Source organism: Narcine bancroftii, chromosome 5 (assembly GCF_036971445.1).
Source record: "Narcine bancroftii isolate sNarBan1 chromosome 5, sNarBan1.hap1, whole genome shotgun sequence".
NCBI classification, from domain to species: domain Eukaryota; kingdom Metazoa; phylum Chordata; class Chondrichthyes; order Torpediniformes; family Narcinidae; genus Narcine; species Narcine bancroftii.
In genome coordinates this window covers 211,691,816-211,828,910 of record NC_091473.1, presented here as the reverse complement: position 1 = coordinate 211,828,910, position 137,095 = coordinate 211,691,816, and the positions used below count along the sequence as shown (strand labels likewise).

General features: G+C 46.3%; 10 protein-coding genes and 3 pseudogenes across 10 annotated transcripts; 1 reads left to right on the top strand and 12 right to left on the bottom strand.

The window, feature by feature from the left end:
• Window positions 1–13,557: 13,557 nt before the first annotated feature.
• Window positions 13,558–20,390, bottom strand: LOC138764764 (zinc finger protein 239-like; annotated as a pseudogene).
• An 816-nt stretch (window positions 20,391–21,206) lies between these two features.
• Window positions 21,207–22,258, bottom strand: LOC138764767 (histone H3). The gene has a single exon (XM_069941010.1). The coding sequence runs from the start codon at window positions 21,698–21,700 to the stop codon at window positions 21,290–21,292; it is 411 nt and encodes a 136-aa protein (XP_069797111.1). The 5' UTR covers window positions 21,701–22,258; the 3' UTR covers window positions 21,207–21,289.
• Window positions 22,259–22,347: 89 nt separating this feature from the next.
• LOC138764768 (histone H4) lies at window positions 22,348–23,033 on the bottom strand. The gene has a single exon (XM_069941011.1). It carries the CDS (start codon window positions 22,776–22,778, stop codon window positions 22,467–22,469), a length of 312 nt encoding a protein of 103 aa, XP_069797112.1. The 5' UTR covers window positions 22,779–23,033; the 3' UTR covers window positions 22,348–22,466.
• Window positions 23,034–23,517: 484 nt separating this feature from the next.
• LOC138764765 (histone H1-like) lies at window positions 23,518–24,123 on the bottom strand. The gene has a single exon (XM_069941009.1). The coding sequence runs from the start codon at window positions 24,121–24,123 to the stop codon at window positions 23,518–23,520; it is 606 nt and encodes a 201-aa protein (XP_069797110.1).
• A 29,774-nt stretch (window positions 24,124–53,897) lies between these two features.
• On the bottom strand, window positions 53,898–54,367 carry LOC138764761 (histone H3). Its single transcript, XM_069941006.1, has one exon. It carries the CDS (start codon window positions 54,350–54,352, stop codon window positions 53,942–53,944), a length of 411 nt encoding a protein of 136 aa, XP_069797107.1. The 5' UTR covers window positions 54,353–54,367; the 3' UTR covers window positions 53,898–53,941.
• A 735-nt stretch (window positions 54,368–55,102) lies between these two features.
• LOC138764763 (histone H4) lies at window positions 55,103–55,425 on the bottom strand. Its single transcript, XM_069941008.1, has one exon. The coding sequence runs from the start codon at window positions 55,414–55,416 to the stop codon at window positions 55,105–55,107; it is 312 nt and encodes a 103-aa protein (XP_069797109.1). The 5' UTR covers window positions 55,417–55,425; the 3' UTR covers window positions 55,103–55,104.
• A 735-nt stretch (window positions 55,426–56,160) lies between these two features.
• On the bottom strand, window positions 56,161–56,873 carry LOC138764760 (histone H1-like). Its single transcript, XM_069941005.1, has one exon. The coding sequence runs from the start codon at window positions 56,825–56,827 to the stop codon at window positions 56,165–56,167; it is 663 nt and encodes a 220-aa protein (XP_069797106.1). The 5' UTR covers window positions 56,828–56,873; the 3' UTR covers window positions 56,161–56,164.
• Window positions 56,874–81,237: 24,364 nt separating this feature from the next.
• Window positions 81,238–81,648, bottom strand: LOC138765510 (histone H3-like; annotated as a pseudogene).
• A 540-nt stretch (window positions 81,649–82,188) lies between these two features.
• On the bottom strand, window positions 82,189–83,019 carry LOC138764762 (histone H4). The gene has a single exon (XM_069941007.1). It carries the CDS (start codon window positions 83,002–83,004, stop codon window positions 82,693–82,695), a length of 312 nt encoding a protein of 103 aa, XP_069797108.1. The 5' UTR covers window positions 83,005–83,019; the 3' UTR covers window positions 82,189–82,692.
• Window positions 83,020–83,746: 727 nt separating this feature from the next.
• Window positions 83,747–84,448, bottom strand: LOC138764759 (histone H1-like). The gene has a single exon (XM_069941003.1). The coding sequence runs from the start codon at window positions 84,412–84,414 to the stop codon at window positions 83,752–83,754; it is 663 nt and encodes a 220-aa protein (XP_069797104.1). The 5' UTR covers window positions 84,415–84,448; the 3' UTR covers window positions 83,747–83,751.
• A 20,649-nt stretch (window positions 84,449–105,097) lies between these two features.
• LOC138764753 (histone H4) lies at window positions 105,098–111,867 on the bottom strand. The gene has a single exon (XM_069941001.1). It carries the CDS (start codon window positions 111,853–111,855, stop codon window positions 111,544–111,546), a length of 312 nt encoding a protein of 103 aa, XP_069797102.1. The 5' UTR covers window positions 111,856–111,867; the 3' UTR covers window positions 105,098–111,543.
• LOC138764748 (histone H2A-like) lies at window positions 108,274–108,783 on the top strand (annotated as a pseudogene).
• Window positions 111,868–112,603: 736 nt separating the features above from the next.
• LOC138764746 (histone H1-like) lies at window positions 112,604–113,307 on the bottom strand. The gene has a single exon (XM_069940994.1). The coding sequence runs from the start codon at window positions 113,268–113,270 to the stop codon at window positions 112,608–112,610; it is 663 nt and encodes a 220-aa protein (XP_069797095.1). The 5' UTR covers window positions 113,271–113,307; the 3' UTR covers window positions 112,604–112,607.
• Window positions 113,308–137,095: the final 23,788 nt, after the last annotated feature.

The following is a 137,095-nucleotide window of genomic DNA, read 5'->3' as shown; positions in this document are numbered from 1 at the left end:
CATACTTAGGAACAAGTAAAATACTCTTACCGAGTTCTGGCAGTACTGCTCTAGCGCGCGTCCTTCCGCCGTTTGTTCTCAATGCCTCTTCTCGGATATCACTCGCTTCTTCCACTGACCAGCCACCCGTCGCCCGTGAGTCCAGCTGAATCAGCCGGGGTGCACCTACTCTCGTCGTCGGGGCACTCTGTCAGTGGAGGGAGTGTGATCCCGGACGAGCCCCCATTTTTGTTAGAAATTAAAGTACCTTTAAAGAAATTGCTCGAGACAAAAATTGAGAACAAAGAACATTTATTACTACAACAATGCAAAGTTGGGTGCTTCCCCTTACCCTGGGAATACACACACATACTGGGGCTCACCCAACTTTTATACAGTCAATTTCAGTATCAGAATGCCCTCCCCCTTACATTCTTCTGCCCCCTGGATGGGTTTGGCATAGGTAATTCTTCCTGCCTACGTGCAGTTTCAGTACACTTGGAGGACCAGGGGGGGTATCCTGTCGGTGTCCCTTCATGTCATTGTCCTTATTCACACCTTCCTGATTCTCGGGGCTACAGTCTCTTGATATGCAGAGTTGACTCATTCTATCTAGGGTTGGCTAATTTCATATGTATAAATCTGTGTATGGTTAGCTAATTAGAAATGTATGACTTGGTACTTCTGTCCAGGGCTAGGAGACCCTTATCTGATCCAGACTACCTCAACTTCCTACATTCTATTGTACCTTACCATTCCTTATCTTAGTCCTATGGTCTTGTCACAAAGACTAGAAGATTCTTATGTTAATCGTGCTGACTCTGCTTTCCTGCATCCTAAGCCCCAAACTTATCCTGTTTGAACTGGTTTCAGCCATTTTACTGATGAACTTTAGTTTCTTCCATGTTCATAATTTTAGGTCAATTTTCCCATCTCTCACAGCAGGGAAGGGGCTGGAGGAAGGGAGTCAGAGAAATGAAGGAAAGAGAGACTCAGAAAAGGATCAATGTACATCTGGTTGGATACTGGAGAGGGAATATAAGGGAATATTTAATTCCCAATCATCTCCAACCACGTTTGTACTGTGAGAGATGAGAAAAACTGATATTGCAATATGAACATGAAGAAAATAAAATAGATACATAAGTAAATGAATGAAGCCAGTACAAACAACATGAGACATGAATATTAGAAGGCAGGAAGCTGACACTGTCTGAGTAAGATAAGAATCTCCTAGAGAATCAGCAAGTTCACTGAATGAAGGAGATAAGGACAGACAATTGATGAATAGAAGTAGAGTTAGTCTGAACGAGATAAGGGTCTCCAAGCCCCAGATAGAATTAGCAAGGCTTGCATAAATAATTAGAAAACCTTAGACAGTATTAGCCAGTTCTACATAGATAATTAGTAAGCCTTACACAGATTTATCAAGTTATGTATATTAAACTAGTAAACCCTAGACAGGATTAGCGAACACTGCATATGAAGAGACTGTAGCTCTGAGAGGTGTGAATGGGGACAAGGGCAAGGTTGTGAATAAGGACAATGAGGATAATGACATGATAAGACACCGACAGGATACCCCCTGGTCCTCCAAGTGCACAGAAACAGCACGTAGGCAGGATTGCCTAATGCCAAACCTCTCCAGCAGGAGGCAGAAGAATGTAAGGGGGGGTTATTCCTATACTGAGATAATCTGTATAAAAGTTGGGTGAGCCCCAGTGTATGGCGGTGTTATTGGTGATAATTTCCAAAATAGCTTGTAAACGAATCAGACGGTTTAACATGTAAATTGGGGTTCGATATCCCCAGGACCCATCCTGGGCCCAAGTGGCAGGTCCATAATAAGAAATAATGCGCTCTGGAGGCCAGTCCTCTCCCCATTCACCGATCTTTAAATCCCTCTTCTGGCGGAGCCCCTGATATACACGCGCGGCTAACTGATGGGAGTCGTTCTGTGGTAAAAGCACAAATTGTGGTTGAATGATACCTATACAGCACGTTCCCCTCCAGTCTGGCTCCAAAAAAGTGTATGCGATATTCCCACAAATCCAATATAAACCCTCTGGGGCAAATCCATGTGGATAGGGATGAGCCCAAAATTGTCTGAGTGAGGGAACCCCTACATATGGATTAACCCCCGCGCAATTCCATACCACTTTCCCACGGGAGTTATCTGTTATAGGTCTGCAACTTGCTTAATTTTGTGGGGCCAGGAACCACCGGGGTCGCTGAGGATGCCATCGAGGGAACTTCCCCAAGATTTTAACCCTTGTGCACCTCGAATCTCCTTTATAATGATTGCCTTGCTCCTTCCTGATACATTCCTCCCCTAATGGGTGATTCGCTAAATGCCATGTCTGGCGGGGGCGCGTCTCATCTGCCGATCCGTGAAAACTCATCAACTCCCAAACTTCCAGGGGCTCCCCGCTCCATGGCCATGACCCATCTCTTGTGGGTCCCCCACATACCCAACAGTTTTTTTACCCCCAAGAGTTCTGCCGTAGTTTGGCAAAGGTCTACCCATCTATTGTCACCTACTCTGTGAGTGGCTGCCTGGCGTTTAGCGTTGGCATAGATATCTCCCTTATCTCTGTCCCATACATATGGTTGTTTTCCATTTGGCCACATGGGTTCCCACTGTATTCTCTGAATGGGTATTGAGCCCCCTTTCTCCTTATCTTGGTCTCCCTCCGGGGAACAAAACCATGTTACTCCTTGGGGACAGCGGTCTCGATTTGGCGTGAACTGTAACGATCCCCTATTGAATTTAACATCATACACTCGTCCATTATGCACACACTTACGTCCCGTGTGAGTCTCCACACAGTGTTCAGGAAAGTTAGTCCAATCAGCAAAGTACTGTTCTTTTTCATTAAGCGACCCCCCCAGGCCGAGTGCACACATTTCGTACAGTGGTTTTCTTCCCCAGCCCCTTCAAGCGCTCGGAACACCAGTACCCATAGTCCCCACATAGTATTCATCCCAGCTCCCTTCATTGTTTTGATGCCAATAAATTGATTATACCGTCAACCACTGATATACAGTCACCGTAGTCCAATAGTCTCTTTAAAAAGGGACGTGTTAAGTGTTCTTAGTCCGTAGTTGCTTCACAGAGTCCCAGTCATCTCCGTTCGAATCTGTTCCAGTGTCCGTGTAGGTGGGTCCGTTACTGTTCACTGACTCCAATGATACCACGTCTCGCCTTTTCCCTGTAGTCGAACCGCGTGGAACGTCCTCTCCACCACTCTGTAGGGTCCTGTCCACCTGGGCTCCGACCACTTTCTCTTGATGACCTTTAAGCAGAACCCACTCCGCGACTGAAGGTATCGGTGTTTCCCCTTTTCTGTTGGGACTTGTGACCTGTTGTGAAAAATCTGACACCAGAGCCGTTAGTTTATCATAATAAAGCTTGCAACCCATTGAACTTACCTCATTCTTCGTAGTCTGAATTCCGGCTCCCGGTCCCGGAAATTGGTGCCCCGTTTGTAGTTCATATGGAGTAAATCCTGTCACAGAACTTACCGAACTCCTTATTGACATTAATGCCAGGGGCAACGCATCCACCCAATTTAGTTTGGTCCGTGCCTGTACTTTCCCGATCTTACCTTTTATTGTTTGGTTCATCCTCTCCACTTTCCCTTGGGATTGTGGATGGTACACCGTTCCAAAGGCATGTTTCAATCCCAACATTGCTTCTACCTCCTGTAGATCGTTATTCTTAAAATGACTTCCATTATCGGACCTAATTTTTCTAGGAAATCCGTGTCTCGGAATATACTGGTTGATCAGGAATTTACATACCGTCCTTGCATCTTCTCTTTTGCCAGGGATTGCCTCCGGCCACCCTGTGAACACATCTACTGGTACTAAGAGGTATCGATAGCCACTTACCCTCTCAATCATGTCCGTATAATCAAGTACGATTTCCTGCCCTGGTAACTTAGGTAACGGGAACTGTCCTTCATGTGGCTTTACAGTCGCCTTGACATTGAAAGTTATACATACCTCACATTCTCTAATATGGTTCTCCACCATTGCCGGCAGGAAGGGGTGCCACCAATGTATCAAGTACCTTATCATCTGCTTCTTTCCACAGTGCGTTAGCACATGCGCCTCCTTGAGGAGGGGTTTCATGAGTCCAGATGGTAAAACTGGCCTCCCGTCTATCGATCTCCATAGTCCTTGATCCTCGGTTGTCCCCCTTTCCTCCCATACCATCCTTTCCTGAGGTGATGCCTTTGCTTGTTCCTGTATTATTACTTCTACCCTACATGGTGGTAATAAGTCATGTGCTGTTCTGTCTGCCTGTATCATAATAAACTGAGGGCCGTATCCTGCTGCCCTTTTAGCGGCCATGTCCGCTTCCTGATTTCCCCGAGCCACCATCGTATCTGTTCTATCATGTCCTTTACATTTAAGAACTGCTAATCCCCTTGGTTTCAGGAGTGCCTCAGCCAGTTTCCTAACGTCCTTCTCGTGTTTAATTGGGGTCATTGCTGCTGTTAAAAACCCACTTCTAATCCATTGACTAAGCTCAACCTGTATTGTCCCTACCACATATGCCAAGTCTGTATATATATTGACCTCCTTCCCTTCTGCCCAGTCTAATGCTGCTATCATTCCCTGTAGTTCTGCGAGTTGTGCTGACTCCTATCCTCTCACCGTCCCTGCAATGATTTCTTCAAATCCTCCTGTAGTTTTTCGTACCACCGCATACGCAGCTTTCAATCCATCTGTGGGGTGTCTGTAACAACACCCATCTGTAAACAAGGTTTCATCTGGTTCTCTTAAGGGTGTAGCCTGTAAGTCAGGTCTTATTTTAATATCCTTTACTACCCTCTTCTCACAACAGTGTGGTTCTCCCTCTCCCATATTGTCTGCCATGTTAATGCCTTCATGGGTAAACGTAGCATTTGGAGCATTCAGGATCTTCTCTAGTCTCGTCTGCCTTAGCGAAGTCATTGTAAATGCTGTCGAGGTCACAAATGCTACAATACTATGTGTTGTTAATACGTCAGGCCATGTCCCATTACTATGTGTGCCACCTTTTGTAGAATCTTTGCTACTCCCGCTGCATGTCTCGTACATGGTGGGTGCCTGTCTTCCGACGGGTCTAGTGTGATACTCACATACATGAGCACACATCTTCCACCCCCTTTTTTCTGAAAAAGAACACCATCAATTGTGTGTACTTTTTCAGAAACATCCAAAAAGAAAGGTAGTTTATAATTTGGAATCGTCAAATCTATAGCTGTTGTAAGAGCTTGCTTCTATAGAATAAAACTCATCTCAGCCTGTGCAGTCCAATCAAGTGTAGCTCCCAGATTCCTCATCCCCTGCTTATTCACCAAAGTTCGCAGTGGATGTGTCAACTCACCATACGATGGGATAAACTGCCTACTATAACCTGACAAACCCAAAAATGAAAGCATTTCCTTAACTGTCTTTGGTTTTGGATGATGTAGTATCACTGTTCGATGTGCAGGGGAAATCCCTGTGCCTTTTGCTGAGACCATTCTACCTAAAAAGGTGACCACCTGTCTGCAGCATTGCAGCTTTGAGCGAGAGACTTTAAAGCCTGCCTTGAACAGCTGCACTAGCAGGAGACAGGTGGCCTCCAAACAGGAAGTATGATCAGGTGCTGCTAATAGGATGTCATCTACATACTGGATCAGAACTACCCCACCTGGCAGTGCTAGCCCCCCCCAGCTGTTCTTTCAACACTTGATTGAAAATCCCTGGAGATAAGATAAAGCCCTGCGGAAGCAACTTTCTACCTCTATACGTGAACGAAAACACATCTCTTAATGGTTTTGACAGCGGCAAGCAAAAGAAAGCATTCGCTAAATCTATGCAAGAGAACCACTTGTGGTTAGGGGTTAAAGCAGTCATGGCAGTATATGGGTTTGGTACTGAAACTGTGGGTGTTCTCACAATACCATTGATGCGCCTTAAGTCATGGGCCATCCGATATTTGCCCGTGTCTTGTTTAGGAACAGGTAAGATGGGTGTATTCCAACGAGAACATGAATGTTCCAAAACCCCTGAATACATAAGGCCATCAAGGGTATCTGCCAAACCTTCCTCAGCTTCAGGTTTGTGGGGATACTGCATCTGCCAAATTGGGGTGTAGTCTGACAGTTCGAAGGTTATGGGATCAACCTGCTGACAACAACCCACATCTGCTGATCCCACTGACCACAGGTTCTCAGGGAGAGAATCTAGCATAGGGGCCGAGTCGGGGTGATCCATCTTCTCTCTACCATGAAAGCGTTCAATCTGTCTATGCTCAAGGAGGACTCGATCATATGTCGGGGACAAAATTCTGTATGCCTGACCAGATGAGGAGAACTGCACTGTCGGTATTTGGGTATCGGACCAGTCACTTAGGGACATCAAGTTCCGACACATCGGTCCCAAATCTTTTGCCTGGAGAGTAGTGCCAATTGCAAGGGTGACATGAGGAATGGCCTCACCTGCCATCTCATACCATTCCAGCTGTTCAGATGTCAGTGCCACCGTAGCAGCCACTCCCTCCTTTCCTACCACTATGTAGTCCGAATTAATCTCCCATTGCCTGCCCTCTACCTCTTCATAAAAGGCATGCTGATACATTTCATCCCCATCCATATCGTAAAAGAGGGTCATATGGGGGGGGGGTCAGAGGGAGGGGTATACGGGTGTAACGTCTGGATCCACGGCTTCCATTGATTATAAAGCTTTAGCAGCCCTCCCTTTTGTGGGTTCTCTGGTTCCAACAGCCCCCAGTAAATGTCAGCCCATTGTCCCTCAGACGCGGATCCTCCAGCTGCCGCCAACAACATCTGAGAACCGGAATGAAGTGTAGTTAATGAACAGTTCATAGAATATCCATTTGGAAAGGTGACCTGTATTCCGCTGGGTCTACAAAGGATCGATGCTCCGCACCTGACCAGTAGGTCTCTGCCCAAAAGATTGGTAGGGCACCTGGCTGACAAAATGTATTGATGTGTAAAAGTCTGTCCCGCCACAGAAGTGATTAGTGGTGTAGAAAACGGCAGATTTTCTGGTGTACCCGAGAACCCTATCAGCTGGACGCTAGGGGATGATGTTTTATCTTGAAACTCAGTGCCAGTGAGTGTTGAAAATTTGGCTCCCGTATCCACTAAAAAGGATACTTCCATGTCCATTACTTTAATCTGCAGGAAAGGGTCTGCCAACCTCGCCTGCTCGTGGGTGCTCGGGCTCCGTCACTGTGGGCAATATTGCTCCTCCTCTGTCAGCAAAGGGAATTGTCTCTTTGGAGCTAGAGCCGCATGGGGTGCCTGATTTACCGGGGGTGGCACTGACGATCTCTGGGGCTGGACCCAATGCTCATTTTGTGGTGGTCTATATCCCCTTCCCCCAGTGTCCCGAGGATCCCAAACTAGGTGGCAGTCTCTCTTCCAGTGTCCTGGCTGACCGCATACAAAACATACGGCTGGTTGCATTCGTGGAGCACCCCGACCTCTCCCTCTTACTCGGAATCCCCCCACTGAACCTCCCGTTCTGCCCACATAGGTGGGACCCGGTGCCCAATATGGGGCCGGGTGCCAACTCATATTATTCCCTTGTGGTGGCTACGGTGGCTGCTGAATCATCTGGTTCGCACCCTTTGAGGAATTCTTTTTTGTCTCATTTGCCTTTTTCCTAGCCTCTTCCAATTGAAGCTTAAGAAGTTGCACTTGTGCCGACTCCGTAGTTTGTTTGTCCTCCTTTTGCTTAGCCCTGTAACGTTTCATGTGATGGGTCAAATGTTTTTCCCATTGCTCATTCGAGCAGCCAGGAATATCAGGGTTATCCTCTAACGCCTCCCTAACTACAGCTGGCAGTCCGCTCGTTACTGCAGCCCTAAAGAGTGTAGTCTGCAAGGGATCTGTGGCTGGGTGTACTCCTGCTTTATCCGTCCAACTCTCCTTACACTGACTCAAAAAAGTCGAGATCTCCTCATCCTCCTTTATGGAAAAGGTCAGGGACTGCATGACACCGGGGGGAACGGGAAACTTATCCCGCATTGCCCCTCCTACTGCCGTAGCGTGGTTGGCAAATGGCTCGGCATCGAGGCACCTAGTGATTCCTGCGATCATTTCTACCTGCTGTATCTCCCACAGCCCAAGCTGTTTCCCCAATAATGCTCTCCAATCCCCTATGGCTATCTTATGTCCCATCGTATATTGGCAGAACTTTCCCATCCACGCTCTACCTCCCTCAGTCGGAGGTGGCATTTTGTCCAAAATACAATTCATGTCGGTGAATGAGAAGGGTTGATACCTTTCCCCAATTTGCGGACCCTCATAAATTAGCGGCATCGGTCTATACTATACCTTTCTGGAAGCTGTACTTCCTCCCTGTCCCGCAACGCATATCCCAAAGGGGAGCGAGGGTTCTCCTGACCCTGTCTTCTGTGTGTGATCATGCTTCCCCTGATCGTGACTAGCTGTTCCTCCTCTTCACTCTCAACACTCACACTAGCTATATCAGTTTCCTCGTTCTGCTCTCTCTCCCGCTCCCAACTGACACTCGCTGGGTCATTTCCCTTCCTATTCTCCTCTTCTTGTCCCAGCTCTCTCTCATCTGTTTTTCCCATGCACCTACTATTTTCCCTTACTGCACATATATCATTCTGTATTTTGTGCACCCATTCCTTTGTTTCCTCCACTCTCTCCTGCGCAACTCTCTTAAGTCTCTCCTTCGCCTCATGTAGTTCTGGACCTGTTAACTCAGTGACATTCACTATTCCATCACTTATCTGCATCGTTGGCATTTGGGGAATAGGATAAGGTGGTGGCAATGTCTCTGGTAACTTTGGATATAGTGGGGCTGACGGCTTAACCTCCCCCTTATTCTCCTTTGTGATATGGGATCCCTTTTTAATATCATGTTGAAGGTTCGCTTCCACAGCCTTCTTCTATTCCATATAGATCCTTGTCCCTTTGCCTCGTGTTCCTGTACCTCCTTGGCTGCTTCCCTCTCTGCTTCTCCTAAGTACAGTACCAGCCGGATTTTTTCAAACCCTCGTGGTACCTTCCCCTGAATCTGCAGTTCTTTCCATATCTGTTCGTACCGTGCAATAGACTGTACCTCCTCTCCCTTCGGTAATCCTCCCAGTAATTGATTCCTTGTTTTTTCCCACTGTCGGTTTACAGATGGGGGAACCCCTCTGTCTTCCCCGAACTCTTGCCCTACATCCCTACTTACTCCTTCCATCTTATGTTCCGATTTTTAACCCTTTAGACTTCGTACTTCACTGAGTCTCTCCCCTGGTAGGATTTTGCCACCCTGCAATCTACTTCGACCCTTCCCACGTTATTATAAACACCAGTGGCACACTGTACACAATCCTTAAACAAATACTTATTATAAACTATTATGATACACTATACGATTCTTAAACAGATACTTATACACTATAGAAACAAATAACTATAACACAATACACCTTATACAGATACTTATTATACACTACTATGGTACACGATCCTTAATCAAATACTTATTACACACTATAGAAACAAATAACTATCACAATACACCTTATTCTAATTGGCCAAGTGTCTAAACCTATCTCTCGAGATCGCTACGAGGGGACTCTAACCCCGTTCTACTAGGGGGACTCTAACCCCCTTTTTCTACAGGGGACTCTAACCCAGTTCTACTAGGGGGACTCTAACCCCCTTTTTTCTTTGCAGGGGACTCCAACCCCCGCTTCTTACAGGGGACTCTAACCCCAGTTCCTTATGGGGGACTCTAACCCCCGTTTCTTTTATTCTTTGGCTTTAACTAGGGCTTTTGCAGAGTAGTGACAACACACAATTTTATCGTTGCCAATAGCAGAACTTCATTTAAACAGGCGTCTGCTTACCTCCCTTTGTTGAATGGTCACTTGTTGTTATCACCACACCACAATCGACCGGTGTTTCGTATCTTTTTCTTCCGTCACTTCTCCATCTTCATCACGTCGGGGTCACCAAATTGTCGGACTCTGCCTTTACCTTACTCTTAATTTAGTCTATGTGTGGTCTGACTCCAGCGTGCTCTTTGAATGAAGTGATAGGAGAAGGTATTCGGTTCTACAGTCAATTTATTACACAGCACAAGAATAAAACTTAACAGAGCTCTGGGTCAATCGTTAGTTCATAGGTCACCTACACAGTGAGCTATTCCCCAAGATTGACCCCAATTGTCCAGTTGGCTTAGTTTATATAGATCAACCTTATCATACAGAACAAAAGTTGGCTTCCTTTGCTAGATTTCATTATCATACAGAACAAAAGTTGTCTTCCTTTGCTAGATCTTTTTGCATAAGGGTTATCACAAGTCATCTCCTGTTTTGCAGATATCTGGGGTGTAGCGCTCCCATCTTAATCCTCCAGGCCAGACTATCCTGTTGTTTTGATCAGAAATTAATTCATCCCCAGATATTTCTAATCACCATTCTGTTCCTGTCTGGCCAATTTCTGCTGTTCTCTTTAACACCTCCTCATGCCTTAATCTTCCTCCTAGACTGGTTTTCCATTCCCTTTGTTTCTTGCAGGCCATTCTTTGTTCTGGTCTGGCCTGTGTCTCCTGTGCTACTCACCACCTCCTTCAGTTTGAGCATTCCTCCTAAATCGTTTTATGCATTTTATGCATTTCCTCTCCCTACGGCTCCTAGAACGCTTCCACCAGCGTTGTCTCTGCTCCATCCTCAACATCCATTGGAGCGCTTTCATCCCTAACGTCGAAGTACTCGAGATGGCAGAGGTCGACAGCATCGAGTCCACGCTGCTGAAGATCCAGCTGCGCTGGATGGGTCACGTCTCCAGAATGGAGGACCATCGCCTTCCCAAGATCGTGTTATATGGCGAGCTCTCCACTGGCCACCGTGACAGAGGTGCACCAAAGAAAAGGTACAAGGACTGCCTAAAGAAATCTCTTGGTGCCTGCCACATTGACCACCGCCAGTGGGCTGATAACGCCTCAAACCGTGCATCTTGGCGCCTCACAGTTTGGCGGGCAGCAACCTCCTTTGAAGAAGACCACAGAGCCCACCTCACTGACAAAAGGCAAAGGAGGAAAAACCCAACACCCAACCCTAACCAACCAATTTTCCCCTGCAACCGCTGCAACCGTGTCTGCCTGTCCCGCATCGGACTTGTCATCCACAAACGAGCCTGCAGCTGACGTGGACTTTTTACCCCCTCCATAAATCTTCGTCCGCGAAGCCAAGCCAAAGAACATTTGGGAGCAGACAATTTTGCTCAGCCAACTTTGCTCCATGCTGTGATTGCCACTTAATCACATTCCTCTTTTTCCCTGAACCATGGAGTACATATAAACATTAATTAATCATTTCTTTCATAATGTTTAAACCCCTAGATTCCAACACAAGCTATGTGGTCTTGTGTGAAGGTGAGACCTTTCTGAAAGGATACTACCGAAATACTAACAAGGATAACAGGGGTGCCTTCATGACAGCCCAGAGCTTTATCTTCTGGGTATTTTTATTGAAGTAAGCAATACTTTCCTTTGTTAAAATAACCTTAGCTGTGGTTAAGAAATGTATTGTGATTACTTGGAAATCCGACTCCCCTCTACAAATAGCACAGTGGACTGCTGAGATGAACAACTGTATACCTATGTAAAAATAATATACAATCTAAAGAACAAGTTTGATGTATTTATAAAAATTAGGCAACCATATTTGGACTATATAGGGGCCCAAATATTATTTTAAAAAGTGCTACTATAATAAAAATATATAACCTCCCCAATGAAGACTTTGTTTCTTAAACCTAGGAGTGAGCCCTGATCCTATACAGATTTATACTCTGAAAGGGGGTGGGAGGGAAGGGGTGTTGCATTTTGTTTTGTAAGAAAATTGTGTGTGTACTTATATGTATATATTTTGAAAATGGAACATTTTGACATGTATATTTATGGAAAAAAAATTTAAAAAACCCTCCCTCTCAGGTCTTTTTCTCTGCACCATGTTACAAATTCTACTCTGGAGTTGAAATCTGCCTCTCCACAGCAAAAATATTTCCCGTGACTTCTATAAGGATATGTGTACAGGGACATTCCATCAACCCCTAGTCAGGGCTCCTCAGCCTCTGCATTCACCTCCATGTTTCATCCCCCATGTGTCCACCCGTTCCACCAGCCCATCTACACTGGGGCAGGACTAGGATCAATGTCCCAGGGGGATTGTTTGCCAGTGCTATTGGGGAGAGTGAGATGTTTGAAAAAGTCACTGAATGTGAAGGCACTTTATCTGAACGCCCAGAGCATTAGAAACAAGAATTATAAATCGTGGCACAAATCAGTTGAAACGGGTATGATTTAGTGGCCATGACACAAACGTGGTTGCAGGACTTCACACCCCTCAGGTGAACTTTTCTTTCTCTTGCCGTCGGGTAGGAGGCACTGTAGTACCCGGACCTTTAAATTCAGATAGGGCAAGTTCCCCCCCACCCAGGCCATCCAGCTCCTGAATTCTCAGAACTTATGTGAATTTTATTGCATGTCTTAATATTTTAACTATTTATGTGAATCTGCTCTGTGGTTCTAGAGAAACGCTATCTCATCTTCAATGTGCAATGCATGGTATGAATGACAAATAAAGGTGACTTGACTTGAGATTGGGAATTAAATACCAGGGGTATTAGGGGAATCAGAAGGAGGTGGGGGAGCACACTTGATTCAGGATGTGATCAGGATGATATAGTTTCTGAGGAGCAAAATGTTGAATCACTCTGGGTAGAGATTAGGAACAATAAGGGGACAAAATCACTGGTGGGAGTCACGTAAGGTGCCATGCTGAGAAGAGTATCAGGTTTGATGGGTTCACAGAGAGATGAGTCTGGACACAAGTGTTACAATCACATGCAACTTTTATTTACACATGGGAAACCAACAGGGAAGAACAATGAATGATACTCGATCACTATTTCACTTAAGCAACAATATAGACATTCACCTCGGACTTTGGTTGGACTCCACCAATAGTAAACCTATACTTGACCCACTCACACATTACAAACGGGAACTCTTACACACACCAGGGGTTGCAGCTCTCTGTGAGTACCAACCTATCATAGTACTAACGGCTCAGCTTCAGCGTAGTGCACACCTTACCCACGACACTTCCTGTGATGTCCACAGTAGCGAGCTGACATGGAGTGATGTCCAGGGCTTGGACCACGAGCCAGAAAGAATGTGCGTTGATGTTTTATATACAGTGCTAATCTGTGCTTCTAGCCAATAATGTCCCCAGGTGATTTAAATTAGCCAACAGCAAGGTATGGCAGAGTCCAACCTTGATTGACAGATGATGTGACTTCCAAATAGGTTTCAGACCGGGAGGGTACGTGACCACCCACAATCCATTATATTCCAGACAGACAGGGAGGCCATGTTTCATACACATACATCAACAGGTCACCAAATAACTGCATTACAGTGACACAGGCACTGGTTGAGGTGTTTTAAAGGACATTCAGGAAGCTCCATGCTGTTGGGTGTGAAGATAATGTCATCCAGAAGATGCTTTTCAGAAGTCAAGAATGAGGCCAAAACCTGGTTGCAGCAATTTTTATTCTATATCCATCAAGATACAGGACAGACAGGGTCCTTTAGTAACAGCTATCCCAGCAAGTACAAAGGGGAAGTGACTCAGGAGATCTGATACAGTTTAGTTGAAATTTCCAATAAAAAGGTGCAGCAGGCCGACTGGGGATTGTACAAACACATGGAGACACTGGCATGCAGAATAGCCGGGAAAGAAAGCAGAAACCCAAATAATAGAGTGGGGAGAGTGAGACAGAGAGGAGCTCAGGCTACAAGGAAAATCTCCATCAACACAACAATCATTAAACCTTTGCCCTCTGAAACATTGATCCTTCAGACAATGTATTTGTCCTAAACAGGATGTACAAGTTAAAAGTAAAACTGATTCCCACTCACAATTCACCTCCCTCCATATTCATGGGTCTGCCAACTACACCTGGTTGCCCATTCAAGGTGCTCACCGCTCCCTGGATAAAATATTTGCCCTATACATCTCCCCTAACCTTCTTTCCTCCCCCTCATCTTAAACACACATGGTTTAGCATGTGCTACTTTTACTAGAGAGAAGCGATGCCGAATATCCATGATGAACCCTCTCTCTCCCTGTGTAAGCTTGCTGGTATCCCCATAGACAGGAGGGCTGAGTAAACACCTTCCTCAATAGGGAGCAGGTGAATGGTTTCATCCAGTGCAAATTCACCGGTGGCCCTGCAGAGTGAAACAATGGGCAAATCCTTTTCCATTCTTGCTGCAAACAAATGGTTTCTCCCCGGTGTGAACCCATTGGTTCGAATGCAGCTTGGAGGGATGAGAGAAATCCTTCAAACACAGGGAGCAGGTGAATTGTTTCTCAGGTCTTAGGGATAAAGGGAGAGGAGCTTAGCTTAGTGTATTTTGTGACATTGGGAATACATTGTCTACAAATGTTAACCAGACCTAAAAATGCACTCATTTGCTTCAGGATGGTGGATGTAAGGTGCCTTATTAAGGTGCCTTTTCTCAGCACTAAGTAAAATCCCAAAGAACTTCCGTCTCTCCCTGGTGGGATAACATACCAAAGGGAGTGAAGTGCATTGAAAAGGAAAGGGTGTCTTTCTGATCAGCCTTGATGGATGGAGTGGGTGATAAGTCATCCATATCCTGTATAATGGTGGAGTTTCCCGGGGGTTGCATATTCTGTAGCTAGTGGTACAAGGTCTGAGAGAAAAATGCTAGGGGAGTGAGGAAATCCCTGTGGGAGCCTTGTCCATGTGTTCATCAAAGGTAAAAGCAAAGATTACAGATTGTGGATGCAAGGGCATAGCAGAAAATGCATGTTGGATATCGATTATAATGTAAATGAAAGAATCAGCTGGTGACTGACTCAGTATGGTAGCTGGATTCGGGATGATGGGATGCAGTGGTGCAACAATTTCACTGATCTTGCACGAATCCTGGACTAACCGGCAGTCTTTGCATCCCAGCTTTGGAAATGGAAAGATAGGAGTGTTACAAAGACAGAGGCAAGGGACTGGTCTGCCCTGTTAGATAAGGGAGTTGATCAGTGGTCATACTCCCACCTTTGCATCCTCCTTCAGGGGGTATTTGTTATTTATTGGGAATTTCTACTGGGTTGAGGGGGGGGGGGCAGGTTGCAAGGCCAACCTCATGGCCAGTTACCATCCAGAGATCTGGGGCTGGGGAGTCCATGGACTTTTTCCAGCATAACATGCTTCGTTTATGGGTGTTTCCAGTACAACAATTGTCCCTCTTCAAAGACCTGCAATCATGGGACGTGAGGTCTGCCTGCTGAGTGAGGGAGCAATCTAAGACTCTTGGGCTTATGCCCTTCATTTACATTGACAGTTAAATGTGTGGTGGCCATTCCCTTTTGTTTTCAGAGGGGTGGCGAAACCTGCACAAGATATGTTCTTCCTAGTTTCCCCTCCACTTCACTTTTTAAGTTTACATTCTACCTCGAATGTAAAAAGATTCTCTCATGCTTTCATTGCTCGACATGGGGATCGTAGAAAAGAGTAACATGAGGAGTGGGAGTCTTTAGTGGGGAGGGCAGTCAAAGTACAAAGGGATCTTTTTCCCCCCTTTCTCTTTCTCCTTTCACCTCCGCCCATCCACCACCACCACTGGGGCAGGTAGAAAATGGAAAGCTGCCTGGAGGGCAATCCTTCATCTGTACAAAGTATTTCCACTTGTAATGGGCATAGCAAGTCATGGCCTGGCAAATTACACTGTAATTTAGTGGTTGTAGTGAAAGATAATACATTCCCTCCCTTCAAATTAGACAGTGGGGGAACTGACACAGGTATAACAATGTCCTTGTGCCTCAAATCGTTACAAAGTCATATTTCCTCTTGGTATGGGAAACCTATTTTCACACGCTGTAACCAGATCCAAGGTGGAAGTGGTCGCCCCTGTATCAATCATAAACTGAAGCGGGTTCCTCAGTGGGGTGCTGTGTGAGGGTGGGCAGCATTCTCTGAGGGTCTAGGTCTGGTCATTGTGCAAAGGGGTTCAAGGAAGTGTTGGGAGCACATCAGGCAGGTGATCTGGGAGGGGCCTGGGGTGCAATTCCATGGGCAGGAACTCCTCCAGTGTCCAGGCTCCCCACAATTAAAGCAGCACCCTTTGCGAGTTTGCAGGTCTAGGGTGAAGGGCAGGGGTGCAGACTGAGGGGTCCAAAAGATGGTGGGGCCAGTACAGTCATCATCGACAATATCTCGGGGCTTTCTGTTGCAAGATGTGGGCCCTGCTACACGCTGGGACACCATGTAACCGGGTCCGGAAACATAAGGATCACGGTTGTCGGGATAGGGCCAATCTGGGAACTGGTCCCAATCTCTATCGCCTGGCTCTGTTCTTTGGGGAGGTCTGGCACCTTTAGGTTCTGACGGGTACTGTTATGTATTCATGCTTAATAGACTTGGTGGTTGGATTCTGTACAGTTGACAGATCCCAGAAGGCCAATGTAGCTCTCCTCATCCCATCCTTACCCTTATCTACCTAATCTAAATTGTCAATTTTCATTGACTTGGCAGATAGTGGAGTAATAGGCCGTGGACCATCCTGCTGTATGGGTCCTGTTGGATAGGACGAGACGGCCAATCGCCATCAACCTCACTACTGATTTTGAACAAGGTCGATATGCAATTGGGATCCCCAAATCCGATCTTTTTCCCCCCTTTCTCTTTCTCCTTTCACCTCCGCCCATCCACCACTTACATTCTGCCTTTAGTTTCCCATTTCTTTGATTCTCCATGCAATACATATCTCTTTTCCTCTCTTGCATGCAGAATTTATCCAGCTGGCCAGCTGTTTTATCTCTCCTTTGGGTTCCCTCATCTTTCCATTTGTTCATTATTTTTTTCCCATTCCATTGCTACATTTTATCCCCACACCAATTTACCTCACGGTCACATGAGGCCACATCCCATGTTCCTCCCCGGGCCACTCTTCATCGCCCATTCTCTTTGTAAGTGCTGCACTCAACATTCTTACTGCCAATTACACATTGCCTGCACCGGGGATCCATTTCCACTCTTGTCGCATCTTTACAATTTATTGTTCAAAATTTACGCGTCCACCTTGTCTAGCCCATTGATCAATTCCTACTTCTATTTTACTGACCTTGCAACTTGCTGCTCAATTTAAAACACACTAACCTGACCAATTATCCCCACTCTTCATAGAGTGCTCAGACTCCCTGACCAATTAAAATATACTAACCTCCATCAATTCTACTGTCCTCTCCACGTTAGGTCTGTTTGGATTTTGGCAAGGCAAAGGGACCACACCGACCCAGAAGGCGGCAGAGGAAAGCTCAAAGCAATTTATCTCAGGGGACTGAATCTCCTCTCCATCCACTGATCTGGTACCTGGCCTCTTACTCAGCCCAAGGGTGATCCGCAGCTCCTGACTTAAGACCCTGCTTGGAGTGCCAAATGTTAAAGTAGATTCTCTGTAGAGGGCACAATAGAACAACCTACTCCTTATCAATACTGTAGTTCAATGCAATTTTATTTTGATTTGCAAAACTAAGCACTTCTTTATATGTAATCCCATGGTAAGTAACAATGGGGTCTTACTGCAACGAAGCTCACCTGGTACTCTGAGGCATAGATATTGATACAGGCTGACCTCCTTGTTACATGATCTTGCAACAACATTGTTTCCAAAATTTGCTGATAGATATTGTGAAAGCAAGAACAAACTGATTTATATGCAGTCAGGTGTTCAGTTGTTATCTAAAGCTATTTTTCACATGCCTGGTTATCTCTGTGTAGTCAAGTACAATGTTTTGAATTTCTGGCTCAAAATTAATTTTCTCAGGCTCACATGTTCCTTTCTCAGGATGCCGACTGTTTCTGTGTCCTTGCTACATGTCTGCTTTGTAAAATTTGACTTGATAAATGTTCAAAGATCTCGCTTCTCTCTAGACTCATGTGATTTACAAAAATTACGGGAGACGAAACTTGAAAAAATACCTTAAACGACACACATCCTGGTTTCTGCTTTCTTACCCCACCCCACCCTTGTATACACGTCCTTTAAAATTTGATGCTTTTACCAGAGAGTAGAGATGCTGACTGTCCATGGTGAACTTACTGGTGTTCCTACAGACTTGAGGGTTGAGTGAACTCCTTCCAGAACAGGGAGAAGGTGAACAGTCTCTACTGAGTGCAAATTCACTGGCAGGCCTGCTGAGAGCAGGAATCGGAAAATCACTTTGCGCACTTGCTGTGAGTTAACAGTTTCTCCCTGGTGTGAACACTCTGGTGCTTCAGCAGGTGGGCACACTGAGTGAATCCAATCCCACACAGGGAGCAGGTAAACGGTCTCTCCCCAGTGTGAACCCGCTGGTGCACATGCAGGCCGGAGGGATGAGAGAACCCCTTCCCGCAGAGGGGGCAGGTGAACGGTTTCTCCCCAGTGTGAACTCGCTCGTGTACCTGCAGGGCAGAGTGTCTAGAGAACCCCTTCCCGCACAGGGAGCAGGTGAATGGTTTCTCCCCGGTGTGAACCCTTTGATGTATCCGCAAGTCAGAGGGCTGTGAGAATCCCTTCCCGCACAGGGAGCAGGTGAAAGGTCTGTCACCAGTGTGAAACCGCTGGTGTACCCGGAGGTTGGAGGACTGAGAGAACCCCTTCCCACAAAGGGAGCAGGTGAATCGCCACTCCCCAGTGTGAATTATCCGATGTAGTTGCAGGTACCCCTTACGAGAGAACTCCTTCTCGCACACACTGCATTTAAAGGCTCTCTCCCCAGAGTGAATGTTTTGGTGCTGCAGGAAGCTGGAGGACTGGGTGAACCCCTTCCCACACACGCGGCAGGTGAATGGACTATCTCCAGGGGGAACACACCCGTGCTCCTCCAGGTCCTTGGAAGTTCTTCCCACAGTCAGAGCAGGGGAATGGGCTTCTCCTAGTGGGGACACACTGGTGTTGCAGCAGTGTCTCGGAGCTGGCGAATCCCTCCCCACACTCGGAACAGGGGAATAGCCTCTCCCCAGGGTGAGCCCAGGGAAGTGTTTCCAGCAAGTCCACAGAAAGACCCTTCTCACTGCACACTTCACTTTGGAGTGTCTTATTAGTTCTATCACTGGTCACCTGACTCTCCATGTCAGCCAATCGGCTGAAATCCAGTTTATTCACTCAACGGGTGCTCCCTGTGCTCCTAATCCACCAATGAAGCTGGTACTTGGTGGCGAGGTCGGGTTCAGGCGCGTCCCCACGGATGCGGTGGGCCAGCTGGATGTCTTTGGGCATGATGGTGAGGAAGTGTCAGACCACAGCTTGGAGTTGTTCCTGGAAATGCAATGATTTCTTAACCCTGTGAAGAGAGATGATGGTGGAGTGAGAGGGAGTAAGACATTCTCTACAGCCAATGTTCCAGGATGACACACCCTGGAGATATGGCCAGCAACACTACAAACTGTGGAAGTGTACTGAACTGTGAGGAATCACCATCGACAGGTAGACACATGGAGGGTGAAATTTAGCACAGGGAAACAAGCATGATATGTTTTGATGGAAAGGAGGGGAGGAAACTAACACTAGAGTGCAAAGAAGTTATTATGAAACCAAGATTTATTGTTATGTGTGGTCTAGCTTTGTGAACTGCATTTTAGTAAACACGTGATGATCTAAGGGCGCAAATACAGGGCACTTAACGCTCGTGCGTGTGCTAACCAAACCACAATTCGCGAACACACTGTGCATGCGCACAGGAATCAAGATGGCAACAAGGTAAGGTTGTAATTCTGCCATAAGTCCATTTGAAGATGCGACTGGTCGACCAGAGCGGAACAGAGACATATGTAAGGGTGCACCTGTACAGTGTAGAGAGAAACAGACCCAAAATTGACCCCTGTGGAACACCACAAGTAACCAGATGCCACGCAGAATAGGATTCCTTTATTCCTACTCTCTGTTTCTTGCCGATCAGTAAATGGTCCATTTGTATAAATTAAAAAACAACTAAATTTGACAGGTGGTGACGCCGATTCCAGATTGAGAAGGTAACATTTCAAACGTCATCAGTGCTTTGAAAACAATGAGAAATACATTTGGCCCATCTAAAAATGCAGGAAAATCATTCCCTGGTGAGCTCACTGATTTAGGACCCTGGGGAGCCCTGCTAGTGCTCCTCCTGATCCCCAGAGCCTGTGATTGGGTGCAAAGACTGCGGCGACGGGAATCCTGTGACGTCCGGGAGCCGAGTGAGGTGGTGGGGAAGGACGGGGGAAGAACACACAAACCTGGAAGTTGGCGGATGCAAAGTGGAACCTGATGGAGAAGGAAGCACCAAGAGCATTGACCCCGCTTCAAAATGGCGACGGGTGGGCAGCCAAGAAATGACGTCCCATACAATCCCAGCCAATCAATCACATTAGTTACCGTTAGCCCCGCCCTATTAATAGATTGACAGCTGCAGCAGGGCAACATGCGTGCGGGCGGGTGTCAATCATAGAAACACAAGCAGCTGCAGCCGCTGGAACCTGAAGCGAAAACACGGAAGCGCCGAAATAACGTGGATACAGTTTAGTTCACTTGTATCAGGGCATTACAGGTGTCCATGTGGGTATGTGTGTCTCCTGTTGCACATTTGTGTCACATGTAAATAAAGTTCACCGTTTAATACAAACATTGTACAGGATTGTCACTTTTTAAAACATTTGAACTTTTCCCGCCATCAGCCCTCACACGCACCCAGAAATGAAACCAGTGACCCAAGGCTGACTGTTGGGGTGAGCGCGGGGAAAGAATTGTATGAAATTTGTATAAGTCATTATGGGCGAGTTTCTGGGACGAATTGAATGGAGAATGGACAGTAACAGAAAGAATTAAGATCTAAGAACTGATCCCCAGTCCATGTCCCGTAAACAGGCGATATACTTGTACAAGCGGCTGGACACGGACAGGGGTGTGGGGAATTCTCATTCCCGAACCACCTGGCGGGAGGAAGACGGGACTGAGTAGTCAGTTCCGCGGCTTTAAATGTGATCGGTCACAACTAAGGATATCGTAAGGTCCCATTTAACATATGCAGACCAAGTTTAGAGGGGTAAAGCACTGGGGTTTCCAATACGAAAGCCAAAGCGATTCCGACGAGCCGCAAGGACAACTGAATTGTTTTAACAGAACGGATCGAAACAAGAGAATCAGGAACTGTCACAGCTCTTTATTCTGCTAAGGTCTGTGGCTCTGAAAAGAGCCTTTTTGGTACTTGGTGCCGAGGCCGGGTTCAGGCGCGCTCCCCGCGGATGCGGCGGGCCAGCTGGATGTCTTTGGGCATGATGGTGACGCGCTTGGCGTGGATGGCGCACAGGTTGGTGTCCTCGAAGAGCCCCACCAGGTAAGCCTCGCTCGCCTCCTGCAGGGCCATGACGGCCGAGCTCTGGAAGCGCAGGTCCGTCTTGAAATCCTGAGCGATCTCCCGCACCAGGCGCTGGAAGGGCAGTTTGCGGATCAACAGCTCGGTGGATTTCTGGTAGCGCCGGATCTCCCTCAGAGCCACGGTGCCAGGTCGGTAGCGATGAGGCTTCTTCACTCCGCCCGTGGCCGGAGCGCTCTTGCGCGCCGCTTTGGTGGCCAGCTGTTTGCGAGGAGCTTTCCCTCCGGTCGATTTGCGCGCCGTCTGTTTGGTCCGGGCCATTCCGTTTCAACAGTGCAATCACAATCTGAGACACAAGGACTGGAATGATGAAACCGGCTCAGGCTCCGACTTATAAACAGTTGGTGAAGATCCGCCCCATTGCTTGAATGGCTGGAGCAGAGATGGCAATCATCGTGTTCCAGGGCTGTGATTGGTTCGATCATCATATGACTCACAGGGCCGTTTCAGATCTGCAACGGCGGGAGGGATATTGTCTCTGACCGAGACCCATGGAGAGAGAAACACTGGCTGCAGTGGGATTGGCTTTAGTTTATTTTCAAATCACCCGCCAATTTTGGAGAATCGTTTGATGGAAACCGCTTCTCCCTGATTCTAATTCAGATCATTATAAATATCGGTGAATTTTCTCATTCAACTAGTGTGTTTGAAATTGGGCTGCGAATGGACTGAACCACTGCTGAAGCTGAGGGGATTGAGCTCTGGCGGAGGCTGGAGAAAAACGACCGTTCCCGGGAGGGAGTTTCCAGGCCGTTTTAACGTCACCGCATTATAAAGATTTGTGTAGGTCGGAGTGTAGCTCACCCCTCATTCTTTAAATCTACTATGAATGTCGACATAACCTTCTCTTTCCTCGTCAAACAATCCTTAATCATGAATCGTGGTTGAAATCTAAATCCACGATGTAATTTCTAGAATTCATATTTTAACAATTTATTCCTGTTGCCAAGTTACTGCTCCCTAATGAGGCGGTGGGCGGCTCTAAGAAGAGCCTTTGTTTTGTTGTGTGGAGAAAGGACGGAGTTCTTCAGCCGCCGAAGCCATAGAGAGTGCGGCCCTGGCGTTTCAGAGCGTACACCACATCCATGGCGGTGACCGTCTTGCGCTTGGCGTGCTCGGTGTAGGTGACGGCATCCCTGATCACATTCTCCAGGAAAACCTTCAGCACCCCGCGGGTCTCCTCATAGATCAGCCCCGAGATGCGCTTGACTCCGCCACGCCGAGCCAGGCGGCGGATAGCGGGTTTGGTGATGCCTTGGATGTTATCACGAAGAACTTTACGGTGCCGCTTGGCTCCGCCTTTGCCCAGACCTTTACCTCCTTTTCCTCTGCCAGACATGGTCCCACTTACTGAAGTCGATGATCAATGGCAGCCCCACTGCTGCCGGCCCCTTTTATACACAGCGCCCCGACCTGGCTGAGGACACGCAGTGAAGGGGAGGGGAGGAGACAGAGTCAGAGTGACAGACAGGGCAGAGAGCGGCCTCTCATCTTCCGCCCCGGCCCCGGAAATCGCTAATTTCCAAACGTTATTAGCAGAACAGAAACAGCGACCGCGAACAACACACACGGGGTTACATTTTTTCCCGATTTTCTGAAATAAGCGCCGTGACAATGAACTGACGGTGATATTCCTGCTGAAGCGCTGCCCCTTCGTTAATATAGGAAGGAGTTAAGGGGACATAAGGATTAGGAGCAGGAAACGGCTATTCGGCCCGTCGATACTGCTACGCTATTCAATCAGATCAGAGCTGATCTGCTCTTGGACTCGGCACTATTTCTTGTAACCCTTAATCCCCCTCCTTTTCAGAAATCTGAGTCTTGGAAGCATTTAAGGAGACCGAGTGAGGCCTGTCCCGGACATCCCGTTCTCTGGGGTTTGTTTGGACACTGGGGACCGGGCAGGTGCAGAGAATGTGGTGGAGTTACCGGGCTTCGCGTGAATGATTCCCCGCTGGGATATGAACGTGGTCCCGAGACAGGAGTGAAGTGTCTGGGGAGCAGCTCTTCACTGATGGATGTAAGTGGCTCTGAGAAGAGCCGTTGGGGTCAGGACTCTACAAATTGAGCTTTTTCTTTCACTTCTTGGCCGCTGTCTTGGGTTTAGATTTCGGCCGGGCCCTGGATTTTGCAACCTTTTTGGTTGCTTTCACCTTGATGACTTTAGCCTTCGGGGGGCTCTTGAGCTTCTTCGGGGCCGTCTTCTTTTTAGCCGCTGGTTTCTTGCTGGGAGATTTCTTGGCTGCAGGTTTCTTGGAGGGAGATTTCTTGGTGACTGGTCTTTTGGCCGAAGATTTATTTGCCACAGACTTCCTGGACTTCGAAGCCGTGGCCGCTGGTTTCTTCGCTTTCTTTGCCAATGTTACTGTTCTTTCTTTCTTCCCAGCCTTGAAGTGACCCGACAAGCCATTGCATTGAACCAGGAGGCCGCTGTCCAATTTCCTCTTGATGCTCGTCCTGATGTGTGAGGCGGACTTGTGCACATCGACGCCGCCGTCGGCCAGAGCCTTCTTTATGGCGAAGTAGGACATCCACCCACGCTCGTGGCAATCTGCCACAATCTTGTTGATCTGATCGCCCAGCTTAGGACCGGCTGACTTTGGCCGAGCAGCCCCCTTCTTCTTCTTGGGAGCCTTGGTTTGGGGGCCGGGAGCGGCAGTAGAAGCCGCTTCGATCTCGGTCATGTCGACTCTGCAGCAATTTTTCCGAGCCTCAGAACTGAGTGAGAAATGAAGCGGGAGGCGGCAGCACAGAGCAACTTAAAGGCAGCGAGCGGACGGGGCGGAGACATCCTGCTGTCAGCTCCCGCCACCACCGCCTCTCTGTATTTCTGTCCCATCCAAAATTCTTCCATTCCTATTAAAATCGGAAATCCCGGAGTCCTGGACTCACCCTCGACTGTCTCCGAGTACGAAATGTTTGTTGTAAAGGGATTTTGATCCGAATTCAATGAGACTCTTCTCATTTAAACCCGTTTCATTGCTGCACCGACCACGTTCTCTCCCCCAATCACTGACATGTTTCCTGCTTTCCGACAGAAATATTAAAACCAACCAAAACTTTGTCATTCATTCCCACTTCAGAACTGAGTTGGGGGCCGACGCTATCCCGTGACAGGAAAATCTTGTCATCTTTCACAGGAGGGGCTGGCAAATCCAGCGCTAAGGTTGGATCCACAAACACAGTGACTCCAGTCAAAGACACCGCCCCTTGAACACAGTCTCTCTGACACAATGTTCCCCTCCGCACCTTCACAGCACAAACAGTAGATGGGAGCACAGTTCCCAGCACCGATTTATTGTCTGGAGTGCGGATTCTCGGGAGTTCCTTGTGGTTTCCTAGCTCAATTAGTTTGGTGCCGCTCCCAGTCTCACTGTGATCCGCCTCATCTCTTAAACGACTTTCACTTAAAACAGGAGACCAACATATTTCACTAAACACTCTCAGAACTGAAATAAGAGACCTCCTGAATTCCAACTCTGCTGTGGATTGGCAGGTGAGAATGAGGAATGGGACTGGGACACACGTGGAGAAACAATCCACGGGGAATCCCACACATTCCCAGAAAATGCCAGATGCTGATTGGATTCCCAAACTCGTGTGATTTTCCGTGGAAATTAGCATCCAGAATGAATCCAGCTCCGCGGTGATGGATGGGGTTGCGTTGAATCCCACCCCCTAAAGTTTAACCAGAGATGTCTACAAATAACCCTGCCACAATTGATATGCAATGTCAATGACTCCAAAGACTGAGTGAGTAATGATAGGCTTCAATACACATTATATATCAGCTGTGCCAACTCCATGTGCTGGAATGAATGGAAGGGGATAGGGAGGTCGACCTTTATGGGCAGGTCACAGGGAAAGGGGTTACAGGGGTGATGGGCACTATCAGTTGCCCCAGTAACCACAAGGACAAAGACTGAGGGGAACAATAGGCTTTGCTGACCCTGATCCAAGCTAGGGAAGGGAGAGGTGGCTCCACCTTTATTGCCTAGACCACAGGGGAGGAGTCCAGGGGTGAGTGTCATCAGGTGGTAGGCCAATCCATACATTTACCAGCCAATGACTATATTCAATGCAAACCATTACATTCACCCTTCATTTTAAACAAAACCCGCCCCCCCCCCACACTTTTTCCAGAGGTGGGACCCACAGACAAAAAATTCTTGTCTAACTAGAGGTCAGTAGCACCGGTGACTTCCTCCTTCTGCGGGACCGACAGGGGGCAGGTGTGTCCATGCTCTGTTGTTCGGGAGGGGAAGCTGTCCTGGTGGGGTGGAGGGGGGGATGGGGGGAACAGCTTGGGCTGGAGTGATGACTGAGGGCTCCCAGGTTTGATGTCTCCTGGGGGATCGACTCTTTGGAGAGGACAGAAGGGTGGCTCAGCCTCTAGTATTGAGTTCCAGTGTTGGGTTGTCTGCTCTGTGGGGTGGTCAGTGGTGGGCAGGGCAGTTTCAGAATTTCTGGCCCTCGCCAGGTTTCAGATAGGCACACTGTCCTCGTGGCCATCGTGTTATCTCACAAATGTGTATTGAGGGTTGGCATGTATGAGCAGGACCGCTTCCATCAGTGGATCAGTCTTGTAGCCCCTTGCGTGTCTCCATAGTGGGACCGGCCCTGGGGTTGCCAGCTAAGGACTAATGGAGGAGCCATTTGCCAATCTCCTAGGGAAAGCAAACAAGCATTAATGCGGGGTGGTGTTAGTTGCGGTACACAGGTGCGATTGGATGGCATGGAGCGCTTTGGGCCAAACATCCTGCCTGTGGGAGACTGGCATGTTTTTGGACCTAAGGGCCAGGAGCACAGCCTCCAGATGGTGGCATTCTCCCTTTCCTCCTGGCCATTACCCCTGGGGTTATAGCTGGTGGTCCTGCTGGTGGCTATGCCTCTGTCCAGGAAGTGCTGTCACAGTTCCTCATCATGAACAAGGACCCCCCGATTGCTGTGGATATAATTGGGGTACCCGAACAGGATGAGATGCTGCGCTGTGCCTTGATTACCGTTGCCAAGGTCATATCCGGGCAGGGAATAGCAAAGGGGAACCTGGAGAACTCGTCCAGCACCATCAGGAAGTAGGCATTCCTATTTGTGGTGAGTAGGGGGCCCTTAAAATTGACACTGAGCCATTCAGAAGGGCGTGTGACCTTAATGAGATATGCCTTTTCAGGTCGGTAGAACTGCGGCTTATATTCAGCGCAGCGTCTGGTCATGGACCTGACATTCTCAATGGAGTATGCAAGGTTCTGAGTCTTGATAAAGTGGTACAACCTTGTGACTCCAGGGTGGAGACTGTCGTGGAGGGTCTGTAGGCGGTCGAGTTGCGCGCTGGCACACGTTTCCCGGGGTAGGGCATTTTGGGGATCGTTGAGTTTACCTAGTCAATACAAGATGTCGTAATTATAAGAGAGTTCGATCCTCCACCTAAGAATCTTGCCATTTTTGATTTTACCCCACTGTTTAGTATTAAACATGAAGGCCACAGCCTTCTGATCTGTTAGCATGGTAAACCGTTTACTGGCCAGGTAATGTTGCCAGTGGCACACTGCCTCAATGATCGCTTGTGCCTACTTCTCGACCTCGGGACCATACAGGTGCTAGAGAAAAATGCTACTGGCCTGCCTGCCTGGTTAAGAGTGGCAGCCAGTGTGAAATCGGAGGCAACGCTCTCCACCTGAGAAGGGATGGACTCGTCCACGGCATGCATCATGGCCTTTGTGATGTCTCCTCGGATCTGGTAGAATGTACCTTGGGCTTCCGCCGATAACGGGAAGGTTGTGGACTTAATCAGTGGGTGGGCTTTATCAGGGTAATTGGGCACCCATTGTGCATAATAGGAAAACAGCCCCAGGCACTTCTTCAGTGCCTTTAGGGTGTTTGGGACTGGGAGTTCCATAAGAGGTCGTATGCGGTCAGGGTCCATCCGGGGAAATGACACCATATGCCACGACACATCTGAGAAGGGCCAGATAGTCTGTGTTGAATATACACTTGTCCTTATTGTACGTCAACTTGAGAGACTTGGCCGAACGTAAGAACTTTGCGAGGTTCGCGTCATGGTCCTGCTGGTCATGGCTGCAGATAATGACATTGTCAAGGTATGGGAACATCGCCGTCAGCTTGTGCTCCTCCACCATCCAATCCATAACCCTCTGAAAAGCAGAGGCACTGTTAGTAACACCGAAAGGCACCCACAGGAAGTGAAAAACTTTGCCAACGGCCTCAAAGCCCGTGTAGAGCAGGTCGCTTGGGTGAAGGGGAAGTCGATGATAAGTTGACTTGAGGTCAATGATCAAAAAGACTCTGTATTGCGCAACCTTGTTGACCAAGTCGGCTATCCAGGGTAGAGGGTATGCATCCAACTGGGTGAAGCGGTTGATGGTTTGACAGTAGTCAATCACCATACGGGGCTTGCCTGCCCCTCTAATCACAAGGACCTGTGCCCTCCAGGGCTGGAACTAGGGGCTATGATCCCCTCTGCCAAGAGTCGCTGAACCTCGGCCCAGATGAATGCCATATCCGCAACTCTGTAGTGCCTGCTCTGGGTGGCAATTGGTTTACAGTCTGGGGTGAGTTTTGCAAATAGTGATGGAGTGGCCACCCGCAGGGTGGTGAGGCTGCAGGTCGATGCCAGAGGCTGGGTGCTCGGTTGGGAGGGGGTCCATAAGCTCTGGGTTGAAAATGGTGAGCGGCAGTTGGGGGCCCCCGAATGCCATCATCACACTCCTGAACTGACTCTGGAAATCGAGGCCCAGGAGGACTGGCGCGCAGAGCTGGAGCATGACCAACAACAAAAAGTCATTATAACATTCCCTCCCCCCCACCATCAGAGACACCACACAGTACCCCTGCATGCAAGTCCGCTGGCCTTTCGCTGCCATCAACATGATGGTCATCTGCCACTATCGAAGAGGCAGTTCGACTTGGTGCCCATTCACCTCGATCTACATCATGGAGTTCGTGATTGGGTGAGGGCTGGCTTGGTTCAAGGTGATTGATGCAGGAGTGGGTGCATCATCTTCATCATCAGTGGGGAGTCCCGATGTCCAAGATGGCAGCCTCCATGTTGACAACGCTGCCATCATAAATGAAGAAGGCAGAAGTGGCATCATCAGGGGTGGAAGTGATGTCGTTGACATCTGCCGCTGCGTAGAGGATGGGGGCGGCAGTAAGTAAGATGGTTCCCCCATTACCACACACGTGGCTGGCACCAGAAACTCTTCGGCTCTACATGCTGCGCTGCTTTGGGATGAGGTTCTGGACCTATAGACCAGTTGATAATGGCCCATTTTCCTGAAGCCTGAGCAGGTAGCTCCTTCGCGGGGCAGAGATGTCATAGGTGTTTTGCCTGCCCACAGTAGTGGCATCTCACGGATCCCAGTGCCATTGTAGCTGCAATTGGGTCAGACGTCCCCAACGCCAACTCCCAGGATGGTGGCCCTCGTGGTGGTGCGTACTGGATAGGCCTGCTTCTGCCCGCAAATGACTCCACGTGGCGCTGGGCCGAGACTAAAATCCTGGCCAGTTGGATCGCCCATTTCAGCAGGAGTTGATCCTTCTCGAGGAAATGTTGTCAGATATAGTCCGACCTCAACCCCAACACGCAAGCATCCACGCAGGTCTTCCACGCACTGGGCCTCCGGCACAGGGACGATGGGATTCCCCAAACAGTCTTTTCTCAATGTGATCAAGTCTCAGATGAACTCTTCTACGAATTCACCAGGCTGCTGTTTTCTAGACGCTAGGAGGTAGCAGGAGTGGATGGCCTGGAAAGCCCTCTGGCCAACTCTTGCCTGTAGAAGTTTCAGCCTCTTCTCATCCGAGTTGACCACTCCAGCAGTGGCCTCAAGAAATTTGTTAAAATAACTGATCCACTGTTCGAAGAGTTCAGATGCACCTGGGACTTGGGGATCCACCTATAGTCAGTTGGGGCGTAGCAACTTCTCCATTACTGGAGACATTAAAATTTTCTGTTCAATAGTTTGATGGGCCCCAATAACCACAAGGACAAAGCCTGAGGGGAATGATAGGCTTTATTGTACAGAAGACTTGAGCTGGTCCAGATGCAAGCTAGGGAAGTGCAGGGAAGGGAGAGGTGGCTCGATGTTTATGGCCTAGGCCACAGGTGAGGAGTCCAGGGCAGAGTGTCATCAGGGAGTGGGCCATCCCATACCTTTCCCAGCCAATGACTATCTACAATCCATACCATTACAAGGGGTTCAAGTCATCAGTGGGCGCTCCAACCACTTATACACAGGACAGCACAGAACAGTATCACCACATTCAGCCCCTCTGGCTTCCTCTGCCTCTGTGACCTGCGCAGCTCCACCGGGGGTGTACTGGTCGGCTCTGTGGCTGGTCAGGTGTCTTGAGGTGGGGGCGGGGCGGGGGAATTAAGGCTTTCGCCATAGGGGGTGGGGTTTGTCTGTGCGGGCAGTTGTGGTGGTTGGCTTGGCTGTGTGAGGGTCCCGGGCATGTGGTGGGGGTGGCCTGGGTGGGTCGCAAGCCTGCACCCTCCCTGTAGGGGACGACGTATGTGTATGTGGTGGTCAGGGATGGGGGTGTGTGGGTATCTCTGTCACACGCTAGGAACCGGACAGGGACTGTGTCCTCATGTATTGTGGATTTGCGTTCAGGAGTTGCACCTCTTCCACCAACGGGTCGGTCTTATGGCCCCTCGTGTGTTTCCACAGTAGGATGAGTCTTGGAGATGAGAGCCAGGGCGGCAGAGTGATTCAGGTTGCTGACCTCCTGGGGAAGGAAAACATGCGTTCATGTAGAGTCATATTTGTAGCAGTGCATAGGAGAGATCGGATGGCATATAGTGCCTCTAGCAGGACATCCTGCCAGTGAGACACCCCAGGCCTTTTGACAAGGGTCAGGAGGATCGGCATTTTCTAGCTTCACCTGTCCATTTCACCTACTAGTGTTCCTACTAGTGGCTATGCCTCTAGCTAACAGGTACTGCCACAGGTCTTTGCTCATGAATGAGGACCCCTGATCACTATGGTATAATCTGGGTACCCAAACAGGGTGAACACGTTGTGGAGTTCCCTGATAACTGTGGTTATCATGGAGAACTCATCTATGTCATTAAGGAAATAGAAGTTCCTATTGGTCGAGGGCTTCAGCAGGTGGGCGTATTGAGTGAATCCAATATCACACAGGGAGCAGGTTAATGGTCTCTCCCCAGTGTGAACCCGCTGGTGCACATGCAGGCCGGAAGGATGAGAGAACCCCTTCCCGTACAGGGAGCAGGTGAAAAATCTCACCAGTGCGAAACCGCTGCTGTACGCAGAGATTCGAAGACTGAGCGAACCCCTTCCCGCAAAGGGAGCAGGTGAATCGCAACTCCTGGTGTGAATTGTCCAGTATAGTTGCAGGTACCCTTTGCGAGAGTACCCCTTCCCGCATACACTGCATTTAAAGGCTCTCTCCCCACATGGTGATACTCTGCGGTACATCAGGTGGCCTTGAGGAATGGCACCTGGCCTAATGACAGCTGACCACCATGCAGGTCCAAAGGGCCCATGGTATAAACCCAAGATTCCGACCATGCTCTCTCTCTCTCTCTCTCTCTCTCTACCCCCCCTCCCCCCCCGGGACCACTGTAAGCACAGCTAGCAGCCAACTAGATATTTATGTGGGTGGAATAAAACTGTGTTGCCCCAAACAGTATTGTGCCTGTGTTTTCATTTGGTGCAGCCTGCCTGCCACAATTCCACTCACATAAATATGGCCAGCAAGCAAAGATTGCCCTTGACCTGGGTGATCCCACCCAAGCATGAGGTGGAGATTGAGGAGGGGGATGAATCCTTCATGGTTGAGATGTGTGCGAGCCCCCCAAACCTGGTGGAGACTGGCTCAAACACAGGGATGAGAATGAGGACACCGGACCTTCAGCAGATGCCTACCAGGTAAAGCCGGTCCCCAGGGAGCCCCACGTCCATCAGTGGAGGCAACAGTCCCCACCCCCAGCGCGATCAGGGTGCCTAGAAATGAATCAATGGCAGCACCTTTCATGATGCTACGGCCAGAACGTCTGGAACTAGACCCCCCAGACCCATCCGACACATGCAGGCAGTTCAGCCGCTGGAGTCGCGTGATGATGCCCACTGCGCACCCGGAAGACCTCTTCATGCTGCTGGTGGCCCAGCTGGGAGACCACCCGTATGCGTTAGTCCAGAACTGCGCCTCATACAGGGAGGCTATGGACAAACTCCAGTCCCACTATCTCCAAGGGGGAGGCGAGGTACACATGAGACACCGTAACAGCAACCAGGGAGTCCTTCCGGGATTTCATGCTCTCAGTAAGAGCCCTAGCACAGGCATGCAACTTCCATGCTAGAACCCCACAGCAAATAGCACAGGACCTGATGAGGGATCCAGTCAAACGAAATCCGCCAGCGGCTGTTAGAACAAAACACAATGTCCCTGGAAGAGGCTGTGAGGGTGGCAGAGGCGATGGAGACAGCTAGAAAAAACCTTGGGGAATACCTCCCCGAACACAGCACCAAGCCCCCCACTCCAACCCTGCTAGACTCGCTGGCACCTTGCCAAGATTGTGCTGATCATGTGGAGACGATAACGGGTGCAGCAATGGTGGCTTAGCCAGATGCAATCCATAGATGCCAGTTCTGTGGCCAAAGCCCCCACCCCTGGGCACACTACACGGCAAGAGACGCAGACTGCTCGAAATGTAGAAAAGGAGGCCATTATGCTCTGGTCTGCAGGAGCCGCGGGTGACTGTCAAGACCCATTGTCATGTAAATGGGTGGCAGGATAGCTCTGCTTCTTTCCCAGGTCAGCCAGGAAGGAACGTCATGTGCGCCTAGAGGGAGTGGCCATCTTGGACCTGGGATCCAGAGGAGGAGCGCCACTACTATAGAGACTATGAGGAGTGCACACTGGCTTCCCTCAGGATCAATCAGGTGAGTCCACACAATTTGTCAAAGGCTATGGTCTCCATGCGGATGAAAGGGTTGAAATTTAAATGTCTGTTGGAGAGCGGTAGCACAGAGCTGAAATTAGCCAAAGACCATGGGTTCCCCATATACCCCAGCAACAGCCAGATTCTCCTATTGTCCAACAACCACTCAGTGAAAGTAAAGAGGTACTGTGTGGTGACACTAGAAATTAAAGGGAGGGATTAAAGGGACTTCCGTCTGCTGGTCCTGGATCAGCTTTGTGCCCTGGTGCTGTTAGGATTAGACTTTCAGTGCTAGCTGGAGAGCCTCACAGTAGTCCACAACAGTCCACAGCACTCACTAGTGTTTACGAGCCAAAAGCACTGTGCGTTATCAGTCCTTAATATCGAGCCCCCCCCCCCCACTTATTTACCCACCGCACCCCAGAGTGTAAACCCACAGCCACAAAGAGCAGGAGGACAGCTTTTATTAAAACAAAGACATGCTGATGCTGCAGTAGGGATTCATTGAACCCAGCAACAGCCCATGGCCAGCCCAGGTAGTTGTAGCAAAGATGGGAGAGAAACTACGCTTAGTGGTCGACTACAGCCAGACCATTAATAAGTTCACACAGCTGGATGCATACCCTCTCCCCCGGATTAGCGAGATGAATATGATAGTCTTCTCCACTATCGACCTCAAGGCTGCATACAACCAGGTGCCCATTAGGAGGAGCGACCAGCCCTATATGGTGTTTGAGGCCGATGGCCGACTCTATCAGTTTATCCGACTCCCGTTTGGAGTCACTAACGGGGTATCACTTTTCCAGAAGGAACTGGATCGACTGGTGGATGACTACCACCTGGAGGCTGTTTTCCTGTACCTGGACAATGTTACCATCTGCGGGCACTCGGTGAGTGACCACACGCAAACCTAAAGAGATTCCTGGAGGCAGCCAAAGAATGCAACCTGACATATAACAAAGACAAGTGTGTGTTCGGGGCTAGGAAGCTGGCTTTGTTGGGTTATGTCTGTAGCTTTCATGTTTCACAACCAGAACGGATAGAAAATTAAGAATGATAAAAACTTAAGTTGGAGGATCAAACTAGCTACTTACTCATACGACATCCGATACCGCCCCAGTAAGTTCAATGAACCCCCGGACACGCTGTCCAGGCTTGCTTGCCAGGGCCACTCAACACATGTCCCAGCTGCAGAACATCCACAGTGAGCTGGGAATGCTAACCTGGCGTTCTCGGCAGAAGAGGTAAGAACTACTACAAGGGGTTGTTGTATATGTGCCGAGTGCAAACCACAGTTCTACCACCCGCCTGATGCAGCCTTTATCAAATCCACCCAGCCATCAGAACACCTGAAACCCATCTTCATCATGTGTGGATACCCTAACTACATCCACACAGAGAGGGTGGGGGGGGGGGCAGCCTTCACGAGTGCCGAGCTGCAGCAATACTTCTGAGAGAGGTGATTGTTACCAGCTGCACCACAAGCTACAACCCCCAGGGAATGGGCAAGTAGAGAGGGAGAATGGTACCATTTAGAAGATGGTCCTTCTGGTATTAAAGTCAAAGGACCTCCTGGTATCCAGCTGGCAGAAAGTATTACCCGAGGCATTACATGTGATACGCTCATTATTGTGTACTGCCATGAACATGACCCCACATGACAGATATTTCTTTCACAAGGAAATTGACCCCGAGCTCGGAGGTGACACGTTGGATGATCTCACTGAGCCTGGTGCTGATCAAGAAACATGGCTGAACACATAAGACGGACCCACTGGTCGAAAGGGGAGAGCTGATCCACGCAAACCAGAACTATGCATTTGTGACATTCCCTGATGGGAAGGAGGACTCCATCTGCATGAGGGACCTGGCACCGGCTGAAGAAGAGGAAGAACCAGAGAACCCCATCCCGACCCAAATGACGTATCATCGATACCCCTCCAAGCCCCATATCACCCCCAGCTGCACCATGGAGGCCAAACGCCACCCCCCTGGGGATCCCCAACCCACCCATTTTAACCACAACACTCGGACAATCGCCCCCCCAGCCCAAACCTCGCACCCTCCCTAGGAGTTTCCAGAGGCTGCAGAAATCAATGGTACGCCTGAGCAATACCAGGACTTTTTTTTAAAGGGGGTGAATGCGATGATACACCGCGGTACATCACTTGGCCTAGAGACACGGCACCTGGCCTATTGACATCCAACCACCAGGTGGGCCCAAAGGGCCCATGGAATAAAGCTGAGGTCTCGACCGTGTACTCTCTCTCTCCCCTCTGGGATCACTGTAAGCACAGCTAACAGCCAACTAGATATTTATGTGAGTGGAATACAGCTGTGTTGCCCTAAACACCATTGTGTCTGTTTTCCTTTGGCACAGTCTGCCACACCCCAGAGTGAATGTTTTGATGCTGCAGAAGGATGGAGGACTGGGTGAACCCCTTCCCACACATGTCGCAGGTGAAAAGACTCTCCCCAGGGGGAACATGCCCATGCTCCTCCAGGTCCTTGGAGGTTTGAAAGTTTTTCCCACAGTCAGATCAAGGGAATGGGCTCCCTTAGTGGGGATACACTGGTGTTGCAGCAGTGCCTTCCCACACTCGGAAGAGGGGAACGGTCTCTACTCAGTGTGACTGCAGGGATGTGTTTCCAGCAAGTCCAGAGAAAGACCCACCTCACCACACACTTCACTTTGGAGAGTCTTATTTGCTGTATCACCGGCCACCTGACCCACCATGTCGGCCATTCGGCTGAAGTCCTGTTCAAGAACTCATCGGGTATTGAGTTTCTCCATGTGGCGATACCTGCACTCCTAATCCACCAATAAAACTGGCTGAAACTATGGTCCCAAGGAATCCAGTCCGACCACTATGTTGCATTGTTTGAAGCTTCCTGCCTGGACATGCACCACTTGCTTAACCCTGTGAAGACAGAAGATGGTGGAGTGAGAGGGAAAAAGACATTCTCTGCAGTCAATGTTCCAGGACAACCCACCCTGGAGGCATGGCCAGCAACACGACAAACCGTGGAAGTGTCCTGAACTGTAGGGGGGACCACCACAGACAAGTAGACACATGGAAGGTGAAATTTAGCACAGAAAAACAAGCGTGATATATTTTGATGGAAAGGAGGGGAGGAAACTAACACTAGAAACCAAAGAACATTATGAAATCAGGATTTACTGTTGTATGGGGTCTAGCTTTGTGAACCACATTTTAGTAAACACGTGATCTAAGGGCGCAAATTCAGTATCATCAGGGCACTTAACTCTCATGCATGCGCCAACTGAACTCCAATACGCAAACCCACCATGCATGTGCCAACTGAACTCCAATATGCAAACTCACCATGCATGTGCCTACCGAAGACTTCCGCATGTGCACAGGAATCAATATGGCCAGTCAAGACCCCAGGATGCCGACTAACAAGGTAAGTATACAATTCCGATATGCGTCCATTCTGAGATACAACTGGTCGACCAGAGCAGAACAAGGACGTATGTCAGGGAAATCTTGTTTCTTAGTTGATTGCATAAGAGGATGGCATTTACATCGACTTTTCTGTTTTTTGTTAAACCCCCCCCCCCCAACACCTCCTCTTTATCCCGTTGCCTTTCCCTAACTCTGCCTCTCTCTCTTCCCTTTCCCTCTGTCACCTTTCACAATTCTCACCTTTCCTTTTATCATATTCAATATCCTTTTGTTACACTGGACTTCTCCCTCAGCCAGCCTTGTCTTTATTCTGAGCCTTTCTGTTCTCTGCTTATTCCTGAAGGACTGAGGCCCAAAATGTTGGTAATATATCTTTACCTCCTCTGGATGCTGTGAGACAGACTGAGTTTCTCCAGCATTTCTGTGTTTTTACTACAATCACAGCATCTACAAACTCATAAGTAACATTACCTACACCTTGATAGCATTCACAAACCAGGTCACTAATGAATTCCAGATTTTAACAGCTACTCAGAAAGGTGACAGACTGACCACCTTTAAAGCATGAGATGGTAACAGGGTGGATTCGAAACGTACCATGGGTGTCAGTTAATTGGGTATAAATTGGGTGGCACAGTCTTATGGTCCAAAATGGCCTGTTACCATAGAACATGACAACACAAAAACAGACCCCTTGGCCTTTCTAGTCTGTTCCAAACCTTTTTTTCGCCTAGTCCCACTAACCTTCACTCAGTCCACAGCTCTCTCATCCATGTACCTGCCCTAATTCTTCTTAAATGTTAAAATTGAGCCCACATTCACCACAGCTGGCAGATCATTCCACACTCCCATCATTTCTGTGTGAAGTTCCCCATCATGTTCCCCTAAACTTTCCACCTTTCATTCTTAACCCATGTCCTTTCTTTCCATCTCATGTAACCTCAGTGGAAAAAGTCTATCCTCATTTACTCTATCTCCTTTATAATTTTAAATACCTTATCAAACCTCCCCTCAATTTTTTACTTTCTAGGTGTGAAATATAAAGTGTTCATAATCACTACTCTGGAGACAAAGTCTTGGAGAACAGGTTCAGCTTTATTTCAAGTCTGCAGAGTCGGGAGTCCCTGGTCTGGAGACACACCGGAGGTTCAGAATCATCACTCCTTTGTACAGTCCCACACTCAACATCACCCCACCTTCATTTACCTTCTTCCAATCAGAATCCCAATACATTACAACATTCTCCTTCTCCCTTCCATCAATCCAGGTATCACTCCCTCTTCATACATTGCATGTTATGTTAATTAGTTCATTCCCTCCTTAGGGGCGTTGAAGTTAATATTCATGTCTCTATTAAGCAAGCACAGTACTAGCTATAGACTACCTTAGGTCACTGTACCAGCCTGAACCAGATCCTTGCATCCTTGGGGCTCGAGATAAGAAGGGGCCCACTAGCTAGTACTGTCTACTCTCAAGCTCTAATCTACATACTTTGCATTCCATCACTTTTCACAGAATGGTGCGAGTTTAATCATTTTCAACCATTTTTCACTCCTTTTTTCTCATTACCATGTATTTCTGATTAAATTGCATTATTGTTCATCTTTTGTTTCCTCAAATTGTTGTAACACGAGTTGAATTTATCGTTGTTCATCTGCCATGGGGTTTTTTTTAAAATACCATCTGCTTCGCTCCAGTAGCTGAGCAAATTAATCTAGCGATAAAACATTGTAGGATGGCTAATCCAATAAATAAGCCCACTAGAATCATTAAACCATATATAGCAAGGTGCATTAACCATGCCCCCAACCTCTGAAATTCCAATCTCCCCATACACCTCCTTTTTGATATTTGTCTCCAGCCTCCCTGATCTTCTCTCTATACTTTTTAATATGGACCGCCAAATCCGAGATATTAGCTGATTCATCCGGGATGTATGTGTACATTCAGAGCCAATTAAAGCACAAGTCCCCCCTCTCTCTGATAAAATAAAATCAAGGGCCATGCGTTTTTGGAGGATGTAATTTCTGTAGTTATTGCCTGGACTTGGGATTGGACTTTCCCAAGTGCCAGGTCCTTATCATTTACTAGTTCATCTAGGGTGGCTGCTAATTCTTGAATCTCGTGTGGCTCCATGTGTCGGAAAAAATGTCCACATGAGACGATTGCCTTCAGTCACCCTTCTTTTGCTTTGCCCATGGTACGAGACTAGTACAGTTAGCTAGTTAAGAACACGGACACGGGGAACTAAATAGGCCAGGTAACAACATCCACTCCAACTTTAGGGGTATGGGTCAATTTAAACCCTTTTGTCCGATTCCAACAATCCTTTTCCCTGGGTAACCATGAATAAATTTTACGCCCACACACCCAATATGTGCCATTTACAGGCTGAGGGATTCACAGTCGTTCGATGGTCCAATTCTGCATGTAATTGGAAACTCCTAGTTGGTTCCTCAAAAGGAAGCAACACTCCAGACTGAGTAGTTGCTGACTTGGTTGGTTTTGGTCGCATAGACCACCCATTGTATTTATCTTCAGTGCTTGGATCACTGTTGTTGGGCAAGGTATATATATATCAAATAATTTGTGTAGGGAGAGAGGGACTGCTACTAAGGGGGCTTCTGACTTGCCATGATGTGGTATTTTCGCACATACCCAACAATCTGTTTGATTTTGGTTCTTAGCATAATTAGAGAGATAAAAGAATTTTTAGGTTCAACATGCAAAGCTATGATATGTATAAATAGTAAGCGTAAAAGTTTCATTATTGTAGTTTTCTTTTCTGTCCCTTTTTACTCCTCTTTCCTTCCTTCTGTGGCAGGTGGTGGGTCCACTGGTCCCTTTATTCTTGAAGCATGTGTCCACCCCTTTTCTTTTGTTCGGACCGCTGTTTCTATGGTCTAGATATGGTCTGTTCCACCAGGGCGGAAGCTTTTCCTCTTACCACAATTTGATCAGGACCCAGTCACCAGCATTCACAGAGTGGATAGGGAAATCCAGAGGAGGGCTCTGTGCCAGCAGACCCTTAGTTTTTAAATCTGCAAGAGAACAAGAGACTGGCAATAAATAGTTCCTTAAAAACACAGCATTACATTTGACTGTAGGTATTCCTTCTACCCGCCCCAAATATTGGAGTCCAAATGACAGCTCGTAAGGGGATATTCTAATTTCTTGCCGTGGGGCTGTCCAAATTCTGAGAAGAGCTATCAGTGAGTTCCCCTTCTGATGTCCTGGTACATGTACTATGGCAATTCTTTCTGGTTTGATTAATGCTTCTAAAGTCTTTTCAATTAGTGTCTGTTATCATCCCTCTTGCTGTTATCATCTCTCATTCTTTCCAAATTTTCCCAAATGTGTGTACCACTCCAAACGCATATTTCAAATCTGTATATATGGTACCTTTCCGCCCTTCCAACAGTTCCAGGGCTCTCATTAGGGCATACAACTCGCAAGACTGAGCAGAACAGCTGCCGGGTAGACGCCCAGTTTCCACTTCGGTTCCGGTAACTCCATCAATGATAGCATATCCACTCTATTTCTTCCCATCTAATCGTTAAGTCATCTCTTTCCATTGAGATTGCCTCATACTTTAAAATTCTCGAGTCTGTCAACCATCTGTGAGACTTCTGAGTTAAAATGGTTCTGACAGTGTGGGGAGTGAATACAACCAGACTCCCTCCAAAGGAAAATTTTTTGATTTCTTCCACTAATGTTGCCATGGCTGCTACTGCTTGAATGCATTCCGGCCACCCTCGTGACACTGGGTCCAACATTTTTGAGAGGAATGTCACAGGTTGCCTCTGGCCTCCTCTTTTCTGAGCTAGCACTCCCAAAGCTATCCCTTTTTTCACATTTACAAACAAGTGGAAAGGCTGATTAATATCAAGCAAAGCCAGGACCTGAGCATTAATCAAGTCTTTCTTCAAGCGATTAAATTCCTGCTGTTCCTCTAGGTTCCACTCCACATTTTCTTTTTCGCTTCCCAGTTTTTCATCTAAGAATCGGACTTTCTGTGTATATCTATTTATCCACAGTCGGCAATACCCGATTAATCCGAGGAACTTCCTTATCTCCTTCTGATTTTTAGGTATAGGCAGACGGGTGATACCAGCAATTCGTTCAGGTCCGATTCTCTTTTTCCCTTGACTAATCAAGTGTCCCAAATACCTTACTTCCTGTTCCATGAATTGCAATTTGTTCTCTCCCAAGAAGTTTGGCAACTCAATGGTGGATTTACGAACTTCATTTTCCTGAAATCAACAGGTCGTCTACATACTGTATTAACTGTTTTCCTGTAGTTCTTTGGGTGTTCTTCTAAAACTTGCTCTAAAACTTGTCCAAATAGATTGGGAGATTCTATAAACCCCTGGGGGAAGGACTGTCCATCGATACTGGTGTTCTCTTCTCAAGTGAGGGTCCTCCCACTTGAATGCAAACAAGTCCCGACTATTTTCATCCAAGGGGCAACTCCCCTTGGATGAAGACACACTGGAGGTTCAGAATCATCACTCCTTTGTACAGTCCCACGCTCAACATCACCCCACCTTCATTTACCTTCTTCCAATCAGAATCCCAATACATTACAACATTCTCCTTCTCCCTTCCATCAATCCAGGTATCACTCCCTCTTCATACATCGCATGTTATGTTAATTAGTTCATTCCCTCCTTAGGGGCGTTGAAGTTAATATTCATGTCTCTATTAAGCAAGCACAGTACTAGCTATAGACTACCTTAGGTCACTGTACCAGCCTGAACCAGATCCTTGCATCCTTGGGGCTCGAGATAAGAAGGGGCCCACTAGCTAGTACTGTCTACTCTCAAGCTCTAATCTACATACTTTGCATTCCATCACAGAATGGTGCGAGTTCAATCACTTTCAATCATTTTTCACACAGGGAATAAAGCCTTTACCTGTTGAACCCATCCTTGTAACTCAGTTCCTGAAGTCTTGCAAAGTTCCTGAAAGGTTTTGCACTTTTTCAATCTTATTGATATCTTTCCTGTGTAACTAGGTGACCAAAACTGCACAAAAATGCTCCAAATTTGGCCTCACAAATGTATGATAAATTTTACCATTACATGCCAGCTCCATACTCAATACTTCTGAGTTATGAAGGCCAATATGCCAACAGCTCTCTTTACATTGAAACATAGAAGATAGGAGCAGGAGAAGGTAATTCGGCCCTTCGAGCCTGCTCTGCCATTCAATGAGATCATGGCTGATCTTAAAGTTCAGTACCCTGTTCCCACCTTCTCTTCGTAACCCCTTATTTCCTTATACTGAAGAAATATATCTAGTTCCCTCTTAAATATATTCAATTAACTTGCCTCTACTGCACTCTGTGGCAATGAATTCCACAGATTCACCACCCTCTGGGTAAAGAAATTCCTCCTCATCTTAGTTCTAAATGGTTTGCCTATTATGCTCGAACCATGGCCCCGGGTTTTGGACTCCCTCACAATTGGAAACATCCCTTCAGCATCCATTCTGTCCAGTCCTGCCAGAATTTTATGTCTCTATGAGATCCCCTCTCAATCTTCTAAACTCCAGCGAGTACAATCCCAATTGCGGAATCATTCCTCATAAGTTATTCCTGCCATTCCAGGTATCAGCCTGGTGAATCGCCTTTGCACTCCCTCCATTGCAAGAACATCCTTCCTCAGATAAGGCGACCAAAACTGCACACAATACTCCAAGTGTGGTCTCACCATGGCTCTGTACAGCTGCAGTAAGGTATCCTTATTCCTATACTCAAACCCTCTTAATATGAAGGCCAACATACCATTTGCCTTTTTAACCACCTGCTGTACCTGCATGCTCGCCTTCAGTGACTGGTGCACAAGAACCCCTAGGTCTCTGCACTTCCCCATCTCCCAATCTATTGACATTCAAATAGTAATCTGCCCTCCGGTTTGTATTACCAAAGTGGATAACCTCACATTTATCCACATTGTAGTGCATTTTCCATGTATCTGCCCAGTCCCCCAATTTATCCAAATTACACTGGAGCTTCCTGACCCCCTCTTCAGTGCACACAACCCCTCCTAGCTTAGCGTCGTCTGCAAATTTGGAGATATTACATCCAATCCCCTCATCTAGATCATTAATGTAAATTGTTAACAGCTGGGGTCCCAGTACAGATCCCTGTGGGACCCCACTGATCACTGCCTGCCACTCAGAAAATGAGCCGTTTATCCCAACTCTTTGTCTTCTATCTGCTAGCCAGTTCTCAATCCACATCAATACCTTGCCCCCAATCCCATGAGCCTTGATTTTGCAAGCCAGTCATTTATGTGGGACCTTATCGAAGGCCTTTTGGAAATCCAGGTATACCACATCCACTGGCTTTCCCCCATCTATTTTACCTGTCACCATCTCAAAGAATTCCAAAAGATATGTCAAGCACGATTTACTTTTTGTAAATCCATGTTAACTCTGTCCGATCCCTTCTCTGCTAGTCATATCATCCGCTATTACATCCTTAATAATGTATTCCATCATTTTGCCCACTACTGATGTAAGGCTCACCGGCCTATAATTCCCCGCTTTTTCTCTACCCCCCTTTTTAAATAGTGGAGTAACATTAGCTACCCTCCAATCCATGGGTACTGATCCTGAGTCTATCGAGTTCTGGAAAATAATTCTTAAAGCATCTGCTATCTGAATATCCATTTCTTTAAGTACCCTAGGATGTAGATTATCAGGCCCTTGGGATTTATCGGCCTTCAATTTCCCCAAGATCATGTCCTTAGAGATACTGATTTCTTTCAGCTCCTCCCTTCCATTAATCTCTATGTTTCCCAACATCCTTGGGAGATTATTTGTATCCTCTCTTGTGAAAACAGAACTAAAGTAATGTTAGAAACAGAATTACCTTAAAAGAAATTGCTCGAGACAAAAATTGAGAACAAAGAACATTTATTATACAACAATGCAAAGTTGGGTGCTTCCCCTTACCCTGGGAATACACACATACACTGGGGCTCACCCAACTTTTATACAGTTTATCTCAGTATAGGAATAACCCCCCCTTACATTCTTCTGCCTCCTGCTGGAGAGGTTTGGCAGTAGGCAATCCTGCCTACGTGCTGTTTCTGTGCACTTGGAGTACCAGGGGGTATCCTGTCGGTGTCTTCTCATGTCATTATCCCCATTGTCCTTATTCACAACCTTGCCCTTGTCCCCATTCACACCTTTCCTACTCTCAGAGCTACAGTCCCTTCATATGCAGAGTTCGCTAATCCTGTCTAGGGTTTACTAATTAAATATGCATAACTTGATAAATCTGTGTATGGCTTACTAATTATATATGTAGAACTGGCTAATACTGTCTAAGGTTTTCTAATTATTTATGCAAGCCTTGCTAATTCTATCTGGGGCTTGGAGACCCTTATCTCGTTCAGACTAACTCTACTTCTATCATCCATTGTCTGTCCTTATCTCCTTCATTCAGTGAACTTGCTGCTTCTGTCTGAAGGGCTAGGAGATTCTTATCTTACTCAGACAGTGTCAGCTTCCTGCCTTCTAATATCCATGTCTCATGTTGTTTGTACTGGCTTCATTCATTTACTTATGTATCTATTTTATTTTCTTCATGTTCATATTGCAATATCAGTTTTTCTCATCTCTCACAGTAAGAATTTAATTGGTCTGCCATTTCCTTATTCCCCATTATATATTCCCCTGATTCTGACTGCAAGGGACCTTCTCTAGATTTCACCAATCTTTTCCTCTTGACATATCTATAAAAGCTTTTGCAGTTGGTTTTTATGTTTGCCGCAAGCTTACTTTCGTAATTTATTTTTGCCCTCTTGATTAATCCCTTTGTCCTCCTTTGCTGCATCTTGAACTATTCCCAATCTTCGGATTTGGTACTTTTTTTGGCCAATTGATATGCTCTCTCTTTGGACCTAATGCTGTCTCTAATTTCCCTTGTTATCCATGGTTGAGTCACCTTTTTTGGTTTATTTTTATGCCAACGATTTCTGCAATTCTTCCATTAGATCTTTGAATGCTTTCCATTGTCTATTCACCGTTAACCCACCCTTAGACACCACCCAATCGATCTTACTCAACTCCCATCTCATACCATCATAATTCCCTTTATTTAAATTCAGGACCTTAGTCTCGGTTTTAATTTCTTCACTCTCCATGTCGAGTGAGAATTCGACCATATTGTGATCGTTCCTACCCAAAGGGTACAACAAGATTGCTGATTTCATTGCATAATATCCAGTCTAAAATAGCCTGCTCCCGAGTTGGTTCCTCGGCATATTGGTCTAGATAACCGTCCCTTAAACATTCAAGGAATTCCTCCTCCTCAGTATTTTTACTAATTTGGCTAGTCCAATCTATATGTAAATTAAAGTCTCCCATGATGACAGCTGTTCCCTTATTGCACACTTCTCTAATTTCTCTTTTTATGCCTTCCCTCACCTCTACATTACTATTTGGAGGCCTATATACCACCCCCACTAACGTTTTCCACCCCTTGCTATTCCTCAGTTCTACCTATTGTTGGACTCTGGCTTTAATTTATTTACTCTTAATTTAGTCTATGTGTGAACTGAGTCCAGCGCGTTCGTTGAATGAAGTGATAGGAGAAGGTATTCGGTTCAACAGTCAGTTTATTACACCACACAGCACAGCACAGCACAAGAATAAAACTTAACAGAGCTCTGGGTCAGTCTGTTAGTTCATAGGTCACCTGCCAGTGAGCTACTCCCCGAGACTGACCCCTATTGTCCAGTTGGCACAGTTTATATAGGTCAATCTTATCACACAGAACAAAAGTTGTTTTCCCTGCTAGATCTTTTTGCATAAGTGTTATCACAAGTCATCTCCTGTTTTGCAGATTTCTGGGGTGTAGCATTCCCATGTTAATCCTCCAGGCCAGACTATCCTGTTGTTTAGATCTGAAATTAATTCATCCCCAGATATTTCTAATCACCATTCGGTCCCTGTCTGGCCAATTTCTGCTGTTCTCTTTAACACCTCCTCGTGCCTTAATCTTCCTCCTAGACTGGTTTTCCATTCCCTTTGATTCTTGCGGGCCATTCTTTGTTCTGATCTGGCCTGTGTCTCCTGTGCTACTTCCCACCTCCTTCAGTTGAGCATTCCTCCTAAATCGTTTTATGCATATCCTCTCCCTGTATCTTGGGAGCAGCCAATTTTGTTCAGCCAACTTTGCTCCATGCTGTGACAGCCACTTAGCCACATTCCTCTTTCCCTGACTCATGCAGTACAAATAAACTTATTGATTAATCATTTATTTCATACTGTTTTAACCCCTAGATTCCAACAGTCCCCCTTTTGGTCTCATGAAAATGAGACCAACCACCAGTTAACTTATTAGATAGAGAAATCCGGGTTACATGCCAGGGTTGGCATTTCTGATCCCTTGTAATCATTACACTCTTGAGAGGGCAGTAGGGACAAATACATGCCTTGGGGTCTGGGGATGTCTCTCTGTGACAGCGCTCGTTGAATGAGGCACTGGAGGCAGGGAAGGATGCATGGGATCAGAATCAACGCCAAAACCACAAATCCAGCAACTAGCACTATAGTATGTATCCATCCCCAGTCTCCAGAGAACAAATTTCCCAGCCATGCGCTGCCCAAGGGTCGCCAGGTCTGAACCGGAACGTGAGCTAATTTGCGAATACCTGAAGAAATCTCCTTTACTGCTTGCCCATTGTCATCGATTTTTAAACAACAATAGATTCTACCATCAACAGTCCCCGGAGTCCAATATGTTCTTTAAAGGGACCCGTTCAGAAAGTTCTTAGTCCGTAGTTGCTCACAGGTTCTCAGTCGCCGCCGTACGAATCTGTTCCAGTGTCCGTGCTGGTGGGTCCGTGGCTGCACACTGACTCCAATGATATCACGTCTCGCCTTTTCCCTGTAGTCGAACCGCGTGGGACGTCCTCTCCACCCCTCGGTAGGGTCCTGTCCACCTGGGCTCCGACCACTTTCTCTTGATGACCTTTAGCAGAATCCACTCCGCGACTGAAGGTATCGGTGTTTCCCCTTCTCTGTTGGGACTTGTGACCTGTTGTGAAAAATCTGACACCAGAGCCGTTAGTTTATCATAATACAGCTTGCATCCCATTGAACTTACCTCATTCTTCGTAGTCTGACTTCCGGCTCCCGGTCCCGGGAACTGGTGCCCCGTTCGTAGTTCATATGGAGTGAATCCTGTCACAGAACTTACCGAACTCCTTATTGACATTAATGCCAGAGGCAACGCATCCACCCAATTTAGTTTGGTCCGTGCCTGTACTTTCCCGATCTTACCTTTTATTGTTTGGTTCATCCTCTCCACTATTTTCTGCCATGTTAATGCCTTCATGGGTAAACGTGACATTTGGAGCATTCAGGATCTTTTCTAGTCTCGTCTGCCTTAACGAAGTCATTGTAAATGCTGTGGAGCTCACAAATGCTACAATACTATGTGTTGTTAATACTGTCAGGCCATGTCCCATTACTATGTGTGCCACCTTTTGTAGAATCTTTGCTACTCCTGCTGCATGTCTTGTACATGGTGGGTGTCTGTCTTCCGTTGGGTCTAGTGTGATACTCCCATACATGAGCACACATCTTCCACCCCCTTTTTTCTGAAAAAGAACACCATCAATTGTGTGTGCTTTTTCAGAAACATCCAAAAAGAAAGGTAGTTTATAATTTGGAATAGTCAAATCTATAGCTGTTGTAAGAGCTTGCTTTAATAGAATAAAATTCCTCTCAGCCTGTGCAGTCCACTCAAGAGTAGCTCCCAGATTTCTCATCCCCTGCTCATTCACCAAGGTTCGCAGTGGATGTGTTAACTCACCATACGATGGGATAAACTGCCTACTATACCCTGACAAACCCAAAAAGGAAAGCATTTCCTTAACTGTCTTTGGTCGTGGATGATGTAGTATTAGTGTTTAATGTGCCGGGGAAATCCCTGTGCCTTTCGCTGAGACCATTCTGCCTAAAAAAGTGACCACCTGTCTGCAGCATTGCAGCTTTGAGCGAGAGACTTTAAAGCCTGCCTTGAACAGCTGCGCCAGCAGGAGGCAGGTGGCCTCCAAAGAGGAAGTGGGATCAGGTGCAGCTAATAGGATGTCATCTACATACTGGATCAGAACAACCCCACCTGGCAGTGCTAGCCCCCTCAGCTGTTCTTTCAATACCTGATTAAAAATTCCTGGAAATAAGATAAAGCCCTGCAGAAGCCTAGTATACCGCAACTTTCTTCCTCTATACGTGAATGAAAACACATCTCTTAATGGTTCTGCCAGCGGCAAGCAAAAGAAAGCATTCGCTAAATCAATGCAAGAGAACCACTTGTGGTTGGGGGTTAAAGCAGTCATGGCAGTATATGGGTTTGGTACTGGAACTGTGGGTGTACTCACAATACCATTGATGCGCCTTAAGTCATGGGCCATCCGATATTTGCCCGTGTCTTGTTTAGGAACCGGTAAAATGGGTGTATTCCAACTAGAACGCGAATGTTCCAACACCCCTGAATACCTAAGGCCATCAATGGTCTTTGCCAAACCTTCCTCAGCATCAGGTTTGTGGGGATACTGCATCTGCCAAATAGGGGTGAAATCTGACAGTTCGAAGGTTATGGGATCAACCTGCTGACAAAAACCCACATCTGCTGGTCCCACTGACCACAGGTTCTCAGGGAGAGAATCTAGCATAGGGGCCGAGTCGGGGTGATCCATCTTCTCTCTACCATGAAAGCGTTCAATCTGTCTATGCTCAAGGAGGACTTGATCATGTGTCGGAGACAAAATTCTGTATGCCTGACCAGATGAGGAGAACTGCACTGTCGGTATTTGGGTGTCAGACCAGTCCCTTAGGGACTTCAAGTTCCGACACATCGGTCCCAAATCTTTTGCCTGATGAGTAGTGCCAATTGCAAGGGTGACATGAGGAATGGCCTCACCTGCCATCTCATACCATTCCAGCTGTTCAGATGTCAGTGCCACCGCAGCGGCCACTCCCTCCTTTCCTATCACTATGTAGTCCGAATTAATTTCCCATTGCCTGCCCTCTACCTCTTCATAAAAGGCATGCTGATACATTTCATCCCCATCCCTATCGTAAAAGAGGGTCATATGGGGAGGGTCCGAGGGAGGGGTATACGGGTGTAACGTCTGGATCCGCGGCTTCCATTGATTATAAAGTTTTAGCAGCCCCCCCTTCTGAGGGTCCTCTGGTTGCAACAACCCCCAGTAAATGATAGCCCATTGTCCCTCAGACGCGGATCCTCCAGCTGCCGCCAACAACATCTGAGAACCGGAATGCAGTGTAGTTACTGAACAGTTCATAGAATATCCATTTGGAAAGGTGACCTGTATTCCGCTGGGTCCACAAAGGATCGATGCTCCGCACTTGACCAACAGGTCTCTGCCCAAGAGATTGGTAGGGCACCTGGCTGACAAAATGTACTGATGTGTAAAAGTCTGTCCTGCCACAGAAGTGACTAGTGGTGTAGAAAACGGCAGATTTTCTGGTGTACCCGAGAACCCTATCAGCTGGACGCTAGAGGATGATGTTTTATCTTGAAACTCAGCGCCAGTGAGTGTTGAAAACCTGGCTCCTGTATCCACTAAAAAGGATACTTTCATGTCCATGACTTTCATCTGCAGGAAAGGGTCTGCCAACCTAGCCTGCTCGTGGGTACTCGGGCTCCGTCACTGTGGGCAATATTGCTCCTCCTCTGTCAGCAAAGGGAATTGTCTCCTCGGAGCTAGAGCCGCATAGGGTGCCTGATGTACCGGGGGTGGCACTGACGATCTCTGGGGCTGGACCCAAGGCTCCTGTTGTGGTGGTCCATAGCCCCTTGCCCCCGGGTCCCGAGGCTCCCAAACTAGGGGACAGTCTCTCTTCAAGTTTCCTGGCTGACCGCATCCAAAACATACGGCTGGCTGCCTTCGTGGAGCACTCCGAACTCTCCCTCTTACTCGGAATCCCCCCATTGGACCTCCCATTCTGCCCCCATCGGTGGGACCCGGTGCCCAATATGGGGCCGGGTGCCAATTAGTATCATTCCCTTGTGGTGGCTGCGGTGGCTGCTGAATCATCTGGTTCGCACCCTTTGAGGAAATCTTTTTTTCCTCATTTGCCTTTTGCCTAGCCTCTGCCAATTGAAGCTTAAGGAGTTGCCAGACTCCGTAGTTTGTTTGTCCTCCTTTTGCTTAGCCCTGTAACGTTTCAGGTGATTGGTCAAATATTTTTCCCATTGCTCATTCGAGCAGCCAGGAATATCAGGGTTATTATCTAACGTCTCCCTCACAACAGCTGGCAGTCCGCTTGTTACTGCAGCCCTAAAGAGAGTAGTCTGCAAGGGATCTGCGGCCGGGTGTACTCCTGCTTTATTGGTCCAATTCTCCTTACACTGACTCAAAAAAGTAGAGATCTCCTCATCATCCTTTATGGAAAAAGTCAGGGACTGCATGACACCGGGGGGAACGGGAAACTTATCCCGCATTGCCCCTCCTATTGCCGTAGCATGGTTGGCAAATGGCTCAGCATCGAGGCACCTAGTGATTCCTGCGATCATTTCTACCTGCTGAATCTCCCACAGCCCAAGCTGTTTCCCCAATAATGCTCTCCAATCCCCTATGGCTATCTTATGTCCCATCGTAAATTGGCAGAACTTTCCCATCCACGCTCCACCTCCCTCAGTCGGAGGTGGCATTTTGTCCAAAATACAATTCATGTCAGTGAATGAGAAGGGTTGATACCTTTCCCCAATTTGCGGACCCTCATAAATTAGCGGCATCTGTCTATATCTTTCTGGAAGCCGTACTTCCCCCCTTTCCCGCAACGCATATCCCACAGGGAAGCGAGGGTTCTCCTGACCCTGTCTTCTGTGTGTGATCATGCTTCCCTCTCTGCTTCTCCTAAGTACAGTAACAGCCGGATTTTTTCAAACCCTCGTGGTACCTTCCCCTGACTCTGCAGCTCTTTCCAAATCTGTTCGTACCGTTCCCTAGCCTGTCCTTCCTCTCCCTTCGGCCATCCTCCCAGTAATTGATTCCTTGTATTTTCCCACTGTCTGTCTACAGATGGGGGAACTCCTCTGTCTTCCCCGAACTCTTGCCCTACATCCCTTATTACTCCTTCCATCTCTGTTCTGATTTTTATCCCTTTAGACCTCGTACTCCCTGGCTCTCTCTCCTGGTAGGATTTTGACACCCTGCACTCTACTTCGCCCCTTTCCACGTTATTATAACCACCAGATGACCAGCAGCTCCCTGAAAACAGGTGTTCCCCTTCAGGGATGATCAGAGAGAGAGCCAGGTGGGGGATTATGTGTCTCGTGGTTGTGTGAAGTGTCTATTGTTTGTTTTGCGGTTAGCTTGTTAGTTTCCCCCTTTGTGTGAAATGTACATTGTTTGTTTTGCGGTTAGTCTGTGTACACTGATGCCTCACTGTGTGACTGCCTATCCCCACTGTGTTTCCCTGATCCGTATTCTAAATACCTTGCCTCTATGCCCTCTCTACCCTGTAAAACAGTACAATCTGTAACCTCTGCTGCCCCTTTTTCAGAATACTTAAAACATCGAGAGTAATACAGTGATATACACAGCAACAATACCAGCGTGCATGAAAAAACAGTTAAATGCCGAACACCTTATACGGATACTTATTATACACTACTATGGTACACGATTCTTAAACAAATACTTATTACACACTATAGAAACAAATAACTATAACACAATACACCTTATACGGATACTTATTATACACTACTATGGTACACGATTCTTAAACAAATACTTATTACACACTATAGAAACAAATAACTATAACCCCATACACCTTATACTACTTGGCCAAGTGTCTAAATCTACCTCTCGAGATTGCTACAAGGGGCTCCAACCCCGTTCTACTAGAGGGACCTCAACCTCCTTAGAGGGATTCCAACCGGACCTCAACCTCCTTAGAGGGATTCCAACCTTCTTTTCCTAGAGGGACCTCAACCTCCGTAGAGGGATTCCAACCTCCTTTTCCTAGAGGGACCTCAACCTCCGTAGAGGGATTCCAACCTCCTTTTCCTAGAGGGACCTCAACCTCCGTAGAGGGATTCCAACCTCCTTTTCCTAGAGGGACCTCAACCTCCGTAGAGGGATTCCAACCTCCTTTTCCTAGAGGGACCTCAACCTCCGTAGAGGGATTCCAACCTCCTTTTCCTAGAGGGACCTCAACCTCCGTAGAGGGATTCCAATCTCCTTTTCCTAGAGGGACCTCAACCTCCGTAGAGGGATTCCAACCTCCTTTTGTTTTATTCTTGTCTTTAACTAGGTCTTTTGCAGAGTAGTGACAACACACAATTTTATCTTTGCCAATAGCAGAACTTCGTTTGAACAGGCGTCTGTTTACCTCACTCTGTTGAATGGTCACTTGTTGTTATTATCACACCACAATCGACCGGTGTTTCGTATCTTTTCTTCCGTCACTTCTCCATCTTCATCACGTCGGGGTCACCAAATTGTTGGACTCTGGCTTTAATTTATTTACTCTTAATTTAGTCTATGTGTGAACTGAGTCCAGCGCGTTCGTTGAATGAAGTGATAGGAGAAGGTATTCGGTTCAACAGTCAGTTTATTACACCACACAGCACAGCACAGCACAAGAATAAAACTTAACAGAGCTCTGGGTCAGTCTGTTAGTTCATAGGTCACCTGCCAGTGAGCTACTCCCCGAGACTGACCCCTATTGTCCAGTTGGCACAGTTTATATAGGTCAATCTTATCACACAGAACAAAAGTTGTTTTCCCTGCTAGATCTTTTTGCATAAGGGTTATCACAAGTCATCTCCTGTTTTGCAGATTTCTGGGGTGTAGCATTCCCATGTTAATCCTCCAGGCCAGACTATCCTGTTGTTTAGATCTGAAATTAATTCATCCCCAGATATTTCTAATCACCATTCGGTCCCTGTCTGGCCAATTTCTGCTGTTCTCTTTAACACCTCCTCGTGCCTTAATCTTCCTCCTAGACTGGTTTTCCATTCCCTTTGATTCTTGCGGGCCATTCTTTGTTCTGATCTGGCCTGTGTCTCCTGTGCTACTTCCCACCTCCTTCAGTTGAGCATTCCTCCTAAATCGTTTTATGCATATCCTCTCCCTGTATCTTGGGAGCAGCCAATTTTGTTCAGCCAACTTTGCTCCATGCTGTGACAGCCACTTAGCCACATTCCTCTTTCCCTGACTCATGCAGTACAAATAAACTTATTGATTAATCATTTATTTCATACTGTTTTAACCCCTAGATTCCAACACTATATAGATTTCGCATCTTCCGAGTTAATATCCTTCCTGTCAATTGTGTCGGTCCCTTCTCTCACCATCAATGCTACCCCACCCCATTTTCTTTCTTGCCGATCCCTCCTAAATATTGTATACCCCAGGATGTTAAGTTCCCAGGCTTGCCCACCTTGCAACCATGTTTCTGTAATCCCAATCAAATCGTATATGTTTGTCTCAATTTCCACAGCCAATTCATCTACCTTGTTCCGAATGCTTCTTGCATTAAGATATAAAGCCTTCAGATTTGCTTTTCTCACCCTCCTTGCTCGTTCTGATTTTTTTTACTTTCGCTGCCTAACCCAACTTTTCCTATTTTATCTTATCTGTCCTTTGCCTTATCATACAGATTCCCACCCCCCTGCCAAATTAGTTTAAACCACATCCGACGGCTGTACCAAACCTAGCTGCCAATATATTGATCCCTTTTGGGTTTAGGTGTAACCCATCCTTCTTGTAAAGGTCATGCCTTCTCCAAAAGAGATCCCAATGGATCAAAAGAGATTACAACCTAATCCACTTGTGACAATACTTTCAGCGAATTATGTATCTGAATTCCGAGATCCCTGTTCCACTGCAGTCCTCAGTGCTCAATCATATAATTAAAAAAACAACTAAATTTGACAGGTGTTGACGCCGATTCCAGATTGAGAAGATAACATTTCAAATGAAATCAATGATTTGCAAACAATGAGATACATTCGGCCCATTTAAAAATGCAGGAAAATCATTCCCTGGTGACTAGCTCACTGATTACTTAGGACCCTGGGGAGCCCTGCTAGTGCTCCTCCTGATCCCCATAGCATGGCTGTGTGTGGGTGCAAAAACGGCAGAGGCGGAAACCTGTGGAGTCCGGAAGCCGAGTGAGGACAGAGTGAGGTGGTGGGGAAGAACACACAATCCTGGAAGTGGAACCTGAAGGACAAGAATGCACGATAGGCATTGACTCCGCTTCAAAATGGAGACTGGTGGGCAGCAGGAAATGACGTCACATACAACAGCTCCTAATAGTCACCCGTTTCCGTTAGCCGCGCTCTTTGAACAGATTGACAGCTGCAGCGTGCGGACGGGTGTCAATCAGAGAAATACAAGCAACTGCAGCCGCTGGACCTGAAGTAAATACACGGAAGCGCCGAAATAACATGGATACAGTTTAGTTCACTTCTATCAGGGCATTACAGGTGTCCATGTGGGTATGTGTGTTGCATATTTGTGTCGTGTGTAAATAAAGTTCAGCGTTTAGTATGAACACTGCAGGATTATCACCTTTTAAACCGTTTGAACTTCTTGTCCGCCCGCACACGCTAACCAGAGGTCACAGGTACAGAATGATGCCCCTCTATCAAATTGTGTCCAGAGGTGAGGTAGAGAATGACCCCACCATCTCACACTGCATACACCTGTAGTTGTCCGTCCGTAAAGACTGAGAGCTCAACAGGTTGCTGGGAGGGTGACCATCGCTCAGGGCGGGTGCTGTTGCCTAAAAATAAGTGAAGCGGATCGAAGGAACCTAGTGACCAAATGCTTTTTCAGAACCACTCAATGTCTATGGAAGGGTTGACTGGGATGAAGAGAGCGCGGCGAAAGAACAGTATGAAATTATAATAAATCATTATATGCGAGTTTCAGGACCGAATTCAACGGAGAATGGTGAGGAGCTGAAAGTATTGGGGTTTTCATACCAAAGCTCAAACTACGCGGAGCCGCAGGAACGACTGCAGCGTTTTAACAGAACGCATCTAAATCAGGGAGTCACAACTCTAATCTGCAAGGTCTGTGGCTCTAAAAAGAGCCTTTTTGGTACTTGGTGCCGAGGCCGGGTTCAGGCGCGCTCCCCGCGGATGCGGCGGGCCAGCTGGATGTCTTTGGGCATGATGGTGACGCGCTTGGCGTGGATGGCGCACAGGTTGGTGTCCTCGAAGAGCCCCACCAGGTAAGCCTCGCTCGCCTCCTGCAGGGCCATGACGGCCGAGCTCTGGAAGCGCAGGTCCGTCTTGAAATCCTGAGCGATCTCCCGCACCAGGCGCTGGAAGGGCAGTTTGCGGATCAACAGCTCGGTGGATTTCTGGTAGCGCCGGATCTCCCTTAGAGCCACGGTGCCAGGTCGGTAGCGATGAGGCTTCTTCACTCCGCCCGTGGCCGGGGCGCTCTTGCGCGCCGCTTTGGTGGCCAGCTGTTTGCGAGGAGCTTTCCCTCCGGTCGATTTGCGCGCCGTCTGCTTGGTCCGGGCCATTCTGTTTCAATAGTGCAATCAGACACAGGACTGGAATGATGAAACCGGCTCAGGCTCCGACTTATAAACAGTTGGTGAAGATCCGCCCCATCGCTCTGAATGGCTGGAGCAGAGATGGCAATCATCGTTTTCCAGGGCTGTGATTGGCTCCATCATCATATGGCTCACAGGGCCGTTTCAGACCTGAGAGAGAGAGAGAGAGAGAGACGCACACAGAGGCTGCAATGCAATTGGCTATCGTTTATTTTCAAATAGCCCGCTAATTTTGGAGAATCGTTTGATGGAAACCGGTTCTCCCTGATTGTCACTCATATCATTTTAAATATCAGTGAATTTCCTCATTCCTCCAGTGTGTCTGAAATTGGGCTGCGGATGGACTGAACCACTGCTGAAGCGGATGGAATTCAGCTCTGGCGGAGGCTGGAGAAAAACGACCGTTCCCGGGAGGGAGTTTCCAGGCCGTTTTAACGACACCGCATTATCAAGAGTTGTGCGAGTCAGAGAGCGGAGATCGCCCCGAGGGAAACATCAGCTGGAGATCACACCTTTCTTTAAATCCACCATAAATGTCGACATATAATCTCCGCATTCCTCAGACAAGCCCTAATCATGAATTATTATAACTGAATTCAAAATTTTAAAGAAGTTAATATTTTCATCCCAATTCGTGCCCGTTGCAGTAACTCCCTCTGTGAGGCGTTGGGCGGCTCTTAGAAGAGCCTTTGTTTTGTTGTGTGGAGAAAGGACGGAGTTCAGCCGCCGAAGCCATAGAGAGTGCGGCCCTGGCGTTTCAGAGCGTACACCACATCCATGGCGGTAACCGTCTTGCGCTTGGCGTGCTCGGTGTAGGTGACGGCATCCCTGATCACATTCTCCAGGAAAACCTTCAGCACCCCGCGAGTCTCCTCATAGATCAGCCCCGAGATGCGCTTGACTCCGCCACGCCGAGCCAGGCGGCGGATAGCGGGTTTGGTGATGCCTTGGATGTTATCACGAAGAACTTTACGGTGCCGTTTGGCTCCGCCTTTGCCCAGACCTTTACCTCCTTTTCCTCTGCCAGACATAGTCCCACTTACTGAAGTCGCTGATCAATGACAGCCCCACTGCTGCCGGCCCCTTTTATACACAGCGCCCCGACCTGGCTGAGGACGCGCAGTGAAGGGGAGTGGAGGAGACAGAGTCAGAGTGACAGACAGGGCAGAGAGCGGCCTCTCATCTTCCGCCCCGGCCCCGGAAATCGCTAATTTCCAAACGTTATTAGCAGAACAGAAACAGCGACCGCGAACAACACACACGGGGTTACATTTTTTCCGATTTTCTGAAATTCTTTAAATAAGCGCCGTGACAATGAACTGACGGTGATATTCCCGCTGAAGCGCTGCCTCTTCGTTAAAATGGTAAGGAGTCAAGGGTACATTAAAATTAGGAGCAGGAGACGGCTATTCGGCCCGTCGATACTGCTACGCTATTCAATCAGATCAGAGCTAATCCGCATTTGGACTTGGCACCATTTTCCCGTAACCCTTCATCCCCTCCTTTTCAGAAATCTGAGGCTTGGAAGCATTTAAGGAGACCGAGTGAGGCCTGTCCCGGACACCCCGTTCTCTGGGTTTTGTTTGGACACTGGGGACCGGGCGGGTGCAGAGAATGTGGTGGAATTACCCGGCTTCGCGTGAATTGATTCCCCGCTGGAATATGAACGTGTTCCCGGGACAGGAATGACGTGACTGGGTAGCAGCTCTTCACTGAGGGATGTGGGTGGCTCTGAGAAGAGCCGTTGGGGTCAGGACTTTACACATTGAGCTTTTTCTTTCACTTCTTGGCCGCTGCCTTGGGTTTAGATTTCGGCCGGGCCCTGGATTTTGCAACCTTTTTGTTCTCCTTCACCTTGGTGACTTTGGCCTTCGGGGGGCTCTTGAGCTTCTTCGTGGTCGCCTTCTTGGCCACTGGCTTCTTGGCCGCCGTCTTTTTAGCCGCTGGCTTCTTGGCGCCGTGTTTCTTGCTGGGAGATTTCTTGGCCGCGGGTTTCTTGGAGGGAGGTTTCTTGGTGACTGACCTTTTGGCCGAAGATTTCTTTGCCACCGACTTCCTGGACTTCGACGCCGTTGCCGCTGGTTTCTTCGCTTTCTTTGCCAATGTCAATGTTCTTTCTTTCTTCCCGGCCTTGAAGTGACCCGACAAGCCCGAGCCTTTGCATTGAACCAGGAGGCCGCTGTCCAATTTCCTCTTGATGCTCGTCTTGATGTGCGAGGCGGACTTGTGCACATCGACACCGCCAGCGGACAGAGCCTTCTTTATGGCGAAGTAGGACATTCCCCCGCGCTCGCGGCAATCCGCCACAATCTTGTCGATCTGATCGCCCAGCCTGGGACCGGTTGGCTTGAGCCGGGCAGCCGCCTTCTTCTTCTTAGGAGACTTGGTTTGAGCAGCGGAAGGGGCAGGAGGAGCCGCTTCTGCCACTGCGGTCTCGGTCATGTCGGCGACTCTCACAATTTCTCTCCGAGTTTCAGAACTGAGTGAGAAATGAAGCGGGAGGCGGCAGCACAGAGCAACTTAAAGGCAGCGAGCGGACGGTGCGGAGACATCCTGCTGTCAGCTCCCGCCACCACCGCCTCTCTGTGTTTCTGTACCCTCCAAAATTCTTCCATTCCTATTAAAATCGGAAACCCCGGAGTCCCGGACTCACCCAAGACCGTCACTGAGGACGAAATGTTTGTTGTCAAGGGATTTTGATCCGAATTCAATGAGACACTTCCCGTTTAAACCTGTTTCATTGCAGCACCGACCGCGTTCTCTCCCCCAATCACTGACATGTTTCCTGCTTTCCGACAGAAATATTAAAACTAACCAAAACTTTGTCGTTCATTCCCACTTCAGAACTGAGCTGGGGGTCGGCGCTATCCCATGACAGGGAAATCTTGTCAACTTTCACAGGAGGGGCCGGCAAATCCGGCGCTAAGATCGGATCCACAAACACAGAGACTCCAGTCAAAGACACCGCCCCTTGAACACAGTCTCTCGATACAATGTTCCCCTCCGCACCTTCTCAGCACAAACAGTAGACGGGAGCACAGTTCCCAGCACCGGTTTACTCGTCTGGAGTGCGGATTCTCGGGAGTTCTTTGTGGTTTCCCCAGCTCAGACACTGTTAAACTCTCTGAGGCTGGTGCTGGTCCCGGTCTCATTGTGATCCGCATTATCTCTTAAACGACTTTCACGTAAAACAAGAGACCAGTACATTTTAACCACAGACCTCAGAACTGATATGGAAGACCTCCTGAATTCCAACTCTGCCTTGGATTGGTAGGTGAGAGTGATGAATGGGTCTGGGACACAGGAGGAGAAAGAATCCACAGGGAATCCCACACATTCCCAGAAAATGCCAGCTGCTGATTGGATTCCCAAACTCGTGTGATTTTCCCTGGATTTAGGTTGAGAATGAATCCAACTCCCTGGTCATGGATGGGTTTGGGTTGAATCCCACCCCTTCATGTTGAACCAGAGATCTCTACGAATAACCCTGGCACAAATGACTCCAAAGACTGAGTGAGTAAAGAAAGGCTTTAATACACATTAGATATCAGCTGTGCCTACTCCATGTGCTTCCCACCTGGACATGCACCACTTGCTTAACCCTGCGAAGCAGGGGTGTCAAACTCAAATTCACAGAGGGACAAAATTAAAAACTTGGACTAAGTCGAGGGCTGAACTAAATATTTATTGAAAATTTTCAACCACATCTGCATATTTTCTCTTCTTTCAACATATGTAATGTTAAATTTTTTCTTATTAAAATAAATGTTCAATAATAGTTTTGGATAAACTCTTTCCAGAAGCATTAACAAATGAGAAATAAAATATTCAATAAATAATATTTCTCTATAGAGGATTTGTCAAATGTTGCTAGTGTGCTGTCGAACAGTAAAATCTGAGGGCTATTGAGAATGTGGGAGAATAACATGATTCCTGAAACAATCAAATGGGTGACTGATTGTGGGCATGAACTCTAGCAGGGTTAATTGCCATGGCCTTTTTCCATTGATACAGATATCCTTTGATTTACACACTTTTCAAGTTTTATGCCTAATGAGCTTGTATCCAGGTGCAGGACCATTTTTAACCAGGAATATATTTATCACTGTGACATGAAACTATTGGAAGATCATTTTATCCTGAGATTAAAGTTCATAATACTTACTCAGGCCTGTGTGCGAGAGGGCGGGGTTTGCGGACGATCGGGTTGGACAACGACAGTGCGGGGGCATCGGCTCTTGCTGCAGGGCGGCATCTCGGCGGATCAGTGAGTCGCGGATCGGCCTGCGGCAGGGAGGCAACGGTCCTGGCGAGGTCAGGCCTGAGGCCTCCGGTTCCGGGCACTGGGAAGCGGCCTTGGCTTCCCCTGACACCGGCCAGGCCCCAAAACCAGAGTCCACGGTGAGACCCTGCAACGTAAACAGAGGAGGTGGGGGCGATTAGCAGGCTGACACCAATGCATTCTGGGATTTGTTGTATTACTGTGCATGCGCTATACTGGCGCAGCGGCCCACCTCTAATACATTTTTGAAATGATCTTGTGGGCCAGAGTTTAACATGTGTGCCCTATGCCATTGGAACTCTGTAATTAGTAAGGGATTGCTTAAGGTGGGATGTGAGTGGGAAGGAAAGGGTGAGAATCACTGCTCTAGACCCAATTGTCACTGAAATATTTTGCTTGAGAAAAATTGTCATTGGCCCATTTCTTTTAGCGTTCTGAAAACTGTGCACATGACGAGTCAATGAGGGATGATTAAAGCTGTGGTCTTCAAACTTTTTCTTCCCACCCACAGACCACCTTAAGCAATCCTTTACTAATCACAGAGCACCAATGGCACAAGGACGCGAGTGGAAAGAAAAAGGTTGAGAACTGTTGTATTGTGGTAACTCCACATCTGATTAGGTTAATTGTTAGGCAAGTGGTCAGAGAAGGAGCCCCCCCACCCCAAGAAAGGCTTAAATCACAGGAACAAAATAAGCTTCTGTCTCACTGCTACCAATCTTACACACAGTCCTGATGTGGAATGTGGGGTCGCAGCTCCACGTTCACCCGAGTTCAGGTGCTGTCTGTGTGGAGTTTGTACGCTCTCCCCTTGTCTTGGACCAACAGGTTGGTCGCCTGACGAAGGCACCAGAACCCCCCGTTGAAATGCCGGCGTCCGGGGCGGTGGAGGAATTGGCTGAGAAGAGCGCGTTGCTCCCACCCCCCCTCCCATAGTTGGAGAGGGATTAAACTGCGATCGCACGGCGCCGGGCTCATCTCCAACAAAAGGAGCGGGAGGCAGGGTCCGCCGCGCACGGAGCGAAGGGGAAGGCATCGCCAATGAGACGTTCGGTCCGGCGTCTCCGCTGAAGCGCAGACCCAGCGAGGATGGTCCCCAACTCCAGCCGCGTCTGTGTGTCCGGGAGCTGGGCGGGCTGAGTGCGGCGCTCCAATCCCCGGGATTCAGGACTCTGAGATCCCTCCACATCTCCGGCGTCTTCATTTTCACCTTCAGTGTGCATGCGCTATACTGACGCGGCGGCCAGCGGGCCAACTCTAATATATATTTAATATGATCTTGCGGGCCAAATATAATTATATCGCGGGCCAAATTTGGCCCGCAGGCCAGAGTTTGACATGTGTGCTGTGAAGAGGAGATGGTGGAGTGAGAGGAAGAAAGACATTCTCTGCAGCCAATGTTCCAGGACAAACCCTGGAGGCATGGCCAGCAACACGACAAACCGTGGCAATGTCCTGAACTGCAAGGGGTACCACCACAGACAGGTAGACACATGGAGGGTGAAATTTAGCACAGAGAAACAAGCGTAATATGTTTTGATGGAAAGGAGGGGAGGAAACTAACATTCGAGAGGAAAGAACATTATGAAACCAGGATTTACTGTTATATGGGGTCTAGCTTTTTGAACCACATTTTAGTGAACACATGATGATCTAAGGGCGCAAATTCAGTATCATCAGGGTACTTAACTCTCACGCATGTGCCAACTGAACTCCAATACGCAAACCCACCATGCATGTGCCTACCGAACTCCAAAACGCAAACACACCATGCATGTTCTTATCAAAGACTCGTGCATGTACACAGGAATCAAGATGGCAACAAGGAAAGTATGCCATTCCAACATACATCCATTCCGAGATACAACTGGTCAACCAGAGCGGAACAGGGACGCATGTTAGGGAGGACCTGTACAGCCTAAAGAGAAACAGCCCCAACATTGACTCCTGTGGAACACCACAGAATAAAGGATTCCTTTATTCCTACTCTCTGTTTCTTGCCGATCAGCCAATGTTAGTATCCTTCCTGTAATTTCATAGCCTCTCATCCTGTTTTGCAGCCTTATGGGTTGCACTTTGTCAAAGGCCTTTTGAAAACCCAAAAATCAACATTCATTATGGTGGATTGAAAGCTAAAGTGGCAAAGCTCTGCAGACACAGCAGGTTAAATTGGGTACAATATTTACCATTGGCACTCATGGCCATGGGAAATAGTAGAAATACGTGTACCTATTTAACACTGCATGAGAATGATTACAGGAAGGGTGAGATCAATGTCAATGACTAAGCCCAGCAGCAACGAGGTAAGCTTAGAAGTGACAGAAGGAAAATTAGGAAGGTGCTTTAAAAGACCAACTTTTCTCAGATCTGTTCATTTCCAAGTACAAGAAGCACAGGGATCTCCACTGAAAGACTGGGCTGGTAGTGAACCCCAGACACTGGATGTACGTGAAGACGTTTAAGAGGCAGTAAGAACAACTTAGGCAAATCTGACAATTCCAGGTGATCTTATCAACACCCGCTGAGATCAAGATTCATCTCAACCACTGTCGGAGATTTCCATCAGCCAGGGAGGAAGAGAAGGAGAAGGAAGGAGAGGACGGCACGAACAGCACCTTGCAGATGACATGGAAATGAGAGACTGAGATTAAATCTTTGTTTTATGTTCTGTAATTTATTTTTATTGTTCTTATTGGGTAAAGGAAGGGATTGTGGATCCCCAGTAGGAATAGGGAAAATAGGGATAAAATGGCCTCTGTGATGGTTTAATGTAGAAGTCTTCATTTTATAAAGTAAGAATAGCTGATGGAGATTTAACTAGTGGTTATAAAAAAGGAACCATAATGTGAGAGATGGGAAAATTGACCTAAAATTATGAACATTGAAGAAACTAAAGTTCATCAGTAAAATGGCTGAAACCAGTTCAAACAGGATAAGTTTGGGGCTTAGGATGCAGGAAAGCAGAGTCAGCACGATTAACATAAGAATCTTCTATCCTTTGTGACAAGACCATAGGACTAAGATAAGGAATGGTAAGGTACAATAGAATGTAGGAAGTTGAGGTAGTCTGGATCAGATAAGGGTCTCCTAGCCCTGGACAGAAGTACCAAGTCATACATTTCTAATTAGCTAACCATACACAGATTTATACATATGAAATTAGCCAACCCTAGATAGAATGAGTCAACTCTGCATATCAAGAGACTGTAGCCCCGAGAATCAGGAAGGTGTGAATAAGGACAATAACATGAAGGGACACCGACAGGATACCCCCTGGTCCTCCAAGTATACTGAAGTTGCACGTAGGCAGGAAGAATTGCCTATGCCAAACCCATCCAGGGGGCAGAAGAATGTAAGGGGGGAGGGCATTCTGATGCTGAAATTGACTGTATAAAAGTTGGGTGAGCCCCAGTATGTGTGTGTATTCCCAGGGTAAGGGGAAGCACCCAACTTTGCATTGTTGTAGTAATAAATGTTCTTTGTTCTCAATTTTTGTCTCGAGCAATTTCTTTAAAGGTACTTTAATTCCTAACAAATGGGGGCTCGTCCGGGATCACACTCCCTCCACTGACAGAGTGCCCCGACGACGAGAGTAGGTGCACCCCGGCTGATTCAGCTGGACTCACGGGCGACGGGTGGCTGGTCAGTGGAAGAAGCGAGTGATATCCGAGAAGAGGCAATGAGAACAAACGGCGGAAGGACGCGCGCTAGAGCAGTACTGCCAGAACTCGGTAAGAGTATTTTACTTGTTCCTAAGTATGGGAATAGCGGGCAGTAGAGATGAGAGTCCTGACACAGGACGTGACCACCAGATAGCTACGTACAGCCCGCTTGGGATGATGTTATCTGAGTGGGGCACAGGAAAGACCCGCGGTAAAGACAAACTGACGATGGTCAGGTATTGTTGTAATGAATGGGTGAGATACCCGGTTAAAGGGAGCTCCGTGTACTGGCCAAAATTCGGATCCGAGGATGAATGGATGTGTGAAGCTTTGAACTTATGGCTCTATCAAAACCAGCCCGACAATGTTGAGAGCAGGGAATATGCAGCCTGCTGGCTCAAGGGATCCATTGAACAGCTGGTTTTGAATGAGAAAGAATTCAGGAATAAGAGAGAGGAGGAACCTCTTGTCCCTGAACCACAGGGTTGGGATGTGTTACATTCCCTCCCTCCACCTTATGTTCCTCCTATGCCGGCTCCTATCTTTCCTTCCCCTCCTATTGCCTACCCTTCTGCACCTCCCCCTCCTCCTCCCATACCACTAGAGAAGAGAGAAGAGAACCGGAGTGGTATGGTGACTCGCTCACAAAGCGCTCGATTACCACCCCCGTTAACAGTAGAGGTAGAGCATTGTTACTCCGAACAGCGTGAGACCCCTCAGGAAGAAATGGCAGAACCTTGCGATGTATTCCTCAGGGAACAGGAAAACAAATCAAAGAAACCAGAAATTAGCTGGATGCGACCCCTACGGGAGGTTCCTGTAGGAGAAGGTCTTGGGTTCGTAAATGTGCCCCTGACCAGAACTGAAGTACGTAATTTTAAGAAAGAATTAATCTCCCTGATAGAAGATCCCCAGGGATGTGCCGAACAGTTAGACCAATTTTTGGGACCAAATTTGTATACTTGGGAGGAATTAACAGCCATATTTAAAACCTTGTTTACCTTAGATGAGCGGGGAATGATCCGACAGGCAGGCATCAAAGCATGGGATAAGGAACACCAAGGGGGACACGAGGCGATCCCTGGAGAAGCCAAATTCCCTCTCACAAAACCTAATTGGGACAAAAATACCAGTGCTGGCCGCGCACTGATGGATGAGTATAGGATAAATTTGATCAGAGGAATCAAGGATTCTGTCCCCAAAGGACAAAACTTTAAAAAAGCCTTTGAGGTTCCCCAAGGTCCTGAGGAGACCCCCTCTGCATTTCTCAATCGACTGCGCACGGCAATTCAACAATACGGGGGTCTCGACATAGAATCCCCAGCAGGGGAACAATTGGTTCTAACGGGTTTCGTTACCAACTCAGCCCCAGACATCCGAAGAAAGTTACAAAAGACAGAAAATTGGCATGAGCAAGGAATTACTCAGTTACTACAGATTGCTCAGAGAGCATTTGTACAGAGGGCAGAGGATAAACAAAAAGGGAAAGCTAAAATTCTATTACAGACAGTTAAAGGAATAGTAGCTGACCACCACCAAAAAGAAGGGAGCCAAGGGTGGGGAGGTGGAGACCCCAGCAGATGGAGGAGTAGAGGAGGATTCCGGGGACGATGTATGCCCCCTAGAAGTTTTGGGAAAGATTGGGAAACGGGACCCCTCATTTGTTTTCGTTGTAAAAAGGAAGGGCACTTTAAAAAGGATTGCCCACTGCGAGCAATGGACACACGTTCCTATGCCTTGATGGAAGCTGATCACGAATAGGGGGGTCACGGTTCTCAATTAATACATACTGTGGGGCTGCAAGGAGAACCGTTAGTTAATTTATGCATAGGACCTCACGGGGATAAGATGACATTTCTGGTCGATTCTGGAGCTGCCCGATCTAGCGTTCTATACCAACCGAAGGGGGTGAAAATAGAAGGGACAGTCACAGTTTCTGGGGTAGGAGGTAGAGACTTTCCAGTCCCAGTATTGCGAGAAGTCAGTATAAAAATGGGAGATAAGATCATAACTGAGGATCTTCTATTACTTCCCCAAGCCGGAGTATGCTTGCTAGGGAGGGATCTACAGGACCAATTGGCTATCGGTACTCGACCTCTACAATCAGGCATTGGAGTTCAATTCTATGTTTTAAACGAAGAAGATCGCAAACTGATAAACCCAAGAGTATGGGCAGGGAAGGGAAATAGAGGAATCCTTGATATTCCTCCGCTACAAGTCACGCTAAAAGATCCTCAACGAATTGTTAGACAGAAACAGTACCCAATCCCGATGGCTGGCCGGAAAGGATTACAGCCCGTAATTGACCAGTTGATTCAAGACGGTATACTCGAACCCTGTATGTCTCCCTTTAATACCCCGATTTTACCTGTTCAAAAGCCAGACGGCACTTACCGCCTAGTACAGGACATGAGAGAGCTTAACAAATTCATTCTTGCCCGTCACCCGGTTGTACCCAACCCGTATACCATCATGAGTAAAATTGACTCCCATAATCAATGGTTTAGTGTCATTGATTTAAAGGATGCATTCTGGACTTGTCCATTGGCCACAGAAAGCAGAGACATGTTCGCCTTTGAATGGGAGAACCCCTTTACTGGCCGTAAAAACCAATACCGGTGGACAGTCCTTCCCCAAGGCTTTACCGAATCACCCAATTTATTTGGTCAAGTCTTAGAGCGGGTATTAGATGAAGCTCCTAAGATTGAAAATTGCCAACTCATACAGTATGTGGATGACTTGCTAATTACTGCAAGAACACAGGAATTAGCTAAAGATTTCACAGTGGCACTTTTAAACTTTCTGGAGAAGAAAGGTCTGAGAGTCAGTGAGTCTAAATTACAATTTGTGCAAACTGAGGTCAAATACTTAGGTCATCTAGTTAGTCAAGGAACCAGGAAAATTAGCCCAGAAAGAATAACTGGTATTATACAGATCCCCCCTCCCAAAAATACTCAAGAACTCAGGAAATTCCTTGGGTTAGTGGGATTCTGTAGAATATGGATAGAGAATTATTCGATTCTGGTCAAATTTCTTTATGACAAGATTTCCAGTGTAACATCCCAAACCCTTGACTGGACGGATGAAGAGATTGAAAAATTCAACTTTGTTAAACGATGCCTAACGAGTGCCCCAGTTTTAGTGTTGCCAGATCTAAACAAAACCTTTGATTTGTACACTAATACCAAAGCTGGAACAGCCACCGGTGTGCTCACACAGAGCAAGGCTGGCTATAGACAACCGGTGGCTTTCCTGTCAAAACTTTTAGACCCCGTTTGTCGCGGCTGGCCAGAATGTATACAAGCCGTCGCAGCCACTGCAATTTTGGTAGAGGAAGGACGAAAGATTACTTTCGGTGCCCCTATGACAGTGCATACCCCTCATACAGTCCGCAATATTCTATTACAGCGGGCTGGAAGGTGGCTCACGGATTCGAGAATCCTAAAATACGAAACGATCTTAATGGACAGCAATGATTTGACCTTAATTACAACCAAAACTCTCAACCCAGCAACCTTCCTCATCTCCCCAGCTAATGACCAGCCTTTGGACACTTTAGAACATTCGTGCTCAGAGGTTATCGACTTACAGACAAAAATTAGGGAAGACCTAACCGATGTCCCTTTAACTGAAGGGGAAAAACTGTTTATTGATGGTTCTTCACGTTGTATTGCAGGTACCCGCTATAGCGGGTATAGCGTAGTGGACGGTAAACAGGGACTTGTGATCGAAGCTGGTCGCCTCCCCGGCCATTGGTCAGCACAATCCTGTGAGTTATATGCCCTCTGTAGAGCACTCCACGAACTAGAAAACAAGGTAGGAACGATCTACACTGATTCTAAATATGCTTTTGGTGTAGTCCACACCTTCGGTAAGATATGGAAGGAAAGGGGGATGATAACTGGCAAAGGACAAAAGTTAGCTCACGAACAGTTGATCACCCGATCCCTAGAGGCTTTAGCACTCCCGTCCGATATTGCCATTGTACATGTACGTGGACATCAGACTGGTAACAGTCCTGAAGCTAGAGGAAACAGGCAGGCTGATGCAGCTGCCAAACAGGCGGCATTAGCAGAAAGGATTCATTTATACCAGCTCCTACCCACGTCAATAGAGATTAAAAAGAATCCCATCTTTACACGGGAAGAAGAGGTTGCAATGAGAGATCAAGGATTTTGCCAGACTGCCGACGGGTTGTGGTGGACAGCAGACGGACGGCAAGTTATTAACAAAGCCATAGCCCGCCAAATCATAGATCAGTTACATCAACAAACACATTGGGGAACCCAGTCCCTTATAGATGCTTTTACACGTTCCCTTCACTGCCTTGGCATATACAATATTACTAAATCTGCTACTCGATCTTGTCCCATTTGTCAAAGGATTAATAAGAAATCGATGCGCCAAGTAATACCTGGCGGTCGCGACATTGCCGTCCGCCCGTTCCAGCGCATACAGATAGACTTTACTGAACTTCCTAAGATTGGTATTTACAAATTCCTCCTTGTCATGGTCGATCATTTCACAAGATGGGTTGAAGCTTTTCCTACCCCGAATGATCGTGCCAACACTGTCATCCGAATACTTATTGAATGTGTCATTCCACGATACGGTATGATGCAGACCATTGATTCAGATAGAGGTACGCATTTCACCTCTAAGATTCTACAGGGTGTCTGCAAGAGCTTAGGAATAGAATGGCAACTACATACCCCATGGCATCCCCAAAGCTCGGGGCGAGTCGAGCGTATGAATCAAACATTGAAACTCCAACTCACTCGACTTCATGAAGAGACTGGTCTGTCCTGGATTAAATCATTGCCGTTAGCGCTGATTAGAATTAGGACAGCACCTCGTAAAGACCTCGCAGTCTCACCGTATGAGATGATGTTTGGACTCCCATTTATGGGATATCACACTGATTCTCCCATTCCTGAAGCTAATGACCAATACATTTCTAAATTTCTACGAGGACTTTCTACTTCCATCCAAGATTTAAAGCAAAAAGGACTCTTAGCCCAAACACCACCCTTAGACTTTCCTATACATTCTATTAAACCTGGAGATTGGGTTTATATAAAAGCATGGCAAGAAGATCAACTAAAACCTGCCTGGGATGGTCCCTTCTGTGTACTTTTAATTACAGACACCGCAGTAAGAACAAGAGAAAAAGGCTGGACCCACATTCAAAGGGTTAAACCGGCTTCTGAACCACAACACCACGACACACAGATTCAAACCCCAACCTGGCGTGCAGTTCCTTATCCATCAGACCTGAAACTTACACTGCGCCGTGACAAAGTGCCGTAATGTTATTTTTTTATGATTATTCAGTTATTGTTGTTTTTTTTTTACTTGTCTTTTGATTATTCAGTTCTTATTGTATTTTATTGCAGTTTTCAATGAGCTTTACATTTATTGTGTTTTATTCAGTTCTTATTGTGTTTTATTGCAGTTTTCAATGAGCTTTACATTTATTGTGTTTTATTCAGTTCTTATTGTGTTTTATTGCAGTTTTCAATGAGCTTTACATTTATTGTGTTTTATTCAGTTCTTATTGTGTTTTATTGCAGTTTTCAATGAGCTTTACATTTATTGTGTTTTATTCAGTTCTTATTGTGTTTTATTGCAGTTTTCAATGAGCTTTACATTTCTTGTGTTTTATTCAGTTCTTATTGTGTTTTATTGCAGTTTTCAATGATCTTTACATTTTTTGTGTTTTATTCAGTTCTTATTGTATTTTAATGAGCTTACATGTATTCTTCATTGTTCTTTACTAATTTCTTTGGAATATTGTTCGTTAATGTTTTAAGCCCCCCTGGAATAGGGGCAGCAGAGGTTACAATTCAGCTCCTTTAGAATGTAGACAGGGCATAGATTTAATGTATAGTCATAATGGGATATAAGGGATCCCAATTCGGACCAGGGGAATTAAACAGCTTTAGTGGATTACTCTCGATGTTTTAAGTACTTCTGGAGAAGGGGTAGCAGAGGTTACAGATTGTACTGTTTTACAGGCTAGAGAGGGCATAGAGGCAAGGTATTTAGAATACGGATCAGGGAAACACAGTGGGGATAGGCAGTCACACAGTGAGGCACCTGTGTACACAGACTAACCGCAAAATAAACAATGTACATTTCACACAAAGGGGGAAACTAACAAGCTAACCGCAAAACAAACAGACACTTCACACAACCACGAGACACATAATCCCCCACCTGGCTCTCTCTCTCTGAGCATCCCTGAAGGGGAACACCTGTTTTCAGGGAGCTGCTGCTCATCTGGTGGTTATATAACGTGGAAAGGAGCGAAGTAGAGTGCAGGGTGTCAAAATCCTCACAAAGGACATTGGATTGTACATGTAGCAGAGAGAGAGAGAGTTGACACATATGCTAATGTACACAGACAGGCTGCAACTCACAAGTTCAATGAATGTTAGCAGACAAGCTGCAACACACAGTTAAATCACAAGAAACAATCCCCCCCCAGCTTGGTCTCTTTTCATCACCCCATGAAAGGGAGCACCAGTTTCCAACAACGTGAGCTGCTTGACACTTTAATATCAGGCTCCAAACAGCCTTCGGAGATCGGTGGCCCTAGGGTTCGGGGCTGAAGGGGACATCAGATACTAGCCACAATCAAACGGAACCGCCTGACTACTGCTACTCGTTCGCTGCTGAAGGCAGCGCTTCTCATAGACTGCGACTCGTTCGCTGCTGAAGGCAGCGCTTCTCATAGACTGCGACTCGTTCGCTGCTGAAGGCAGCGCTTCTCATAGACTGCGACTCGTTCGCTGCTGAAGGCAGCGCTTCTCATAGACTGCGACTCGTTCGCTGCTGAAGGCAGCGCTTCTCATAGACTGCGACTCGTTCGCTGCTGAAGGCAGCGCTTCTCATAGACTGCGACTCGTTCGCTGCTGAAGGCAGCGCCTCTCACAGACTTCGTCGGGACAACACTTACAAAGGTCGTGTGCTTCAAAGACACTGCTTCCATATTTCAACGTATGGGATGGACTAGACTCTTTACTGAGAACTGGAGCCTGATACTCCAAACCCTAATAAGCAGCTGGACTCACTCCCCTGACCTCCATGGTGCTCCCCTACCTAAAGACTTTACACAGACATTACAATTCGGTTATTGACCAGCTGGGTAAAACTACACCTTACACTTGAAAGATCAGTGTTACTGATCTAAAAGAAAAGTGAGGAAAGGGGGGGGGGGGGATCAGTCACACTGACACTAGTAACCAAAGATCAGTAACACTGATCATGGTGAAAGATCAGTATTACTGATCTAAAAGAAAAGTGAGGATTGTGAGAGATGGGAAAATTGACCTAAAATTATGAACATTGAAGAAACTAAAGTTCATCAGTAAAATGGCTGAAACCAGTTCAAACAGGATAAGTTTGGGGCTTAGGATGCAGGAAAGCAGAGTCAGCACGATTAACATAAGAATCTTCTATCCTTTGTGACAAGACCATAGGACTAAGATAAGGAATGGTAAGGTACAATAGAATGTAGGAAGTTGAGGTAGTCTGGATCAGATAAGGGTCTCCTAGCCCTGGACAGAAGTACCAAGTCATACATTTCTAATTAGCTAACCATACACAGATTTATACATATGAAATTAGCCAACCCTAGATAGAATGAGTCAACTCTGCATATCAAGAGACTGTAGCCCCGAGAATCAGGAAGGTGTGAATAAGGACAATAACATGAAGGGACACCGACAGGATACCCCCTGGTCCTCCAAGTATACTGAAGTTGCACGTAGGCAGGAAGAATTGCCTATGCCAAACCCATCCAGGGGGCAGAAGAATGTAAGGGGGGAGGGCATTCTGATGCTGAAATTGACTGTATAAAAGTTGGGTGAGCCCCAGTATGTGTGTGTATTCCCAGGGTAAGGGGAAGCACCCAACTTTGCATTGTTGTAGTAATAAATGTTCTTTGTTCTCAATTTTTGTCTCGAGCAATTTCTTTAAAGGTACTTTAATTCCTAACAATAAGGCACCATAATAGGGAGGGTTTTGAACAGGTGCTCCTCAACATATGATGGGGTTATGTTCCAGTAAACCCATCATAGGTCATAAAATCGTAAGTTGATAAAGAATACCGCATCTATCAATTTTTAGAACTAAATTTTGAATACCTTTATAACACACTGAAAAAATACATTAATCTACACAGTTGAAAGCACACTGGACATGAAAAATGTTTGAAGCATTGAACTCAAATTAATTGGTGGATGGTGGAAATGCTAAAGCGACAGGGTCATCAATTTCACTCATTTGTGTGATTGCTACAAAGACTGCGAGTATGGTTGAGTCAGCATCGCAAGAGACTAGTGTACCACAAATCGCAAGCGTGGGAGCAGATCAGAATTCGAAACTGAAAGCGTGGATTTGAACCACTGTAATGTAGAAAAATCACGTCGCACCATCGTAAGTAGGGGAGCACCTGTACTTATTAAAGGGACTATTATGGGTTGGGGCACAACACTGAAAACCAAAATGCCTGTATTATACTGTAGTGTTCTATGAATCAAATGACATCTATGATTTAACAGAACATGAAATGTGACACCATTCCCACATGCAGAGGAAAATTTGATGCCACAAATTTCATGGAAAAAGAGATGGCTTGATTCTATATCATAGAATCGTTTCATTAGACAATTTCACATGGAGAAAAATGGGAAATCTTGTTATTCCCTTGGCATGAAGTAACTTTCTTAGTTGATTGCATAAGTAAGTGGATGGCATTAACATCGACCTTTCTGTTTTTTGTTAAATCCCCCCACACCTCCCCTTCATACCCTGTGCCTTTCCCTAACTCTGCCTCTCTCTCTTTCCTTTCCCTCTGTCTCCTTTCACAATTCTCACCCTTCCATTTATCATATCCAATATCCTTTTGTTATTCTGGACTTCTCTCCCAGCCAGCCTTGTCTTTATTTTGAGCCTTTCTGTTCTCTGCTTATTCCTGAAGGACTGAGCCCCGAAATGTTGGTTATATCTTTACCTCCTCTGGATGCTACGAGACAGGCTGAGTCTCTCCAGCATTTCTGTGTGTTTTTTCTACAATCACAGTGTCTCCAAACTCATAGGTAATGTTATCTATACCTTGATAGCATTCGCAAACCAGGTCACTAATGAATTCCAGATTTTAACAGCTATTTGGAAAGGCCACAGACTGACCACCTTTAAAGTATGAAATAGAAACAGGATGGATTTGAAATGTACCATGGGTGTCAGTTAATTGGGTATAAATTGGGTGGCACAGACTTGTGGGCCAAATCGCCCGTTACCATAGAACATGACAGCACAGAAACAGGCCACTTTGGCCTTTCTAGTCTGTGCCAAACCTTTTTAATCACCTAATCCCACAGACCTTCATCCAGTCCACAGCCCTCCATATCTCTTCCATCCATGTTCCTGTCCAACTTCTTCTTAAATGTTAATATTGAGCCCACATTCACCATCTCAGTTGGCAATTCGTTCCACACTCCCACCCACTCCTGTGTGAAGTTCCCCATCATGTTTCCCTAAACTTATCACCTTTCATTCTTAACCCATGTCCTTTATTTCCGTCTCATGTACCCTAAGTGGAAAAAGCCTATCCTCATTTACTCTGACTTATAATTTTAAATACCTCTATCAAATCTCCCCATAATCTTCTACATTCTGGGGAATGAAGTCTTTACCTGTTAAACCTATCCTTGTAACTCAGTTCCTGAAGTCCTAGTAAATCTTTTCTGCACTTTTTCAATCTTATTGATATTGTGAGAGATGAGAAAACTGATCTAAAATTATGAACATGAAGGAAACTAAAATTCATACATTAGTAAATGAATGTAACCAGTACAAATAGGATGAGCTTGGGAATTAGGATGCAGGAAAGCAGAGTCAGCACATTTAAGATAAGAATCTTCTAGTCTTTGTGACAAGATCAATGAGCCCACCATATGAATAAGATAAGGAGCAGTAAGGAACAATAGAGTGTAGGAAGTTGAGGTAGTCTGGATGAGATAAGGGTCTCCTAGCCCTAGACAGAAGTACCAAGTTCTACATATCTAATTAGTTCTTTGGCTTGGCTTCGCGGACGAAGATTTATGGAGGGGGTAAAAAGTCCACGTCAGCTGCAGGCTCGTTTGTGGCTGACAAGTCCGATGCGGGACAGGCAGACACGATTGCAGCGGTTGCAAGGGAAAATTGGTTGGTTGGGGTTGGGTGTTGGGTTTTTCCTCCTTTGCCTTTTGTCAGTGAGGTGGGCTCTGCGGTCTTCTTCAAAGGAGGTTGCTGCCCGCCAAACTGTGAGGCGCCAAGATGCACGGTTTGAGGCGTTATCAGCCCACTGGCGGTGGTCAATGTGGCAGGCACCAAGAGATTTCTTTAGGCAGTCCTTGTACCTTTTCTTTGGTGCACCTCTGTCACGGTGGCCAGTGGAGAGCTCGCCATATAACACGATCTTGGGAAGGCGATGGTCCTCCATTCTGGAGACGTGACCCATCCAGCGCAGCTGGATCTTCAGCAGCGTGGACTCGATGCTGTCGACCTCTGCCATCTCGAGTACTTCGACGTTAGGGGTGTAAGCGCTCCAATGGATGTTGAGGATGGAGCGGAGACAACGCTGGTGGAAGCGTTCTAGGAGCCGTAGGTGGTGCCGGTAGAGGACCCATGATTCGGAGCCGAACAGGAGTGTGGGTATGACAACGGCTCTGTATACGCTTATCTTTGTGAGGTTTTTCAGTTGGTTGTTTTTCCAGACTCTTTTGTGTAGTCTTCCAAAGGCGCTATTTGCCTTGGCGAGTCTGTTGTCTATCTCATTGTCGATCCTTGCATCTGATGAAATGGTGCAGCCGAGATAGGTAAACTGGTTGACCGTTTTGAGTTTTGTGTGCCCGATGGAGATGTGGGGGGGCTGGTAGTCATGGTGGGGAGCTGGCTGATGGAGGACCTCAGTTTTCTTCAGGCTGACTTCCAGGCCAAACATTTTGGCAGTTTCCGCAAAGCAGGACGTCAAGCGCTGAAGAGCTGGCTCTGAATGGGCAACTAATTAGTTGCCCATTCTAATTAGTTAACCTTACATAGATTTACAAAGTTCTACATATTAAATTAGTTAACCCTAGACAGGATTAGCGAACTCTGCATATCAAGAGACTGTAGCTCCGAGAATCAGGAAGGTGTGAATAAGGACAATAACATGAAGGGACAACGACAGGATATCCCCTGGTCCACCAAGTGCACAGAAACAGCAGGTAGGCAGGCAGGATTGCCTAATGGCAAACCTCTCCAGCAGGAGGCAGAAGAACGTAAGGGGGAGGGTATTCCTATACTGAAATCAACTGTATAAAAGTTGGGTGAGCCCCAGTGTATGTGTGTATTCCCAGGGTAAGGGGAAGCACCCAACTTTGCATTGTTGTTGTAATAAATGTTCTTTGTTCTCAATTTTTGTCTCGAGCAATTTCTTTAAAGGTACTTCTGTTTCTAACAAATGGGGACTCGTCCGGGATCACACTCCCTCCACTGACAGAGTGCCCGACGACGAGAGTAGGTGCACCCCAGCTGATTCAGCTGGACTCACGGACGACGGGTGGCTGGTCAGTGGAAGAAGCGAGTGATATCCGAGAAGAGGCATTGAGAACAAACGACGGAAGGAAGCGCGTTAGAGCCTTGCTACCGGAACCCGGTAAGAGGAATTTTACTTGCCTATCAGTATGGGAAGTATGGGTAGCAAGGAAGAGAGTCCTGGTAAAAGGATGTGAGAATCAGATAACTACGTACAGCCCGCCCGGGTTGATGTTATCTGAGTGGGGCACGGGAAGGACCCGTGGAAAGGACAAACTGACCATGGTCAGGTATTGTTGTAGGGACTGGGTTAAATACCCGATTAAAGGGAGCTCCGTGTACTGGCCAAAGTTTGGATCCGAGGATGACTGGATGTGTCAAGCTTTGAACATCTGGCTCTATCAAAACCAGAGAGATAACCTAGAGAGCAGGGAATATGAAGCCTGCTGGCTCAGGGGATCGTGTGATAAATTGGTTTTGAAAGAAAAAGAGTACAAGGACAAGAGAGAGGAGGAACCTTTTGTCCCTGAGCCACAAGGGTGGGATGTGCTACATTCCCTCCCTCCACCTTATGTTCCTCCTCTGCCGGCTCCTATCTTTCCTCCCCCTCCTATGCCCTACCCTTCTGCACCTTCCCCTCTTCCCCCACAGCTAGAGAAAAGAGAAGAGAATAGGAGTGGTATGATGACTCGCTCACAAAGCACTTGATTACCACCTCTGTTGACAGAAGAGAGAGGTAACTTTAATTCTGAACAGTGTGAGACTCTTCAGGAAGAAAGGGTAGAACCCTTTGATTCATTTCCCAGGGAGCAGGAACCCAGACCTAATAAGCCAGAAACCAACTGGATGAGACCACTGCGAAAAGTTCCGGTGGGAGAGGGTCTCGGTTTCGTAAATGTGCCCCTGACCAGTACTGAAGTGCGTAACTTTAAGAAAGAACTGACCTCCCTGATAGAAGATCCCCAGGGATGTGCCGAACAGTTAGATCAATTTTTGGGACCAAATATATATACAATATGGGGGTCTCCACATAGAATCCCCAGCAGGGGAACAATTGGTACTAACAGGTTTTGTTACCAACTCAGCCCCAGACATTAGAAGAAAATTACAAAAGACAGAAAATTGGCATGAGCAGGGAATAACCCAGCTTCTACAGATCGCACAAAAAGCATTTGTCCAGACATCTGAGGATAAGCAGAAAGCAAAGGCTAACATTTTGATGCAAGCAGTTAAAGGAATAGTAGATGAGTAACATGAAAAAAGGCAGGGACTGTGTGCCAGCTCCTGAATGTTGGGAGAAGTGCAGGGAGTGGGAGAGTAGAAACCAGAGATAATTTCATAAATCACGACTTCCCACTTCAGTCACTGACCAATATTGATTAAAATTCATGCTAAAATTTAAATGTCATAAATGATCATTTATCAATACTGTAGAATGAGCAAATTTAACTACCAGTTAATTCCAATTTATGAAATAAATTGTATTCAAATGTGATTTTGCACAGTGAGTACCTGAGAGTTGAGTGATGTTATAACATTTGCAGGGAGAAATGTTTGCGCAAATAGGGTGAGTTCTACACGTCTTATTTTAAGTGTATGTAAGATAAAGAAAGGATCTGATGTGTAAAGTGGCTGGATCAGCCAGTTGAAGGGGGAGTGTGCATGTCCCTTTAAGTGCACTGTGGCACTTGAAATTGAGGTTTCAGGCTCTTGTCTTGCAGTTAGAGGTATGGAGCCCTATCAACAGATTTAGTACATTTCTTCTACACATTCAGCAGTCAAGGTCCGTGAGTTTAAAGATCGCCCACCTCTGGAGAATAAAGATACCTCTGGGGATTCCCATAAGTTTAATCATTCATTTCTCTGGTGCATTTTCCTCCGGAGTGAAATTAATGCCTCAGCACAATTTCTCTGTATTGCCGCTGTTATTTAATTCATGATAACTTCCCCCCCCATTCATCAGGTTTATATTTAAATCCGGTAGTGCGGAAGTTACATTGTAAATAATCATGGAGGTAAACCCTGCGCGACGGGATTTAGTTTAATGGAGAAATAAACCTGCGAACTGGTCTATGGTGCTGTGTGAGTACTGCCATAGGTGGAATATGATTTAAATTGGTGGCATAGTTCAGAACAATTGGGTGCATAAGAATAATAATATCATTAATAACTCACAGATCTTGTACCAGATGCTATTCAGTACATCTTGACTTAAGGACTGGAGAAATTGGCATGTTAGAATGAGATTGGCATAGCACCAATATTTCTTGATTCAATAATGACTCCACAAGCTCCAGGATTCATGCAGCAGAACTTTTAAGTGGAATATAATAGAAACTAGCCTGTACTTAAATGATTATGTGTGCAATCTTCATAAGAACATCTTTTAAATTTTTTTGGTGCCTGTTTTACAGACTGTTTTAAATAAGGCCAGCTCCTGTGAGCTGTGGCACAGGCATTTTACTTAAGGCAGAACTAAAGGTTGAATATGTTTCAAGTTCTCTCGCAGGGGCTCTTGTGCTGCAATATCTGTTATGTACTCACTCTAACAAATTGCAGGTTGGTTGCCTCATACAGACAAGCAGCTCCAACTGCATTTGAATAAGGTCTAATATATTCAAAACCCATGGAAATATGGTTTGTGTTTCATTTTACAATTTTTACACTAACACAAAGAAAAGTCAGATTGTTATTCATTTTATTAAATCTGGTGATTGGTTATATGTAAAAGCATGCCAACATCACCAACAGAAACCTGTCTGGGATAGCCCCTATTGTGTACTTTTGATTACAGACACTGCCGTGCGAACGAAAGAAAAAGGCTGGAGCCACATCCAACGAATTAAACCAGCTACTGAACCACAGAATAACAACATTGATAATCTACCCTCCACCTGGCGTGCAGTCCCTCTTCCTTCTGACCTGAAAGTTACACTACGCCGTGAAAAAGTGCCGTAATGTTGTTTTTACCATTTATTGTATTGTTTAATTGTTGCTTCTCCATTTCTGGGACATCACTTAATTACTCACAATGTATTAAGTCTTCCTGGGATAGGGGCAGCAGAGGTGACAATTATTTACCTTTAGAATGTAGACAGGGCATAGATTTAATGTATAGTCATAGTGGGGTATGGGTTAACAAGGGATTCCAACATGGACCAGGGGAACTGAACAGCTTTAGTGGAGTACATCTAATTTGTATCTTAGCCTACACAGGTATTAAAGACAGGAGTTTTAAAGCGATAGCACAAAGGACATGGTGGGACAAATACAGACAGAATGGTAGTCAGGATTGTACATGTCGCAGAGAGAGAGTTAATACATATGCTAATATACACAAACAGGCTTGCACTCACAAGTTCAATGATACTCATGCTAATGTTAGCAGACAAGCTGCAACACACAGGTTAAACGATAAGAAACAACCCTCCCCAGCTTGGTCTCTTCTCAAACATCCTTTGGGTCCCTCAGACATTCAAAATGATAAGCACCACCTCGTTAAGGGGAGTTCCAGTTGTAAACTACGTAAGCTGCTACAGAACGCTAAAGCTGCTTGGCATTTAAATCGTTTAATCAGACTCCAAACAACCTTGGGCATTATCATCAAACAGAGAGCAATGGCCCTGAATTTAGGGGCTGAAGAAAAACGACAGAGCCACAGTTCAACAAAACCGCCTGGCTCTTGATTACTCGTTGGCTGCTGAAGGCAGCGTTTCTGAAAGACTGGTTAAGGACAATGCTTACAAAAGTCAGGCGGTTAAAGACACTGCTTCAGGACTTCGACGAGAATCTGCCCATGCCCATGTTCAGACTTGGCAACCTCAGACTGATGTGGGATGGACTAGACTCTTTAATAAAAACTGGAGTCTGATACTCACAACCTTTATAGCAGCTGGACTCGCTACTCTGACCTTTATGGTGCTCCCCTGCCTCAAGACTTGGCTGCAGTTTTTAATTAATCGAACCCCTCGTCAGAACACTATACCCCAAAGAAACTATGTTTCCCTAACTCTATCCAACGACACAGAGACTGCAATTCGGTTATTGACCAGCTGGGAAATACAACATCTTGCACTTTACAACATCAGTAATACTGATCTAAAAGAAAAGTGAGGATGGGGAGGGATCAGTAACACTGAGACCAGTAACCCTAAGATCAGTAACACTGATCATGGTGAGAGATCAGTATTACTGATCTAAAAGAAAAGTGAGGATTGTGAGAGATGAGAAAACTGATCTAAAATTATGAACATGAAGGAAACTAAAATTCATACATTAGTAAATGAATGTAACCAGTACAAACAGGATGAGCTTGGGAATTAGGATGCAGGAAAGCAGAGTCAGCACATTTAAGATAAGAATCTTCTAGTCTTTGTGACAAGATCAATGAGCCCACCATATGAATAAGATAAGGAGCAGTAAGGAACAATAGAGTGTAGGAAGTTGAGGTAGTCTGGATGAGATAAGGGTCTCCTAGCCCTAGACAGAAGTACCAAGTTCTACATATCTAATTAGTTAACCTTACATAGATTTACAAAGTTCTACATATTAAATTAGTTAACCCTAGACAGGATTAGCGAACTCTGCATATCAAGAGACTGTAGCTCCGAGAAACAGGAAGGTGTGAATAAGGACAATAACATGAAGGGACACCGACAGGATACCCCCTGGTCCACCAAGTGCACAGAAACAGCAGGTAGGCAGGCAGGATTGCCTAATGGCAAACCTCTCCAGCAGGAGGCAGAAGAATGTAAGGGGGAGGGTATTCCTATACTGAAATCAACTGTATAAAAGTTGGGTGAGCCCCAGTGTATGTGTGTATTCCCATGGTAAGGGGAAGCACCCAACTTTGCATTGTTCCTTAATAAATGTTCTTTGTTCTCAATTTTTGTCTCGAGCAATTTCTTTAAAGGTAATTCTATTTCTAACAATATCTTTTCTGTGTAGCTAGATGACCAAAATTGCACACAATGCTCCAAATTTGGCCTCATAAATGTATGATAAATTTTACCATTACATGCCAGCTCCACACTCAATTTATGGCCAATATGCCAACAGCTCTCTTTACAACCTAATCCATCTGTGACAATACTTTCAGCGAATTATGTATCTGAATTCCGAGATCCCTCCGTTCCACTGCAGTCCTTAGTGCCCGAACATATATGTATAAATTTTAAAAAACAACTAAATTTGACAGGTGGTGACGCTGATTCCAGATTGAGAAGATAACATTTCAAATGAAATCAATGATTTGCAAACAATGAGAAATATATTTGGCCCATCCAAAAGTGTAAGAAAATTATTCCCTGGTGAGATCACTAATTATTTAGGACCCTGGGGAGCCCTGCTAGTGCTCCTCCTGATCCCCAGAGCTGGAGCCTTGGGCATGGCTGTGATTAGGTGCAAAGACGGCGACGTCCGGGAGCCGAGTGAGGACAGAGTGAGGTGATGGGGACACACAAACCTGGAAGTTGGCGGCTGCAAAGTGGAACCTGTTGGAGAAGGACGCACAATAGCATGGACCCCGCTTCAAAATGGCGGCGGGTGGGCAGACAGGAAAGTACGTCCTAACAAACGCTCCTACTAGCCAATCAGTGCCACTCATTGCCGTTAGCCCCGCCCCATGAACAGATTGACAGCTGCAGCGTGCGGACGGGTGTCAATCAGAGAAATACAAGCAAATGCAGCCGCTGAACCTGAAGTAAATACACGGAAGCGCCGAAATATCATGGATACAGTTTAGTTCACTTGTAACAGGGCATTACAGGTGTCCATGTGGGTATGTGTGTTGCATATTTGTGTCGTGTGTAAATAAAGTTCAGCGTTTAGTATGAACACTGCAGGATTGTCACTTTTTAAACCATTTGAACTTGGGTCACTCCATCTTCCCTCACACGCACCAAGAGGTGACAGGAACAGAATGATGCCCCGCTCTCACATTGTTCCCAGAGGTGACAGGTACAGAATGACCCCGCCCTCTCACACTGTCCCCAGAGGTGACGTACAGAATGACCCCACCCTCTCACACTGCACGCAGAGATTACAGATAATGACCCACCCTCTCACACTGCACCCAGAGATTACAGATAGAGAATGACCCCACCCTCTCACACTGCACCCAGAGATTACAGATAGAGAATGACCCCACCCTCTCACACTGCACCCAGAGATTACAGATAGAGAATGACCCCATCCTCTCACACTGCACCCAGAGATTACAGATAGAGAATGAAACCACCATCTCACACTGCACCCAGAGATTACAGATAGAGAATGACCACAACCTCTCACACTGCACACAGATTACAGATAGAGAATGACCCCACCCTCTCACACTGCACCCAGAGATTACAGATAGAGAATGACCCCACCCTCTCACACTGCACCCAGAGATTACAGATAGAGAATGACCCCACCCTCTCACACTGCACCCAGAGATTACAGATAGAGAATGACCCCATCCTCTCACACTGCACCCAGAGATTACAGATAGAGAATGACCACAACCTCTCACACTGCACACAGAGGTGACATGTACAGATTGACCCCACCATCATACACTGCACACAGACACCTGCAGCTGGCCATCCGCAATGACGAGGAACTCAACAAGCTGCTGGGAGGGGTGACCATTGCTCAGGGCGGGTGCTGCACAATATTCAGACTATGTTATTGCCTAAGAAAACCGGCGGACCTAATAAGTGATGCGGAATGAAGGAACCCAGTGACCAAAGGCACTTTTCAGAACCACTCACAATGTCTGTGGAAGATCTGACTGGGCTGGGGAGAGCCCAGCGAAAGAACTGTATGAAATTGTTATAAACAATTATGGGCGAGTTTCTGGGCCGAATTGAATGGAGAATGGTCAGGAGCGGAACAGAATTAAGATCTAAGAACTGATCCACAGTTCATATCTCGACACAGGATGACGTTTATTTGGCTAAACCCTAAAGCGGAGAAATCCTTGCAGACAAGAAGTATCTGGACGTATACAGGGGTGTGTGGGTATTCTCATTCCAGGACCACCAGACGGAAGGGAGAGTAAAGGCCAGGGGCCCCGTGGTGTGACAGGACTGTGTAGTTGATTCTGCGGCGTTAAATGTAATCGGTTAGGACTTTGTTCGTCCATCACAAGGTCCCATTTAACATATGCAGACTAAGTTCAGAGGGTTTTGAGGGGACGAGAAGCATTGAGGTTTTCATACAAAAGCCCATGAAAAAACACTGAGCTGCAGTTTTAACAGATGGGCTCGAAATACAATAAGACATCAGGGACTGTCACAACTCTCTAATCTGCTAGGATTGTGGCTCTGAAGAGCTGTTAGTGGTGCTTGATGCAGAGTTCAGGCGCGATTCCCACAGATGCAGCGGGCCAGCTGGATGTTATTAAGTATGATAGTGACACACTTAGTGCACAGGTTGGTGCCCTCAAAGAGCCCCACCAGGTAAGCCTCACTTGCCTCCTGCAGGGCCATGACAGCTGAGCTCTGGCAGTGCAAGTCCATCTTTTTAAAGTCCTGAGCGATCTCCCTCACCAAGCACTGGAAGAGCAGTTTGCAGATCAACAGCTCAGTGTATTTCTGGTAGCACCGGATCTCCCTCAGAACCACAGTGCCAGGTCAGTAGCAATGAGGCTTCTTCACTCCACCCATGGCCAGAGCGCTCTTGCGCACTGCTTTGGTGGCCAATTTCTTGTAGGGCATTTTCCCTATGGTCGATTCCCGCACCTTCTGCTTGGTCCGGTCCACTCCGCTTCAACAGTGAGAATACAATCTGAGATACCAGGACTGGAATAATGAAACCGACTCAGGCTCGGACTTATAAACAGTTGGTGAAGATCCGCCCACCTCTCTGAATGGCTGGAGCAGAGATGGCAATGAACGTGTTCCGGGGCTGTGATTGGCCTTGCGACTCACGGGGCTGTTTCAGGTCTGCAGCGGCGGGAGGATGGTCAATTGCCCCACTTGTAAATCCGCATATTTTGGCAATATGCGGCTGTTGGGAGGCCACGTGAATGTGCAGGAGGCACGGATAATCACCGCAGTACAGTGGCCTCACAAGTCATCTGAATGCAGTCACAGGACGTCAGGGCAGGGGCAGGTGGCTGGGCTGTCAGCGCGGGAACTGCAGGGCTGGAGCGGCCGGCGGGGGCGAGAACAGCTGGCGGGGGAGAACGGGAACTGGAGCGGCCGGCAGGGGAGAAAGGAAACTGTTCGAAACAATGCCGGTACCCGACTTGAGCGCCGAACTTACTCGCCAGCCTTTTGCGTTTGTGACTGAAATTCAGGCTGCAGTGCAATTGTCTGTAGTTTATTTTCAAATCGCCGTCAAGTTTGGAAAACTATTTGATTGAAATCAATTCTCCCTAATTATAACTCATAATATCAAATTCATTTTAAATATCAGTGAATTTTCTCATTCAACCAGTGTGTATGAACTGAACCATTGCTGAATCTAAGGAGATCTCCCTGAGGCTGGAGAAAAGCGCCTGGTCCCGGGAAGGAGTTTCCAGGCCGTTTTAGCGACACCGCATTATAAATCGTTGTGCAGGTCAGAGAGGAGTTCGCCTCGAGGGAAACCTCAGCTGGAGATCCACCATAAACGTCGACATATAATCTTTCCTCGTCAGACAAGACCTGATCATGAATTATTGTGGTTTGATTAAAATGCACGGAAGAAAAAATTTCAACAGTTAATAGTTTCATCCCAATTCGTGCCCGTTGCAGTAGCTCCCTCTGTGAGGCGGTGGGTGGCTCTTAGAAGAGCCTTTGTTTTGTTGTGTGGAGAAAGGATGGAGTTCAGCCGCCGAAGCCATAGAGAGTGCGGCCCTGGCGTTTCAGAGCGTACACCACATCCATGGCGGTAACCGTCTTGCGCTTGGCGTGCTCGGTGTAGGTGACGGCATCCCTGATCACATTCTCCAGGAAAACCTTCAGCACCCCGCGAGTCTCCTCATAGATCAGCCCCGAGATGCGCTTGACTCCGCCACGCCGAGCCAGGCGGCGGATAGCGGGTTTGGTGATGCCCTGGATGTTATCACGAAGTACTTTACGGTGCCGCTTGGCTCCGCCTTTGCCCAGACCTTTACCGCCTTTTCCTCTGCCAGACATGGTCCCACTCACTGAAGTCGATGATCAATGGCAGCCCCACCGCTGCCGACCCCTTTTATACACAGCGCCCCGACCTGGCTGAGGACACGCAGTGAAGGGGAGGGGAGGAGACAGAGTCAGAGTGACAGACAGGGCAGAGAGCGGCCTCTCATCTTCCGCCCCGGCCCCGGAAATCGCTAATTTCCAAACGTTATTAGCAGAACAGAAACAGCGACCGCGAACAACACACACGGGGTTACATTTTTCCCGATTTTCTGAAATTCTTTAAATAAGCGCCGTGACAATGAACTGACGGTGATATTCCCGCTGAAGCGCTGCCTCTTCGTTAAAATGGTAAGGAGTCAAGGGTACATTAAAATTAGGAGCAGGAGACGGCTATTCGGCCCGTCGATACTGCTACGCTATTCAATTAGATCAGAGCTAATCCGCATTTAGACTCGGCACCATTTTCCCGTAACCTTCATCCCCTCCTTTTCAGAAATCTGAGGCTTGGAAGCATTTAAGGAGACCGAGTGAGGCCTGTCCCGGACACCCCGTTCTCTGGATTTTGTTTGGACACTGGGGACCGGGCGGGTGCAGAGAATGTGGTGGAGTTACCGAGGCTTGACGTGAATGATTCCCCGCTGGAATGTGAACGTGGTTCCGGGACAGGAGTGACGTGACTGGGTAGCAGCTCTTCACTGAGGGATGTGAGTGGCTCTGAGAAGAGCCGTTGGGGTCAGGACTTTACACATTGAGCTTTTTCTTTTACTTCTTGGCCGCTGCCTTGGGTTTAGATTTTGGCCGGGCCCTGGATTTTACAACCTTTTTGGTCGCCTTCACCTTGGTGACTTTGGCCTTCGGGGGGCTCTTGATCTTCTTCGGGGTCGCCTTCTTGGCCACTGGTTTCTTGGCCGTCGTCTTTTTAGCCGCTGGTTTCTTGGCGCCGTGTTTCTTGCTGGGAGATTTCTTGGCCGCGGGTTTCTTGGAGGGAGGTTTCTTGGTGACTGGTCTTTTGGCCGAAGATTTCTTTGCCACCGACTTCCTGGACTTCGACGCCGTGGCCGCTGGTTTCTTCGCTTTCTTTGCCAATGTCACTGTCCTTTCTTTCTTCCCGGCCTTGAAGTGACCCGACAAGCCCGAGCCTTTGCATTGAACCAGGAGGCCGCTGTCCAATTTCCTCTTGATGCTCGTCTTGATGTGCGAGGCGGACTTGCGCACATCGACGCCGCCGTCGGCCAGAGCCTTCTTTATGGCGAAGTAGGACATCCCCCCGCGCTCGCGGCAATCCGCCACAATCTTGTCGATCTGATCGCCCAGCTTGGGACCGGCTGGCTTGGGCCGGGCAGCTGCCTTCTTCTTCTTGGGAGCCTTGGTTTGGGCGCCGGGAGTGGCAGGAGGAGCCGCTTCGGCCGCTGCGGTCTCGGTCATGTCGGCGACTCTCACAATTTCTCCCCGAGTTTCAGAACTGAGTGAGAAATGAAGCGGGAAGCGGTGGCACAGAGCAACTTAAAGGCAGCGAGCGGACGGGGCGGAGACATCCTGCTGTCAGCTCCCGCCACCACCGCCTCTCTGTGTTTCTGTCCCCTCCAAAATTCTCCCATTCCTATTAACATCGGAAACCCCGGAGTCCCGGACTCACCCTCGACTGTCTCCGAGGACCGAATGTTTGTTGTCAAGGGATTTTGATCCGAATTCAATGAGACACTTCCCGTTTAAACCCGTTTCATTGCAACACCGACCGCGTTCTCTCCCTCAATCACTGACATGTTTCCTGCTTTCCGACAGAAATATTAAAACTAACCAAAACTTTGTCGTTCATTCCCACTTCAGCACTAAACAGGGGGTCGGCGCTATCCGGTAACAGGAAAATCTTGTCATCTTTCACAGGAGGGGCCGGCAAATCCGGCGCTAAGGTCGGATCCAAAAACACAGAGACTCCAGTCAAAGTCACCGCCCCTTGAACACAGTCTCTCTGATACAATGTTCCCCTCTGCACCTTCTCAGCACAAACAGTAGACGGGAGCACAGTTCCCAGCACCGGTTTACTCGTCTGGAGTGCGGATTCTCGGGTGTTCCTTGTGGTTTCCCAGCTCAGACACTGTTAAATTCTCTGAGGCCGGTGCTGGTCCCGGTCTCATTGTGATCCGCCTTATCTCTTAAACGTCTTTCACGTAAAACAAGAGACCAGTACATTTTGACCACAGACCTCAGAACTGATATGGAAGACCTGAATTCCAACTCTGCCGTGGATTGGCAGGTGAGAGTGAGGAATGGGACTGGGACACACGTGGAGAAAGAATCCACGGGGAATCCCACACATTCCCAGAAAATGCCAGATGCCGATTGGATTCCCAAATTCGTGTGATTTTCCCTGGATTTAGCGTTGAGAATGAATCCATCTTCCCAGTCATAGATGGGTTTGGGTTGAATCCCACCCCCTCATGATGAACCAGAGATTTCTACAAATAATCGTGCCACAATTGATACGCAATTGACTCCAAAGACCAAGGAAGGAACGACAGGCATTAGATATCAGCTGTGCCATCTCCATGTACTGGAATGAATGGAAGGGGGTAGGGAGGTGGACCTATATCGTCAGGTCACAGGGGAAGGGTTTACAGGGGATTGATTCATCAGTGGGCGGCCCAGCCACTTATACACAGGACAGCACATCAGAGTATGTAAATATCACTCCATTCACTTCTTTTTAAAAAACAAAACCCAGTCCTAAATGTTCCACTTGTCAGGTGGCTTCCTCTGCCTCTGTGACCTGTGCAGCACCACCGGGGGTGTACTGGTAGAATCCGTAGCTGGTCGTGTGTCTTGAGGTGGGGTGGAGGGCAAGGTTTTTGCCATAGCGGGTGGTGTTTGATTTTCTGTGTGGGCAGTTGTGGTGGTCAGCTCAGCTGTGTGAGGGTCCCGGGCAGGTGGTCGGGGTGCCCAGGATATGTCGTTAGCCTGCACCATCCCTGAGGGGATGACGTGTGTGTCTATGGTGGTCAGGGATGGGGGTGGGTGGGTGTCTCCAGCATATGCTAGGACCCGGACAGGGACTGTGTCGCCATGGTCATTGGGATACTGCACGTAAGTGTATTGTGGATTTGCACTTCCAACAATGGGTCGGTCTTATGGGCCTTCGTGTGTTTCCTCAGTAGAATGGGTCTCGGAGATGAGAGGCAGAGTGGTTCCGGTCATCGACCTCCTGGGGAAGGAAAAAATGCATTTATTTAGAGTCATATTTGTAGCAGTGCATAGGAGAGATCGGATGGCATGGAGTGCCTCTGGCAGGACTTCCTGACAGTGAGACACCACTGCACTTAAGGGATATAGGAAGTAGGAACAGGAGTAGGCCAAAAATGGCCCATCCAGCCTGCTCCACCATTCAATAAGATCATGGCTTATGATCATTTATGACCTAACTCCACCTACCTGCCTTCTCCCCATATCCCCTAATTCCTCTATCATCTAAAAATTTATCTAACCGAAACATAAATATGTCTGATGAAGAAGCCTCAACCACTTCCCTGGTTAGAGAATTCCAAACATTCACTACTCTCTGGGAAAAACTATTTTTCCTCATCTCTGTCCTAAATCTACTCCCCCGAATCTTGAGACTGTGTCGTCTCGTTTTAGTTTCCCCGGCCAGCTCAAAAAACCTTCCTACATCTATCCTATCCATACCCTTCATAATCCTATATGTTTCTATAAGATCTCCTCTCATTCTTCTGAACTCGAGCGAATACAATCCTAGATGATTTGATCTTTCATCATAAGTCAACCCCTTCATCCCAGGGATCAACCTTAGTAAACCTCCTCTGGACCGTCTCCAAAGCCAGTATATCCTTCCTCAAATATGGAGACCAGAACTGGACACAGTACTCTAGGTGCAGTCTCACTAGTACCTTATACAGTTGCAACATTACCTCCCTACTCCTAAATTCAATTCCTCTAGCGATGAAGGCCAACATTCCATTTGCCTTCTTAATAACCTGCTGCACCTGCAACCTAACTTTTTACGATTCATGCACAAGCACTCCCAAATCCCTCTGCACAACAGCATGCTGTAGTTTTTTACCCTTTAAATAATATTCAGCTCTTTTATTTTTCTTGCCAAAGTGGATAACCTCACACTTACTAACATTGTACTCCATCTGTCAGACCTTTGCCCACTCATCCAGCTTAACTATATCCCTCTGCAGACTCTCCACATCCTCATTACAATTTGCTCTTCAACTCAGTTTGGTGTCATCCACAAACTTGGCTACACCACATTTGGTCCCCTCCTCCAAGTCATCAATATAAATGATGAACAGTTGTGGGCCAAGCACCGACCCCTGTGGTACCCCACTTACCACTCTCTGCCAACCTGAAAAACTCCCACTTATCCCGACTCTCTGCTTCCTGTCAGACAACCAGTTTTTAATCCATGCCAATATACTTCCCCGGACTGCACTTTCCTGTAACTTACTGATAAGTCTCTTGTGCGGCACCTTATCAAATGCCTTCTGGAAATCCAAATATACAACATCAACCTGTTCCCCTCTATCCACCACACCCATTATATCCTCAAAGAATCCTAACAAGATCTTCCCTTTCTAAAACCGTGCTGCGTCTGCCTGATTGAATCCTTATGTTCCAAAAGTTTCACTATTTCATCTTTAATGACGTCTTCAAGCATTTTTCCAACTACAGACGTCAAGCCAATTGGCCGATAATTTCCAGTCTTCTGCCTACATCCCTTCTTAAAAAAAGTGGCATGACATTTACTGTCTTCCAGTCTGCTGGGACCTGCCCAGAATCCAAAGAATTTTGGTATATGACCACCAATGCATCAACTATAACTTCTGCCATTTCCTTCAGAAGCCTTGGATGCATATCATCAGGACCAGGTGATTTGTCTGGCTTTAGTCCCATTCGTTTCTCCATCACTACTTCTTTTGTAACAACTATTTTATCAAGGCCCTCCCCAACATTCACATCCTTAACTCTGCACTTGGGCACGCTGGACGTGTCTTCCACCGTGAAGACTGACACAAAATATTTGTTCAATGCCTCGGTCATTTCCTCATGTTTTGCTACCAGTTTTCCTTTCTTATCTTCCAAGGGTCCTATTTTAACTCTGGCCACCCTCTTCCATTTTATATATTTGTAAAATTTTTGCTTTCTGTTTTTATATTTTGTGCCAATTTACTTTCATAATCCTTTTTCCCATTTCTTATTACCCGCTTTGTAACCCCTTGTTGTCTCAAAGTTATCCCAATCTTCCAGTTTCCCACTGTTAATTGCAGATTTGTACACTTGCGCCTTCAATTTTATACTCTCCTTTATTTCCTTTGTTAACCACGGTTAATTTTTCCCTCCCTTGCTGCCCTTTTTCCTGACCGGAATATATTTTTGTTGAGCATTACAAAATATTTATTTGAAAATCTTCCACTGTTACTCAACTGTTTCATCAATTAGCCTTTGCTTCCAGTCCACTCTGCCCAGTTCCTCCCTCATCCTATGGTAGTCACCCCTGTTTAAGCATAATATATCAGTTTTAGATCTAACTATTTCCCCTTCCATCTGAATGAGAAATTCAATCATACTATGATCGCTATTTCCCAGATGGTCTCTGATTATTACATCATTTACTCTACTTATCTCATTGCACAACACTAGATCCAGGAGAGCATTTTCTCTTGTGGGTTCCTTAACATGCTGCTCAAGAAAGCTATCGCGGATGCATTCTATGAAGTCCTCTTCCAAACTCCCACGACCAACTTGATTTTCCCAATCGATGTGGAAGTTAAAGTCCCCCATGACTACTGCCGTATCATTATTACATGCCTCACTTATCTCTCTATTTATTTCCTGTGCCACTAAACTATTGTTATTTGGTGGGCAATAGATAACACCCACCAATAATTTTTTCCTTTTGTTTTTCTTTATCTCTACGCAAATGGACTCAACATTATGCTCTTTAGATCTTATATCAACCCTCACTACTGCCTGGAGCTCATCTTTGATTAAGAGTGCAACTCCACCTCCCTTACCATCCTGTCTATGTCTTTGCACCACCTGATACCCTTGAAAGTTTAATTCCCATTTAGGGTCACCTTGTAGCCATGTTTCCGTGATGGCTACCAAATCATAGGCATGGGTACCGATTTGCGCCTCAAGTTCACTAACTTTATTTCTAATACTGCGGGGATTCAGATAAAGTGCCCTTATGCTCTTTGTCCTTTTAATATCTAGTGACTTCTGTAACCTTTTCTTTTGATTTTTCTGCCCACTATTTTTCTTTGTAATTTTCTTAACACTATCATTGACCCGAAAACTCACTGCACCATCTGATTTTTTACTTTCTCCTCCCAACATTACTTTTCCTATTTTACTTTTCATGGCCATTACTTTATCTTCCCTACCCTTTTCCCTATCATTCTGGTTCCCATATCCCTGCCAAATTAGTTTAAACCTTGGCCCACTGCTGTACCAAACATACTTGCCAAAATGTTTACACCTTTTGGATTTAGGTGCAACCCGTCCCTCTTGTAAGGATCATGCCTTCCCCAAAAGAGATCCTAATGATCCAAGAAGCCAAATCCTTGCCCAGTACACCAGCACCTCAACCACACGTTCATTTTCCTTATCCTTACATTCTTTTCATTACTTGCATTTGGAACAGGTAGTAATCCTGAGATCACCACCCTAGCGTTCCTGTCTTTCAGCTTTCGTCCCAGCTCACTGTAATCCATTTTCATTACCTCCTCCCTTTTCTTGTCAATGTTGTTTGTACCCACATGTACCAAGACTTAAGGCTGCTCTTCCTCTCCTCTCGGAATATTTTGGACCCGATTTGTGATATCTCGTACCCTTGCACCAGGGAGGCAGCACATCATGCGGGTATACTTACCTGGCTCACAGAACCTCCTGTCTGTACTCCTGACAATGGAGTCCTCAATAACTACTGCATTTCTCCTTTTCCTTTTCTTTTGCACCACTCTGCCAGGCTCATTGCCATTGGCCTGGTGCCCATGGCCATCTTCTGTCCGGTCATCTCCCTCTACAGAATCCAACACAACAAAACTGTTGCTGGTGTGCTTTCCGTTTTTCTCGCTTTGTTTCCACCCCCCCCCCCCCCCCCCCCCCCCCCGATGGTTTCCCACTTACCTGACACGGGTTCTGGAGTATTTATCGCCCTGAAAGTTGAGTCGATCAACTCCTCACTCTCCCTTACAAGCCTCAGGTCATCAATCTGCAACTCCATATCCCTAATTCGGTCCCTTAGTAACTGCATCTCAGTACACCTGGTGCAGATGTGGCCATTTGAGAGGGTGGAGGTCACCCATTGTTCCCACATCTGACACCCAGTACAGAGCACTTCACCCTATTGGCATGACTGAATACGAAGGCAAATAACTCAGCTGACCTTTTCTCCTTGCCTGCTTTCGCCACTCACTGAGCCGTTCCGCGCTGGCCGAGAATCGCCTTCCAAATTATGGCATTTCTAGCTCCACCTGTCCATTTCCCCTGGGGTTATAGCTTGTGGTCCTATTAGTAGCTATGCCTCTAGCCAACAGGTACTGGTGTGGATTCTGGGTCCACAGGGTGCTCACACAAAATGACTGACTCCAACTACAGTCTTGGTTGGATCATTCTTTAATCTACAGATTGGGTTACTTTCATTCATTGCTACTACTGAAATGCCATTCAGAAATCAGTGACAAAAGTGTCTCCCCCAAACAACTACAATACATTATTTTTTTTATCCTGATCCGTAGCATACTGAATAATGTTACACCTGTAATGGGAGCTACAGCAAAAAACTCACAGGGAGGATTGGCATTACCCAACTTTAGAATTTATTATTGGGCAATTAATATTAGTTACTTAAGGTATTGGTTGAATTATTCAGAATTATCTCTAAATCCCCATTGGGTAAATTTAGAAATTAAACTGGTACAAAATTTCTCAATTAGTTCTATTTTGGGAGCTGCTCTCCCTTTTACTCTTACTAAACTATATAAACTAATTGATAATCCAATGGCTAAACATACACTACGTATTTGGTTTCAATTCCGGAGATTTTTTGGCCTAAGTCATTTTATCTTGGAAACCCCTATTGTACTAAATTTCTTTTTTCATCCCTCTCTAATTGATCAAGCTTATTTACTCTGGAAAGTTAAAGGTATAACATGCTTTTCGGATTTATTCTTGGATAACTCTTTCATGTCATTTGAACAATTATCCATGAAATATGATTTACCTAGATCTCATTTCTTTCGATATTTGCAGATTAGGAGTTTCTTAGTTTCGACTTTACCCTCTTTTCCCAATCGGGAGACTACGACTGTTTTAGAGGATATACTATATTCAAAATTCCCTCCAAAAGGTGTGATATCTAAATTATATAATATAATTACAAAAATAAATTCTGGGACTTTTGGAAAGTTTAAAAATGATTGGGAAAGAGAACTCAACCTTCATATTTCCAATGAAAATTGGAATAAAATTCTGCGACTGGTAAACTCCTCTTCTCTATGTGCAAAACATTCACTGATACAGTTTAAAGTTGTTCATAGAGCTCATATGTCTAAAGATAAACTCCATCGCTTTTATTTTCATATCGATCCTATATGTGATAAATGTCAATTGGAAATAGCTTCCCTTACACATATGTTTTGGCCCTGTCCCTCTTTACATAATTATTGGAAGGAAATTTTTTCCATTATATCTACCGTTTTGAATATTGATTTACAACCACATCCCATTACTGCAATTTTTGGATTACCTATGATAGATTTGACTTATTTATCTCTTCCTGTGGATCGTATGATTGATTTTCTTACACTAATGGCTAGAAGATCTATACTATTGAATTGGAAAGAGGTTAATCCTCCCACTGTTTTCCAATGGTTTACCCAAACTATACTATGTTTAAATTTAGAGAAAATTAGAAACTCTGTCTATGAATCCCCTTCTAAGTTTGAGTTAACCTGGCGACCATTTATTCAATATTTTCATTTGTGGTGAGTTGATCTGGCTCTGTTTTCTTTTTATGATTATGTATGATAATTGGGCTGTTAGATGAGATCGGAATGATCGGCGTGGTTTAGCTATATCTGTAGGTATTTTTTTTTAGTTTTTAATTCAGATTTGTTTTTTCTTCCTTTTTGGGGTTTTTTTTTTCTCTCTTTTTTTTAATATATTTTTATTAATTATATTTTTTTTTAGAGATAGTTCATACTCTAAACTGATCTAAAATTTTTTTATGATATATTTTTATTCTGCAATATTATTGTTTAATATCTCTGTATCAATTCGTTATTTACTATGTATTTTTCATATCTCTTTGAACTGTATGTGTTTATAAATTATAATAATAATAAAAAGATTGGAAAAGGAAAGGAAAAAACTCACAGCCACCACCTTGGATGCTCTCAACGACTGTTTTATTAAAATCCCGTGCGCGCCACTTTAAGGCCAGTGTAAACTCGGCCACTGCATGAGCGGTGATGTCATAACAGCTGCCTGAGGCGCACACTGGTCTGGAACCATGGTGTAAGGAGAACCCCCGACAACACCCTCTTCTTATGACTGCCCCACCACTCAATGGTACAAGTGGGGCTGGTTCGCCATGAGAGAGTGCACTGCCAGACAACCTCCCGCAGAACCAGATTATGCATCCCGCTGCTTGGGCGGATGGTCTTGGTGCTTGGACTTAGCCATTTGAACCAGTTGTGAGAGGTCCAAATGTGCTGCCTTTAGCCGGTCTACTGTGAACAGTTCATTTTTCCCCCCCAATTTCTAATGTAAAAGTCTTGCCGGACCACTGGAGGACCTCGAATGGGCCCTCATAAGGGTGCTGCAAAGATGCAGTGTGCAGTCTGCGCCAAATGAAAATGAATTCCACCGAGTTCCGCTCTTTGGGAAGGCGGGCTGGTCGGGTGCCGTGATGTGTAGGAGGATGGGGGGGGGGGGGGTTAGCGAGGCGAGCTTGCTGCATAGATCCACCAATAGGTTCGCATGCTTAATCATAGAGTCGGATTCCAGGCCAAAGAACTCACCAGAGAGTGGCACGCTGTACACAAGCTCTGCAGATGATGCCTGTAGATCCTCCTTGGGTGCTGTTCTGATGCAAAGGAGGACCCAGGGTAGTTCGTTTGCCCAACCAGGACCTGTGAGGTGAGCCATGAGGGCTGACTTCAGGTGGCGGTGAAATTTCTCCACCAGACCATTTGCTTGCGGGTGATAAGCCGTGGTATGGTGGAGTTTAACCCCCAGTAGGTTCACTGAACTGGGTGCCCCTGTCACTGGTGATGTGCACCAAAAATCCGAACCTGGTGATCCAGTGGGTGGCCAATCCTCCTTGATGGGAATGGCTTCCGGCCATCTTGTAGTACGGTTGACCTCCATAAGCAGGTGTCCCTGGACACCGGCAGGGGGCCCACGATGTCAACATGTATGTGTTGGAACCTTTTGACTGCTGGGTCGAACTGCTGAATTGGGGCCTGCGTATGCCAGTGGACCTTGGAGGCCTGGCACTGAGTGCAGCTCCTCGCCATCTCAGCTTCCTCCTTCTTCAGCCTGTGCCACATGAACTGCTTCACCACTATTCAAACTGATGCCTTCACCGAGGGGTGTGCCAGATCATGGACCGTGTCAAAGGCCTGCAACCTCCACTGCGGCGGGACTACCGGGCGCGGTAAACCAGTGGAAACATCGCAGAGCAGAGTGTCTGGGCTGTTTGGCAACTGAATGTCCTGGAGGCGGAGCCCCGAAATGGCAGTATGGAGGGCTTGCGTCTCTGCGTCTTCCCTCTGTGCCTGCGCCAGTTGGATGAAGTTGAGGCCAGGGGCAAGGGTGTTGATTGCTGGTCAGGAAAGTGCGTCCACCACGACGTTGTCTCTACCTGCCCTGTGCCAGATATCGGTGGTGAACTCCGACACATAGGAGAGATGGCGTTGCTGGTGGGCCAACCACGGATCCTTGGCCATCGCGAGGGCCTGCATGAGAGGCTTGTGGTCAGTGAACACAGTGAATGGCCTGCCCTCCAGGAAGTACCAGAAGTGCCGGATGGCTAAGTATGGCCAGGAGCTCCCGGTCAAAGGCACTGTACTTGAGCTCCAGCGGTCGAAGGTGCCTGCTAAAGGAGGCCAGCGGGTGCCACTGTCCGTCGAGCCACTGCTCGAGTACGGCCCCAATGGCTGTGGCTGAGACGTCTACTGAGAGCGCGATGTGTGCCTCTGGGCGTGGGTGAACTAATAAGATGGTGCTGGTCAGTGCGTACTTTGTGGCCGCAATAGCACCCTCTGCCTCTTCAGACCAAACCAGGGCTTTGTCTTTAGCGGTGATCAATGAGAACAGTGGCCGCCTGATGCTGGTGGCACCAGGGATGAAACAATAATAAAAGTTCACCATTCCTTCAAATTCTTGCAAGCCCTTGAAGGTGGTGGGTTTGGGGAACTGCCGTATGGCCGTGACTTTTTCTGGCGCCGGGGAAGCTCCTGCTGCCTTGATGGTGTGTTTCAGGAACTGCAGCGTGTGCTTGCCAAACTGGCACTTGGCCACGTTGACTGTGAGGGTGAATTCTGCCAGGCGGGCAAACAGGGTGTGGCGATGGGCCTTGTGCGACTGGCGATCAGGATGTCATTGAGGTATGTAAACACAAAGTCCAGGTTCCTGCCCATTGTGTCCATGAGGCGTTGGAAAGTCTGGGCCACGTTTTTAAGTCTGAAGGGCATGTGCAAGATTTCGAAAAGGCCAAACGAGGTGATGATCGCCATCTTACCAATGTCCTCGGGGTGGACTGGGATTTGATGATAGCCCCGAACCAGGTTGACTTTCGAGAAGACCTGGGCACCGTGGAGGTTGGCTGTAAAGTCCTGGTTGTGAGGGATTGGGAACCTGTCCAGCGTAGTCGTGTCATTCAAGCGCCGATAATTCCCGCAGGGTTGCCAGCCTCTGGAAGATTTGAGGACCATGTGAAGAGGGGATGCCCAGGGGCTGTCAGAGTGGTGGACGATACCCAACTCTTGTAGGTGGGAAAACACCTCCTTGGCTAACTGCAGCTTCTCAGGCAGAAGTCGTCGAGGCTTGGCATGCAGTGGGGGGTCTTGCGTAGAGATATGGTGGTAGACCCTGTGCTGGGGGAAGGCGGCGGTGAACTGGGGCTGCAGGATGGAGAGGAACTCCTGGAGTATGCTGAAAAACCCGTCCCTGGTGGTGATGGCTATTTTGGGCTTGGAGGAGTCTGTAGAATCGAGGTAAACCGAGTGGAACATGCAGGGTTCTGCCCATGTCTTCCAGCAGGCCATGTGCCTTGAGGAAGTTGGACCCTAAGACCGCAATACCCACTCAGGCCAGCATGAACTTCCACCGGAATTTATCTTTCCTAATCTGGATCTATGCCCTACGGGTTCCGAAAGTTTTGACGGCAGAACTGTTGGCTGCACACAGGGTAGGACCATGAGGTCAGGTGCGGGTCTCGAGGGCGGTCGAGGGCAAGACACTCAGTTCCGCTCCAGTGTGCACAAGGAAATGCTGGCTGGTGGACTTATCGGTCATCTGCTGGAGGCTATTCACATGACCAGCTGCCACAGCCAGCAACGGCGGCTGGCCGAGTCGTTTCCCGTGTAGGTACAGGGTAGCCTGCACTTGGGAGCTTGTGACCCCAGTGTTGATGATAGAGGTACCAAGTGGGGTGGTGCTCCTCTGGCTTATGCTTGGGGGGGGGGGGGGGAGGCTATGACCGGCTGGCTCCTGGACGGGTGACCAGGCTGAGGGCGGCTTCACTCTCTCTTGGTGCGCCAGAGGATGTCTGCTCGGGCCGTGACTCGCCGTGGGTCACTGAAGTCTTTGTCCGCCAGCAGGAGATGAATGTCCTCAGGCATCTGCTCCAGGAAGATCTGGTGGAACAAGGAACAGGGCTTGTGATCCTCCACCAGTGCCAGCATGTCATCCATGAGGGCCGATGTCATTTGGTATCCCAGGCCATCCAGATGCAGGAGTCTGGAGGCACACTGTTGTGGGGAGAGATCGAAGGTGCCCAGAAGGAGATTTTTGAGGGCAGCGTTATAATATCTGGCAGCTGGTGGGTTGTGGATGAGATTGTCCACCCTGGCTGCTGTCTCCTCGTCTAGCATGCTCACAACATGGTAAAACATCGTGGTGTCTGTGGAGATGTTCCTGAGGTGAAACTGTGCCTCTGCCTGCCCGAACAATGTACGCGGGTGATGGGTCCAGAGGGGGGCCGTTTCACAGCCACGGCATTGATCTCAGCTGGATCCATGTTGGGAGACCAAAAAACCATCTGGGCTCATCGGGGTCACCAATGAAGTGGGAGCTACAGCAAAGAAACTCACAGCCACAACCTTGGATGCTCTAAACAACTGTTTTATTCAAATCCCACGCGTGCCCCTATAAGGGCAGAGTGAGCTCGGCCACTGCATGAGCGGTGACGTCATAATGGTTGCCTGAGGTGCGTGCTGGGCTGGAACCACGGGGTAAGGAGGACCCCCAACAGTGCCCTCTTCTTATGGCTGCCCCGCCAAGTGGAGCCAGTTCACCACGAGAGAGTGTGCCACCACACACTAATCATAAAAGACCTTATCTTTTAATATCCAATGATTAGTTCCTCGCATATATATCAAGTATCTCTAAGTTATTACGCTTGCTGTATAATATTTCCCCAATCATAAGACCGCAGCTTATCAATACTAGTAGCTAGTTTCTCGCATCTGCGAAGTCTCGGGGCTAATCAGTGCAGGAGCATATCAACAAATGCTCTATTGTTCTTTCAGATTCTGCTGCAACCTTCATTGCTCTGACGTATTTTGAGTGTCATCTTTTTGCTAATTTATTCCTCCTGCTGTTTTCCCATCGTGTTGCAAAGCCTGACTACACTATAAGAGCCTTTTGCTCTAACTACAGTTTAGCCAACTTCCTCATTCCCTCCTGTTGTGATTTTATCACATCATACACAGGATCACAAAGCAAAACTACTATGGTACCTCCTGGGGTACCCTAAGTCCACTCTCGAAGGCTCATCAGCAAAAGGAAACTTACAGGGAGCTCATAATGGTGTCTCCTTCAGTGATCCTAGTGCCGTTTCCTATTCCTCTGGGATGGCTCATACCCTAACCCTCCTGCCTGTATTTGATCCTGTGTACACTGCAATGCTCATTCCAAGGACCCTATTTCTCCCAATCTCTGAAACTCTTCTGCTACAATTTCTGTCTGAATTGTTTTTCTATCTCATCCATATTACATGGTTCACCTTCATCTCCCTCCGTTCTTTGCAGCATTATGGGGTCAGCTGGATTAATTTGAGCCCAAAACATCCTTCTTACCAATGGTAGCAGGCAGCATCCTAGAAGTAATAGTATAAAGTTTACACAATACATTCTTACCCTATTGAGTTAGTAGCACAAATTCCATTGCTGCAGAAGATTGACAGCCTCTTATCAGACCTGCTCATTGATTGGTTCAGAGTAAATTCCTATACTTAGTCATGCTAATTGGTCCCTTTGAATTGCCTTGCCTGCCTTACTAGAATGCTGCAAAATCTGGCTGCTCTCACTGGCTTTTAACCCCCTCCTTCCTCACTACTTATCTCCCTTGCTGCAAATAACAATAAATGAATACCTTCATCCCAATCTTTTCCATTCTCCAGACAATAAATTCTCATCATATTTTTAAGAGTAGAATGAAATCTTTCCAAAGCCCCCTGAGTTTCAGGATGGTACGCAGATGAAGTGATCTGTTTTATTCCCAACTCATAAATCAATTATATCCTTGATCACTCTCGATCTCTTTAGGTAATAACTACATATGGTCCAGAAAATCTAGCTTTCAAAGGATTGTCATGTGTTAGAAAATCAAAACTTTACTTCCTGTCTTAAAATTCCTCACTTGAGCTTTCTTGTCAAATAAACACAATTTTTTCCTGAGCCGTTTCTAAATTCTCTCGAGCCAAAGTCCACACTTTTTGTAACTTATCCTTAATTTTAGAAACATAATATAGCAAATTCAGCTGCACATCTTCATTATCCCACTGTTCTTTTATCAACATTAAAGGTCCTCTAACCTGATGTCCAAACACAATTTCAAAAGGGCTGAAACCTAATGACTCCTGAACAGCCTCCCTATATTCCCCAGCCTCTGACACTCAGCTTCCCAAAGCTCCAGTTCTATTTGAGTCTGTATCTCCTTCTCATCCCACTGCCCAGTCTCAACCCCTACTGATTCCATCTTTTGCAGCATTATAAGGGCGGCTGGGCTTGCCCAAGCAAAAAAAAACTTTCTTAATCAATGGCAACAAGCAACATCTGGTCAAGAGGAGAATTACTAATACTACTACTACAACCAACACAATCTTGGTAAACCACGAACCCCAAAGGCCAAAATTCATATGGAACCAATTAAGAATTGGTAGCCATAACCAGCATTGTCCTTTAATTCTTGCTGCAGAGTCTTAAATGTATTCATAGCATGAGTAACAAAGCCATTTGGAGTGGTGCTGTTAGGAATAAAGTTACAACATTGCTTGCCAAACATGATGCAGACACCTCCTTCTTCAGCCATTAACCAGTCCAAAGCCAATCAATTCTGCCATGTCATCTTGGTTGTCGCATCGACCTGCTCTCCTAAGGCATTCAATGCAAAATTGGAATAATAGATAAATCTCTGTTGGTTATAATAAATATAGTTAATCCATTCAGCATTCTTAGATACTCCAGTTGCTGGGATGAAAGCCTCAAAACCTGCAGCTATCTCATTTCTTACCTCATATTCATTGGGTATGCCATGTGGTTTTCCTATGGCATCTATACATATTCTATGGTCCCCAAGGTATTCTCTTCTAGTTTAGTGATAAGGAGTCAAGTCTAGAGTAATTAATGTCTGATGCATTAGAGTTACCTATGCACATTTGCCTATCCAATTATATGGGAGTATATCCGTAAGGTCCTTTCCACTATCCCACCACAAGTCTGCTAAAGGTTCCTCTTGGGACTTCCAAATATCAAAGGGAGGAGGTGGCCATCTACCTTCCCCTGATTTATTTTGCTTTTTCCATTCCTCAAAGCCCTTTGAACATCAAAAGTGGTTTGACCTTGGCTTTAGAGTTACCATTTCTCAGATAACACTCAAACTTCATCCCTGGTGTGAGAATTGTATTCTGGGAAGGAGTGGTGACATTGACTGTAGCCCAAGGATGCATCCCTTTGCATTTCCACATTAGGGTTGTGATGTTATAATATCTGGAAGCTTGATAGATCATGCAATACAATGGGCACAGTCCCGATGTCTCTGAGTTGCTCATCCACTCCTGGCAAATCTTGTTATTATCAGGAGCTGGGACTTTCCTTAATGGGGGATTAGCCATAGTGTAAACATAATAATCTGATCTTCCCACTAAGGCGGCTGTGTAATTTTCCCACTTATGCCACCCATTCGTCCACTGTTTCAAAGATGTTTCTGCTTGTTCAATCACACTATCAGTGGTTTCGAATAGGGTCGTGATCACGCAGCCAGCAAGCCACAACAACCGAATCGTTTTCATCCTGAATTAATCGAGGTCTAAAAGAGATCAAAACTCATAATAATCATTAGTCCAACATTCCTACCACTCAAGCTTATTATTAAATATTTCAGCTTCATCCCTCATTATCAAACACAACCCTGTAATATATAATACTGTAGTTGTTCACCTGGTACTGTAATTATTCAAAGCTTATACAGGTACATTATTCACCTATTCATCTGATACTGTAAAAATGTAAGATTACTCACCTGGTTCCATCATCGCCCCTTCGGTTGGCAGAGCCAACCAATTCACAATGATGGAGATGGATCCAAGAGATTCTGCCCTCCACCTTTATTGCGGTCGGGGTGGTGAGAAGGACCAAATGTAGTCCCTCCCATCAGGGTTCCATTGAACCCCTGACCCTGTTGCACATCATCACAAACGAGCCTGGGCATATGTGAGAGGGCATTTTAAAAGCTGCACGCACTCTAGAGGCTGACTGGTGAAGGGCACGTGTTCTTCTTTGGCTTGGCTTCGCGGACGAAGATTTATGGAGGGGTAATGTCCACGTCAGCTGCAGGCTCGTTTGTGGCTGACAAGTCCAATGCTGGACAGGCAGACACGGTTGCAACGGTTGCAAGGGAAAATTGGTTGGTTGGGGTTGGGTATTGGGATTTTCCTCCTTTGTCTTTTGTCAGTGAGGTGGGCTCTGTGGTCTTCTTCAAAGGAGGTTGCTGCCCGCCGAACTGTGAGGCGCCAAGATGCACGGTTTGAGGCGATATCAGCCCACTGCCGTTGGTCAATGTGGCAGGCACCAAGAGATTTCTTTAAGCAGTCCTTGTACCTCTTCTTTGGTGCACCTCTGTCACAGTGGCCAGTGGAGAGCTCGCCATATAACACGATCTTGGGAAGGCGATGGTCCTCCATTCTGGAGATGTGACCTACCCAGCGCAGTTGGATCTTCAGCAGCGTGGATTCGATGCTGTCGGCCTCTGCCATCTCGAGTACTTCGATGTTGGAGATGAAGTCGCTCCAATGAACGTTGAGGATGGAGCGGAGACAACGCTGGTGGAAGCGTTCTAGGAGCCTTAAGTGATGCCGGTAGAGGACCCATGATTCGGAGCCGAACAGGAGTGTGGGTATGACAATGGCTCTGTATACGCTAATCTTTGTGAGGTTTTTCAGTTGGTTGTTTTTCCTGACTCTTTTGTGTAGTCTTCCAAAGGTGCTATTTGCCTTGGCGAGTCTGTTGTCTATCTCGTTGTCGATCCTTGCATCCGATGAAATGGTGCAGCCGAGAAAGGTAAACTGGTTGACCGTTTTGAGTTTTGTGTGCCCGATGGAGATGTGGGGGGGGGGGGGGTGCTGGTAGTCATGGTGGGGAGCTGGCTGATGGAGGACCTCAGTTTTCTTCAGGCTGACTTCCAGGCCAAACATTTTGGAAGTTTCCCCAAACAGGATGTCAAGCGCTGAAGAGCTGGCTCTGAATGGGCAACTAAAGCGGCATCGTCTGCAAAGAGTAGTTCACGGACAAGTTGTTCTTGTGTCTTGGTGTGAGCTTGCAGGTGCCTCAGATTGAAGAGACTGCCATCCGTGCGGTACCGGATGTAAACAGTGTCTTCATTGTTGAGGTCTTCCATGGTTTGTTTCAGCATCATGCTGAAGAAGATTGAAAAGAGGGTTGGTGCGAGAATGCAGCCTTGCTTCATGCTATTGTTAATGGAGAAGGGTTCAGAGAGCTCATTGCTGTATCTGACCCGACCTTGTTGGTTTTCGTGCAGTTGGATAACCATGTTGAGGAACTTTGGGGGGCATCCAAAGCCCTTTCCTACTCACTGTGTCAAAGGCTTTGGTGAGGTCAACAAAGGTGATGTAGAGTCCTTTGTTTTGTTCTCTGCATTTTTCTTGGAGCTGTCTGAGGGCAAAGACCATGTCAGTAGTTCCTCTGTTTGCGCGAAAGCTGCACTGTGATTCTGGGAGAACATTTTCGGCGACGCTAGGTATTATTCTATTTAGGAGAATCCTAGCGAAGATTTTGCCTGCAATGGAGAGCAGCGTGATTCCCCTGTAGTTTGAGCAGTCTGATTTCTCGCCTTTGTTTTTGCACAGGGTGATGATGATGGCATCACGAAGGTCCTGAGGCAGCTTTCCTTGGACCCAGCAGAGCTTGAAAAACTCATGCAGTTTGGCATGCAGAGTTTTGCCGCCAGCCTTCCAGACCTCTGGGGGGATTCCATCCATACCTGCTGCTTTGCCACTTTTCAGTTGTTCAATTGCCTTATATGTCTCTTCCTGGGTGAGGACCTCATCCAGCTCTAGCCTTAAGGGCTGTTGATGGAGCTGGAGCAGGGTGGATTCTTGGACTGGGCGGTTGGCACTGGAATATATGCAGTCTTCTCAGAACTCATGTGGTGGAGGGTGATGGGGAGGTGTGACTGATTGGAAAAGGGTGTGCATAGCGGATAGCCATAAATGATTACCGTGCGTGTCAAGCCATGTCTGGTAGCTGGTTCTGTGCATACAGGTATTTGGTATAAAGCTGTCAGCAGCAGGGAAAGCCAAGTTCAGTAAGCTTGGCTAATTTTGTCTTCAAGGTCTGCTTGGCACGTTCCACTATTCCTGCTGCCTTTGGGTGATAAACACAATGTAACTGTTGTTTCATTTCAAAAGTATTACAAACTGCATGGTTAATAACAGCAATAAAATGCTGTCCATTATCTGAACTAAGGTAGTAACAAGGAACATCAAAGCGAGGAAGTAACTCCTTACATAACACATGCACTACAGTAGAGGCCTTGTTGTCCCTTGTTGGGAAGGGATCAACCCATCAACTAAAGCAATCTATTATTACTAAAACATATTTATAATTCTGACATCTAGGTAAGGTACTCAATAAAGTCCAGCTGCATTATATCAAATGGTTCTTCTGACAAAGGAGTTTGACCAACCTGGCAAGAATGACCTTTACCTGGATTAAAATGGGCACAGGTGAGACACCTGCTGCTAAATACCCAGGTTGCCAATTGATCAGTCCTACAAGTTTGCCCGGCTGGAGTTACCCAAAACTCAAGTACATCAACATAATAACAACTGGAACATTTCCATCACTCGAGTTCTCTATTGGAAGCGTCCCTCTGGTGGAGTCTATATCTCCTGGATGGAAGGTAGAAGGCTCGTTGAGGAGGACTCATGTTGCACTAAATCTTTGGGGACCCCATCCTGAAAACCCTGCTCTGCAGCTTTACCTGCTTACTGCCTCATTAAGCTTAGAAATCATGTCTGCAACTTGAAGGAGAGCAACCCTCTTTGGGAGTTGGATTGCTGATAACAAACTCTGAACCATTTGTTTATGGGAAATGGGTATCCCTGACGATGTTATAAAACCCCAATTTTTACACAACTGTCCAAAATCATGTGCCACCCTGAAGATGGACTGGGAATCTGTGTTGCTGTTTACCGACAGGCCCTCGGAGAGGATGCAAGCACACACTAGGGCGAAGAGCTCCACCTGTTGTGCTGAAGGAGCTCCTTCCATAGCAGCAGCCTCCAAGATTTGTCCATTTTGATCCATCAAGTTATAGCCTGTGTGTCTTGTAACTTGCGAGTCAATGTAAGAACTTCTGTCAGTGTAGGTGATCAGTCAGGTCTTGCTGAGGTAATACTGTGAGTTGGACATTCTGTAAACAGTTGTGCTTTGGCTCCTCTGTCTCTTAAGGTGGGTGCATCACAAAGGTGGCTGGATTGACCATTGTTGCTGTGTGAAAGGACAGTTGGAAATTATTAAGATGATGCTATCTCATATATATTTTGCCTTGCCATGGTCAAATGTTGTGTATGTAGCTTTCCCAGCAAGGCTGTCACCAAATGTTCTGTATAATCCACTATATGTTGTTGGATTGTCAGGTTGGCGGTGAGTTGAAGAGATAAATAGATAGCTGCCAAGATCTGAGTGCAGCATGGAAGGCCCAGCATCAATGGCTCCATCTTTGTGGAGAAGTAGTCGGTTGGTTGGAAGGAGTCGCCGTGTGTTTGAGTTAAGACTGCAGTGCCTTAAAGGATTCTTCCTCTTGCTTTGTAGTTGAAGCCACTTCTTCTCTCATCACTGACTACAACCTTCCACCAAGCCTTATCCATCTGCCTTGCTAACTCAACTCATGATCAGACATCTCTGTGAGAGGAGCTGTTTGCTCGAAGTCTCTAGCCCAACAAGACAACCTCTTCTCCATCTTTACACTGTAACCTGTCTTCTTCTTTGAATTGTGAACAAATTTGTATCTTGCGTGATCCCTTTAAGAGTATTCCTGGCTGTCTTAGTTCTGTGTTCTGTAGTATTCTGCACAAACTGATTGCGTTAGCTATTCTTCTGGGCTTTCTGCCAATTTGCCTGGATGGTAGAGCAGTATCTTATGTTTTTCTGCAGAGTTTTCTCTGTCCTCACTGAGGCTTCAACTTAAACGTGTTTTAACAAAAGCTTCTAGAATTTTCTACAGACGACTTTCTTTAAATCTTAACTTCTTTGTTACAGTGGCCAGATGATTTATCATGTCTCTGGGTTCGAACACTAACAGGATCGAAAATACTTTGGGTACTGCTGGCGCAGAGGGGACCGCTGCTGGGGGGGAGGTCAAGATACAGGTGGATAATATGCTAGTTGTCCTTAAGGGGGTCCCCGAGTGGCACTCGGGGTCCATCCTTCATCATCCCAGGGGTCACTCGTCTCTCCCTCCTCCATCAGCCTTAGGGCTTCCATTTGACTATACAGATTTTGTTTATCCTGTATGGGAGGCTTCTCCTGCCTGCGCTTTACTTTTTCCCTTTCCTGATTTTTTTGTCCTGCTCCTTTTTATGTGCATGTTCTTTCTGGAGGACATCTGCAGGTTTTACTGTCCTCCCTCCTTCCCCCTTCTGTCAGTGGAATTCCCAGTTTTACGGCGTTAGTCTGCCAACTTGCAAGCTTATCTTTTTCTTTCCTTTCTTGTGCTAACAGACGCCACTTTCCAATTACCTCTTTAGTTTTATTATTTGTGGGCCTCTTCCAGATTAACTCTTGTGCCTCTTTAACCAATTAATCATCCCCCCCCCCAACGACCAGCATTCTCTCCCTAGTCTTTTATTTAATGGCCCAGAAACTTCTCGAATTATCTTTTCATCCCCCCAGATATTTTTCACACATATTTTGTAATGGTGAACCCCATTGATTAGTTGTGTCTACACAATTCCCCATTGTAGCTCTCACACTGACAGTCCCTGACCGGACGAGTTCCCTGAATTCTTAACTGAGCTCCCTGAGCTCTCACACTGATGGTCCCAGACTGGACAAGTTCCCTGAACTCCTACACTGATCCAACCTTTCGCCAATCACCCTTAAATTATGTCAGAACTCACTCTCTCCAGTTACAGAAACATGCAAAAATACCAGGTTCAGAGCAGGGTAAACAGAGTATACTCACTCTGTGGGCCCTTCCCTTGGTCTGCACCAGAAACCCTCACTTTGTTCCATCCACCAAAGATTAGATGAGTCTTTGGAACCCCACTTCTGACACCAAATGTGAATTCCAGGTCCGCAGGGTGCTCACATGAAATGACTGACTTCAACTACAGTTGTGGTTGGATCATTCTTTAATCTGCAGATTAGGTTACTTTCATTTACCGCAAATACTGAAATGCATTCAGGAGTCAGTGACAAAAGTGCCCCTGAACAGCTACAACACATTCTTTTTTATCCTGATCAGTAGCATACTGTATAATGTTACACCAATCAGAAAAGACCCCATCTGTGAAGTCTCAGGGTGCCAATCAGTGTAGGAGCAGGAGCTGCTGCGACCTTCATTGCTTTGACGTATTTTGTGTCAACTTTTTGCTATTTTATTTCTTCTGCTGCTTTCCCAACATGTTGCAAAGCCCAACTACACTATACTAGCCCCTAGCTTTATTTACATTTAAGCCAACATCCTCACTGCTGCAGCTCATCGCTTATGAACGAGGACCCCTGATCCCTATGGATATAATCTGGGTACCCAAACAGGGTGAACACATGGCAAAGTGCCCTGATAACTGTGGTAGGGGTCATATCAAGACAGGGGAAGGCAAACAGGAACCTGGAGAATTCATCTATGATGTTAAGGAAATAGACATTTCTATTGGTCAAGGGCTTCAGCATGTGGGTGTACTAAGTGAATCCAATACCACACAGGAAGCAGGTAAATGGTCTGTCCCGAGTGTGAACCTACTGGTGCACATGCAAACCGGAGGGATGAGAACCCCTTCCAGCACAAGGAGCAGGTGAACGGTCTTTCCCCGGTGTGAACCCGCTGGTGTACCCGCAGAGCAGAGTACCTAAAGAACCCCTTCCCACAAAGAGAGCAGGTGAACCGCCACTCCCTGGTGTGAATTGTCCAGTGTAGTTGAAGTTACCCTTTGCAAGAGAATCCCTTCTCACACACAATGCATTTAAAGACTCTCTCCCCGGAATGATTGTTCTGGTGCTGCAGGAGGCTGGACGAACCCCTTCCCACACATGCAGCAGGTGAATGGACTCTTCCCAGGGGGGAACACACTGGTGCAACTCCGAGTCCTTTGAGGTTTGGAAGCTCTTCCCAGTCAGAGCAGGGGAACGGGCTCCCCCTAGTGGGGACACACTGGTGTTGCAGCAGTGCCTCAGAGCTGGTGAATCCCTCCCCACACTCTGAACAGTCTCTCCCCAGTGTGAGTGCAGGGATGTGTTTCGTGCAAGTCCAAAGAAAGACCCCGCCCTCACCGCACACTTCACTTTGGATCAATTTAACTGCTATATCACTGGTCACCTGACCCTCTATGTAAGCCAATTGGCTGAAGTCAAGTTCAAGAACTCAACGGGTATTGAGTTTCGCCATGTGGCAATCCCTGCGCTCTAAATCCACCAATAAAACTGGCTGATACTATGATCCCAAAGAATCAGTCTGATCACTATGTTGCGTTGTCTGAAGCTTCCTGCCTGGACATGCACCACATGCACCATGTAAAAAGAAAAGTTGGTGGAGTGAGAGGGAGAAAGACATTCCCTGCAGCCAATGTTTCAGGACAACAAAGCCTGGAGGCATGGCCAGCAACACGACAAAACGTGAAAGTGTCCTGAACTATGAGGGGATCACCACAGACAGGTAGACTCACGGAGGTTGAAATTTAGCACAGAGAAACAAGTGTGATATGTATTGATGGAATACTATGCGTCAGCAGAACACTGAAAACCAAAATGCCTGTACTGTACTGTTCTATGAACCAAGTGGCATCTATGATTTACAGAACATGAAATGTGATACCAATCCCACAGGCAGAGGAAAATTTGATGCCTCAATTTTCATGGAAAAAGAGGGAAATAGCTCGATTCTATATCATAGAATAATTTCATTAGACAATTTCAGATGGAGAAAAATGTAAAACCCTGGTATGGAGTAACTTTCTTAGTTGATTGCATAGGTAAGTGGATGGCATTAACATCGACTTTACTGCTTTTCGTTAAATCCCCCCACACCTCCCCTTCATCCCCTATTGCCTTTCCCTAGCTCTGCCTCTCTCTTTCCTTTCCCTCTGTCTCCTTTCACAATTATCATCTTTCCTGTATCTAATATCCTTTTTGTTACTCTGGACTCCTCCCTTGTCTTTATTCTGAGCCTTTCTGTTCTCTGCTTATTCTTGGCTTATTCCTTGAAGGACTGAGGCCCAAAATGTTGGTAATATATCTTTACCTCCTCTTGATGCTGCGAGTCAGGCTGAGTTTCTTCAACATTTCTGTGTGTTCTTACTAAAATCAGTGTCTACAAACTCATAGGTAACATTACCAACACCTTGATAGCATTCGCAAACCAGATCACTAAAGAATTCCAGATTTTAACAGCTACTAGGAAAGGTCACAGACTGACCACCTTTAAAGTATGAGATGGTAACAGGGTGGATTCAAAACATACCATGGGTGTCAGTTAATTGGATATAAATTGAGTGGACAGACTTGTGGTCTAAAATGGCCTGTTACCATAGAACATGACAGCAGAGAAACAGGCCATTTTGGCCCACCCTCTCACACTGCACCCAGAGGTGACCGATACAGAATGGCCCCACCCTCTCACACTGCACCCAGAGGTGACAGGTGGAGAATGACCCCACCTGCTCACACTGCACCCAGAGGTGACAGGTACAGAATGACCCTATCCCCTCACATGCACTCAGAGGTGACAGGTACAGAATGACCCCAAGTTGAGGTTTCAGTGCCAACATGTTCCTGGTGTCACTGTTGAATTCCTGCCCTCTTAAAGGGCCACAGAAACATCATACTCTCATCTGTTTTTCACAGTCATTAATCAGGTTGACAATTAGGAATGATTAAGGTGGGCAAAATACAAGCGTTTTCACTGTTTAATTGCTACTGTGGGTACGTTTTATGATCTGAACCCCCGCATGTTGTAACTACCCCAAATGCCATCACCACCCGAGATCAGTCAGTTCACAGTCTTTTCCTGGAGGAACATTTAAGCCTAATTACTGCAGAGAATTGTTTCCTTTCCCGCATCTGTTACTTCTTGAAATAAATCGGGTAACTCTGTTCACAGCGATTCTCGGGACATGAATACACACGATGTAAATGTGTCGTGATTGAGTGATCACTGATGAGCAGAAATCACGCCAACAATCAGATTCACAACAACTTGTTTCAGACTCTGCACAGATGAAATTTCACGGCCTTTTCACATTTCGGGGAAATGGGCCATTGTTCTTAGCGTTCAATGAGCTGCTGCCTGTTCATTGGTTGCTCTTGGAATGGGGACCTCACTCAGCCAATGACAGTGAATGTCCAATCATCAGGACCTTTTAACATTCCTCCAAAAGATACAAGATGGGCGACTGCGACCTCAGCTTCTTATGAAGGAGTTGGTGAAATTGTGGAGATGAATTGACGAGGGAAATCTAGCGGTAAAGCTCGGTCCAAGGCCAAATCTCGCTCATCCCGGGCTGGACTGCAGTTCCCCGTGGGCCGTGTTCACAGGCTCCTGAGAAAGGGCAACTATGCTGAACGGATGGGCGCCAGTCTATCTGGCTGCTGTGCTCGAGTATCTGATGGCTGAAATCCTTGAGCTGGCCGGTAACGCGGCCAGGACAAGAAGAACCGCATCATCCGCAGACACCTGCAGCTGTCTGTCCGCAATGACAAGGAGCTCAATGAGCTGCTGGGAGGAGTGACCATCGCTCAGGGCGGGGTGCTGCCCAATATTCAGGCCTTGATGTTGTCTAAGAAAACCGGTGGAGTTAATAAGTGAAACGGCATGAAGTGAACCCAGTGACTAAAGGCTCTTTTCAGAGCCACTCAGTGTCTGGAATGGCTGACCGGGCTGGGGAGAGCGCGGGGAAAGAGTTGTATGAAAGTTTTATGATAATTATGGGCAAGTTTCTGGGCCAAATTGAACAGAGAATGGTCAGGAGCAGGACAGAATTAAGATCTAAGAACTGATCCACACTCCATATCCCGACACAGGATGACGTTTATTTGGCTAAACGCCAAAATTCTTGCAGACAACAAGTGGCTGGACATGTACAGGGGTATGGGGGAATTCTCATCCCGGGACCACCTGACGGGACGAAGAGTAAATTCCAGGAGCACCGTGGTGACCAAACTGAGTAGTTGATTCCGTGATGTTAAATGTAATCAGTTTTGATTGTTTGTTCGTCACGATCCCATTTAACACATGCATACCACATTCAGAGGGTTGGGAGTGGACTGGAAGCATTGGAGTTTCCATATGAAAGCCCAAGTGACTCCATTGAGCCGCAGAAACAACTGCACTACTTTAACTGAAGGCTCAAAACACAACAAAAAATCAGGGACTGTCACAACTCCTTAATGTCAAAATTGTGCCTCTTCAAAGAGCCTTTCTGGTACTTGGTGCCGAGGCCGGGTTCGGGCGCACTCCCCGCAGATGTGGCCGGCCAGCTGGATGTCTTTGGGCATGATGGTGATGCACTTGGCATGGTTGGCGCATAGGTTGGTATCCTCGAAGAGCCCCACCAGGTAAGCCTCACTTGCCTCTTGCAAAGCCATGACGGCCGAGGTCTGGAAGCGCAGGTCCATCTTGAAGTCCTGAGCGATCTCCCGCACCAGGCACTGGAAGGGTAGTTTGCAGATCAACAACTCAATGGATTTCTCGTAGCATTAGATCTCCCTCATTCCAATGAATGTTGAGGATGGAGCAGAGACAGCACTGATGGAAGCATTCTACGAGCCGTAGGTGATGCCGGTAGAGGACCCATGATTCAGAGCCGAACAGGAGCGTGGGTATGACAACGGCTCTGTGCACGCTGATCTTTGTGTGTTTCTTCAGGTGATTGTTTTTGCAGACTCTTTTGTGTAGTCTTCCAAAGGCTATTTGCCTTGGTGAGTCTGTGGTCTATCTCTTTGTCAATCCTTGCGACAGATGAAATGGTGGAGCCGAGGTAGGTAAACTGGTTGACTGTTTGGAGTTCTGTGTGCCCGATGGGAGATGTGGGGAGGCTAGTAGTCATGGTGGGGAGCTGGCTGATGGAGGACCTCAGTTTTCTTCAGGCTGACTTGCAGGCCAAACATTTTGGCAGTTTCCACAAAACAGTACATCATGCGCTGGCATTCATTGGTAATACTTCATCACCAACATCGAAGTACTCGAGTTGACAGAATCCACAAGCATCGAATCCACGCTGCTGAAGACCCAACTGTGGTGGGTGGGTCATGTCTCCAGAATGGAGGACAATCGCTTTCCCAAGATTGTGTTATATGGCAAGCTCTCCACTGGCCACCGAGAATGCACCAAAGAAAAGGTACAAGGACTGCTTAAAGAAATCTCTTGGTGCCTGCCACATTGACCACCGCCAGTGGGCTGATATCGCCTCCAACCGTGCATCTTGGCGCCTCACAGTTCGGCAGGCTGCAACCTCCTTTGAAGACCGCAGAGCCCATTGCACTGACAAAAGACAAAGGAGGAAAATCCCAACACTCAACCCCAACCAACCAATTTTCCCTTGCAACTGTGCCTGCCTGTCCCGCATCAGATGTCAGTCACCAACGAGCCTGAAGCAGACGTGGACATATCCCTCCATAAATCTTCGTCCGCGAAGCCAGCCAAAAAAGCAAAGAAAGGATATCTCCCTCAGAGCCACTGTCGGTAGCAGAGACTTTTTCACCCCACTTTGACGGCCAGCTGTTTGCAAGATTTCACTCCGGTCGATTTGCGTACCATCTGCTTGGTCTCGCCCATTCCGCTTCAACATTACGAACACAATCTGAGACACAGGAACTGGAATAATGAACCTAGCGCATGCTCCAACTTATAAACAGTTGAAGATCCGCCCCACCGCTCTGAATGGCTGGAGCAGAGATGGCAATCATCGTGTTCCATGGCTGTGATTGGCTCCATAATCAGATGACTCACAGGGCTGTTTCAGATCCTATGGGGCGGGAGGGATATTGTCTCTGACCGAGAAGCAAAGAGGAACACTGGCTGCAGAGGGATTGGCTTAGTTTATTTTCAAATCACCCGCCAATTTTGGAGAACAATTTGATGGAAACCGGTTCTCCCTGATTCTAACTCAGATCATTTTAAATATCGGTGAATTTTCTCATTCAACCAGTGTGTCTGAAATTGGGCTGCGGATGGACTGAACCGCTGCTGAAGCGGATAGAATTCAGCTCTGGCGGAGGCTGGAGAAAAGCGACCGTTCCCGGGAGGGAGTTTCCAGGCCGTTTTAGCGACACCGCATTATCAAGAGTTGTGCGGGTCAGAGAGCGGAGATCGCCTCGAGGGAAACCGGCTGTAGATCACCCTTCATTCTTTAAATCCACCATGAATGTCGACATTATCTCCTCTTTCCTCGTCAGACAAGCCCTGATCATGAATTATTGTGGTTGGATTCAAAATGCAAGAAGGAAAAATTTCAACAGTTAATAGTTTCATCCCAATTCGTGCCCATTACAGTAGCTCCCTCTGTGAGGCGGTGGGTGGCTCTTAGAAGAGCCTTTGTTTTGTTGTGTGGAGAAAGGACGGAGTTCTTCAGCCGCCGAAGCCATAGAGAGTGCGGCCCTGGCGTTTCAGAGCGTACACCACATCCATGGCGGTGACCGTCTTGCGCTTGGCGTGCTCGGTGTAGGTGACGGCATCCCTGATCACATTCTCCAGGAAAACCTTCAGCACCCCGCGGGTCTCCTCATAGATCAGCCCCGAGATGCGCTTGACTCCGCCACGCCGAGCCAGGCGGCGGATAGCGGGTTTGGTGATGCCTTGGATGTTATCACGAAGAACTTTACGGTGCCGCTTGGCTCCGCCTTTGCCCAGACCTTTACCTCCTTTTCCTCTGCCAGACATGGTCCCACTTACTGAAGTCGATGATCAATGGCAGCCCCACTGCTGCCGGCCCCTTTTATACACAGCGCCCCGACCTGGCTGAGGACACGCAGTGAAGGGGAGGGGAGGAGACAGAGTCAGAGTGACAGACAGGGCAGAGAGCGGCCTCTCATCTTCCGCCCCGGCCCCGGAAATCGCTAATTTCCAAACGTTATTAGCAGAACAGAAACAGCGACCGCGAACAACACACACGGGGTTACATTTTTTCCGATTTTCTGAAATTCTTTAAATAAGCGCCGTGACAATGAACTGACGGTGATATTCCCGCTGAAGCTCTGCCCCTTCGTTAGTATAGGAAGGAATCAAGGTACATTAAAATTAGGAGCAGGAAACGGCTATTCGGCCGGTCGATACTGCTACGTTATTCAATCAGATCAGCTCTGATCTGCACTTAGACTCGGCACTATTTCCCGTAACCCTTCATCCCGTCCTTTTCAGAAATCTGAGTTTTGGAAGCATTAAAGACCGAGTGAGGCCTGTCCCGGTCACCCCATTCTCGGGGTTTTGTTTGGTTACTGGGGACCGGTCGGGTGCAGAGAATGTGGTGGAGTTACCGGGGATGGTGGGGCTTCGCGTGAATGATTCCCCGCTAGAATGTGAACGCGCTGCCGGGACAGGAGTGACGTGACTGGGGTGCAGCTCTTCACTGAGGGATGTGAGTGGCTCTGAGAAGAGCCGTTGGGGTCAGGAGTTTACTCGTTGAGGTTTTTCTTTCACTTCTTGGCCGCTGCCTTGGGTTTAGATTTCGGCCGGGCCCTGGATTTTACAACCTTTTTGGTCGCCTTCACCTTGGTGACTTTGGCCTTCGGGGGGCTCTTGAACTTCTTCGGGGTCGCCTTCTTGGCCACTGGCTTCTTGGCCGCCGTCTTTTTAGCCGCTGGTTTCTTGGCGCCGTGTTTCTTGCTGGGAGATTTCTTGGCCGCGGGTTTCTTGGAGGGAGATTTCTTGATGACTGGTCTTTTGGCCGAAGATTTCTTTGCCACCGACTTCCTGGACTTCGACGCCGTGGCCGCTGGTTTCTTCGCTTTCTTTGCCAATGTCACTGTCCTTTCTTTCTTCCCGGCCTTGAAGTGACCCGACAAGCCCGAGCCTTTGCATTGAACCAGGAGGCCGCTGTCCAATTTCCTCTTGATGCTCGTCTTGATGTGCGAGGCGGACTTGTGCACATCGACGCCGCCGTCGGCCAGAGCCTTCTTTATGGCGAAGTAGGACATCCCCCCGCGCTCGCGGCAATCCGCCACAATCTTGTCGATCTGATCGCCCAGCCTGGGACCGGCTGGCTTGGGCCGAGCGGCCGCCTTCTTCTTCTTGGGAGCCTTGGTTTGGGCGCCGGGAGTGGCAGGAGGAGCCGCTTCGGCTGCTGCGGTCTCGGTCATGTCGGCGGCTCTGCACAAATTCTCTCCGAGTTTCAGAACTGAGTGAGAAATGATGCGGGAGGCGGCAGCACAGAGCAACTTAAAGGCAGCGAGCGGACGGGGCGGAGACATCCTGCTGTCAGCTCCCGCCACCACCGCCTCTCTGTGTTTCTGTCCCCTCCAAAATTCTCCCATTCCTATTAACATCGGAAACCCCGGAGTCCCGGACTCACCCCCGACTGTCTCCGAGGACCGAATGTTTGTTGTAAAGGGATTTTGATCCGAATTCAATGAGACACTTCCCGTTTAAACTCGTTTAATTGCTGCACCGACCGCGTTCTCTCCCCCAATCACTGACATGTTTCCTGCTTTCCGACAGAAATATTAAAACCAACCAAAACTTTGTCGTTCATTCCCACTTCAGCACTGAGCTGGGGGTCGGCGCTATCCCGTGACAGGGAAATCTTGTCATTTTTCACAGGAGGGGCCGGCAAATCCGGCGCTAAGGTCGGATTCACAAACACAGAGACTCCAGTCAAAGACACCGCCCCTTGAACACAGTCTCTCTGACACAATGTTCCCTTCGCACCTTCACAGCACAAACAGTAGACGGGAGCACAGATCCCAGCACCGGTTTATCGTCTAAGCTGCGGATTCTCAGGAGTTCCTTGTGGTGGGGGGGGGGGGGGGGGGGGGTGGGGAGGTGGCAAGGCGTTCGCCATAGCGGGTTGTCTTTGGGGCGGTTGTGGTGGTCCGCTGGGCTGTGTGAGTTGCCCCTGGGGGGCGTTGATAGTCTGCACCAAGTCCTTGTAGAGGATGATATGTGTGTTTGTGGTGGTGGCCTGGTGTCTCTGACACGCGCCAGTCCCGGACAGGGACTGTGTCCTCATAACCATCAGGGTATTGCATATTGCAGGTTTTAGCGTGCAGGAGCTGGACCCCTTCCACCAACAGGTCGGTCTTATGGCTCCTCTCGTGATTCCTCAACAGAATGGGTCCTGGAGGTGAGAGCCAGGGCGGCAGAGTGGTTCCAGTCACTGATCTCCTGTGGAAGGAAAACAAGCGTATATATGGAGTCATATTTGTAGCAGTGCATAAGAGAGATCGCATGGCATGGAATGCCTCTGGCAGGACGTGAGACACCTCTAGACCTTTTGACTTAAGGATCAGGAGGATCGCCTTCCAGATGGTGATGTTTTCTCACTCCATCTGGCCATTTCTCCTGGGGACAAGAGAAACTTGTCCGTGAACTACTCCTTGCAGATGATGCCGCTTTAGTTGCCCATTCAGAGCCAGCTCTTCAGCGCTTGACGTCCTGCTTTGCGGAAACTGCCAAAATGTTTGGCCTGGAAGTCAGCCTGAAGAAAACTGAGGTCCTCCATCAGCCAGCTCCCCACCATGACTACCAGCCCCCCCACATCTCCATCGGGCACATAAAACTCAAAACGGTCAACCAGTTTACCTATCTCGGCTGCACCATTTCATCAGATGCAAGGATCGACAATGAGATAGACAACAGACTCGCCAAGGCAAATAGCGCCTTTGGAAGACTACACAAAAGAGTCTGGAAAAACAACCAACTGAAAAACCTCACAAAGATAAGCGTATACAGAGCCGTTGTCATACCCACACTCCTGTTCGGCTCCGAATCATGGGTCCTCTACCGGCACCACCTACGGCTCCTAGAACGCTTCCACCAGCGTTGTCTCCGCTCCATCCTCAACATCCATTGGAGCGCTCACACCCCTAACGTCGAGGTACTCGAGATGGCAGAGGTCGACAGCATCGAGTCCACGCTGCTGAAGATCCAGCTGCGCTGGATGGGTCACGTCTCCAGAATGGAGGACCATCGCCTTCCCAAGATCGTATTATATGGCGAGCTCTCCACTGGCCACCGTGACAGAGGTGCACCAAAGAAAAGGTACAAGGACTGCCTAAAGAAATCTCTTGGTGCCTGCCACTTTGACCACCGCCAGTGGGCTGATAACGCCTCAAACCGTGCATCTTGGCACATCACAGTTTGGCGGGCAGCAGCCTCCTTTGAAGAAGACCGCAGAGCCCACCTCACTGACAAAAGGCAAAGGAGGAAAAACCCAACACCCAACCCCAACCAACCAATTTTCCCTTGCAACCGCTGCAATCGTGTCTGCCTGTCCCGCATCGGACTGGTCAGCCACAAACGAGCCTGCAGCTGACGTGGACTTTTTACCCCCTCCATAAATCTTCGTCCGCGAAGCCAAGCCAAAGAAATACCTTGTGGTCCTACTTATCTAATCCCAAGCCTTTCAGAGGTTGCAAACTACCCAATAAAAATTCTGTCGGATCTAAAAGTATTTTAATCTTATACAGGTATTCAAAAAAAACAACTGAATTTTCTTCCAAAAAGATTGTATATGTATACATGACCAAACACCAGGAAAAAAAAAGTTCCAACTGTATTACCACATCTAAAACACAAATCTGATTAATGAAAACCATACTTTTTAAATTTTTCAGGTGTTAAGTATAATTGATGTAAAAAATTATAGTTAATCATTGCATAATGTGCATTTATTAATCTAGTTACTCTATCATAACAAATATCTAACCAATCATCCTTGGAAAAAATAAAACCAATATCCACTTCCCATTTACTTTTAGATTTATCCCAACCCTTTTTATCCATACCATCCTGTAATATTTGATACATAGATGAAATGAAATATAACCCTTCTCTGGTACCTTCATAAGAAAAGTCTCAAATTTAGTAATTTCAGGTAAAATCATATCTCTACCAAACATACATTTTACCAAAGATCAAATTTGATAATAGAGAACCAAAGAGTTCTTATCAATACCAAAACTGTCCCTCAACTGATTAAAAGATAAAAATTTACCCTCTTTAAAACAATCTCCCAAATTTTTCACACCTTTAAATCTCCAATGCAATAAATGTTTATTATGTATTGAAAAAGAAATAAGTTGATTATTATACAATGGAGTCAAAGCCGATAATTTACCCCTAAAGCCTATCATTTTATTTTTCTTTATCCATAACTTCATTAAATGTTTTAGTATAGGTACATTATATTGTTGGAACAAATCTATATTCCATCTAAACAAAAATTGATGTATTTTAAATTCAGAAATATTTGCCATCTCAATTTTGGCCCAACTAGGAGGCTGTACCAAATCCATCAATGAACTAATAAATTTAAGTTGGGCTTCTTCATAATAATTTTGAAAATGTGGTAAACGTAATCCCCCTAACTCATATTTCCAAGTTCATTTATTCAAAGCTACTCTCGAAAATTTACCTCTCCATAAAAACTCCCTCACCATTTTATTCAAATCTCCAAAAAATATTTAATCGGACTGTTTAATCCTCGAACATTAAAAGTAGCAAACCTCAACTTCGACATAGCTACTATTATTGCTAAATACCAATAATATCAACATATATAGGCCCTCCAACAGGAAAAAATTCACAAATTAAAAGCTAACTAAAATAAAAATAAAGAAAAAATAATAAAGAAGAAAAAAAAAATCCCCCCCCAAAAAAACTACCAAAAGGTAGTAATCCCCTAAACAAAAATTGGGTGTGGGTTACCCACCAGTGGCTGATGACTAGTAAAGAACTTCGAGCAAATCTGTCCCTCCCCAGTCAAACATTGAATAACATCAAAATATCATAATAACAAAAAAAGAGTCAGAAAAAGAAAATTCTTCTTTTCATCCAAGAGATTCCAATCTCGAAGATCCCATTTCAGAAGAAGTTGGACTCTTTTCATTCCCGTTTTTCCAATTTCTGCCATTTCTTCCATTTCCAGAACAACCAGATTTTTCTTTAGGAGACAATGGTGGACTACATCTTTGTCCTCTTATATCTGGCAATGAATCAGCAAAAATCATTGCTTCACGATAATTCTCAAAAAACCGAAATTGATAGTCTCGATAAAACACCTTCAACACTGCCGGGTAGTAAAAAGTAGACTTATAACTGTGAGAGATGGGAAAATTGACCTAAAATTATGAACATGGAAGAAACTAAAGTTCATCAGTAAAATGGCTGAAACCAGTTCAAACAGGATAAGTTTGGGGCTTAGGATGCAGGAAAGCAGAGTCAGCACGATTAACATAAGAATCTTCTATCCTTTGTGACAAGACCATAGGACTAAGATAAGGAATGGTAAGGTACAATAGAATGTAGGAAGTTGAGGTAGTCTGGATCAGATAAGGGTCTCCTAGCCCTGGACAGAAGTACCAAGTCATACATTTCTAATTAGCTAACCATACACAGATTTATACATATGAAATTAGCCAACCCTAGATAGAATGAGTCAACTCTGCATATTAAGAGACTGTAGCCCAGAGAATCAGGAAGGTGTGAATAAGGACAATGACATGATGGGGCACCCACAGGATACCCCCTGGTCCTCCAAGTGTACTGAAACTGCACGTAGGCAGGAAGAATTACCTATGCCAAACCCATCCAGGGGGCAGAAGAATGTAAGGGGGAGGGCATTCTGATACTGAAATTGACTGTATAAAAGTTGGGTGAGCCCCAGTATGTGTGTGTATTCCCAGGGTAAGGGGAAGCACCCAACTTTGCATTGTTGTAGTAATAAATGTTCTTTGTTCTCAATTTTTGTCTCGAGCAATTTCTTTAAAGGTACTTTAATTCCTAACAAATGGGGGCTCGTCCGGGATCACACTCCCTCCACTGACAGAGTACCCCGACGACGAGAGTAGGTGCACCCCGGCTGATTCAGCTGGACTCACGGGCGACGGGTGGCTGGTCAGTGGAAGAAGCGAGTGATATCCGAGAAGAGGCATTGAGAACAAACGGCGGAAGGACGCGCGCTAGAGCAGTACTGCCAGAACTCGGTAAGAGTATTTTACTTGTTCCTAAGTATGGGAATAGCGGGCAGTAGAGATGAGAGTCCTGACACAGGACGTGACCACCAGATAGCTACGTACAGCCCGCTTGGGATGATGTTATCTGAGTGGGGCACAGGAAAGACCCGCGGTAAAGACAAACTGACGACGGTCAGGTATTGTTGTAATGAATGGGTGGGATACCCGGTTAAAGGGAGCTCCGTGTACTGGCCAAAATTCGGATCCGAGGATGAATGGATGTGTGAAGCTTTGAACTTATGGCTCTATCAAAACCAGCCAGACAATGTTGAGAGCAGGGAATATGCAGCCTGCTGGCTCAAGGGATCCATTGAACAGCTGGTTTTGAATGAGAAAGAATCCAGGGATAAGAGAGAGGAGGAACCTCTTGTCCCTGAATCACAGGGTTGGGATGTGTTACATTCCCTCCCTGCACCCTATGTTCCTCCTATGCCGGCTCCTATCTTTCCTTCCCCTCCTATGACCTACCCTTCTGCACCTTCCCCACCTCCCCCACCACTAGAGAAGAGAGAAGAGAGCAGGAGTGGTATGATAACTTGCTCACAAAGCACTCGATTACCACCTCTGTTGGCAGGAGAGAGAGGTAACTTTAATTCAGAACAGCGTGAGACTCTTCAGGAAGAAAGGGCAGAACCCTTTGATTCATTTCCCAGGGAGCAGGAACCCAGACCTAATAAGCTAGAAACCAATTGGATGAGACCACTGTGGGAAGTTCCCATGGGAGACGGTCTCGGTTTCGTAAATGTGCCCCTGACCAGTACTGAAGTGTGTAACTTTAAGAAAGAACTGACCTCCCTGATAGAAGATCCCCAGGGATGTGCTGAACAGTTAGACCAATTTTTGGGACCAAATATATATACAATATGGGGGTCTCGACATAGAATCCCCAGCAGGGGAACAATTGGTACTAACAGGTTTTGTTACCAACTCAGCCCCAGACATTAAGAGAAAATTACAAAAGACAGAAAATTGGCATGAGCAGGGAATAACCCAGCTTCTACAGATCACACAAAAAGCATTTGTCCAGACATCTGAGGATAAGCAGAAAGCAAAGGCTAACATTTTGATGCAAGCAGTTAAAGGAATAGTAGATGAGTAACATGAAAAAAGGCAGGGACTGTGTGCCAGCTCCTGAATGTTGGGAGAAGTGCAGGGAGTGGGAGAGTAGAGACCAGAGATAATTTCATAAATCACGACTTCCCACTTCAGTCACTGACCAATATTGATTAAAATTCATGCTAAAATTTAAATGTCATAAAGGATCATTTTTCAATACTGTAGAATTAGCGAATTTAACTACCAGTTAATTCCAATTTATGAAATAAATTGTATTTAAATGTGATTTTGCACAGGGGGTACCTGAGAGTTGAGTGATGTTATAACATTTGCAGGGAGAAATGTTTGCGCAAATAGGGTGAGTTCTATACATCTTAACTTTAAGTGTATGTGAGATAAAGAAAGGATCTGATGTGTAAAGTGGCTGGATCAGCCAGTTGAAGGGGGAGTGTGCATGTCCCTTTAAGTGCACTGTGGCACTTGAAATTGAGGCTTCAGGCTCTTGTCTTGCAGTTAGAGGTATGGAGCCCTATCAACACATTTAATACATTTCTTCTACACATTCAGCAGTCAAGGTCCGTGAGTTTAAAGATCACCCACCTCTGGAGAATAAAGATACCTCTGGGGATTCCTATGGGGATTCCTATAAGTTTAATCATTCATTTCTCTGGTGCATTTTCCTCTGGAGTGAAATTAATGCCTCAGCACAATTTCTCTGTATTGCCGCTGTTATTTAATTCATGATAACTTTCCCCCATTCATCAGGTTTATATTTAAATCCGGTAGTGCGGAAGTTACATTGTAAATAATCACGGAGGTAAATCCTGCGCAACTGGATTCAGCTTAATGGAGAAATAAACCTGCGAACTGGTCTATGGTGGTGTGTGAGTACTGCAATAGGTGGAATATGATTTAAATTGGTGGCATAGTTCAGAACAATTGGGTGCATAAGAATAATAATATCATTAAGAACTCACAGATCTTGTACCAGATGCTATTCAGTACATCTTGACTTAAGGACTGGAGAAATTGGCATGTTAGAATGAGATTGGCATGGTACCAATATTTCTTGATTCAATAATGACTCCACAAGCTCCAGGATTCATGCAGCAGAACTTTTAAGTGGAATATAATAGAAACTAGCCTGTACTTAAATTATTGTGTGTGCAATCTTTATAAGAACATCTTTTAACTTTTTTTTGGTGACTGTTTTACAGACTGTTTTAAATAAGGCCAGCTCCTGTGAGCTGTGGCACAAGGCATTTTACTTAAGGCAGAACTAAAGGTTGAATATGTTTCAAGTTCTCTTGCAGGGGCTCTTGTGCTGCAATGTCTGTTATGTACTCACTCTAACAAATTGGAGGGTTGTGCCCCATACAGACAAGCAGCTCCAACTGCATTTTAATAAGGTCTAACATATTCAAAACCCATGCAAATATGGTTTGTGTTTCATTTTACAATTTTTACACTAACACAAGGGAAAGTCAGATTGTTACAAAGTGCCGTAATTTAACATTTTTTTTCGTTTCTTTAATGGTTTATTCAGTTATTGTTGTATTTTACTTGTCTTTTGATTATTCAGTTATTGTTGTATTTTATTGCAGTTTTCAATGAGCTTTACATTTATTGTGTTTTATTCAGTTCTTATTGTATTTTATTGCAGTTTTCAATGAGCTTTACATTTATTGTGTTTTATTCAGTTCTTATTGTATTTTATTGCAGTTTTCAATGAGCTTTACATTTATTGTGCTTTATTCAGTTCTTATTGTATTTTAATGCTGTTTTTAATGAGCTTTACATGTATTGTTCATTGTTGTTTACTAATTTCTTTGGAATATTGTTCGTTAATGTTTTAAGCCCCCCTGGAATAGGGGCAGCAGAGGTTACAATTCAGCTCCTTTAGAATGTAGACAGGGCATAGATTTAATGTATAATCATAATGGGATATAAGGGATCCCAATACGGACCAGGGGAATTAAACAGCTTTAGTGGAGTACATCTAATTTGTATCATAGCCTACACAGGTATTAAAGACAGGAGTTTTGAAGCGATAGCACAAAGGACATGGTGGGACAAAGACAGACAGAATGGTAGTCAGCATTGTACATGTAACAGAGAGAGAGAGAGTTAATACATATGCTAATGTACACAGACAGGCTGCAACTCACAAGTTCAATGATATATATGCTAATGTTAGCAGACAAGCTGCAACACACAGTTAAATCACAAGAAACAATCCCCCCCCTGCTTGGTCACTTTTCATCACCCCATGAAAGGGAGCACCAGTTTCCAACAACGTGAGCTGCTTGACACTTTAATATCAGGCTCCAAACAGCCTTCGGAGATCGGTGGCCCTAGGGTTCGGGGCTGAAGAGGACATCAGATACGAGCCACAATCAAACGGAACCGCCTGACTACTGCTACTCGTTCGCTGCTGAAGGCAGCGCTTCTCATAGACTGCTACTCGTTCGCTGCTGAAGGCAGCGCCTCTCACAGACTTCGTCGGGACAACACTTACAAAGGTCGTGTGCTTCAAAGACACTGCTTCAATATTTCAACGTATGGGATGGACTAGACTCTTTACTGAGAACTGGAGCCTGATACTCCAAACCCTAATAAGCAGCTGGACTCACTCCCCTGACCTTCATGGTGCTCCCCTACCTAAAGACTTTACACAGACATTACAATTCGGTTATTGACCAGCTGGGTAAAACTACACCTTACACTTGAAAGATCAGTGTTACTGATCTAAAAGAAAAGTGAGGAGAGGGGGGGGGGGGGGATCAGTCACACTGACACTAGTAACCAAAGATCAGTAACACTGATCATGGTGAAAGATCAGTATTACTGATCTAAAAGAAAAGTGAGGATTGTGAGAGATGGGAAAATTGACCTAAAATTATGAACATGGAAGAAACTAAAGTTCATCAGTAAAATGGCTGAAACCAGTTCAAACAGGATAAGTTTGGGGCTTAGGATGCAGGAAAGCAGAGTCAGCACGATTAACATAAGAATCTTCTATCCTTTGTGACAAGACCATAGGACTAAGATAAGGAATGGTAAGGTACAATAGAATGTAGGAAGTTGAGGTAGTCTGGATCAGATAAGGGTCTCCTAGCCCTGGACAGAAGTACCAAGTCATACATTTCTAATTAGCTAACCATACACAGATTTATACATATGAAATTAGCCAACCCTAGATAGAATGAGTCAACTCTGCATATTAAGAGACTGTAGCCCAGAGAATCAGGAAGGTGTGAATAAGGACAATGACATGATGGGGCACCCACAGGATACCCCCTGGTCCTCCAAGTGTACTGAAACTGCACGTAGGCAGGAAGAATTACCTATGCCAAACCCATCCAGGGGGCAGAAGAATGTAAGGGGGAGGGCATTCTGATACTGAAATTGACTGTATAAAAGTTGGGTGAGCCCCAGTATGTGTGTGTATTCCCAGGGTAAGGGGAAGCACCCAACTTTGCATTGTTGTAGTAATAAATGTTCTTTGTTCTCAATTTTTGTCTCGAGCAATTTCTTTAAAGGTACTTTAATTCCTAACATAACCTTTACGCCACAAAGCTTCTTTAACTGGATTAAATCGACGTCAACGTTGAATGACCTCTTGACTCAAATCAGGATAGAAAAAAACTCTGCTATTCTGAATCAATAATGGAGTTTGTCATTGTCTTGCACTTTGCACTGCTAGTCGAAGTATTGCTTCTCTGTCCAAATAATTCAAACATCGAATTGTTACTGGTCTCGGTGGTTGACCAGCTGAGGGTGTTCTTCTTAGAGCTCTATAGGCTCTTTCCAGTACCAATCCTCCAGAAAAAAATTCTTGCCCTAATACTTGTGGGATCCTGTCTTTAAAGAAACAAAGAGGATCTTGTCCTTTTATACCTTCTGGCAAACCAACGATTTTCACATTATTCCTTCTGCTTTGATTCTCCATGTAGTCTATTTTCCTCTCTAACTCCTTCTCGTGTTCTCCCAATTCTATGTCTGATTTTTCAACCTTCAACACTTTTTCTGTGTTAGAAGCCACTTGTTGTTCACAGTTCAAAAAAGCAGTCTGAAATTCTTAAAATTCTTCATAAGATGCATCCACATGTGCTTTAACTATATTCAATTCTGAACTTATCATTTGAACCATCTCATTCATTAGAGGTTGAATGACTGCATTTAATTGCATGCAATGTAAGTCAGAAAAGCTCAGCCCTGCTCTCTCTGACGTAGTGGCAGACAAGGTAACTGCAGCTCCTGCTGCCACTCAACAGAAGGCATTTTAAAGGTTTTACTGCGGGTCTGGACTCCCAGTGACGGCACCCCAACTTCCTCAGGGGGTTGCCACTGGTCTCCCCCCGCATCTCGTTGTTTTTTCACAAAATCACGAAGGAAAGCGATATCTTCAGGTCGAAATGCTTCCTGATCCATTTCCAACAATGGAGTCGTCTTCCTGCATGCTCCCTCGATTGAAATCAAAAGGCTTTCCAAATCAGGATCCACTTCTTGGGAACAGGCACCTTCTTCCAGAGAACGGGTAATTCCAGCGCCATCCTTCACTTGGTGAGTAATAGACATTTTCTTTTCAGCTCCCACAGGCGATCTTTGAGGTTTAGACACTGAAGACATTAAACCTGAAGCTGTATCAAGTCGTCTCGGCCCCATATCTTCAGCACTTCGAAAATGTAACATTTTCTGCACTTGAGGTTTAATCTTTTTACCATTAATGGCCATAATAGTTCCTTAATACTTTAAACTAAAATTTAAAAAGTTTAAACTTGAAAACAAAGGGTTAAAAAATGGGTACTTAAAAGTGTGGCCAGAGAGGTTGAGATTACACGTCTAGACTCTTTGCCACTTGCCACGCCCCCCCTCCCCCGCTTGCAGGACCTTGGACCTTGAGGTTCTTTCCATCCAAGTTCACCAGGCCCACTGTGACTTTGAGGAAGTTTGTGAAGCAGGCGATCCACTGCTCGAACCATTCAGCAGCTCTGGGTGCCTGTGGATCAATTTTGAGGTGGTCGGGTCTCAGCAGCTTGTCCATCCCATGTGGAAAATTAATGTGTATTAAGTTGATCCGCACTATCAATTACTCAGAAGACTGAGCGAGGAACGATAGGCTTTAATACACATTAGATATCAGTTGGCCCAACTCCATGCACTGGAATGAATGGAAGGGGGTAGGGAGGTCGACCTTTATAGCCAGGTCATGAGGGAGGGGTTACAGGGGATCGAGTCATCAGTGGGCAGCCCACCTACTTATACACAGGACAGCACAAAATAGTATGTACACATCACCACACCAACCCCACCCAGAGCACCAGAGTTGGCAGGGACAGAGTGAATCTGACGTTTCCACACTGTCCCAGTAACTGACAGGAGGGGACTGAAACCTTATCCCAGTCCCAGAGATTGGCCCACTGTATGAATCCAACTTATGTCAGGCACTGGGAGCTGAAGGTTCAGTCTAAGACTGACCCCCATTCCAGAGACTGAGCTGCAGAGTCACCAACATTCTAGAACCTTCTCCCTTTTTCCCTCCTCCTCTGTCTCATTCCCTCCAACTCCCCAACCCTTTCCATTCTGTCTCCTGTCAGAGCACCACCCTCCTTCGTCCTCTGTCCTCGCTCCTATTACTTCTCTGCAGAGCCACCAGAGAATTCATATTGGGAAGAAACCATTCACCTGCTCCCTGTGCGGGAACGGGTTCTCTTGGCAATCCAGCTTGTGGGTAAACCAGCAGGTTCACACAGGACAGAAACTTTTCTCTCGCAGATAGGTATTGCCCCACTGCACCTCTTTGCAGGACCACCAGTGTATTTGCACCGGGGTGAGAACATACACCTACTCCCTAGTCAGGAAGAAGCTCACTCAACCCTCCAGTCTGTGGGGACACCAGCAATTTCACACAGGGAGAGGGAGGCTCAAGATGGACAGTCACCATCTTTTCTCTCTGGTAAAAGTTTGTTTGAGGTGAGGGGGAGGGAGGAAATATTTTACTCAGAGGGTTGTGAGTGCTTGGAATGGGCTACCAGGTGCAATTGGTTCTCGGGAGACCCATGAATATGGAGGGAGGTGGATCATGTACAGGCAGCAGTTTAGTTCAGTACAAACACACGTGGGCTGAAGGGTCAAAGTTTCAGAGTTCACTGGTTTAAGGATTGTTGTGTTGATGGGGATTTTCCTTGTAGCCTGAGCTCCTCCCCGTCTTGTTCTCCCTACTCTATTATTTGGGCCCATCCCTTTTTCCCTGCTTTTCTGAGTGTGGGGTTCCTGCCATCTATTGCCTTCCATGGATGCTGTCTGACCTGCTGAGTTGCTCCAGGATTTTGTGCATTGGTGCTGAGGTGACTGTGGTGGTGACCTCTGACCTGGTGCCTGCATGGATGTGCTTTTGTGATGAGATCATTAACCAGCCAGGAGACATCAGTGTCATTAACTGCTGGACAAGACTTAGCTGTGCAATTTCCCTTTGGTGTTTGCAATTAATATTGTACTGACAATAACCACACCAGCAGTGTGAGTATAAGACAGGTTTAATAAGCTAATATGTACACTAAGGTCTTGTGTCTCTGCAAGATGAACCTGGAAGGCTAGACTGTAGCTCTGGACTGCTTTCTATACAAGGTCACCGGGATGACCCCTGGTGACCTAGTGGTGTAATTACATATCACCACAGATTAAGTTTGGGATTCAACGCTGCAACCTCTGGATGTTTAAAAGATGAGGGTGTGCAGATGCTAGGATCTAATGCAGGACACAAGTGATGGAGAAACTCAGAAGGCCATGCAGCATCCATAGACAGTAAAAGGCAGTTGACATTTCGGGCCTGAGCCCTTCCCCAGGAGTGCCGAAAATGAGGCAGAGGGGAAGGGGGAGAAGCACGGCCTTACAGGTGGAAGAGAGAGAAAAGATGAGAAGTTATGGGGGGAGGGCTAAGAAGGGTAGCTTTCTGATCAGAGAAGGGGGTGGGGACCTGGAGGAGAGGAAACAGGGATAACAGAAACTGGATGCCACCTGGTTGGAGAGTGCCGGGACGGATAATAAGATGCAATGCAGATTAGTGCTGGAGAAACTCAGCAGGACACACAGTGGCCACAGGAAGGGAAAGGCAGTCGATGTTTCGGATTTGGGCCCTTTGTCAGGAATGTAGAAAATTAAGGAGGGGGGTTAGCAGCACAGATGAACTGATAAGAGGTCATAGCTGGATACAGGTGAGAGAAGAGACAGAAGCCGAGAAGTGACCAGTGAGATGGCAGACAGTTTTTCTCTGATCGGTTAAGACTGGGAAGGAGATAGGGAACTGGGGCAGGGGGAAAGGAGACAGAGATCAAGGAAAGAAAGAAAAGTCTCCAAAAGTAACCCTGGAAATTACAGGCTGGTGACCACGACCTCGGTAGTAGGTAAATAATTGGGTGTTCTAAGAGATCCTATATACTAGTATTTAGATAGCCTGGGACTGATTAGGGATAGCCAACATGTCTTCATATGTGGTAGGTAATGTTTAACCAATCTAAAAAAATTTTTTGAGGAGGTTACCAGGAACCTGTGGGTGTTGTCTGTATGGACTTTGGAAAGGCCTTTGACAAGGTCCCGTCAGGATGGTCAGACACTTGGTATTCATGGTGAGGTAATAAAATGGATTTGACATTGGCAAAACAGGAGAGGTCAGAGAGTGTTTGGGGATGAAAACTCCTCAGTCTGGACGCCTGTGTGAGAGATGAGTAAAACTAATATGAAAATATGAGTGATGAAGAAAGCTAGTATGGATATATGTGTAATGAATAAAGCCAGTATGAATAGGATAAGGGTAGATAATAGAATGTAGGAAGTAAAGTTAGTCTGAATAAGATAAGGGTCTTCTAGCCTTAGACAGAGTCAGCAAGTTCCGCATATGTAATTAGTAAGCCTTAGACAGAATTAGCAAGTTCTGCATATAAGAGTTAGTAAGCCCTGAGGGTTGGGAAGGTGTGAATAAGGACAAAGGCAGTGAATAAGGACAATGACATGGTGGGATACAGACATGATACCCCTGGTCCTCCAAGTTCACAGAAGCAGCACGTAGGCAGACAGGATTGCCTAATGCCAAACTTATCCTGGAGGCAGAAGAATGTTAGGGGGTGAGGGTACCTCTACACTGAAGTGAACTGTATAAAAGTTGGGTGAGCCCCAGTATGTGTGTGTATTCCCAGGGTAAGGCGAAGCATCCAACTTTGCATTGTTGTATAATAAATGTTCTTTGTTCTCAATTTTTGTCTTGAGCAAAATCTATGAAGGTACTTCTGTTTCTCACACCTGTGACTAGTGATGTGTCTCTGGGACTGGTCCTGGGACCATTGTTGTTTCTCATCTATAGTAATGATCTGGATGATAATGTGGTAAATTGGATCAGCAAGTTTGAATTATACTTATCTCCTGTTGCTTCTATTATTACTAATTCTATATTATCTAAACCATTTGAACTTTATTGTGGGACTAGACAGGATGCCCTCTTGGTCCATTACACTGATGACCTTTTGCTTCTTCTCATGGATCCTCCGTTCCTGCTATACTAACATTATTTCAGCAATTCGGCCAGTTTTCTGGATATAAATTAAATTTACAAAAGAACAAATTATTTCTTTTGAACACTCTAGCCCCCTTACATACTGCTTTTTAGTTTGAAGATTGCTGCAACCCAATTTGCATATGTTGGTGTAACAATTACTAATAGTCATAAACATCTGAAGAGAATTTCCTTACATTATTAAAGCAGGTAAAGAAATCGTTATCCCAGTGGTCTCCTCTTTTGATGTCCTTAATTGGACAAATTAATGTCATTAAGATGAAATTTTTTCCTAAAATTTTATATATATTTTTTAAGCTATTCCAATTTTTGTTCCTAAATTGTTTTTTTGACTCGTTTTATTCCATCATATATTTGGAAAAATAAATGTCCTCATATAAGTAAAATATATCTCCAAAACATTAAGAGGAATAGAGGCTTGGCTCTACCTAACTTCAGATTTATATTTTGGTTATATTATGATCATAAAATGGGTGTTTTTGAACTGAATTTAACCCAGAAATTCTCTATTGTTTCAATATTTGGAGCACCTTTACCTATTCCAATCAGTAAAGATTGATAATCTCATGGTTAAACATGCAATAAAGATTTGAATTCAGTTCAGAAAACATTCTGGGCTCCAAACGTTCCTTCTTTATCAATTTTTTTTTACAACCTTCTTTGATGGAGTCTGCTTTTCAGCAATGGACCAGATTTGGTATCAAACATTTTTATTGATAACTATCTTGCTACATTTCTTTTAAATTTAATTTACTAAATTCTCACATTTTTAGATATTTGTAGATTAGGGTCTTTCTCTATTCTTTATCTTGTGAAAGATTTTTAAAGCTATGTTTTTGGGAGATAAATTGTGGAGGGTTTGTTTGAGTAGGTCACATAAAAACACTTTAAAACAGATCATTTAAAATACTGAAGCTCTGCCCCATGCTAGACATATCGGCTCCATAGATTTACAAGAGCTTTGAAGAGTGCTCAAGACACTTCACTAATGGATTGATGTTTAAAAAAGGCAACAGATGAAAAATCTTGTTGGAGCCGCAGATTGTCTGCAAGATCTTGTTGTTCTAAGAGGGTCATCTGGTTTTTCAAGCAGAGAAAGTCAAATAGACTTTCTCTCAGAGAGAGAGAGAGAGAGAGAGAGAGAGAGAGAGAGACACACACACACACACACACACACACACACACACACACACACACACACACACACACACACACACACACACACACACACACACACACACACACATCACTTTCACAATGTTACAGCCAGCAAGAAGCAGCTGGGACTGGAACAGGACAAGTGACAAGTTTGTGGAAAGCCCCATTTGGAAGATAGCCTGGTCAAAACCCTTGTGGTTCATGGAAGAGGAGAGGACTGGCTGTCTAATGTTTCACTTGGAATAAGAGGAACAAAAAGGAACTCTGTGGTGACCACAGGGTGTTCTCATCCCCCTACTCCTCCAGCCCCACTGGGTGCAGCTAGACAAGAATGAAAATATGATGCCAGAGCCTCCACACTCTCCTCCCTGTAACATCCTGGAATAGATTTCCTCCAGTCCAGGAAGTGGTCTATTTCTAAAGGAGCTGAATTCACTGACACCCTTTATCCTCCAATATTTATCCGATCCAATAACTCACCCTGTCCTCCACATAAAGGTACTGGCTTCACCCCCTCCTCCATGACACCCAGTGGGGGGCAACGTCACCCTCACGCCCCATTTTCACACAGAAATGGGCCTCACAGCTCTCCCTCCATCTCCTGCTGCCCGTTTACAATTTTAGAAATAGTCATTTTTGTATTTTGTGTACATTTTATTTGCTTTTCCTTTATCTTCAAACATCCACCTGCCTCCAAGTTTTCTGATATAATTAAATCACCCCCACACACTCTCCACAATTCCGTGCTTTCTCCTGTGTTAAATGGCAGCAGAAATTGCACTGGATCAGCTCTGATTCTCCATCCGCAGTGACCCAGACAGAGAGAACGACTTCTGATTGGCGGAGCGAGGCTCTGTGATTTGTTCGCTAGGGTATCCAACCAGAACGTGTCACTGCAAAAATGCATCACCAATGTCAATCCTTTCTGTCTCCAATCCCTCATTAGCATGGGGCGACGGGGCTGCCTATTTAACCTGTGCTCTCAGATGTTTGTGGTTATTTCAGTGTTTGAAGGTGATCGAGAAAAATCCCTGAGCAGCAGAAACCAGTTCCCAAGAAGGGCGCTAAGAAAGCCTTGGCCAAGCCAGCAGGCAAGGTGGGCAAAAATGCAGGATAAATTATGTACCTGTACAATACAAGACTAAAAGCTGTTCCTCTTTTGTAAATATCTTACTCAATCAATTTACAAACTTTTGCATTGTATCAGTTATCTCATATTGAGGAAATTATTTACAGAACAGGAAAAGATGTTCAGAAACTTTTTACATTTTGTCAGTCATCTCATGGTTTAACTTCCATGTTCAACATTGTTGCTCTAATATTCAATCACCACCCTTGTGGCACCTTGTTGTTTCTTCCCTTGGGTTGAGGAGCTCCCTTCAGTGACAGTCCTTCAGTGTCTGGTAATGCGTAGGGGAGGGGTGTCTAAACTGTACTCATTCCCCACAGTGGCCACGCATTAGCTGCACCAAGCCTAGATCTGTAGCCTGGAATGTGGCAGCATTCCCAGACCAACATCTCAGTATGCTGAAAGACCGTTAGGTTTCGGGCTGACCAAAGGTGTCCTTTACCGAGTTGATGGTCTTCCAGCAGTTCTGGACGTCAAACTCAGAGTGGGTCCCCGAAATAGTTTGTAAATCAGGGAGTCCTCTGTCATGCTTTCACTAGGGATGAACCATGACAGAGCTCCCTGCTTCCCTCTCCACTTCCTCTTTGCCAATTTGCATTTGGCAAGGAAGTGGGCAATTGTCTCTACTCCACTGCAGCCAATCTGAGGATAGCGTGCGTTGCGTGTAATGTTCATGTCGTACAGGAAGGATCTCACTAGGAGAGCCCCACTCACCACCAGCCAGGCCAAGTCCTGGTGCTTGTTAGCGAGCCTTGTCGATGAGGCATTCCACCAGATGACTGGATGGACTGCTCCATGAACCATCTCTCTGGTTCCATCAAGCCCTCCTCTCAGCTTCTGCAGATGTTCCATGCTGACCACTATGGTCAAAGGTGTTGTCCTGTAGAACTTTTCCTTGAAAGATAGATAGTGCAGCACCACCCAGCTAACTGGGACATTGCACGGCAATGGGGCCAGACCTATCCTTTGAATCACCTGGAACTGGTAGAACCTCAGCACATAGTGGCATCTGAACAATGCCCTTGTGACTGTCCGGGCATAGGTGCAGGGGATAGGCCGAACCTATGCTGCGTACAGCAGCATGAGGAGCACCTCACAGCTGTATTCAAGAGGGAATGCCATGCCCACAGTCCCACGTTTTGGTGGACCTTAGTGATTCATTCCATCCAATTCTTAGTGCATGCCACAGCCCCACCGAACCAGATCCCCAGTACCTTCAGGCAGTCTGTTGTGACTGTGAAGGGGATGATGGACCAGTTGGGCCAATTTCTGAAGAGCCTTGCTTGGCTCTTCTTTTGATTGACTCTGGCGCCTGATGCGGAATCAAATTACCCACATAATCCAGACTGATTGTGTGTCTGAACAGAAGCGTGACGACTTTGCACAAATTATCTCCGAGCCTCAGAACTGAGTGAGAAATGAAGCGGGAGGCGGCAGCAGAGCAACTTAAAGGCAGTGAGCGGACAGGGCAGAGAAATCTTGCTGTCAGGTCCCACCACCTCCACCTCTGTTTCTGTCCCCTCCAAAATTCTCCCATGCCTATTAAAATCAAAATCCTGGAGTCCCGGACTCACCCCCATCCGTCTCCAAGGACGGAATGGTTGTAGTAAAGGAATTTTAATCTGAATTCAACAAGGCATTTCCTGTTTAAACCCATTTAATTGATTCACTGACTGTGTTCTCTCCCCCAATCACTGACATGTTCCCTGCTTTCCGGCCGAAATGTTAAACCCAACAAAAGCCAGGAACTGATGGTTGACCTCTTTCTGTAATGGGCCAGGCGGGAAGCCTCGTCCACAATGCCCTAGAAAATGTTGTTAATAAATGAGTTCATGATGCTAATGGCCTTGGAGGAGATGCCAGTGTCAGGGTAAACCTGCTTCATCACCTTGTAGATGTAGATGGAGTAACTCTCCTTCCAACCTTCCCGCGCATCATGCCCACTTTGCCTGCTGGTTTGGCCAAAGGTTTCTTGGCGCCCTTCTTGGCAGCTGGTTTCTGCTCTTCAGGCATTTCCTTAATCACAGAAGCAGCAGAAAACATCTGTGAGTGCAGCTTAAATAGGCAGTCCCGTCACCCTATGCTAATGAGGGATTGGAGACGGAAAGGATTGTCATTGGGGATGTATTTTGCAGTGACACGTTCTGGTTGGATACCCGAGCAAACCAATCAGAAGTCACTCTCTCTGTCTGGGGCACTGTGGACAGGGAATCAGCGGTGATCTGGTGCAGTTCCCACTGCCATTTAACACAGGAGAAAGCACAGAATTGTGGGAGCGTATGGGGGTGATTTAATTTAATCAAGAAAACTCAGAGGCAGGTAGATGTTTGAAGATAAAGGAAAAGCAAATAAAAATGTACACAAAATACAAAAATGATGATTTTGTGGAGCACATAATAATCACATCAACATGACGGAGTGATTAAACAGCTTTAATTACCAAAAATCTGACCATTACTGAAACACTACTTGGCCAGGTTCCAGGTACAGGAGCAAGAGGGGGCAAGTCCGGGCAAGCCAGTCTTTACTGGTGTGAGAGATAATAGAATATAGGAAGTAAAGCTAGTATGAATGAAATAAGGAATACTAGACTAGATTAGAGGAAGTTAAGTAAGTGCTGAGTAGGGATGAATTCCGATAAGAATGTGAGGAAGGGTTATGCAAGTATAATAGAATAAGGGTCTTATAGTGATAGACAGAATTAGCAAATTCTGCATATAGAATTAGTAAGTCCTGGGGGTTGAGATGTGTGAATAAGGACAAAGGCAGAATCATGAATAAGGACAATGACATGATGGGACTCCCGACAGGATACCCCATGGTCTTTCAAATTTACGAAACTGCACTTAGGCAGACAGAATTACCAAATGCCAAACCAATCCAGGAGGCAGAAAAATGTTGGGGGGGTGGGGGGGAAGGATACCTCTACACTGAAATGAACTGTATAAAAGTTGGGTGAGCCCCAGTGTGTGTGTGTATTCCCAGGGTAAGGGGAAGCACCCAACTTTGCACTGTTGTACAATAAATGTTCTTTGTTCTCAATTTTTGTCTCAAGTGAAATCTGTGAAGGTACTTCTGTTTCTCACAAATGGGTTCCCTTGGGAGGGGATGTGGGGGGTCTCGGGTTCGTAAATGTGCCTCTGACCAGTACGGAGATGCGCAATTTTAAGAAGGAAATGACCTCTTTGATAGAAGACCCTCAGGGATGTGCAGAACAATTAGATCAATTTTTGGGACCTAATATATATACCTGGGATGAATTAATGTCTATCTTTAAGACTCAATTTACTTTGGATGAGCGTGGAATGATTCGCCAGGCAGGGATTAGAGTCTGGGATAGGGAACACCAAGGGGGACCAGAGGCGATACCTGGAGAAGCTAAATTTCCCCTGGTAAACCCAAATTGGGATAAGACTACTAATGATGGTCGCACGCGAATGGATGAGTACAGGGTTAATCTAGTAAAAGGAATGAAGGAGTCTGTTCCAAAAGGACAGAACTTTAAGAAAGCATTTGAGGTTCCCCAAGGTCCCGAGGAGACCCCCTCTGCATTTCTGAATCGATTGCGTGTGGCCATACAGCAATATGGGGGGGGGGGGGGGTTGTATATAGAATCCCCAGCAGTTGAACAGTTGGTATTGACGGGCTTTGTTACTAATTCAGCCCCAGATATCAGGAAGAAATTACAAAAGACAGAGAATGGGCATGAACAGGGAATAATACAGCTTTTACAGATCGCACAAAGGTGTAGTGCACACCTTTGAAAAGATTTGGAAAAAGCAGGGAATGATAACTGGGAAGGACAAAAGTTGATCCATGAAAATGTAACTGCGCTGGGTAGGTCATATCTCCAGAATGGAGGACCATCGCCTTCCCAAGATCATGTTATATGGCGAGCTCTCCACTGGCCATCGTGTCAGAGGTGCACCAATGAAGAGGTACAAGGACTGCCTAAAGAAATCTCTTGCTGCCTGCCACATTGACCACCGCCAGTAGGCTGATATCGCCTCAAACCGTGCATCTTGGCGCCTCACAGTTTGGCGGGCAGCAACCTCCTTTGAAGAAGACCGCAGAGCTCACCTCACTGACAACAGACAAAGGAGGAAAAACCCAACACCCAACCCCAACCAACCAATTTTCCCTTGCAACCGCTGCAATTGTGTCTGCCTGTCCTGCATCGGACTTGTCAGCCACAAACGAGCCTGCAGCTGACGTGGACATTTACCCCTCCATAAATCTTCGTCCGCGAAGCCAAGCAAAAGAAGAGAAGAGATGCTCTTACGTTACCTGAGGAGATAGCTGTAGTTCATGTACAGGGCCATCAATGTATTGACAGTCCTGAAGCACAGGGGAACAGACGGGCAGATGAAGCTGCCAAACAGGCTGCACTCACAGAAAAAATAGACATGCAGCTGTTACTCCCCACCCCACATGAGATTCAAAAGACTCCCATCTTTTCACAGGAAGAGGAGGTTTATATGAAAGACCAGGGAATGCATTAAACTATGGTGGTGGTGGACGGCAGAGGGACGCCAAGTACTGAACAAAGCCTTGGCTCATCAGATTATTGATCAGCTCCATCAGCAGACACATTGGAAAACACAGGCACTTGTTGATGCTTTTGTACGGTCCTTTAATTGCTCAGGAATATGCACCATAGCCAAGCAAAGTACTCGGGGGTGCCCAATCTGTCAGCGAGTAAATAAGAAAGTCATGCGCCAGGTAATGCCTGGCGATCGCGATATAGCCGTATGCCTGTTTCAACGAATACAGATTGACTTCACGGAATTACCTAAGAGAGGGGTTTATAAATACCTCCTGGTGATGGTGGATCATCTTACTCGATGGGTTGAGGCTTTTCCGACCCCTAATGATCGTGCTAGCACCGTTATCCAGATATTACTAGAGTCTGTTATTCCGCATTATGGCATTATTCAAACCATTGACTCAGATCGAGGTACACATTGTTAGAAATTAAAGTACCTTTAAAGAAATTGCTCGAGACAAAAATTGAGAACAAAGAACATTTATTACTACAACAATGCAAAGTTGGGTGCTTCCCCTTACCCTGGGAATACACACATACACTGGGGCTCACCCAACTTTTATACAGTTGATTTCAGTATAGGAATACCCTCCCCCTTACATTCTTCTGCCTCCTGCTGGAGAGGTTTGGCATTAGGCAATCCTGCCTGCCTACGTGCAATTTCAGTATACTTGGAGGACCGGGGGGGGGGGGGGTATCCTGTCGGTGTCCTTATTCACACCTTCCTGATTCTCAGGGCTACAGTCTCTTGATATGCAGAGTTGACTCATTCTATCTAGGGTTGGCTAATTTCATATGTATAAATCTGTGTGTGGTTAGCTAATTAGAAATGTATGACTTGGTACTTCTGTCCAGGGCTAGGAGACCCTTATCTGATCCAGACTACCTCAACTTCCTACATTCTATTGTACCTTACCATTCCTTATCTTAGTCTTATGGTCTTGTCACAAAGACTAGAAGATTCTTATGTTAATCGTGCTGACTCTGCTTTCCTGCATCCTAAGCCCCAAGCTTATCCTGTTTGAACTGGTTACAGCCATTTACTGATGAACTTTAGTTTCTTCCATGTTCATAATTTTAGATCAATTTTCCCATCTCTCACAACATTTTACCTCAGGTACTCCAGGGTGTGTGTAAAATTCTGGGAATAGATTGGCAGTTACATACCCCATGGCACCCCCAGAGTTCAGGCTGTGTTGAACAGATGAATCAGACCCTGAGAAATCAACTCACTCGACTTCATGAGGAAACTGGCCTCTCCTGGATTAAATGCTTACCCTTAGCTTTAATCAGGATTCGCACAGCTCCTCGTAAGGACCTTGCTGTCTCACCATATGAAATAATGTTTGGTCTTCCTTACATGGGATTCCACACTGATACCCCTATCCCTGAGGCTAATGACCTGTACATATCTAAATATTTACAGGGACTTTCTACTTCTCTGTATGACTTAAGACAGAAGGGTTTATTAGCTCAAAACCCACCCCTGGACTATCCTATTCATTCTGTTAAACCTGGTGATTGGGTATATGTAAAAGCGTGGCAAGGCCATAAACTAAAACCGATATGGGACGGCCCTTATTGTGTACTTCTGATTACAGACTCTGCAGTGCGAACAAAAGAAAAGGGGTAGACTCACATACAATGCATTAAACAAGCTAACCCATGAACTAAAGACGTTGATAATATACCCTCCACCTGGCGTGCAGTCTCGCATCCTTCTGGTCTGAAAGTTACGCTACGCCGGGAAAGAGTGCTGTAATGTTATTTTTATTATTTGCTGTATTGTTTTTCTGCTGGTTCCCAATTTTTGGGAAACCACCCAATTGTACACAATGTATTAAGTTATCCTGGAATAGGGGCATGTAATGGAGGATTAAAACCATGTGCCCAGATGATTTTTGCTTATGTGGAACTGACGACACTGGGGCCACACTCAGGTCACCTTAGTCTCAAAACTACCAGATGTAATTAAACTCAGCCATGGGGATTTATCTGAAGATACACTTTGAAATGGAATTCCACTGTGAGGCCCAGGGAAAGCAGTTGTCAAATACGACACTCTGAAATTGATGAATTGGTCACAACCTGTCTTGCTCAAGAAGTTTTAATGAGTCTTTGTATCTACGAGATAAACCAGGAAATCATAGCATCCTGATTCCATAATAATCAATCTTCTAAATTGTAGAATAGTATGTTCAGCTTTGATTTTGACTGACAAATGTTAGAAGGAGTAGGCGCATGGCTAATTGTTCTTTCCTAAATGTAGGATAGCATGGCATTGCAAAGCCTTAGAAGTTTCAATACTTCTTAGTATCTACGAGATAAACCAGGAGATCATAGCATCCTGGTTCCATAATAATTAATCTTCTAAATTGTAGAAGATTATGTCAAAACCCTGGGATGTGGATGGGCACTGATATGATTGACTGTCTAGTTCCTTTTGGGGTCACCTGATCAGTAGTAGTGTACCCTGCCCGGGTCAGGTCTCG

Excerpts from the sequence above, each read along its gene's own strand:
- LOC138764763 (XM_069941008.1), bottom strand. The coding sequence starts at position 55,416 with ATGTCTGGCAGAGGAAAAGGAGGTAAAGGTCTGGGCAAAGGCGGAGCC.
- LOC138764765 (XM_069941009.1), bottom strand. The coding sequence starts at position 24,123 with ATGACCGAGATCGAAGCGGCTTCTACTGCCGCTCCCGGCCCCCAAACC.
- LOC138764762 (XM_069941007.1), bottom strand. The coding sequence starts at position 83,004 with ATGTCTGGCAGAGGAAAAGGCGGTAAAGGTCTGGGCAAAGGCGGAGCC.
- LOC138764760 (XM_069941005.1), bottom strand. The coding sequence starts at position 56,827 with ATGACCGAGACCGCAGTGGCAGAAGCGGCTCCTCCTGCCCCTTCCGCT.
- LOC138764759 (XM_069941003.1), bottom strand. The coding sequence starts at position 84,414 with ATGACCGAGACCGCAGCGGCCGAAGCGGCTCCTCCTGCCACTCCCGGC.
- LOC138764768 (XM_069941011.1), bottom strand. The coding sequence starts at position 22,778 with ATGTCTGGCAGAGGAAAAGGAGGTAAAGGTCTGGGCAAAGGCGGAGCC.
- LOC138764761 (XM_069941006.1), bottom strand. The coding sequence starts at position 54,352 with ATGGCCCGGACCAAGCAGACGGCGCGCAAATCGACCGGAGGGAAAGCT.
- LOC138764746 (XM_069940994.1), bottom strand. The coding sequence starts at position 113,270 with ATGACCGAGACCGCAGCAGCCGAAGCGGCTCCTCCTGCCACTCCCGGC.
- LOC138764753 (XM_069941001.1), bottom strand. The coding sequence starts at position 111,855 with ATGTCTGGCAGAGGAAAAGGAGGTAAAGGTCTGGGCAAAGGCGGAGCC.
- LOC138764767 (XM_069941010.1), bottom strand. The coding sequence starts at position 21,700 with ATGGCCCGGACCAAACAGACGGCGCGCAAATCGACCGGAGGGAAAGCT.